Raw genomic sequence first — 101,230 nt, forward strand, 5'->3', positions numbered from 1 at the left:
CCAACTCTTGGGCTACTCTTTCACCAACGAATAGTGGGATTGACCGCCACATTATAACGTCCCCACGGTTGAAAGGGCGAGCATGTTTGGATGCGAACCCGCGACCCTCAGATTACGAGTCGAACGCCTTAACCCACCTGGCAATGCCGGGCCTGAATCGATTAATATATCAGGCTGTATTATAATTACCATAAGATCTATAGAAATTAGGTCCGTAGTTACACATATCAAGGAATCAAACAACATTGTATGATACTAATTATTACTATTGAAATTAGGCCTACAGTTACGTAAGGAATAAAACAATATAAGTTTATATTAAAATTACCATAAATTGCACTTGACAAGGAATCAAACAGCACAGGGCTATGTTAGTATTATTATTAGATCTAGCGATATCTTCATACCATTATAATTTATTAGAAACACAAATAACAGGTTATAAAGAATACTAGGAACTAATAAGACGAGAAAAGGAAATGTCTCATATTCTTATCTTGCTCGTTTGGCGATAATTCCATCGACACCAGAAGCACTTGGATTTTCTTCAGTAAATTACTCTAAATTAATTCTTCGCTCAAACCTGAGTTCAAGAATGTTTGCATTAGTTCTAATAGAAGTTTGTCTTGGTCATTGACTTCCTTGTTTACCGTAGTTAACATCCCAGAACGAACCATTTGGAAAAGTTAAATATTAGAACACCACGAAGAATGTCTTTGATGAAAGACTCGAAGCTCTCAAGAACAAATGTGATGTGTACCGATGTCTCAAACGGTCTGTGCAGAAGGTCCATAATATGCTTTGAATTATATTCTCATTTAGCCGTAAATGAGGATATTATTATCAACGGTAGCATAATTCACGGTTAGATATGACATAACTAGAAGTATTATCACAAACACAACTTTAATCGATCACTAATGCTGATTTTTTATCATTCCTTATATTTAACAATTTTGATATATTTACATATTTTGGAACTTATATGTCTGGAAAATGTTTCGTAAGTCGTTACCCATTACAACCAATCATCTCACACAATGTTGCTACAAAACGTCCTCTTCTGAACCGGACCTTATTTCATTCAGTTTGCTTTCGCTCACTAACTTGAATACTGTTCTTGTTAAACATGAAATCAAGCAGTTTGTACTCAGTCAAAACAAGTGTCTCCTATCCTCTCTGCCTTCCTATCACGACGTAATATATACGGCTAATCTAGTGGTCCCCAAAATTTCAAATGGAGTGACCCTTTAACTGAAAATACCGCCTTTGCCACGACTAACTGAAAAAAAAAATTCAGAAAACTGCTTTAATAACAAATTTTAAATATGTTTTTTATTTATAAAACGGATATGGATAAAAATTGAATTACTAAATCATAAAAAGTTATCTTACATCGGTTGAAATAAATATTGGCCTGGCATAGCCAGGTGGTTAAGGCACTGGACTTGTAATCTGAGGGTTGCGAGTTCGAATCCCGGTCGCACCAAACATGCTCGCCCTTTCAGTTGTGGGGGCGTTATAATATTCAGTCAATCCCAGTATTTGTTGGTAGAAGAGTAGCCCAAGAGTTGGTGGTGGGTGGTGATGACTAGCTGCCTTCCCTCTAGTCTTACACTGCTGAATTACGGATGGCTAGCACGGATTGTTATTGTGTAGCTTTGCGAGAATTTCAAAAACAAAGAAGTAAAGGGAAGGGAGACTGTGACTTAACCCATGAGACCTGTAGGCATATTTTATCCAAGCGTTGTTGACTTGTCAGTCATAAAGTTCTCTTTGTCGGTTATCGTCCTGTATGTTGTGTGGCACTAGTTAGGAAAACATCCCTATTCGCAGAAGTAATAAAATATAGTACTTTATAAAGAATTGCCCTAATTTTATTTATTTCATCGTTATTAGGTAAACTGTGATAAAATATTGAGTACTGTTACTTTTTTTTCTGTAAGTTTTACTGAAAAATATTTTTGGGAGTTATTCTAATCTAATTTCAAATCTTCCATAGGAGTCTTAACTAAACTAAAGCACTATTCATTTTAAACATTCGATTAACGGTTAGGGGGAAGGGAGAAACCATGTTGGCAGGTAAAATCAAATTAACATTTTTTTGTACGTGCCATTTATAGAAATGATTATTCGACGACTGAATATTTTTGTAGGATCAGTGTCGTATCCTACCCCTCTCCCTATAGGGCCAATTCTATTTACCTATCTCGTGCCTTCTAAGGTCAATAATGAGCTACAATTACATTAAAGGGGAATAACATCTCTTTAGTTTTTCTCCCCAGGTTCTGGTAAGCCCTTGGACAAAACCAAGATGAGTGAGATTGACTGTCATCAGGGGAGTTATTGACCCCTTGTCTGGCGGATGGGTACGTACTAGAGACCTGTTCTGTTTTGACCTAACAAGATCGAGTGACTGAAGTACATTTTAGGTCCCGTTATGAAGTAATTCTTTCATCATCAACACTGGAGAGAATTGGCTCTGCACCTGATCGTATTTTTTTGGCTCGAGAGAACAATTTCGAAGACAAAGGTTATTTATCTATTAAAGGTTGCTGGTGTTTCACCTCAACACTCTCACAGTTTAATAAGACATTGGACTTGCTGACATAAAACAAGTTTTTCATTAGTGCTCACACTGCTTTGTAGACTCGAATTAGACCTAATATACCTTTCTCTATTTCTTAGCTTGTTAGTTCTTTCTACACAGTAAAGGAAAGTGTATACAATAGCAGTTGATGTATGTCGTTTTACGAACCCTACACAACAATGTGTCAGCAGAGAGGTTTGTTATGCAAATATTCACGATGGGTTATATGTCCTGCTTCCACCATGGTTTTCAAACTCAGATGTTTAACGCGATAAATCCGCAAGATTAGCTGAGCTACAGGGCAGAAAACATATCTTATTTGTATCTTTTAATTTAAACAGTTGGGTCAGTATTAATTTGGCATTTATAACCTCTAAAAGATTTTATGATACACATGGGCTAAAACAGAAAGGTCAGAGACTTTAAGGTTCATGAATAGTCATCCCTATTTTAGAACTGCTGAACTAAATACGAGCAACCACTTAGCAGCAAACTCCGCCTGCATGGTTATTCTTAACCGAACTAAGTAGTAGCTTTGACAGCCACATATAATGAACAGCTGAAAGTATTGGAGAGAATACCGTGACTCAAACTTTGGACTTTTTGATCCGTAACCTAAAGAACTAACCATTATGAAATGCATGGTGACATTGGGTTTTTTAGAGGCACATTTGACGTGACGTTACTAAACAGTTGTTCCTGATTCAGTTATCTTTTTGAGTTGATTCTTTACTTCCGCTGACATTTATGTTATTAGTCTGCTTTTATCAGAAGGTAAATATGGTTAAAACTCGTATTTGAAGAAGATATTTTTGGGATAAATCATTTTTTAAAATATTTTGCCTTGTCAAAGAATGTTCTAAATTAATTTAACCCACTTGTGTATACTGTGATGAAACAAGAGACAGTTATTTAAAAATATGGATATAACTGTGGTAACCAGTAGTGTAACAAATTTTTGTCTATATGTTTGACTATTTGAAATATATTATTTAAAACAAGTGGATTGTGTGCTGTTCGTTTATTGTTGAAATTTTTCGCTAACAAATCACAGACATCTACTGTAAAGAATCCGTCCCCATAAAACGTGAGAAAATATGTTATAAATAAAGAACACTACACACACACACATTACTTCAGTTAATTAAACATTTGATTTACATTAGACCCTCATATATACATTACTACAGTTAATCAAACATTTAATAACTAGCTGGATAACATATTTATATGAACATTTAACAAGTAACACGATAATATATACACAATACCCCTAGACATTATCAAGATGTATTTTAAGTGTGTGGCTTTCCAAAACTAAAACCCGGCAGACAGTCAGACAGAAATTTACCACATACCATCCAATCTAAGGGATTGTCTGTTACTCTTATAACGTTCTCACAGCTTGATATGAAGGTAAACTAATATTTTGTAGTTTCGCACGAATTAGAAACCGACTCATCAGCTCAGAAATCTGTACGACCACAGAACCAACCATGCCATAAAGTAATAGGATTTGAAATTTTTACTGCCACATATTTATTCTGTGGTCATTGTATTCTTTTATTCTTAAATTTTGTTTCTGTTTTTGAGTAGTAAAAATGCGCTTTATTAAGACTATACTTTACTCTTGTCAATTCTGTTTTTTTTTTTTGTTTTTTTTTAATTTCGCGCAAAGCTACACGAAGGCTATCTGCACTAGGCGCCTCTAATTTAGCAGTGTAAGACTAGAGGGAAGACAGCTAGTCATCACCACTCACCGTCAACTCTTGGGCAACTCTTTTACCAGCGAATAATGGGATTGACTGCCCATTATAACGCCTCCATGACTGAAGGGACGAGTATGTTTGATGCGACGGGGATTCGAACCAGCGACCTCAGATTACGATTCGAGAGCCCTAACCATCTGTTCATGTCGAGCCTTGCGATTTGTAAATAGCTTAAATTTCAAGCGATCTCAGCATTCCTACCAAGTTTGGAACTTTTTCTAAACAACGACAAAAACAAACAAACACGTAATTGCAACATAATAAGGTTTCTTAAAACAGAGTTGTGTTAGATAATATTACCGGCCTTTGTTAGTGATGGAACTTTTATATATATATAGGAACACCTCTTTTGTTTAAGTACCATATCAACGTCAACGCAAACCAGGGCGTTGTAGGGTTTTACAATAAAAAGACGGGTTTTTGAGTCACACTTCTTCAGGGTACAGACACGGAAGTAAGGTGAAATATGGGTGTTAAAAATAGAGGTAGAGAATTTCTTAGTACTGACAGTTTGCTGTTTATAAAGCTCTCTTTTCAAGTAAACAGATTACTCTTACAGGAGTGTCGAGTTGTGTGTTGATACCAGTTTCCGCAGATGACATTCGTCATTGTCCTAGGTAGTGGTGTTTTTTTTAATAGCTTAATAAAAGTTTTGTAACATCTATTCTACAGAATAATTATGCGTTTCTTTTCCTGAAAATATTCAATTATATATTCTTTGTATGGCTTTTTACTTGAATACATTCACTACTGTTTGTGGCTGCGCTAATAAAAGTTTTCCTTTTTACCGTTATCAAACTTAAAACATTTGAATATACAGCAAATATACCTACATTCTGAGTGATGTAACATTTAAAACAAATTATCGTTAGTTGTAATAATGACCACACATTAAAGTGTTTAAATGAGAATTAGAACAATTATATTAATTCAAAATAAGCCTCCCAGTGGCTCAGCGGTATGTCTGTGGACTTACAACGCTAAAAACCGGGTTTCGATACCCGCGGTGGGCAGAGTATAGATAGTCCATTGTGTAGCTTTGTGCTTAGTTCAAAACAACAACAATTCAAAATAAATATGCACCATACTGTTTTTTAGATAGTGGAAGATCGACTCATTAAGGAGACAAGAACGAAATGTACTTCATATGAGTTCAGAGCTAGAAAAAACGTTTTTTATTCTAGATCTAAGACATTTCAAAGTGAAGCGACTGTAACTACATCATGGGAAAATCATTTATTTCACAGAACAACAGCTTTCTTATCCTTGATGCAAAATAAAACAAAGTGGCAAAATTATCTGTCGTTGTTTGGACTACAAAAAATATGACGTATGGTGACTGTGAACTGTATATATTAACCGGGATCTTTGTTTTTAAATTTTGCGCAAAGCTACACGAGGGCTATGTGAGCTAGTCGTCCCTAATTTATTAGTGTAAGACTAGAGGGAAGGCAGCTAGTCATCACCGTCCACCGCCAACTCTTAGGCTACTCTTTTATGAACTAATAGTGAGATTGACCGTCAAGCTATAACGTACACACCGCTGAAAGGAAGAGCATGTTTGGTGTGAAGGGAATTCGAAAATGCGACTCTCGGATTTCGAGTGGAGCGCCCTAACCATCTGGTCATACCGGGCCACCCCTGGGAGTCAAGTCAAAAGAATTTGTGGGTCAGGAAAGAATAACTCGCGCGAAGACCTTCTAAGTTTCTTATTCATTGTGTTTCGAATTTCAAAGGTTGATTTAAAAACAATAACACAATAAAAACGTTATAGTACGACAAAGTATTGTACTCAACCTCTGATATTTACGCAAACTTCGTGTCAGCATTTTAACAAATCATCACAATTTTTCACATCTTTTCTGTAATGACTTATCCTTAAATATATCTAAATCTTTTCTTCTTCAGTTTAACCTTTATGGTGTCATTCCAGCTTTTCCTTCTATTTTTTATCATTCTAGTGATTGTTATACTTACCCTAATTGTAAGTGTCCCAAATTGACTCAAGTTTCCTCTGTTAAATATTTAGGAATTATTTTAGATCGAAAATTAAATTGGCAATTTCATATTAATTCTTTAGTTAATAAATTAAAATATAGTTCTATGCTAATTTTGAACTTAGTCATTGTGCTCCTTATCATATTTTGTTAGTGTATATTATGCTCTCTTTCAATCTTTCTTACAATATTGTATTTCAATTTGGGTGGCACATATAAGACTTTTTTTAATTCCTATTCACAAGTTGCAAAAAGTGTTTTCTCTCTTATTTTTACTCATAGGCTTGATACCGATTTCAGTAAATTTAACTCCCCTCTTTCATATGATAAACTTTATTTATATTTTTTAGCTTTATCTACATTGCATGTTTCTTTTAATAGGCCTTTTAAAGTCACTTCATATTTTACACGACTTCAATCTTTTTTTCCAATTAATGTACCCACACCACGTAAAACAGTTACACTCCATCAATATCTTTATTTGGCACCTCGTATTCATAATTTTATTCCTTATAGTATAAGATCTTCTATTAATCGTGTTAATCAAAAGAAATACTTAAAACAATGGATCTTAAATACTGATGATAATATTCTGGGAACTTTATATTGATTTTGTAAGTTTTGATTTTACATTATTATGTGTTTAACCATCACAGGACGAGTTAACTCTTTGTTGATGGTTTTATATTGATATTTGATTTTTTGTGTCTAATTTATTGCTTAATAAATTTATTATTATATTATTATTATTATTTGTAAGTTAATACGTATGGCGAACTCTTTTTTTTTTTTCCAAATCAGCTATTTTGGTCGTATCAATAATAACAGTGGTCAAACTGGACAGTGTGAAACAACGGTTCTGTAGAGTGTCGCGATATTTTGAAAACAAGGGTTTACTAATGTATAGAGTATAGCATCTCCAAAGCTGGAAACAGTTGTCCCTTCTGTAGAAATACGAGGCACGTATTCTGTGTCTATGAGACGTGATAAGGTAACACAAATTATAATTTTTTTTATACACAGAGGGATGCGTTTTTTGTCCCCCAGTGGGACAGCAATAAGTCTTTGGATTTACAATGTTAAAATAAGTGGTACCTTTTCCTTTGGTGGATACAGCTGACAGCCCGGTGTGGCTTTGCTACAAGTAAACACCCATACATTTACTGCATGTTTATCAAGTTGACCGAACTCACTTGACGTAAGGAATGGGTTTAATTCACAAAACGTTTGGTTCTTAAGTTGGAGTTCCAGATTTTTATCTCTTCATTATCCAAATGTATTCTTTAACTGAAGAAAATGTTTCCGGATATTTTCTATTTAGTTAAAGAATAGAAAATATTTCAGAATAGACAAGTGTGTGTATGTTTGTTTATATTATAGAAGAGCCACATCGGGCTATCTGCTGAGTCCACCGACGCGAATCGAACCTCTGATTTTAGTGTTGTAAATCCGTAGACTTACAGCTGTACCAGCGGAGGACAGAGGGAACACCTTCTTAAAATAACAAATAAAAACCATGACTGAAAACATTTGATTTATTTTTCGAATCGTAGTGTCATATTTTAAATTGTTCTGTTGTTTGATAATTCAAGTTAGGAACTTTTTATTTATAATTTGAAATAATTTTTTTAGAAGTTTTATTTTTATCAACCTATTTATTCTTGTCGTTATGTGCAAAGTTACACAACGTGCTGTTTGTTCCGTTTCCGCCAAGAGTACAAAACTCGGTTTGTAGTGTTATAGACTTTCAAACTTGCCACTGAGCCACTTCGGATGGAGGTTGGGGGCAGGACCAGATTACTCATCAGGCACAGTGTCTAGGGTTTACGAAAACTATGGGTCCTAGAAATTTTTCATTAAAAGTTAATCTTAATGGGCCAAAAAATAATAAACATAAAAACATGAAATACACATTTTTGCAAAAACTTTATTACATATTTAAGTTAAATGATATAGTTTTGTATATACGCATTAGTTTGTGTACTCACATTCACATAAATATACAGGCGACGTTTAACTGCAGTGTATTAACACGTATAAATACCAAGTATATATTATACGCATATAAATGCTTAAATTCCAAACCAGAATTTATAACTCTCCATAATTTAGCAGTGTAAGACTAGAGGGAAGGCAGCTAGTAATTATCACCCACCGCCAACTCTTAGGCTACTCTTTTAACAATGAATAGTGGGATTGACTGTCATAGTATAACGCCTCTACGGCTGTAAGGGCCAACATGTTTGGTGTGACGGAGGTTCGAACCTGCAACCCTCAGATTACGAGTCAAGCGTCCTAACCACTTGGCCCGAGGTGAAATGATTACTTGTTTGTGCCGAATAGGCTGATGTTGTCTATATGAAAATGGTGAATACGAGTCTGGTAAGCAAAGTGAAGGTGAAGGCAGTACATGTAGAAGCCGGAACAATAAGCACTGAAATTTGTGTATTCTTATATACTAGCCTGAATGTTTCCTTATGTTTAGCACACAGAATTACGATTCGAAGAGTCTGTGATCCGGGGCGAGAAACCGTTTCACATGCTTTGCATTTTCACATATGGGCGCATTATATAAGTGGCAGTCTATCTTGTTGTTTTGTTCAAAGAATCATAGAAAATTATTGTGGTGGCGGATGGTGCTGCTAATTAGCTTCCTTACCGCTACTGTGTAGTTCTAAGTTAGAAAGGATTAAACCATGACCGTAGAAGCTGACTTAGTTATTTAATTCTGTGTAGTGAGTATGTAGTATCGTTCAGGTACGTTTGTTTCTTTGTTTCTTTGAAATTAAACACAAAGCTGGAAAGGCGGGTGGGTGTTCAGGTGGGAAACATCAGTTCTGCGTCATACCACTTTTACAAATATAATATTGGTTTTACAACAATATTTTACAAATATAATATTGGTTACAACGTCGCTGAAAAGAGCTGTTGAGGAGAAATTAATATTTTGTTCGAAATAATTAGCTAGATTGTTTGTGTGTTTTGGAATTTCGCACAAAGCTACTAGAGGGCTGTCTGTGCTAGCTGTCCCTAATTTAGCAGTGTAAAACTAAAGGGAATGCAGCTAGTCATCACTACCCACCGCCAACTCTTGGGCTGCTCTTTTACCAACGCATAGTGGAATTGACCGTTATACTATAACGCCCCCACGGCTGAACGGGCGAATATGTTTGGCGCGATGGAGATGCGAACCCGCGACCCTCAGATTACGAGTCGCACGCCTTAACACGCTTGGCCATGCTGGGCCGGTTAGCTAGTTCACATAAACTTAATAACGTATAATTATACAAAAATAACGATGAACCATAATTTGCCTCTGGATGACTCAACAATAAGTCTACAACGCTAGAAAATCGATAATTTTATTAGCAAGATCTTAAATTTATAAACGCATCAGGGTTAAAAAATCGTTGCATTTGTTTTATATCCCTCGGATATAACATGAATTTTTTTCAAGATTATAACAGTCAATCATGCTGTGAAAGTAGGTTTAAAATGTTTGCTTCATATAGACTTTCTTATAGAAATTAATATTTAAATATAGGATACATGATAATTTATACACACGGATATAGTATTTTAAAAATGTATATGTCTTATGAAAGCGATAAACAAATTGATTAGTTTATCCGTTTACCACCTACGGGTGTTCTGTCTGACAAACTATGGAGGGGGCAGCTGTACACAGTATTTATCTACAAGTCTTATTTGATTGAATAGTGGGATTTGACCATTACTCCTACAACTCATCCAAGACCCCAAAGTACGAAGCGCAATTTTGCGACAAAAAGCCACGAACCACGGATCCTTTGATTTACATTTGACAATGAGTCATTTTGATATATATTATCCATCAATTGTCATTATTTTCACTCATGAATGATCCGAAGGTATAATTGTCAAACCAAATAAATTCGTTATCTGGCGATGTGTCCAAAAAATGTCGTATCCATTAAAATTAATTTGATCATTGCAACGTATTAGAAATAAAAATACCTAATAATGAAACTTCTAAAACCTGTTTTTGTGTCTTTATAGATTGGATTTAATGTGAAAAATATCGATGCCGATTTTACCACAAAAACGAAATAAAAATAATCGGAAAAAAAATAATCGGATGTTCTTCGCCCTTTAAACTTTTTTAGTTAATTTTTTTCTCGAGATGTATTTATGCAGAGTAATATGTCGCTTCTAAAAATAAAGCTTCACTGAATACAGTCGAAGCAAGAATGATATATATTTATTTCGATCAGTCTTATATCCTCTGTCTTATAACTTGTTTTTAAGTTTTTACATTTGATATGGTCCAGCATGGCCAGGTGAGTTAAGGCTTTTGACTCGTAATCTGAGGGTCGTGGCTTCGACTCCCATTCGTACCAAACACGTTTGCTCTTTCATCCAGGGTGGCATAATAATGTAACAGTCAATCCCACTATTCGTTGGTAAAAGAGTAGCCCAAGAGCTGGCGGTGGGTGGTGATGACTAGCTGTCTTCCCTTTAGTCTTACACTGCTTACTAATTAGGGACGGCTAGCGCTGCTAGCCCTCGAGTAGCTTTGCGCAAAATTCCAAAACAAACAGATTTAATATACTTAAAATTTTGTAATCTTGGAGAATGTTAAACAACTATCTAATAAATAACTCCTTAGATGTGAAAAGAAAGGTGCGTCCAAAAAGGATTAAGCGTGTATTGTTCCATGTCTTTATTTGTTATAATTATATAAAAAATCATTATTGTAGATAAACTAAGAAATATTCATCATTATTTGCTTGTTAAAATACATAAACTGCTGGCCAAAATCTTAAGGCCAATGAACATAAAGAAAAAATATGCAAGATGAAAATAAGAAAAGGGAAAATAAAAATAAACTTTTTTAGCGTGTAATAGGGAAAATGTGAACACTGTGAAATTAGGCTAAATACTAGCTGGTCAAAAGTTTAAGACCATACTAAAAAGAACTCCGAAACAGGGTAGGAAATGATCAACAAGAGGTCTCAGTAGTGTGCTGCACGGCCGTCACTGCGAATAACTACAAATATTCGCTTTGGCGTGGTCGATATAAGCGTTTGCAGAAGGCTGGCAGGAATGTTATTCCAAGTTGTGAAGATGGCTTCAGGAAGATCATGCACTGTTTGGAATTGACGTCCATTTCTATAGACTTCCATTGCCATTCACCCCGAAACATTTTCATTGGGTTCAGTTCGGGCAAACACGCTGGATAGTCCAAAAGAATCACGTTATTCGCCATGAAAAAGTCCTTTGTCCTGCGGGTATTGTGGATTGCAGCGTTGTTCTGCTCAAAGATCCAGTCATTTCCACACAAGCGAGGGCCTTCAGTCAATTAGGATGCACTCTCCAACATGCCATTGTAGCCAGCCGCTGTTTGATGCCCCTGTATAACCTGAAGCTCCATTGTTCCATGGAAGGAGAAGGCACCCCAGATCATGATGGAACCTCCTCCACTGTGTCGTGTAGAAAATGTCTCCAGTGGGATATCCTTATCGTGCCAGTAACGTTGGAAGCTATTTGGACCATCCAGGTTAAATTTTTTCTAATCAGAGAACAAAACTTTCGTCCACTTTTCTACGTTCCATGTTTGGTGCTTCTCAGCAAAGTTTAACAGAGCTGTTTCGTGGTGTGGAAGGAGGCGTGGTCTTTGAAAACGTTTACGGTTTTTAAAGCCTTTCTCTCGTAGATGCCGTCTAATTGTTCTTGAGCTGCATTCTGCGTCCGTAAGGGCTTTAATTTAGTTCGACGATCGGCTGGTGTCTTGCCGGACAACCTGTCTTATCCTCCTGTTCAACGCCGGCAAAATTTTCTTGTGCTGACCACTTGAAATTCTTGTTCCATATCCACTCAGGGTCTTTTAAGAAATTTCCAACAGCAGTTTCATTACGCCCAATCTCACCAGCAATGGCACGTTGAGAGAGATTTTGCTTTTGCATCTCGACAATTCTGCCACGTTCAAACTCTGTCAACTTTTTAGCCTTTGCCATGTTTTTACCCAATGTAACACAGGAGATGTCAGTGGGAGATGTTGACAACGCTAATGCTTAAACACAAATGACTAAATTTCGTTACGTGTTTACCGATTAACGCTTCGTTTCAGTATGGTCTTAAACTTTTGACCAGCTAGTATTTAGGCTAATTTCATAATGTTCACATTTTCCCTATTAAATGCTAAAAAAAGTTTTTTATTTACCATTTTCTTATTTTCATCTTTAGAAGCTCTACTCAAATAAGTGGTTGAGTCTTACAATGCAAAATGCATATTTTTTCTTTAAATTCATTGGCCTTAAGATTTTGGCCAGCAGTGTATCTACGAGAGAAAAAAAAACTGAAATGACAAACTGGGAATGAACAAGTATCGCTAAGTGTGAGAGTGACGTCATGGAAGTTTATCATGGAAACTTCGGATTAGCTTTCAATGTACTGTTGTAAATGTGTCTCACTGGTGTTGTGGAATATGACAAGAATCTAGATTGTTGAATATAAAGAGATTAAAAGAGATTGTGTTTACAAAATAAAAGTATTGGCATTACCCTACATAAAAATAAGATGTGATACTATTGACTCATAATGCTAGCCGTGTTAAGTTGTTTGCCATATCAGTGTAAACCTGGAGTATAGTAGGGTTACTAGCACATAATAAGAACGATGCTTCAGGTTTCTTGTCATCCCTGGTACTACTTCCCACAACGTCGATCGGTTTATAGATTTAAAATACTAATTTCTGGGGTTCGATTCACCGGGATAGGCAGAGCACAAATAATTCAATATGCAACTTTGCACTAAGAAAGCAATAACAACAGATGATTATGGCTATACATTAGTGCCTGCAAATTTCATTGTAACAAGTTTCTAAAACGGATGGTGAAGTCAATCTACTATATTTGTATACTAGCAAAGATCCTCAAAACATTTGCGTTCAAATGTATATCTTTGTTTCAACAGTACTTCTTTAAATACAAAATTTCTAGAATAATACAGAATAATTTTAATCGCAGACAATGAAATCTATAAGTCCGCTTGTCTTTGACCTGACATTGGTTATGCCTTCATTAAGTAAGGCCAATATTTGATAAAAAGAAAAATTAACACAGTAACAGGGTACGTTTTATTCGGGCTGAACATTATCGTGCGTAATACCACCAATGAATAAACTTATTACACGACCTAACATTAGACATTTTAAACAGATTGATAAGCATTGAATACGTTGTTGGAGAAAATGTCTACTATTTCCACCTGCTTTTTGTTTACCTCCTAGAAAACGAAGTGCGCGCGCATTTTCAGAACAGACGAAAAGTGAGTGTTATTATAATGGATATTTATTTACACTCATTGTATTTGGCCTTCGGCTTCTACGACCATGTTCCAGATAAACAAAAGTTCATTGGAGATATATCGATGGACTTGACAGGTAGTCTAAGGGACTGATGATTCCAACTTCTTGACTCATTGTTCACAACAAAATAAGCATTGGTGAGATTTTGTCAACTTCAAATTCGTTTTATGTTGTTATTTGTGCTGATTGGTTTTGTTTCATATTCGCTTTTATAACCATAATCTTCACTTCAGATGAGGGCGATAGATGGAGACGTTGTTTTGAATTAAGTTGAGACTGTCCCAAACGCATTTATGTGCGAGTTCCTCCACATCTATAAAAATCGCTTAAGACTCTAGTCCTTGTAATTGTCCATGACTTAGCGTTTAAAAATTCCGCTGCATGAATATTTCTAAACGGTGAAGTTTTTACTATAATTACAGTCTTAGAGATTTATCCATAGTCGCATTGCTCTTCGAGTGTTCGTGAAGCGAATATATAAGTAAGAAATAGGTCTTTCAAATTTTAAAATAAAATGAGTTAAATCCTTTGCATTTAGATGTGGTCAGCAAATAATTCACGTCATTAATTAAAAATATTTAAGTACGTGTAGCGCCATCTGTAAAATAGTTTTGAATTTAAAGATAAGATGCATATTTCATTCATTAACGCAGAAATTTCATTATATAAGTAATACGCATTTACACATTCTTCGGTATGGATTTTTTTTAAAGTAAGTAACTCATGCTATGTTAGTCTTAATACGATATACTATAAGTATTTTAGAAATTAATATCATTGGTTGTAACTACATTTTAAACATTTTGAAGTCACTGATTGTTTACTTTGAAAATCTGTATACATTTTGGATACACTTATCTCGCTTGTAATATGCAACAATACTTGTATGACCAGCGGAGAAATCGTATCAATCAGTTTATTTTATTAGTAAAAACAGCTGATAAATGCGTAAAACATTCATTATATTTCAGGTGCTTACATCTACCCACTATAAACACTGATCAATTACAGTTGTTATGACAAACCCCTTTTTCATCCATACATTAAGAGGACAATTAATTATACGATATATCCAACCACAGCAATGTTTTAAGCTACGGATTTATGGATCTGTTAAAATTCCAGTTGATGCCTATTCAAAAAATGGAAACTTAGAGAAATAATGCAACGCAGTTAAAAAGAGACATTCTAAAATCTGCACATTTTATATGCGAGAGGTTTTAGCTAAACAAAGCTTTTATAACTAGTGATTTTATTATACACTAAGAATATAGAGTTTAGGGAAGGTATTGACTAAATTAATATAAATTCAATTCGACATCACGGATGGTTTCACAGAGTGAAACGAGAGCTATCCATAGCTTGTTTATAACTTATCTATGTATATACACATATATCTACTCTTAAGAAATTCTATTTTAGCCCACTTCTTTCGTGAAACTAAAGTACAAAATGTTACACATTCGTTTCTCAAAGTTTCGTTTTAAAATAGGTAGCTTCTTTAGTTTATTGAAATTAACAAATTTTGGTTGAAAGTAAATTTCAAAACGAGGTAAATTTCTTTACAGCTTGGTGAAGTGAACCTTATCAGACAGCAGGAATTGTGTTACTTATTGTTCTTTGCTTGTACTGTTAGCGAAACGGTAAAACCTTAAATGTCATTTAGATATTTGTTTGTGATTAAGCTCAAAGCCACACAATGGCCTATCTGTGCTCTGCATACCACGGGTATCGAAACGAGATTTTTAGCGTTGTAAGTCTACAGACTTACTGCTGTACCACTGGAGGGCTAGATATTAGAGACAATACCACGTACTATTTCTACGTACAAGTTTGTATAAATAAATTTTACGTACACCTACATTAACAAAATAAGGTCGTTGGAAAAACAATGGATCTGTAATTTCAGGAAAATGTAGGGGTAAAAACACACATACACACACTCTCATGGGTAGAAAAGTAGAGATTTTTTTTAAAAATCAACATTTGCTCATTAACATCGAGTAGGTTTCATAGAATTTTTCGGTTTGGTTCTTAGGACTGGCGTTTGTCTTCTCGTAACGTGGTTCTTAAAATTCTGGTTGGTCGTGATGATTGACTCAATTTAAAATAAAATTAATAATATCTTATACCTAACTATTTCCCGACATAGCACCAACTCATTACAGTATAGATATATGAAGAATATTATTTACAATAGTTATGTAAAGTTCCACCATTTCTTAGTGGGAGGCAGGTTGTTTCTGAGATCAATGACCCTTTGGATGTTGTCGTTTTGGTCACAAGAGATCGACATCATGGCTAATGATTGTATTGTTCATCGTAACATAACTGCTTTCACTAAAGCACAATAATTTGATTAATCCAATCAGAAAATTTTGAGATGCGAGTGTAAACACCTGGTTGGTTAGGCAAGGCACAACCAATTCCCCACGAGATAATTCCCGCTAAAACCCAGTGCTCGTCTTCTTGAATCACCATCGGTCCTCCTGAATCACCCTAAAGAAATAAAAGATGGGTTAAATTTAAACCAGTTTTGGTATTAGGAGTTCTTTAAGTTATCTAGAATAATAAATAAAGAAGAAAAAATATCGTCAATTGCAAACATTGTATAGTGGTACCTCGGTTCTCGAACTTAATCCGTTCCAGAAGGCTGTTCGAAAACCGAATCATTTATATGCAAAAACGACTCGTTTGGGTTGAGAAAATATTTTACGTAGAAGAGCGAACAACGTTTCGACCTTCTTCGGTCATCGTCAGGTTCACAAAGAACCTTTGACCGAAGAAGGTCGAAACGTTGTTCTTCGGTCAAAGGTTCTTTCTGACGATGACCGAAAATCGAAATTTTCTCGTAAAATATTTTCTCAACCCAAACGAGCCGTTTTTGCATATAAATTTCTCAACAAGTGGGTTTCTCGACATCACTGAAAACCGAATCAATTTTTCCCATACGAAATACTGTAAATTAAATTAATCCTTTATAGACCTCCAAAAAATTACGCATTATGAAGCATTTAAGTAAAAATATTGCTTATTTATACCTGTATAATAATACTTACATGCATAAAGTCAACCACAAAAACTATAAACACAATAAAAAAACAATAAATGAAAATGTAACTGCACTTTGCCTGTGCTGAGGAGAGCTGATGGCGTAAGTGAAAGGTGGTGAGGAATGTGGAGAGTAGGAGGGTTATTATTGTTTAGAAGGGGAGCCACCTTCCATAAAAACGTCAGGTAACTCTCCTTTTGGGGTTCTTTCTCTTTTCTGGCTCTTTGTACCGCTTAACCTGCTTGAGACTCACTGGACCTATTTCTCACTAAAATCTTGTCTAATGAGGTTTGTTTCTGCCTGCATTTTTGGCCCGGCATGGCCAAGCGTGTTAAGGTGTGCGACTCATAATCTGAGGGTTGCGGGTTCGCATCCCCGTAGCGCCAGACATGCCCGCCCTTTCAGCCGTGAGGGCGTTATAATGTGACGGCCAATCCCACTATTCGTTGGTAAAAGAGTAGCTCAAGAGTTGGCGGTGGGTGGTGATGACTAGCTGCGTTCCATATAGTCTTACACTACTAAATTAGGGACGGCTAGCACAGATAGCCCTCGAGTAGCTTTGTGCGAAAATAAAACAAACAAACAAACTGCCTGCATTTTAAAATGTTTCTGAAGTAAGACATGGCATTGTCATTGAAAATGTTTATGCTGCGGATTGCTACAGCTATCTAACTCTCCCCATTTTACATACATTTCCTTGATTAGCGAACTAGGAACATCCTCCCTTCCCTCATCCTCACCTGAAGACACTTCCTCAGTTGCCTTCTGTTGCTGCTGCTTCTGAAGGTCTTGGAGTTATTCCATGGTGAGCTCAGTGTTGTGGTCTTCCACCATCACCTCCACATCATAACCACTCACATTCAAGCCGATACACCTGCCCTGTGAGACAATATCCTCGACAACAGGCTCAGCCTTCAAAGTCTCTATCTGCTACTGAGTCTGGCCACAATTTCTTCCAGGCTGGCTGAGTTCATGGTCTTCAAAGACACTTCCCTCCAGGCTTTGTCTATGATCCTCAAGCAATGGAGGATATTAAAGTGATTTTTCCAGAACTCTCTAAGGATTAACTCTGTGTCAGAGGTCACTTCAAAACACCTTTGAAACAGTGCTTTGGTGTAGAGTTTCTTAAAGTTCGATATGACCTGCTGGTCCATGGGCTAAATGAGAGGAGTCGTGTTAGGGGGCTAGAGCTTTACCGTAATGAAACTGTACTCCTCCACCAACCCGTTCTTCAAGCATGGTTGGTGAGCAGGTGTATTGTCCATCACAAGAAGGGCCTTGAGTGGCAACTGTTTTTCCGTAAAGTAATTCTTTACACTTGGGGCAAACACTTCATGGACCCACTCCATAAAAAATTGCTTGGTTACCCATGGAGGGTTAGCCCTCCACATGACATTTAATTTAATTTTCAGGACATTATTTTTTCTTAAAAAACCCTCTGTTTCTCAGAATGGTACACAAGCAAAGGCTTAAGTTTTAAGTCCCCACTTGCATTACCACATAATAATAGAGTTAGCCTGTCCTTCATTGGCTTGTGTCCTAGCAGTGACTTCTCCTCCTTGGTGATGTAGGTCTTCTTTAGCATTTCCTTGCAAAAGAGGCCTGTCTCATCACAGTTGAACACTTGTTGGGGAATAAAACCCTCAACTTCTACATAGTCCTTAGATTCCCTAACAAATTTATCAGTAGCGCCTTTGTTAGAACTGGCACCGTCCCCATGTCTCATCACACTATATATGCCACTTCTCTTCCTAAATTTTTCAAACCACCCCTGGCCTTAAAAGAGTGTTTTTCAGTAGGTCAGCATGCAACTGCTTTGCTTTCTCACAAATGATGGTCTCAGAAATGCTATCACTAGCTGTTTTTCGTTTACCCAAATCAACAACAGTTTTTCTACCTCTTCCATTGTTTGTGATCTTTGTTTCGTAAGCACTGTCACTTCTTTTGCAACATCAGCTCCTTTGATGACCTCTTTATTTTTCAGTATGGTGCAGACTGTAGACTTCGCCATACCAAACTGCGTAGCAAGATCAGACACGCGAACACCACTCTCATACTTTGCTACGAGGTCTTTTTCACCTCTATTGTGGCTCTAACAACTTTTTTTAGTTTGCTGCTTTTATTATCCTTCTTTGACCCCATGGTGGCTTATTTAATCAGAATATTTAGAAAAAAGAAAAGAAAAACGAGAACGTTCACAGCAGATTTTAGCGGGGGTGTGGACTGAGCGACAGGTGCGAGTAAAATGTTTCGGGCAAGATTGGCGTGGGCCGAAAATGGTCGAAGGGTCGTTAGGGTCATCAGTCGGGTTATTTCGGGAGTTCGGGAACCAAGTGTATGTTCAACGACCGAGACATTTTTTTCGGAAACAATATGTTCGAAAACCGAATTGTTCGAGAAGGGAGTCTTTCGAGAACCGAGTTACCACTGTAAATGAAACAAATTGGCCTTTATATTCACGTAAAGATTTTTGTGTGTCAGAAGTGACATAGCGCATAAATAATTAGGTCTAGACAAGATAGCAAGTATTAGGGCAATAATACAGTCTCTGACAAGAATATTAAAAGCAGATGTCGTAAAACCTGTGTCTTAGGACCGTAATGTTTTTAGGTTTTTTTTAATCATAACGTTTTTCAGTTTTTTTTTATAAGAACAGAACGCTGAATCTAAAATATCTAGTTCATCTTTAGTGTTAAATATGGAAAGGCTTGAGGTTATACCCTTTCAACTTAATAAAACAAAACCAGCTGATGACCACTTTAATCGTCCAGCATGGCCAGATAGTTAGGGCGTTCGACTCACAATCTGAGGTCGCGAGTTCGGATCTCCCATTCCACCAAACATGCTCGTCCTCTCAGCCGTAAGGGCGTTACAATGTTAACAGTCAATCCCACTATTCGTTGGTAAAAGAGTATCCCAAGAGATAGGTGTGGATGGTGATGCTAGCTTCCTTATCCCTCTATTCTTTTGTTGCTAAATTAAGGACAGTTAGTGCAAATAACCCTCGTGTAGCTTTGCACAAAATTAAAAAAAAACAGACCACTTTAATTATTTATGGTGGTATGGGTCCGTTTTAGGTATTAGAACTCTGTGTAACAGATTCTCTTTTCCATTTTACCTCTGGTGAAACAGAAAAAAAGTATTCAAATTCACACACAAACACTTACATAATTATTTTAATTACTGTTTACTTTTGTTTATGGCAAACTACAAAGGAAATGAAAACAGTCTGCAGCACCCACCGCCAAATCTTGGGTACTCTGGACCAATGAATATGATCATGTAATGATTTCCAGACACCGAACAAAACCTGTTAATAACTCCCCTATTTTAGTTTATTATTTATCTGTTTTTAATACCATTAAAATATATAATATCATTGAAATATCACAATATAACTCAAATTATAATTAAGACCACGACAAATACACATAACCTCGCTGATTTCAAAATCATCCTAAATTAACAATTGGTAGTTTATATATTTAAGTACAAAACTGTCTATGCTGTGTGTGTTAACTAGGAACCTAACCCAGAACTTTAGCACTAAAATCCATCAAGCCTACTGCTAAGAGGGTTATTAATAATAAAAGAAAAGTTTATTGAACTTGAATTTACCGTTTAATCGTCAGTTCTGTTGGTTGTCTTGAAGTGCCCGTATTTAAATAACCTTCTCAGAAATTACATCAGTGTTTACACATAGTGATCGCGCCGTAAAAGAGCGGTAGGTCTTCGGATTTACAACTATAAAGTCAGGGGCTCTATTCCCTTCGGTGGACGCAGCAGACAGCACAAGAGCCAAAAATATTTAGTGCTAGGTAGAATATACACAGATTAAATAATTTTATGATTCTTCAAAGTGTTTTAGCAAAAAAAAAAATCCACTGATCTTGTAAGTTAATATGATTAACACCATGTAAGCGATTCTTACATACTTTTGTATACGCAACAACTTTATATGTCGTAACATCTTACGTAATCCCTGTAGCTGCCCATCCCTGTTTCAAACAACTTCTGGTTGCATTAGTTTCATACTTTTTAACACACATTTTATGCTAGCAAATGATGAAAACCGAGCACCTGAAGAATCAGACAGATGTATATATAGGTATATGTACATATACGCCTAGTATTCCTTGTTTATCATTGTACAAAAGTAAAAACATCAGATTTTTTTTCTCACAAACAAAATATTTCTGATACTGCTTTTATTATTTCTTCTATTGCAAATATTTCATTCTCGTATGTCTAATTAAAATTATTTATATTTTAAACGGATACTTCGATTTTTAACTTTTTTTTTTTTCGTTCCGGGCGAAGAGGTAATTCTGCTTGTTCATTTGTTTGATTTTTCTCAAAGTTGCATGAGGGCGCTAGTCATCTCTAATTTTGAAGTCATACTATTAGGGGAAAGGAGCTAATAAATTATTAACCACAACTCTCGTCAGACCGCACGCCCCTAGAACAGTGGTAAGTCTTGGGATTTACGATGCTAAGATTAGTGATTCGAGTTCCCTCGGTGGACAAAGCAGATAGGCCTATGTGACTTTGCTATAAGAAAACACACACATTCGTCAGATCGAATAGCGGTATTTGATCGTCTCTGTTATCACGTTCCCCCAGTTCTAAACTACGACGAGTGATGTTATTGGGGTAACAGGACTCGAAACTTTGACTTTAAGATCCACAATCTGGCATGGATATTGCAGTTATGATCAAGATGCATGAAACTAACACAGATGGTATACAACTTATAAATAAAAAACGTACAGTGAGAAACATAAAGTACAAGTGGACAATACTTAAAGGTTAAAAAAAAGAACAAATTGGAAATATTCTGTGCTCCAATGATTGCAACACACTAAAGTTTTTGAATGTGGTTTTTCCAAATCAAAATATCGCCAGCCTGATTTACCACTTGCTGTTTGGTCCTTACCATAGCAATGTATAACCGTTAGCAGGATGAAAATCAAGCTAATAGATATCGCCATATTGGATTCAATGGTGGGTAGGAAAACTCAGACTTTGGAGAATGATTATCACATGTTTAGCCGAAGTACATATTTAAATACGTGTGTTTTTAACTGTTAAAGATTAACTGACCTCACAGGAATCCAGGTTACCGTCAGATTGTCCTGCGCAGATGAAAATTTCTGGGATTTCCTCATTGTAGCCTGCTCGTTTGTACATATCCATGCATACCCTGTTTGTTATAACTGGTACCTTGACATTTTGAAGGATTTTCGGTAGAGGGCCGTCTAAAATGAAATATTGATGCGAATGTAGTATTACCAGGAAAACATGGGAACATCACTGTACTACTCACACATCTTTAAAAATACAACAACAATAACAAAATAAATTTTAGTGAATGACCAATATGTCTGTACAAACAAATAGGTGACTATGGTGAAATATTCAGGCTTTTCTTTTACTCACTTAGTTTTCCAGGATTTGGAATTTTCAACTTTGCTGGTTAGAAACGTTGCTTAAGATGTTTTGCTATACATATTAGCATAACTTTTAGTTTATAATAAAAACTTTAAAAAAAAACACATAAACGTTACACAAGGTATCTGAAAATCAAAGGAATAGAGCGTTAAATATATATATGTATAATTAATTATCTTTGACAAATAGAGTACCAAAAGACAAACATATTACTAGAAAAACTTATTGAGAGCGCACGACAACAGTAATATCATAAAAGAAAGTTTTCCATTTTATTTCGTGGGAATTTCTCCAGTGGTCATTGACTGTAAGATCCCATAAAAAGTTAGAGATGTTCTCTTAACCTTAAAAATATACCAATGGAAGGATCGTATCAGCTTTCTAAACATCTTTTCTTAAACTATTTCTGCGCCAAATTAATGGGGTCTATAATTTTATTTATTACAATGGCTTTAATAAAATTAGAGGCACACAAAAACAAATAAAAATACCTATCAATATTACAATTAATTTCATTAAATTATTGTAGTAATTTATTACTAAAATAAGCAAAAGTATATTTTAGTAAATCAACCACACTACATCTACCTTATTCAGTGCCGACAGGGCTTTGTGGTAATACTAGAGCTCCTCACGCTAGCTGGCATATATTAAAAGTTTTTACAAACAACAATTGCTATGGTATGAATTAGATTACGCAATTGAAATATAATTATTCTAAATTTTATTTAAAACATTTACTATAAGATTTATAGGGTAAGAATTAAATGCAAATTAGTCTTTTATTTTTAACACCAATAATTGTTTATGTTTTATTAGTGTTGCTTTTGTTGAATCAATGTTCTGCACAACTGGCAAAGATCTGTAAGGTAGTCATTTTTGTTCTTAAAGCGTATCAAGCAACCATATGGCCAACGGACGAAAACTACATTAATAATATGTTGTTGTCCCTATGTATTTTATAAGTAAAATATTTGATGTAAATCAGGTTCTTAGTTGTTCACGTTACAGGCAACAAACATAAAGTTATTAAATATAATACAATATGTGAGCCTCACTAGTAGTGAACATTGTGAAAAACCCCACAAAAAACTGTAACTTGAGAGTGCGTAAGGCTACATTAGTCTTAACTCAGGTACGTTTTTTTCGGATTGATCCAATTCAGCTTCATTTGACTATAATTCCGAAAGTGAAGGATCTTATTTGTCAAATGTTGCTATGTATAGCGTGATTTAAATCTGATACTGTTCACAATACAGGTGAGTGCTCCAACAGTTGAGATAATTACTATTTCTTTAGCAATCTCTAGTAAAACACTTCTTTATAAAAATATTCATTATGCTACTCCCACAAACAAGGCTTGTGGTTGAATGTCCGATTGTCAATGATAATTCTATTATGTATGCCATTTCTTCAGTTTTGGTATCGAACACTAGACATTCATGAACGCCAGGCAAGAGCTCCACTCACTAAGTAGAAGGGGTAATTCTCTAGCACTTACTAAGAAAGTACTTTTTAACAACTCAAGTTACTACATCTGTAATGTCCACTTGTAAAGAACGAAGAACATATGACGAAGATCACAATCTTCTCTGTTGTTGTATTACTTTAGAATCGCGCTGCTCATATTGCTGTTTGTACGAGTAATTAACAACATTTTATAAATGTAAAATGATGTAAGGATGACAGTGCCAAAAGTACTGTAAACGAGAATATATGGGTGATACAGCTATACATAGATAATCCCTACATTACTTTTAATATTAAAATACATTGTAAAATAAATGAGTACAAAATGGTTACGACATCGGTCAACTTGATCGACTTCGTAGCGAGAGCTTATAATAGTTTGTTATAATTAACACATATTTTGACTTAACTTATGTTTCCTTGCAGGTAAGTCCGAGGTTCTTAGTTACATTACATTGATGCCTACCCTTACAATACCATGATGTTATGATAAACAAATTGCATACAAATAGTTAGGAATATATAACTTCCAACTGCAGTAATATTAAAGTGAAGTATGCATTTTACAATGTAATATTACATTTTAATATTGAAAGTCACCTTGGGATGATCTATATATAACTGCATCATTCCTGTATTCTTGTTTGCTTTCCTTTTGGCATTGCCATACTTTCATCATTTTACCTTTACAAAATGTTATTATTACTTTTTTTAACGCTATTTCCCCTGACTCTGGGACAAATAACGTTTTTATTACAACTACATTTCATACAGACCCGCTTTCCGCAAGAAACTAGTTAACTTTCAAATGAGGTGAAAATATTTTGAAGTTTTAATGAAATAAGTCTAGGTCTACTGTAATATATATATAGATATGTATCTATATTTGGATTTGAGTGTTTTCTTTAGTGACCATAGTATCCTTTTTATGTTCCACGTTATAGAATAACACCAATTAAAAGCTTTAATTGCTTGTGAGCCCTCAAAAGTCAAAACGACCGAAAATAAAGTTTCGAGAGACGCCCCACTTTATTTTTTTACGAGTAAGTGCAGTGTTTGCACCTCACCTTCCCGTAGTCTGCCCCAACCAGTCACAATGGCGTAGCGGCCAACATATTGGTTATTTTCTGAAGGAATGCAGATAGGTAGAATGTTTCTCTGGAATTTTACAGGTTCGTAAAATCGCAGCAAGGCAATGTCGTACTCAAAAGTGGCCCTGTCAAATTTCGGGTGAGAAGCAACCAGCTGGACTCGTCGTTCCACGTAGTTGAGAGGTTCGTTTTCCACGCTAATATCGTACTCGCCGAGCCGAAGAAGTAACTGAGACGATGGGACACTGTAGGAGACGACAATATCAACTGTATAATACCGTTACCAGAGTAGAGGTACTTACAAGACAGAATTAAAAAATTACAAGACGATTGAACACTGAAGAAGACGACAATATCAACTGTAAAGTACCGTTTCTAAAGTAAAGGTAATTAAAGGACAGAATTAAGTGACAAAGTCACGGAAGGTATCCGACGATAAACTACACTAAATATACAGAGACAGTTGTATTTCCAAGTCTCATACTAAATTTTTACAAGGTCGACAAGATATTAGTTTTCCCCATACTTAAATCTCTTCCATAGCTTTGGGACAACTAACTGTTATTGTACCATCCTGTACACTAAAAGGTTAACCTTTAAAATTAAATTATGAATCTTCGCAAAGGTACTAATCACATCCAAAGTAAAAACTTTATCTAATGAAAACACAATAAAGGCGTATTAGCCATGGTTTGTAAGATTGAAATTTAATAACAATAAGAAGTAAAATTGAAATTGAAGGGAAATAAGAGCACACAGCAGAGTTAAGTCTACTTTAACACTACGATTTTTTTCACAACATTTTAAAGACAAATTCCACCAAGAAGAGAAAAAGTTAACATGGCGGTGGTTAATCTGAATTCTAATCGAAACATACGAGAGTGGTTTGCAACGTGAATTATTTCGGGCCTCTGTTCTCGAACGTCAATTAAAGCCATTAATTTTTTATTCTAACTTCTCATATGTTTTAACAAAAACTTACTTTTCCACACAATGTGCTGCAGTGATCGCCCAAAATTTAGTAAGTAAAGCAGCTCCACATTTGTGAAGAAAATCAAATTTTTTCCACTGTCGAAGAGATATCTAAAAAAAAAAGATCTGAAGGATTAATACTGACTTGTATTGATTATTGTGATTTAAATGTTAGAAAATACAATAATTTACAAACCCATTTGTACGTGTTACCTCATAATGTTCTCTTAAGTAAAAATAGTTCAAAACTAATTTTAGATATTTTTCGGAACTTAAAAGTAACAACAACAACAAATCCATGTGCATCAAATATTGTGAAGTTACATGTTTGTCTCCCGGGCTTAAGACGCTAAGAAAACGGGTTTCGATACTCATAGTGGACAAAGCACAGAAAACTCGTTACATAACTTTGTGTTTAACGACAAATAAATAAAAAACGATATTGCTTGACAAACGACAGTAAAAAGTTTGCTGTCCGACATCTTCGCACTTGGAAGGATCTTAGAACTGGATATTTCAATATTGGCAAATACATACGCTCATTGTATCTGAGTGTAGTCACTGTGGCTTTGTTTCCTAATTATGATTCGTCTCATCTGTGGTAAAGTTAACGTATTGAAGAACGACATCTTCATCCATTAATGATCGTGTGACATATTCATCTTATCTGTGGTAAAGTTAAGGGACTGAAGAACGACAAATTTGCTTCTTAATGATGATGTGACACATTCATCCCTAATTTCGTTTCAGAAGTATCTGTTAGTACAGATATATTACAGTTACAAGCTTCTTCCATACCCCCTAATTTTGAAAGAATAGTTGGATAACCTGGATCGATAATGCATTATGATAGAGTAAAACGTATACACTTTTAAACACCATCTGTTATCAATAGAAGAACTGTATCGAAAATGAACGATATTCGGACAACTATTTGCACATCGTACCTGCTGTACGTTACTTGTATTCTAAACGTCCGATTTTTCTCTGGGTGTACTCACCATCCAAGGCCACTGTCCAAAGTCCGAAGTTTCTCCGCCAACAATTCTTCCAACTGGACCTTTTTGTGGACGACCGCATACTGGTATACAAAGCAGAGATTATTAGGTATTTCACAAATTGTAAGGGTTTTAACAAATATACTCTTCTGTCTACAAAAATACATTATTTGTACGTATTATGCAAATAAAGGATAACAGCTACAAGCAGACCGTTGTATAAATCACTAAACATGACATATATTTAGCTCTTTCCTGCTGTCTTGCAATTTTCCTGTCATGTTTTTAGGTAGTAAACATCTTCATTGCACAACCAACTATTCAATCTATCAAACACACCAAAGCTACGATAATAGCTCCTTAGAACCAGCTAGTATAAGATTATATTACACACTGATATATTTCATAACGTAGTAACACAACCCATTTATCGCTCTCCTATCTTAATATATATTTAAATGTGTTTGTGTCTGGCATTCATACAAAGCTACATATGGCTATTTGAACTGATAGATTAGAGTAAATGCATTTAGTCAACAGTAACCACTGATACATTTTGGGCAACTATAATCGAATAGTAGGATTTAACTGTCACTATCGGAATGTACGTACATAAGCCCAAAGTATGGGACACAATTCTGTTGCGATGGAACGCATACCATGGACTCTCAGATTAACAGTCCGGTATGCTAAGCACTAAGCCACTCACGGCCCATATATACATACATATATATATATATATATATATGTTTATATGCGTATATAGGGAACTGTTTGTTTTTTTTTAATTTCACGCAAAGCTACACGAGAGCTATCTGCCCTAGCCGTCCCTAATTTAGCAGTGTAAGACTAGAGGAAGACACCTAGTTAGCACCACCCACCGATAACTTTTATATCACGAATAGTGGGATTAACATTGACATTATAACGCCCCCATGGCGTTATAATGGACGAGCATGTTTGGTGTGACTGGAGTGTATAAAGAGAGAGATAGATTTAATGATTTTTCGCGCTTAGATACTGTCCATACGAAAATAATGCAATCTTTAGAATATCCGAAAGGCTAATGTCTTACTGGAATTTGAATGTATTCAGAAAAGAGTTTATAAAAATAATCTACACATTATGCACACAAATATTTACTGCTAACATGAAATTCAAAATTGAAAATAAATGAAAATTGGTTATATTAAACTTTTGTTATAACAATGATTGCTCTCTAAATTCAAAGTCACGTTTTACAAATTCAAAGGAAAGTGAATTATAACAGATAAAAAGTACCAGAATAAAAACTGTGTCTGCAGAGAAGACAAAATCATACACTAATAACAAAAAAGGGTAGTAACAAACAAACATACCTTTCTTAAAATTGAAGGTGTTGTTCAGAGTAGGTGGCGCTGTTGACGATGACATCAGAACAGTTTGGCCGAGGGTTCTGTTTTCTTTTTTTGACGTCTCGGTAACAGTTGTTTCTTGAGTCGTTACTTCCTGGATGTAAACCCCAGTTGTAGAGGAAGTGTTATCTGTGGTGTCTCTTTCAGAAGTCATGATTCCTGTTGGTACTAGCGTCGATGTTACTTCTGAAGTGCCATTTATTGTTGGAGTACGGTTCAGAATTGAGAAAGAGGCAGTCTCTTGTTCTACATCCTGTGCAGGACCAGGATGTATGGTCACAGTAACCGTAGTAGTCTTAGTCTCATATTCGGATGACGTTGCACTTTCTGGTTTCGGTGACGTCTTAGATAAAGCGCCAGCCGTGGTCATACTTGGACGCCTTGTCATGACAGTAGGAGGTGACGGTGGCTGGTTCGTGGTTCTTGCGCGGATGGTTGTTGGAACTGGTGTGAAGATGATTGTAGTGTTAATGTTTTCTGTTATGGGTTGACTGGTACTGAGTTTTTCCGTTGGTGATGCATGGATGTTTCCTCCACTAGGAACAAATGGTTCAATCTCATTCGTCATAATGGAGAAAACACCATCCACACCAGTAACGCCTGGAGGTAATTTACAGCAACTTTTGTAGATGAACCCTTCTATACAGTAGGTAAGATGGGTACCATTGGCTAGGCTGCAATATTGGGCAAACATGCACACACCTTTCTGTTTCGTTTTAAGGTGTTCGCAAGGAAGATAATCTTTTGCACGACTATGAACTAGAGGAAAAAAAATATCTATTAGAAACAAAATGAAGCCGTTGATAAACAGGACAGTAATAAGTTTATAAAAAATACAAATAGCTTAGTTTTACTGAAAAAGGTTTTTGAAAAAAGAAAAGAAGTATGAGGGGAAGACGTTTCAGTAGCTTTAAATATATCAAGAAAAAAAAACTCCAGAAAATTCGCAATTTATCCTTCTTCATGGACTTCTCCTGTTCAGTGAAGTTGGCGACAATTTTCATATTAGTTTCTTTATATACACGCTGCCTAAATCACAAATTAAAGACCGAATGGACCCGGCATGGCGTGCGACTCGTAATCTGAAGGTCACGGGTTCGCATCCCCGTCGCGCCAAACATGCTCGCCCTTTCAGCCGTGGGGGCGTTATAATGTTACAATCAATCCCACTATTAGTTGGTAAAAGAGTAGCCCAAGAGTTGGCGGTGGGTGGTGATAACTAGCTGCCTTCCCTCTAATCTTACACTGCTAAATTAGGGACGGCTAGCACAGATAGTTCTCGTGCAGCTTTGCGTGAAATTCATAAATCAAGATTGATTGACTATATATTTATTAATAAAATTAGGATTACGCCCCAAGTTTAAAAGAGATTTATTTGTTACTTTTGGCCTATGTTTGAAGCAACTTGTATGCATGTAACTATGTACGTTTACACCTGAGATCAATTAATAGACTTGATTGTAGTATTTTTATAGCTGTATTCACATGTAAAATTTCATGGTTTCAAAGTCAGCCATTCTATAAGAGTTCTTTTAAAGTATCTTTAGATGGCAGTGGAATACAATAAGTTTTACCTTATTCGATATCAATAGTGTTTGTTTTTGAATTTTGTGCGAAGCTACACGAGGGCTATCTGTGCTAGCCGTTCCTAATTTAGCGGTGTAAGACTAGAGGAAAGGCAGCTAGTTATCACCACCCACTGTCAACTCTTGGGCTACTCTTTTATCAACGAATAGTGGGATTTACCGTCACATTATAACGAACCCACGGCTGTAAGAGCGAGCATGTTTGGTGTGATGGTGATTCGAACCTGCAACCCTCAGCTTACGAGTCAAGCGTCCTAACCACCTGGCCATGCTGGGCCTATATCAGTTGTGTTTAACAGACTAATTAAACAGAGGACAAACAGCCTATCATGGCTCCTTAAAATAAATACTCCTAGTTTAAACTCATTCAAACCACTCTAAGTTCTTCAAATTAACGTAGATGCTGATGAGGGTGGGCATGAACTAGAGAATAACATACTGGGCTGTGGACCTCAAGGTTCAAGGTTAGAGCCCGTGATACACTCTGAACACACTCTACACTCTCAACTGTAATCACATTATTAAATCCCCTCTTCGGTTAAGAGTTTCCAAGCAGACAGTAGGTGCTGCTGACTGCTCTTTTGGTTTTAAATTAGGACCAATATTTTTTTAATTTAGTGTCTCTGATTTTAGATGTTCAGATAATGTGTCGCCGAAGATATCGTTAAAGTTGAAAATATCAAATACGAATGGGATATGTATCACACACGTGCCTGCGTTTCAGAAACCACAAACAAACAAGTTGGTTAAGTTACCCGTGTAATAACAAGAATAAAAGTTATGTAATTCAGTAAAAAACAACTTACTTTATACGGTAAATGTGATTCAATCACAGAGTTTGACATATTAATGATTGCTCAAATTATTATGAGCAGTTATTTTACTACTCAGGTTCGCAATAATAACATCAGACCCTTTAAAAGGAGAGCCTAAAATTATGTTCGTTGTTTCTTTAAACGTATTAGAATTATAATATGTCTCCATGCTGTTTGTAATTTTACGTGGTACCCTTTCAAATCATAAAAAGGTTCGCATGCACTTAGCCATTCATTCGTAGTGGTTATCTCTCTCCTTTTTTTTTCGGATTTACAACACTAAAATTAGGGGTTCGATTTTCCTCGGTGGGCTCAGCACATAGCCAGATGTGGCTTTGCTATAAGAAAACACACACTCTCTCTCTTTTTTCTTACGGTGAACTGTTTTTACTTTCTGTTGAAATAAACGACATTGTAGTTTCTAAAATAGTCCAATTAAAATAAAGTTTAAAAATACAGATGTTTTTATTTTTTTTACATACATGAATTGTGCCACTTTAACCATCAATGATTAATTTTTTACATACATGAATTGTATCACTTCATCCTTCAGTGATTAATTTTTTACATACATGAATTGTATCACTTCATCCTTCAGTGATTAATTTTTTACATACATGAATTGTATCACTTTATCTCTCAATGATTAATTTTTTACATACATAAATTGTGCCACTTTATCCCTCAATGATTAATTTTTTTACATACATGAATTGTATCACTTCATCCCTCAATGATTAATTTTTTACATACATGAATTGTATCACTTCATCCCTCAGTGATTAATTTTTTACATACATGAATTGTATCACTTCATCCTTCAGTGATTAATTTTTTACATACATGAATTGTATCACTTCATCCTTCAGTGATTAATTTTTTACATACATGAATTGTATCACTTTATCTCTCAATGATTAATTTTTTACATACATGAATTGTGCCACTTTATCCCTCAATGATTAATTTTTTACATACATGAATTGTATCACTTCATCCCTCAGTGATTAATTTTTTACATACATGAATTCTATCACTTTATCCCTCAGTGATTAATTTCGCTACTGGTGATGATTCCCGACCACCATATTCCTTTATTCGCCGTTAGAGGGAGAATAACAATTTTTGCAAATAGTGTAAAATATATGTCAGCGTTTCAGTCAAAATATGATGTTAATAACATGGATTTAAAGTCATTATTGTTCTTACTTTTTAAGTAATTAAATTGTTTTTTGGAAGTATTTCCAGTTACTTTTCCTTGTTATTTATTACGCATTTGAGCAGCGATTTGAATTTACACGTGTTTTTTCTCTTGCACGCCTTGTCTTGTATAGATAATAATAATGTTATTATTAACACAATCTATAAAACCTGTAAAAATATTGTTATTCACTCGTCAAGAATAATTTAGTTACGTTTGTTACTGGAGTTAAATCACCATGTAAATATGCATTTTTCATTAAATTATCAAATACGACGTATAATAACGGGACGCGAGCCATAAACCTCTCGATTTGCCGCTTAGGTTTTGTTTCTGATACAACTTTCATTCTTTACTTCTCGCGAGCAGAGACGGAGGGCAAGATAACTGAACATATACAAGTTTTGCAGTGTGGGTGGAATTGCTCGCACCTAAGTTTCCCTGGTGTTACTACCTACTTTGTAGGTCGAAGTAGGGTGAAGGGACTACATAACCTTATTTCTGATTAGTGCTGTAGTGGTTTTAGTACACTGAAACACAGTGTGATTTACTAAAAGGGGAAGGATAAGACGCCCTCGAGGATCAGCGGGGCGTGTTTATGTTAGGAAAAGTTTAAATGTTGGTGCATTTTAAAACATGTGCAGAGAGTTATGCTCGAAATTTTGCTTTAAACGTCTTTTCCACGATTGAAAAGCACACAAAAACCCATATTATGGAATCTACCACCCCTAACATTTAAAATGATACGGAACTTTTCAATACGGGATTGGCCACTATGACAAAAATATTTTCGAGACAAATGAAGTTATTTAGCAATGGAACATTTGAAACATTAACTAAACAAGTAATTGGCAGTTTTGATGCCAGTTGAGCTTTTTAGAACCTCGCCTTAAAGTATATAAATTGACGCAACAAGAGACAATAACATTGTTCGTTTGCTACAGTTAGTATACTATAAGCCTCGGAAGCTATATTTGTGATTAACGGCTCATTAATAGGAAAATACAGAATCTGAGAAAGAACGTTTGTAGATTTCGAACATTACAAACCGTTTAACCTCAGATAATTAACTTCGGGGTTAGTATTTCTATGAGTACATTAGATATCTATCTTCGTCTGTGAAAAGTAAGCATATAAAGTCAAACAAGAATAGAGCTAGCTAGCATTTCCGTTAAGTGAAGTGTATCTGTGTATCAACATAAAACTAATTCACTCTTCTTGGACCTGGACCGTCAATAAAATATTCAGTTTCAGATCAGGAAGAAAACTGAATATTGTTTGCGAGTTTGTAAACTTCCTTGTGTATAAATAATTATTGGTAATAACCGTTATTTTAATTTTTTTCTATATTAAAATATATTTGTATTGAGAAAGAAAATTGTGTGAATTAATCTTGTGGAAAAATATCATAACTTTGATATATACTAACATTATATTAGCTTCTGAATTAAAATTTCTGGCTATTTGAAATCGTAATACGTTAACGTACTTAACATAATATATCGAAGACTCGGCCTCCCAGTGGCTCAGCGGTATGTCTGTGGACTTACAACGCTAAAAACCACATTTCGATACCCGTGGTGGGCAGAGCACAGATAGCCCATTGTGTAGCTTTGTGCTTAATTCAAAACAACAACAACATCGGAGACTCGTACGAGATAAGTTATAATACGTAACAACGATTAGTATGTTTGAATCATGAATTTATTGAAATATATTTTAGTTTACAAATAGGCTGTATGAAACGAAAGATACAACCCTTTCTTTTATGTTGAATTGAATATTTTTACCAATATATAAATACGCATACATACATATATATACATATTTAACGTTTTTGTTAATCGTACGTAAAGCTACACAATGGGTTATCCGTGTTCTACCCACCACGAGTATGAAAGCCTGACTTTTAGCGTTATAAGCTCTCACATTTACCATTGATAAACCTTGTAGCATAGTTTAACAATGAGCTATTTACGTTCTGCTCCATCTCTGGTATAGAATTCCGAATTTTAATCTTAAATACTCTAACATTTACTAACAAACCACCAAGAAGAGAGGAAAGCTACACAATGGGCTATCTGCATTATGCCTCATCAAGGGTATCGAATCCTGATTTATAGCGTTATAAGGTCTCAAATTTTCCACTGAATAAATAATATTTCTTTCTCTAATTCACTAGTTGATTCATTTCTACAGCGTGGGTTGTCTCTGCAATTTTCGCAATAATGTGGGCCAAGAGTATTAACGGCCCTGAGTCACCTGTTCCTACCCGAAGAATCGAGTGGAGGTCACGGCTAAATTGTGGATTCGATGACCTTGTTTTACCCAGCATGCCTAGAGGCACGTAACGGGACTATAGCCCTGGCATGCGGAAAGTAAACTGATTTTAACTGTCAAGAGCTCGGTCGTTCACCTTGTGGCCGTATCTCACTAGTTCAATCGTTTTCGAAGAAATCGAACCGGCTTTTAACAGGAAGTAGCTTCATTAACTTACTTTTTCTTGTTGCCAACTCTTTTCTCAGTCACGATACGGTTCTCAGAGAAGTAAGAGCTGCTGGTGCAAACAAACTGGTTCTGAATTTCCTTAAGATATAAAGAAAACACAAACGAAGCTTGTGAGAACGAAACACGTCACATTACTGCATCGAAACAAATAGTTTGATTACGTGATAAATATTCGTACTGCTATATAATAAATTATTTGTAGTTCTCTTAGCCAGTTCGAAATTCAGAACGAGTACACCAAAATCAGCAAATTTTGGGAAAACAAAAATATCCCCCCCGCCCTTATTTAACTCTCTCGCTGCGGTCGGAGAGTGATTCTCTGCGCGGCCATGTTTAGGCCTAGAGCATACTTTATGCAAGTTCAATATTGGAAACTTATTTGGGGGAAATTCTCCAACATTCACTGCTTTGATTTTTCTGATATAATAGGGAGGAAAACGTACTGTACAAATGAAAGCAGAAATCATCTCTCTCTATTTTTTTTTTTTTTTGGTAATTTTATTATGACTGTATCTGGTTGTGCATCCAATTGCAGAAGTCAAATAATGAATGTCGGAGAATCCTCACGATTTATTCCGAAAATTTTGTGAGAGCACATTGTCCTGTTGAAGATATGTGAAAGATATGTACTCAACATACGGTATTAAACTTCCTCCTGATGTGTATTACGTGCATAGTCAAATTAATTACGATTTGCATATATATATGTGTGTGTGTTTTCTTATAGCAAAACCACATCGGGCTATCTGCTGAGTCCACAGAGGGGAATCGAATCCCTACTTTTAGCATAGTAAATTCGTAGACTTACCGCTGTACCAGCGGGAAACTATATATATATATAACGTCAGTATATACCGTGATGCACGAAGCGCATGAAACGTATATCGTGCTCCAGCTCATAATGTAACGACAGAGTTAAAGAAATTCATAAAATGTCTTGGAAGAAGAAGTGCAGTGAGTTCCTTTTTTTAAAATACCTTCTTATTTGTTTAATATATTACTAATAACATAAGTCAAACCCTCAAGCATACAGAACACCCGGAGCATTCAATTTGGGCCGGCATGACCAGGTGGTTAAGGCACTTGACCCGTATTCCGTGGGTCGCGGGTTCGAATCCCCGTCGCACCACACATGCTCGCCCTTTCAATCGTGGAGGCGTTATGTGACGATCAATACCACTATTCGTTGGTAAAAGAGTAGCCCAAGAGTTGGCGGTGGGTGGTGATGACTAGCTGCCTTCCCTCTAGTCTTAAACTGCTAAATTAGGGGCGGCTAAAGCACATAGTCCTCGTGTAGCTTTGTGCGAAATTCAAAACAAACAAACAAACCTTCTACATTTAATTTTCAACTGAGAAATAATAAAAAAAAAACTTTCAAAGATACAGCAACAAAAACTTTGACACAATGGGGGCTTAGTTTGCTATGAAGCACAAAGTTACCTAATGAACGTATCTGCATTGCGTCCACCACTGGTATCGAAACCGGGTTTTTAGAACTGTAGAATTTCGAATTTCGGACCTGCTGCTGAGCCACTTAGGGTACTTCTGAACGAAGACTGTCATTATATAGTCGAAGCTAAATTTTCTTTGCATATTTTAAATTGTCCTCTGAATTTTCTATGACTGATACACAATTCCGCAGTAGTACGACGCTTGTGGAATAAATGTGTGGTCCAGATTTTCAGCAGAGAATAATTTTCTATCAATATATATGATACTGTGGTACTGCTTTCAATTCAATACATTCATTTAACTTTGTTTTTGCACGCATTAAAAAATAACGTGTTGGACGATTATTTAAACTAGGGGTGTTCCAAGAACAGCTAAAAGTTACAAGAATAAAATATTTGAAATATGTTGAAATTACGCCCCACTTCATATGTTGTATTTTGTTTTTAAAAACAATCTATACTTCGAATTTACGATTACCTTTGTCTCTATGGTACATTAAATAATACAAGTTATTGGAACATACGTTGAACGTTTTGTAAGCTTCTTATTTTAGAATGTTAACACAATGAAGTCGATATAACTCAGGATTGGTTGAAGCTCTAGAAAACAAAAAAAGCTACATGTACTGCCAAAGAAAGCAGTGTGATCATTCATTGAACTTTGTAGTAATGTTGTAGTCCCTAAGATAAGACGTGTCAACTTATTCAGTTCTCAAGTAATTATATAAATGACTCCTACTTACCTGGCCGGAACCCCCTTGCATGCACCAACATTACACAGATGAGAGAAATGACAGTAATTCGTTTTAGAACAGATCTCATCGTGTGAACGTTCAGAAATCTACCTTACAATGTTGACGTAAAGTTCTATCGCCGCCGTCCTTTCTCCAGCGAGTGACTAGTGAGACTCACGAAGAGAAAGTTCGGGACCACTTAGGCGGGTCAAGCAGGCATGTCTCCTGGACCAAAACAGATCGGTCGGTCGGGAAGCTCTTAGCTCCAATCACGGGAATGCGAAAAGATAGAAAATGACGCAGGATGAAAATGGTTCCTCTCCAACGAGTGTAAGAGGGAAATTCGCGTCAGAAGGGCATATAGGCGAAAAAAATCCTGTTTTGCCTCCAGAACTATCGCTTCCCGAATAATGCCAACTCCATGACGTACATTTGAACCAGAGCGTGCGTGACCCAGTCGTTTTATCGACCCCGAGGCTCTAACGAAGTCACAGTTTAAACAAGGTGTTTTCCACACTGTTACTGAAGGTCACGCACACGTTCACGTGTAAACAATCAACACCAGGCTTCTGGCGGTTCATCCACTTAGATCTGCTAAGTTTTGGTAAACGCAAACAGCAACTTAGGTTTGATCTGAAACAGTTCCGAGTGTTAACCATAAAGTTACTAGCATAGAAATTGGATTCGTTACATTAAAGTTTCTACATCCACTAAAACGCTATAAATGCCATTGAAGCGCGCGCTTTCAACTCAACTGAGAAGAATTAACATATCTGTAATTCGATTAAAGTTTTCCGGGTACATCTAAACACTGAAAATAATATCTAAATAAGTAAATAAATTTATATAGCGAACTTATCACATTATAAATGGCAAACTTACTATGCTATAAATAGTAAACTTATATAATTAATGAGCGTATTGTACTGCAGATAGTAAGTTTATGATAGCATAAATAATGTGTGTTCGTTTATAGCAAATTCATATTTGTTCATTTGCTGTATCCACCAACTGAAATCAAACCCCTGATTTTAGTGCTGTAAATCCATAAAAATACCACTATACCATCAGTGGACATTATAAATAAAAAACTTATTGCATCGTAAATAGTAATCTTATTATAGTATTAAAAGCGAACGCATAATTAAACTTATTAATATCAAAATTATATTATAAATAGCAGACTTATTGTATAAACAGTTAAGTTATAAATGGCGAACTTAATATATTATAATTAACAAACGTGTTATACTATACATAGTGAACTTATTTTATTGTAAATAACAAACTTATATTATTTGTTTGTTTGTTTGTTTTTGAATTTCGCACAAAGCTGCTCGAGGGCTATCTGTGCTAGCCGTCCCTAATTTAGCAGTGTAAGACGAGAGGGAAGGCAGCTAGTCATCACCACCCACCGCCAACTCTTTTACCAACGAATAGTGGGATTGACAGTCACATTATAACGCCCCCACGACTGAAAGGGCGAGCATTATCACCACATTATCTTGATCCCTTTAATTTTTGAAAGAGATTGTGGACGTGTCGAAACTAGTGTAAAACATTATGAAAATTATACCGTAAGCTCATTGGTTCTCTCTAACAGTTCATCTTCATTTCAAGCAATGAAATGAAAAGTAAAGCTCAAAATATTCCAGGTAGAAAACTAAACGAAGTTATGGTTGCTGTTTCATATTAAATGTAAATCTGAAAGTTCAATGTTAGCCTGTAAATAGGCTTAGCTGAAATCTCTTTGAGTTGATATTCGATTTTGTAATATATCACAGAAGTTTTACTCATTATTTTATTTTATTTAGGAGCTTTAACGTAAACAAGTTTCATGTTTAAAGTATATTTGTATCTTAATTAATATTCAAGTTGTTTTTTTTCTAGAATTTGTTACTTCTCCAATAACACTAAGAAAAATCCTGCGGAAAACGACTCTAACTAACAATTATGACAAACATAGTTTGTTTTGCCATCTAGTGAACACATTAAACACTATTTCTAAGTTATTTACAATGTTTGTCTAATATCATAATTCCAATATCTAATTTAGGTAGATTAATTTTATTTTAATTTAGCGCAAAGTTACACGAAGGCTAACTGAACTAGCCATCCCTAATTTAGCAGTGTAAGACTAGAGGAAGGCATCTAGTCATCACCACCCACCGCCAACGCTTGGGCTACTCTTCTACCACCGAAAAGTAGGATTGACAGCACGTTATAATGTCACCACGGCTGAAAGGGAGAGAATATTTGACATGATGAGTTTCGAGCCTTCGACCCTCAGATTACGAGTAGAGTGTGCCATCCACCTGGCCATGCCATGCCAGGTAAGTTAGGACATCCTATACTCTTAGTATTTTTATAAGTTAAAGGTTCATTATTGAGAAATGATAAATTAGAAATGAACAGGAAATGTAAAATATAAAATTCAGTTAGCAATGTTGTCGTAGAAGATTACGAACGTTTACACTTACTTATTCCGAATTTACTCTTGAAGAATGTTGGTTTGCATCAATGTTCTTTAAAGAGGAAAGTGAAAACGGAAACATTTACCCAATAATGAACTTTTGGATAAATGGGAAGAAACATATAGGGAACAGTAGGTGCCAAGATTGAGTTATGGTTGAAAACTGTGGACTCGTTTGGCGACTTTAAGGAGAATTCAGAAAGATATAGTACAGTACATTAATAGAAGACGAGTTGGAGATTATTTCTGGTGCTGTTAGAGAAGAAAAACAGCCAATCAGGAGCAGAAACCGATGAAGAAAGTACAGGAAATGGTTAAAATTAGGGTGTCGGTCGTTTGAGGTGCCAAAGTTGAGTTATGATTGAAAACTGTGAATTCGATTGTAGATCTCCTGGCTTAGATGGTTTCATCAACAGTTTCCGGACAACAAATTTCCTGGCTTATATGGTTTCTTCAACAGTTTCTGGATGGTAAATATTTTAGCTTAGATGGTTTCACCAACATTTTCTTGATGGTAAATCTCCTGACTTAGATTGTTTCATCAACCGTTTCCGGACAACAAATCTCCTGACTTAGATTGTTTCATCAACCGTTTCTGGACAACAAATCTCCTGGCTTAGATGGTTTCCTCAACAGTTTCTGGATGGTAAATATTCTGGCTTAGATGGTTTCATCAACAGTTTCTGGATGGTAAATCTTTTTTTTTCTGGCTTAGATGGTTTCATCAACAATTTCTGGATGGTAAATCTTGTGGCTTAGATGGATTCATCAACAGTTTCCGGATAACAAATCTCCTGGCTTAGATGGTTTCCTCAACAGTTTCTGGATGGTATATCTTCTGGCTTAGATGGTTTCATCAACAGTTTCCGGATAACAAATCTCCTGGCTTAGATGGTTTCCTCAACAGTTTCTGGATGGTAAATATCCTGGCTTAGATGGTTTCATCAACAGTTTCTGGATGGTAAATCTTCTGGCTAAGATGGTTTCATCAACAGTTTCTGGATGGTAAATCTTCTGGCTTAGATGGTTTCATCAACAGTTTTTGGATTGTAAATCTTCTGGCTTAGATGGTTTCATCAACAGTTTCTGGATGATAAATCTTCTGGTTTAGATGGTTTCACTTCTGAATATTTTCTCGAGCTTCTCCACCTTTTTGTTTTGTGATTATTTTGTGTCTTTAATCAAATATTTCGTAATGGGTGTTTCCCGCTAAGTATGGCAATATATTATAAATCCTATTGTTAATGGTGGTGATAGATATATGGTTTTTAATGGTAGTTTCACTACTTTGTTTTTATATGTCTAAGGTAGGGGTTTGGTTTTCAAATTATGTTCAGACAAATGAATTAAATAGGATTGAACATGTGTATTTATTTGTCTTGTTTCAACGTACATGTTTTGGTTCTTGTGTTTTTAATGTTTGTTGCACATCTGTTATGACGATTTTGTCGTCACAGTGAAATGTAATGTTCGTTTTTAATTCTAAAGGTATCCGTCAGGTGTCCCTTATTGCCCTTCTTACATGGTTTGTGCTGTACCTTTAAATAACATGTCTGGTTCGTTGTAAGTCTATTTTAGTTTCTGTTTCACACAAGTCTTATTTATCAACATGCCTAAAACACGACTCGGTTTCTTTATCTTATGAAATTTGTGAGATTAATGATTAGGTTTCTGAGGGTTGAGTGGAATATGAAAATAACAGTAAGTTGTGGATTGGGAGTTGGATTATGAGGAATGACGCTGTTCATGAGGGTTTTAGGAAGGAGATATAAGAAGACAAGGATTACATGTGGCAATTTATCATATGATTCTCAATGTGGTTTATCAAGAAATCTTAATTTACTTAATCTTGCAACTTTTGTTCACAAAATCAACGGTTTAAATAAAAATTAAAATGTCTTGAAAAATTGAATTTTGTAAATAAACGTTAAGATAAATTTCTTTGTTCTTAAATGCCTACTTCAAGTACTTTGAACAAGGAATGGTTGATTCAGCAAGTATTATATGTAATCAAAAACATCTTAGATGCGAATAAAGGCGCGGAAAAAAAAAGATTGAGTGTACGACTTACCGGAATGAAACCACAACTGGCCAAACTGGTAGCCACATCTATTGTTTGTTTGTTTGTTTTTGAATTTCGCACAAGGCTACTCGAGGGTTATCTGTGCTAACCGTCCCTAATTTAGCAGTGTAAGACTAGAGAGAAGGCAGCTAGTCATCACCACCCACCGCCAACTAACTCTTGGGCTACTCTTTTACCAACGAATAGTGGGATTGACCGTAACATTATAATACCCCCACGGCTGGGAGGGCGAGCATGTTTGGCGCGATGCGAACCCGTGACCCTCAGATTACGAGTTGCACGCCTTAACACGCTTGGTCATGCCGGGTCCTGCCATATTTATAGTATTTTCATTCAAAATATAAAAGTTGTGTGATTATTTAATATTAAATTTAAAGTATGATATGATTCACATGAGGTTGACATCCCCAATTAAAAACTATGTTTTCAATTGAAAATTAAATACCTTAAGCCTAAAGTAATATTATTATTTTATATTAATTACCATCGCCTTTCACACGTAATGATTTTCACCTCAGTTTCTCAAATACTGAGAAACATTATTGTATCTTAAGAAAACTAAAGAAAATATCGTAGCCTCGTTGCAAAATATAAACCTATTAAAACAAAACAACTGAGAAACTTATAAGTTAATGGTGCGTGTTTTGGATTTTAAACAAAATGAAGAAGGTGAATTTTGAATTATCAACAAGAAAAAAAATTTTTTGTGTGAGGTTAATGTTTCCAATAATTTCTGATAGATGGCATTACGTATTTGAATGGGGGAGTATAATTATTTTTAATCTTGGGAATTAGTAATCATTTTGGAATTGTTAAATGATATTAAAGTAACGAAACATAAAAGTCATACTAAAGTAGCAAATATTCGTTAGTATGTTTAGTTCATTTTAATATTTACATACCTGTTCTCAAGATTCACGTTTCACATGGTAGCAGTTAAACTACAACATCAATTAATTTTATTAGTTAATTATAGGCCTAACTTCACCGTCTAATTGTAGTTATTTATTCTCTAAACGTTTAATCTGTGTTTCATAACTTTATTTTTCACACCTCAAAAGTAATTAGTGTTTCTAATATTTAATTTTTCTCTTAAAGTATCAAAGGATAAAATTTAGTTTTATATTTGTTAGAAGTTTTCAAAATTATCTTTTATTCACCTCGCTGATTGTCTGTGAATGATTTAATTAAAAAAATCAACTTCATTGAATATTGTAAATTGTTACATATAGTTAATAACTTCAGAAGTTTGACAATATGGCTTAGTTCACATACAATTTATTATTTGTTGTTAATAAATGAGTGTTAAAATAATTTTTAGGTACTTTCTGATAACGAACCTTCTTGAGGTATAATGTTTATACCGCACTACAATTACCTTTTTTTTTTTTCCCCTAAAAGTTTGGAATTTATATTGCACACTACTAGATGGCGGTACGTAATTATTTGTTAAAAGTATGGTCTTAACAATGTAAGTGAAATCATGGATCAAATTTAGTTGAGATTAAATAGATACTTTTAGCAGTTCTTTGTTGAAACATTACACTCCCAAAGTGTTAGTTGCCAGTAAAAGAAATACAGTAGTAAAAACATTTGGAAACGTTCAAAGATAATTCAATGTATAGGAGACAAATCTACTCAAAGTTCTTTTCAAATTCATAATAATTTTTATTGTTCTTTCAGAACAAAGTTAAATTGGGTTATCTGTTGTGTCTACCTCGAGGAATCTAACTCCGAATATTGACGTTATAAGTCTGTAAAATTACCGCTGACTCACTGGAGTACTACTACTTATAACCATATGATTCCATTGTATAAATACATAAATACGAACCGATTACAGTTTAGTAAGAACATCACTATTGTGTCGTATCTGATTTCAGTCAATTTATTCACACGAAGTTCACGAGTGCTAAAGCAGATCTTACAAGTTTACTTCAAAATGGTCTTAAATATTTTATAAACACATATATATCATTGGTTTTAAATAGCCGCTCTCTAACTCTCTCATTGGTTTCTTGATAGTACAATAAGGAATCATCGATCACTCACATTACAAAAAGTGAGATTGGATACAACAATATGTAGATTGGACAACAGTAGTTATTATTTTTTTTTTGTAAATCCACCACGCGTGATTGATTACCTAATCTCGTTGGACATTTTTAAACAAAATATTTTTCTACATCACCAGTTACTTGCTTGTTTCAAAATTTTGCGCAATGCAATACGTGACTATCCGTCCATAGTTTTCTCTAGATAAAATATGAAAGACTAGAAAGAGGGAAACTATCACGTTTTAGAGACAACGAGCCACAAACTACAAACCTTCTGTTTCACAGCTCAACCTTGTTGATTACTAGATAATGCTTGCCCAACAACTGGGGCAGCCAATTTACGAATCCCTGCAGGATAATGTATTTCACTTTTCTGATACGCGATAAGATGGTACTTTATTCAATCTGTCACATCCTCATGGTTTCATTAATATATGAGTTCATTTTTAGATTTGATCCAGATGCAAATATATAATTTTATTCAGAGCGATGTAAAAACAAGTCGGCAATTTACAAGTTTAACAATTAATATTATTATTTCCTCAATTTATTAACATTAAGTAATTTAATTTATTCCTCCAAATTTAGTACAAAGAGTTTGCATAATAAATTAAAAGATTTGTATAGACACTATTTGTTGATGTTAGACACAAGGCCTCACCTGTCTGTGTTTACCTATGTTATAAGATCTTACTCTTGTTGCTCGAGCCTTCGGAGACACAAAAAATACGGTGAGTAATTAGTGGGATTAACTCTAATGTTTATATTTTTTCTTTGATTTTTTTCTGTCACTCGTATATTATTCGGAAAACTGCAGCCATCAGTGATGAAAGTTGTATAAACAACTAGTTTGAAAAAATATTCTTGAACCTTCGAGGTTTTTGCTTCATTGGTAAGAAATAATATCAGGCTATCTCAACGAGTGCGCTACAGCCTGATTCTGCCCGTGAGATGAAGGGGTGTGACCATTACAATGTATAACATAACCAACTTTCTATTCCTGTCTATATACTTTAATGGAAGAATATAAAGAAAATTATGTTATTTGAAATAAAGTTTATCGATATAATTTGTTTAAATCTTTCATTTTTATTTCATCAAGCAAACACATTATTACATGAAACAAGACAACTGAAACGAAATTGTTCTGTATTCAGTTTAAAAACGCTATCAAAAATTAAAAGAAATTGATAGAAAACACCAGAAAAATTATTTTTATATCTTTAAAAAAGGTAAAGAGGTATCATAATAATAATAAAAAGCAGATTAACAATCAGTTTCCTATCCAGTTCATTACTTAGTAGAAATAATAAATAACAATGATTTTTGCCATCCGGTTCATTATTTACTAAAGATAACAAATAACAATGATTCTTTATCTATTCGATTCATTATTTAGTAAAGATAACAAACAACAATGATTCTTTATATATCTGATTCATTATTTGTTAAATATAACAAATAACAATGATTTTTTTCCTATCCGGTTCATTACTTCGTGAAAATAATTGTAAACATTGTTTTCTATTATTTTTAGATAAGGCTCTTATTTATAGTAAGGCTGATGTAGTCCCATCGTTAATAAAACAATCAGACAAAGCTACGTGATAGGACTAAATCAGCCTTCAATAAATCATATAAAACTGCCTTGGTCCGTCTCGTACAGAAAAAGGTACAGCGAACAACAGCAACAACAAGAGATAGATAGTATCAACCATGTTAACCATCAGTGTCCACCAATACTCACACACCTCTACTTCCTGTTTCCGACTTCCTGTTTCTGGCTTGACTTTCACGCTTTTCCCTGATGTCTTGAGGCTTTTTTTTATTCATGATTAGTACCCATACACGCAATGATCACACTCCCAACGGTTAGGCTTAATCATGTCCCTTTAGCACGACAGTCATCTCACTTTAGTCACTTTACAAGTTAACTCTTAATTCCTCGTGAGGAGCAAAAAGAAACAGAAATTTCTGACCGTCTGGATCATTTTTGTAATGGTGGGACTATATAAACCTTATTATGAATAACAGCTTTTTTTCAATAGAAATAATTAAAACCCTATAACCCGAGAACTTTCAAAAGGCGGATCTTTCTACTCCAGGGGCAAATTCTGTCCATAAAATGGAAAAGGTTTTCTATTTTTCTCAAAATGGAAACAATTTTGGATACACTGGCTGAACTTGTCCCTGAAAAAGGAAGGCCCACCCTTCGAAAGCGCTAGGCTTAACCCAAAAGGTTTTTATTCGTTTTTATCAAGACCTTGAACCTATATCTTTGCCTAACTTTCTCTATTGTGGTTTTAAATTTTGACAGGGAGGAATGTGTCACAATATCAGATCAATTTTACACAAGCAGGAAACCATTTTAATAACTTAAGCCTAAAAATTTATTGACTTAAGTTATTAATTAAAGTACTAAATGAACAAATGATCGTTGACTAGTAATAAATGAACTTTGTGTCCATTTTTTTCTATGAAAAGTATTAGGTGGGAATTAAATATAACCCAACTCACGAAAATTCATGTTTGAATTATTTAAGAGTATGCAATGAAGATCTTAAATATAAATGCATATAATTTGTTTCTTTGGAATTTTCTTGCAGAGCTACACAAGGGCTATCTACGCTAGCCATTCTTAATTTTGCAGTGAAAGACTAGATGGAAGGCACCTAATCAACACCACCCATCGCTAACTCTTGCGCAACACTTTTACCAACGAATAGTGGGATTGATCGTCATATAATAACGTCACCACGGTTAAAAGGGCTAGCATGTTTGGTGAGAAGGAGATTCGAACCAGTACTTCCAGATTGGGAGTCGAGTGCTCTAACCACCTGCCATGCCAAGACATATGCAAATAAACATAAATAGAAAAAAAAATACATGTACATATATAAATGAATATATTACAATATAATGGCTTAGTAAAAAAGTAAACAATATAACAAAAGCAAGTTCATCCTCTATTTCAATATGACCATTAGCATACAGCGATTTCAAACGGAAATTTAATTTTTCAAATGTCTTCCAGAAGACGTTACACAAAGTCTTAATTTTGAAATAAAAGTTTTCATTTTAAGTAATAATGTAATTAATATTACAATAAATAAACCTTTTTAACATTCTCAATCGTTAAGAAAAAACAGTTTCTTGTGTTTCTGGAAAAGTCTCGCGAAAACCTCAAAACACCAATCGCGAGAAAAAAATATCGCTTTTATTTTAATAATTAAAAAATCACACTTTTTATAGTTTTTTATCAACTAATTTTTTAAGGAAAAATTTTAAATAATCGTCAATGGTGTATTATTGTGTTTCTCATATTCCAATAACACACCACGAGGAGATGTGATATATTTAATTATTACACTGTTAATTAAACTATGGAAGGTCATTCATCGTGATTTGAAATTCCCATAAAATACACATTCTATGCTTTTGAGAACTACAAATGGAAGTAAAATAATAATAAAACAATAAGTAGTACATGTCTAACATTTAATCACACACGCGTCCAGGAAATGTGTAATGAAATTTTATGATTTATAAAAAGGTAAAAATTCTTAGCTGTTGAAGAATTTATTTGATTGTTTCTTTAATTCAAAAGTCGCTTCATTATCAAAGAGTGTAAGCGCATTTACTAGTTGGTGGAAACTTTCTTGTATTTGTTAATATAGCCAATCCGTTTCGATATTACATTAGCAGAAAATGGTGAAATGGTGTTAGCTTTTTTATAATTTTTTTACAAATGGTTTAGCAATAAAAATGATTACGTACTGTATTGTATGAAAACGAAGTGCACCAGAGTATAGTCAACTAAGTAGTTTACACTTATAAAAGTACGCGTAGTTGTAATATACTCAGTAGTAGTTTGGCTAATGCACCTATGGCTTTTATTATATCAAAATTGGTAAGTATTGTAGACATGGAATCAAACGAGAGATTTGTAGCTTGAGACAATAATCTAAACACTATTTATAGCATTTTTGTTTACGTTTTTTTTTTCTTCAGAATCCCTAGTTGTTGGCTTACAAATATAACCTTTGTAGTTTGACTTGATTTTTTCTGTACTTTTTTGACGATTCCTAGTCATCTTTTTAAAATAAAAAAAATACTAACCTTGTACACTAATATGATTTTTATATCCTGTAGTACAAGATACATATTCATAATTAAGCTAAATATTACAAGTGTGTTATCATTTTCGACATAAATTAATCTAGATGAAAAATAGAACATTCATTGAACTTACCGAATACTTATTTACTTAATTTTTTACCAACTGGAGAGGAAGTTACGTGTGTGTATTTCTCATTGTAAAGTCACATGAGACTATCTGCTGTGTTCACTGAGAGAAATCGAACTCTGATTTTAGGATTGTAAATCCGTAGACTTATCGCTGTCCCAGAGAAGGACAGGAGGAAGTTGAGATATTTCAATATTTACTAATTAAGCAGGTTTGAATTATAAGAAGGGGATAAACAAAACAATGAAAATGAAACTACTTGTATAAAACTTATATTAGACTGTAAACGTTAAGGTGACTTGCACTTAGGAAAACTAGTTTCTTTAGTCAAACATTACGAAAACAGCTATTGGTCAGTTGATTGCTACCTGGTGTTTTTGGGTAGACATGGTCCATAGGTTAACGTGAAGGATTGTACATCCATTTCTCCACGTTTTGTGTTGCATAAAGAAAATGTATATATATATATATATATATATTGTGTATATCGTACTAAACCGTATGTGCGTTATAAGAGTGATGGTCAATTCTCATTATTTGATTAGAGTAGCACAAGAGTTGGCGTTGGGTGCAATTGACTAACTACCTTCCTCTAGCTTTTCAGTTTAGAATTAAAGACGAGTGGGTTGGACAATCCTGTATATGAATATCGGTAACAAACCAAACTAATTTTTAAGGTAGAATGTTATTAAATAGGAGTATATTTATTCAATAAAGAATCAATTTTAATAGACAGTTACCATTGGATTGTTAAGACATGTTCTTTCTGATCCAGTCCAAAAATTCGGTGACTCTTGTATAAACCCCTGGATAATTGGGCTCAGCACATCTAATTCCCCATGAAACAATACCGACCAATGTCCATCGTCGATTTGGAGCTTCCCACATCAGTGGCCCTCCAGAATCACCCTAAAATATTAATTTCCGTTAACTCGAGGCAGTATAATACTCAAAATACTCATCCTTACTGAGCTTCAAGACACCATAAATAACTAGCTTTGTAACAGCTTGAAAACCAAAAGTTACCCGCTAGGTGTTTTTCTAAGTGTAGAATTGAACCACGGATATAATACAGAAATCTACAGTGAAAAAAAAAATGTTATTTGCAAAACCTACAAACTCATTTATATTCAAAATTACTTAAACTCACGTAAGTGAAAATAAGGTTAGTCCTAACTTGTTCGCACTAGATACGCATGTGCTACTGTGTTGTTGAACAAATAAAATATTTACAGTGTGTATTTTCTTACAGCAAAACCAGATCGGGGTATCTGCTGAGTCCATCAAGGAGAATCGAACCCCTGAGTTTAGTTTTGTAAATCAGTAGATACACCACTGTACCAGCGGAGGACTACAGTATTTATAAAGTAGCGTAAAGTTGTTGATACTTTATTAATATTCTATGAAAAAAACGTTGATTTCATAGACATAACTTTACTTTACTCGCATGGATTAATCGTACTCTTTGTCAATTTAACTTCAAACTAAAATAGATGAAAATTAATAGAAATAAAAATTAACAAAAGTTCGTTAAATCATTAAACTTAAAAATAAAAGGATGGTCAAAAATATAATTCCAAAGATCGTTAAAGAAATATAAGCTATTTTAAAACATATATTTATGTTTTTTTAACCAAATAAGTTGCAAGATGAGTGGTATTAGAGAAAAGGATTACAATACAGGAGGTTTCAACGATATTTGCTTTAATTTCAGGAGATAGTGACCTATCTCGTAATGAATGATATAAACTGTAACATCGCTTTATTATCAGCCTTTAACCTACCAATATGATGCATAATTATTCAACAGTGACTTTTGGTTACTATGAGAGACAGCTTTCTACTTGATACCAATGCTGCAAAATTTCAGTCTTGACATTCTAACGCTGACAATCAAGTTTACTGTTCAAGAAACAACCTATTGTTCCATGACATCTTACCTGACATGAATCCTTATCTCCATTCCTAGATCCAGCACAAAGGAATACTTTAGTAATGTTTTGTGTAAACGTATCGTTACATTCTTTGTTATTCCAAATGGGGATGTTAACTTCTCTTAAAACGTTGCTTGCAGCACCACCTAGCAGTATAAAAGTTAACCATGTGGAAAAACGTTAAAAGAGGATGAAATGGGTCTAAAAACATTATTCAAAATTTGGATCTAGAATTCGTACGTAGCACACGGACGAATTCCATCAAAATATGATTATATTTAACCAATCAGTTTGTTATACTAATTACATTACAAATGAATATTTAATAGTCACGTCCCGGTAAATCAACATGAATTGTACACTCAAGTATCATTGCAATATTGTAATCATACACAAACATGCTTAATATGTTTTGTAAGGTTGAAACATCTAATGGAATTTAATTTCTGATCACAGGTAATAGAATGGTGTTAATATCTAGTAACGTGGAGATGTGACAGTGTGACCAATAGGATGGTTTAAATTATTAATAACGACAACATGTGACAGTATGATCAATGAAATGATGTTAAGATCTAGTAACGTGAAGATGTGACAGTGTGACCAATAGGATGGTTTAAATTATTAATAACGACACGACAACATGTGACAGTATGATCAATGAAATGATGTTAAGATCTAGTAACGTGAAGATGTGACAGTGTGACCAATAGGATGGTTTAAATTATTAATAACGACACGACAACATGTGACAGTATGATCATTGAAATGATGTTAAGATCTAGTAACGTGGAGATGTGACAGTGTGACCAATAGGATGGTTTAAATTACTAGTAACGAGAACATGTGACAGTATGATCAATGAAATGATGTTAATATCTAGTAACGTGAAGATGTGACAGTGTGACCAATAGGATGGTTTAAATTATTAATAACGACAACATGTGACAGTATGATCAATGAAATGATGTTAAGATCTAGTAACGTGAAGATGTGACAGTGTGACCAATAGGATGGTTTAAATTATTAATAACGACACGACAACATGTGACAGTATGATCATTGAAATGATGTTAAGATCTAGTAACGTGGAGATGTGACAGTGTGACCAATAGGATGGTTTAAGTTATTAATAACGACACGACAACATGTGACAGTATGATCAATGAAATGATGTTAAGATCTAGTAACGTGAAGATGTGACAGTGTGACCAATAGGATGGTTTAAGTTATTAATAACGACACGACAACATGTGACAGTATGATCATTGAAATGATGTTAATATCTAGTAACGTGGAGATGTGACAGTGTGACCAATAGGATGGTTTAAATTATTAATAACGACACGACAACATGTGACAGTATGATCATTGAAATGATGTTAAGATCTAGTAACGTGGAGATGTGACAGTGTGACCAATAGGATGGTTTAAATTACTAGTAACGAGAAATCGGTATAATGAAATTATTTAAGGAATAATGACGTGAAAAGATGCGACAGTTTTTTAGAATTATTTTAAGTGCCAGTGATGTAAAGATGTGACAGGGATGTAAAGATGTAACAGTGATGTAAAGATGTGACAGGGATGTAAAGATGTAACAGTGATGTAAAGATGTGACAGTGATGTAAAGATGTGACAATGATGTAAAGATGTAACAGTGATGTAAAGATGTGACAGGGATGTAAAGATGTAACAGTGATGTAAAGATGTGACAGGGATGTAAAGATGTAACAGTGATGTAAAGATGTGACAGTGATGTAAAGATGTGACAATGATGTAAAGATGTAACAGTGATGTAAAGATGTGACAGTGATGTAAAGATGTGACAGTGATGTAAAGATGTAACAGTGATGTAAAGATGTGACAGTGATGTAAAGATGTGACAATGTGACCAGGAAACTGTCTTGTATAAAAGTTATTTAGGATTAAAAAACAACAACAGTGCGAATACACTAGAAGCTAAGTGAGAATGAAAGGTTTTGTTATATTGTCAAGTTGAAGTAACTATTAAATATTTACCTGTTTAATTGTAGTAAAATATAAGCTACATACGAGTCGAGAAGATTTATTAAGACCATAAAGTACGTAATGCATATTTGACAATGGTACAAAACATACTAATAAAACAGAGAGGAAGGTAATTATGGAACTATTAATTTTTTAATTACATTATTTAACGTTTAAATAATGACTTAATTTTGACCTCTGGTTTGAATTACAGAGACGTTGCTTCTTGGCTTTTATTGCACGACACTGATTTTGATCCTTGTCGGAAATTCAAAGAATATCATGTTAAGAAATGATGTGAAACTGATTAACCTCGTGATTTCGTTTTATCTGTAAGTACTAAAAATTATTCATTTGCTACAAACGGATCTCTCTCAGACTGCTGAGAATACGTTATGAAAGTCAATCATTTGGCATCGATGGTGGGTTTTAGTGGACTATTCAATGGCTACCTTGTCCACGATAAGTTATTGAAAATTATAACGGCGGTGGATACGTTATTAACTTTGACATAAACACAAACTACAAATAGAAAATGAACATCAAATTTTATGAATGTACAGATTTGAAATGATTCTTTTTTACAACTAATGTTGCTCATAATTTAATAGATAGACCATAGATGCAATGTACAAATATTGAGTATACTATTTACTACTGTATATTAGTAGGTTTTATTACAATGTACAAATATTGAGTATACTATTTACTACTGTATATTAGTAGGTTTTATTAAAATGTACAAATATTGAGTATACTATTTACTACTGTATATTAGTAGGTTTTATTACAATGTACAAATATTGAGTATACTATTTACTACTGTATATTAGTAGGTTTTATTACAATGTACAAATATTGAGTATACTATTTACTACTGTATATTAGTAGGTTTTATTACAATGTACAAATATTGAGTATACTATTTACTACTGTATATTAGTAGGTTTTATTACAATGTACAAATATTGAGTATACTATTTACTACTGTATATTAGTAGGTTTTATTACAATGTACAAATATTGAGTATACTATTTACTACTGTATATTAGTAGGTTTTATTACAATGTACAAATATTGAGTATACTATTTACTACTGTATATTAGTAGGTTTTATTACAATGTACAAATATTGAGTATACTATTTACTACTGTATATTAATAGATTTTATTACAATGTACAAATATTGAGTATACTATTTACTACTGTATATTAGTAGGTTTTATTACAATGTACAAATATTGAGTATACTATTTACTACTGTATATTAGTAGGTTTTATTACAATGTACAAATATTGAGTATACTATTTACTACTGTATATTAGTAGGTTTTATTACAATGTACAAATATTGAGTATACTATTTACTACTGTATATTAGTAGGTTTTATTACAATGTACAAATATTGAGTATACTATTTACTACTGTATATTAGTAGGTTTTATTACAATGTACAAATATTGAGTATACTATTTACTACTGTATATTAGTAGGTTTTATTACAATGTACAAATATTGAGTATACTATTTACTACTGTATATTAGTAGGTTTTATTACAATGTACAAATATTGAGTATACTATTTACTACTGTATATTAGTAGGTTTTATTACAATGTACAAATATTGAGTATACTATTTACTACTGTATATTAGTAGGTTTTATTACAATGTACAAATATTGAGTATACTATTTACTACTGTATATTAGTAGGTTTTATTACAATGTACAAATATTGAGTATACTATTTACTACTGTATATTAGTAGGTTTTATTACAATGTACAAATATTGAGTATACTATTTACTACTGTATATTAGTAGGTTTTATTACAATGTACAAATATTGAGTATACTATTTACTACTGTATATTAGTAGGTTTTATTACAATGTACAAATATTGAGTATACTATTTACTACTGTATATTAGTAGGTTTTATTACAATGTACAAATATTGAGTATACTATTTACTACTGTATATTAGTAGGTTTTATTACAATGTACAAATATTGAGTATACTATTTACTACTGTATATTAGTAGGTTTTATTACAATGTACAAATATTGAGTATACTATTTACTACTGTATATTAGTAGGTTTTATTATTCTTCATTTTGAGTTTTGTGACAAATAATAAATTTTTTGTTTGATTTTTTTAAAGCGCAAAGCTGCACAGTGGGATTTCTGCGATATACCAATCACGGGTATCGTACCCCATGTTTAAGAGTTAGAAGTCCTCAAAGAGAGGCAGAAAAGAGTGTATGCATGTTTAATTTTGCGCAGACCTACATGAGGGCTATCTACGCTAACTGTCCCTAATTTACCAGTGCAAGACTTGTCATCACCACCCACCGCCAACTCTTGGGTTATTCTTTTGCCAACGAATAATGGGATTGACAGTCGCATTGTAATGCTTCCACGGCTGAAAAAGCGAACATGTTCGGTATGACAGGGATTTGAACCCGAAATCCTCAGATTACAGTCGATCGCCCCAATGAACTGGCTATTCCGAGCAGTTGGAGGAGTTATAACACACAAGTTTAGGGTTTGATTCCTTGCTATAAACACAGCGTTAATAGCCATTGTGTGAGCTTCGCCAATAAAGAAACAAATAAACATGTTTTGTTTATGACCTAATTACCTTTTTTTTTAAGTAAGAAGATCAAGCTATTTTTCTTTTAGACGTTAAAATGAATACAAATCCTGTTTTATCTTTATAAATACAATTGATACTGACCATATGCCATTGTTCCCCAACCAGTAACTGTTGCTATTTTATTCTGAAGCTCGTGACGCGGGTCTGGTAAACAAATTGGCTGGATAAATTCTGAGAATGCAACAGGTTTTACTAGCCGTAATAATGCAATGTCGTTGTAATAGTTGACTTTGTCGAAATCTGGGTGATTTATTATTTCGGCAATAGCGACATCTGTCGGAGAGTTATCATCTTTCTTGCTGAAGTCGTATTCGCCTAGTCGGACTTTCATTTCGTCTGTGGTACGTCTACAAAAAATAAGAAGAGAAAAACACAACACGAGATTTATCATACTTTAGTTAGTAAGTATAACTGGATCATAAACAGTTATAAACTCGCCTTCACTTTTCTAGAATATACAAGATCGAAATATTTAGAGTTTGTTTATTAACTCTTAAACAGCTGCAATGTTGTAGTAGTAGCATCAATTGATGATGGCTGCTGTTATAGGTTAACAGGTGGCGTCTGTAGCACATTCTCACCTCGATTACGACGGCTCTGTTTATTTTGAATGTGAAAGACGTGTAATTAATTCCATCAGAGGTTAATCTTGAAGTGTGTAAAAATCCAGATGGTATTGTGGTCTCACTCTGTTTCAGAAAATATGATAAAATAAGCTACCAATAGGGATGTGAGAACATTACCCAGCTCAGGACGACATGCTTAAATTGTGTGACAGCAAAAAAAAAAGAAAAAAAAAGATTAGAGTTGTACTTAGTTTTTATTTATTATTTCCTTCTATTATTCAGTTTATATATGAATTTTAGTTGCCTTAAAACGCTAATTCATTTTGTACTCAATAATTTGTATATATTATACGAATAAACTTGAATCAATATCCCTAGCGGTGACATACAGATACTATTAACATATCAAATTATTATGTAAATTTATTATCACATGAGGCGTACTCTCATGACCTACTCCGTGAATAAATACCCTACCAGAAGCTTCATTCAGAGAGAGAGTCACGAGATTAATATTGAAAGGTATTGTTTAATTATTGTATTTGTTGTTGTTATTGTTTAATTCTTGTATTTATTGTTGTTATTGTTTAATTATTGTATTTATTGTGGTTATTTTCTTAAATTAGGTTTTTCTTTCCGATTCTTTTTTCAGATGTCCTTATTATTGATTTATCAATATTTATGATGAATCACTTATTAATATTAATTTGAAGTACTGGCCAGCCATTTGTTTATTAAATGTGTTTAAAATTTATTTTTAAGTGTTATTACCGTTAATAAATTGTGTTTTTATTCCTGTTGGACTCTGAATGTATTGGCGAGTTCATTTTGGACCGTTACAAAATAAACTGCTATAGGTGGATGTGATAAGTTTTCCCATTACAGGGGGATGTGAACAAATGACCTATAACAGGAGGATGCGCTCAAATGGCCTACCACAGGGGGTGGGGATGATAATCAAATAATTGCTTTCCACAATTATATATACTGTAAAATAGCTTGTTACATGAATTGTGTTTAAATGATGTTCTGCTGTACAGGGTATAGTAAAAAACAACAACTGTGTTTTAACTTTCTTCATATCTGGTTTATCTATGTAAATTAATACGTTTCGTAAAATACGAATAATTACGTTATGCTCTGCGTAAAGTTTATGTATAAACAATAACTGTTTTACACACCGATCATCAGTCTTCGCTTGAATAACAGCATTACTCTTCATAATAAATAAATTCATTACAGTTTTTAGCATCGGATGTACGAGGTCTGTTAAAAAAATACGCGGACTGACGTCATAAAACAAAATGTACTTTATTTAGAAGTTACAGGTCTGGGACCCCTTCAAAGTACTCTCCTCCCCGACGCACACACTTATCCCAACGGTGTTTCCACTTGTTGAAACAGTTCTGGTACGCTTCTTTTGTAATGTCCTCCAGCTCCTTCGTCGCATTTGCCTTAATCTCGGGAATCGTCTCAAATCTTCTTCCTTTCAAGGGTCTTTTGAGTTTGGGGAACAAGAAAAAATCGCAAGGAGCAAGGTCAGGTCAGTAGGGTGGGTGGGGAAGAACAGTGATCGAGTGTTTGGCCAAAAACTCACGAGTTCTGAGGGCTGAATTTCGCAGCAACGCGGTGCATCTTCAATTTTTCGGTCAAAATCTCGTAACAAGATCCAACTGATATCCCACACTCTTCAGCAAGCTCCCTGACAGTCAGACGCCGATTTGCTTGCACCAGGGTGTTGATTTTGTCGACGTGTGGGTCGTCAGTTGACGTGAAAGGACGTGCAGGACGCTCATCATCTTCAATAAACTGTCGACCATCCTTAAAACGTTCATGCCACTTGAAACATGCCGTACGCTTCATAGCAAAATCACCGTAAGCCGTGTTAAGCATAGCAAAAGTTTCAGTCGCAGATTTTCCAAGTTAACACAAAATTTCACAGCAAGTCGTTGCTCCTTCAGGTCATTCATTCTGAAATCCGCCAAACGAAAAAATCGCACTTCACTTAAAACCGCGTAACTAATACACAAATGAAGATATCTGCAATCGGGAAATGGCGTCGTAATCGGCTGATCTGTGCGAACCTAGCGACAGCAAGCGGATTCCCCTGGAACCAACTGAAGCCGCGCAATTCAAACAGTCCGCGTATTTTTTGAACAGCCCTCGTATAAAGCTGCTGGTAACCCGCGCCCTAGCCTCTTATTTTGAACTGTATCACATTACGTTTCAATAAGGTCGTTAAACTCTATGGGCTTTATTAATTTCTTTTTATATAAAGACTAATTTACTACTTTATTACGTTCTTACACGTTCTTGTGTATATATGTGTTACATCTGCAACTGGACGAAACGAAAAGTCCAAGGTTTACACCGCGATGCTGCTGTATATATTTCTTACATCAACTGTGAATTTGTTTTAAGTGACAGTCAATACTGTTACTAGTCTCAATGATGGATAGCGTCCTTTTGACTGCAGGTGCAACTGATTGTGTGCCTTTCCTCTGGTCAATACTTTAGGATTAGGGATAGCTATACGTAAACTATAGAATGTTTGTTATCTGACCGTTCGGCTCACGTGCACGTGAGATGTCGCTCAGGTTGAAAATATTACTACAAAGTATTATAATTTTTCTGCTTACCAATATTTTCCCGCTATCTATGAATATCATAATTTTTTCGGTAAGACGTTTCGTATCTAGAGGAATGACATTTTGAGTGACCCATTTATGCCAGTGCCAAACTTACCCTTGTGTACAGTGAGCAGCTGTAACAACATAATTTCTATTAATGAGTGCTCCACCACAGAATTGTCCTCTTAAATCTCCAGGTCCACGTATCAAAGCAGCCTGGTGAAAAGACAGCACTTTTCAGCACAATCCCGAATTAAAACAGCAATTAAAAATAGTAAGAATATTTGATAAAACCCATTTGGTTTTCAGAAAAAAACCCAACAAACTATTATAATATTTAACTTTCAAATTTTCGATACTGTTAACTGTTAAACTGAGAAGAAAGTCGTTGATTTTGTAAACAAAAGTGATAAACTGCAATGTTTAAGATTACAAAAAAAAGTTCGGTTAAATTAAATAAATGTCCTAAACATCAAATAAGACATTAACATGTTAAGCAACAGCTTTAGAAACGGTAAAAAACAAACTAATAGTATTTAAACACAAATTCCCGATAGTTAGTAATGTTGTTGTTTTGTTAGTTACAACACACGTCGTAAAGAACTGGCCACAGAGAAAGCATAAATCACTCAGTTTCTACATAAAATACACGAAAGACCCTTACAGTGCTTAGTTAAATTATCCTAATACACAGAATACCCTAACACCGCTTAGTTAAATTAACCTATTGGTTACATCCCTACCTTCACGCCTCCCGCTAGTACAGCAGTATGTCTACGGATTTACAACGCTAAATTCAGAGGTTCAATTCCCCTCGGTGGGCTCAGCAGATAGCCTGATGTGGCTTTGCTATAAGAAAACACACACTTCCTTCATTTTTTTTTGTGAGTGTGACCATTGTGTTGTTAGGGGTTAAGTACAAGTTGCAAAATCACAAACTCACCAGCAACTTGGAGTATAAATAATTTAGATCTGTTTATAAAGCCAATGAGGCTTGGTAATTCTACGCTTAAAAGCATCAGTTGAAAAAAAAAAAGTGAATTTATATTTCACGTACCATCCACAACCAGTCTCGAGGATCAGCTTCTTTGCCTCCAACTATTCTTGTTTTGTATCTAAGACCACATTCTAAAGAAAAAGAAAGTTTGTTGTAAACCCACCAACAATACGTCATGTTGCTACAATATAAAGACGATGAAAGTCGTTGATTTCGTAAACAAAAGTGATAAACTGCAATGTTTAAGATTACAAAAAAAAGCTCGGTTAAATTAAGTAAATGTCATAAACATCAAATAAGACATTAACATGTTAAACAACAGCTTTAGAAACGGTAAAAAAACAAACTAATGCTTAATACAGTATAACGACAAACAGAACACATTCTAGACGTATTGTAACACTTTAAACAAAAAGAACGTGTAAAATTATAAATATGAGAAATTGTCGATAAGAGGAGAATTTGTTTAACACGTTCACCCAAAAATTAATTACATTCTAGGTGTACTGCTAGATTCTAAAGGAAACATATTTAATATCTCGCATCCAGAGGCGAATCGAGTTACACTGATGTTTTGCTACATGCTAAAAAAAAGTTTGTTTAATACCTTACTTACTTGTAAACTAATGATGTTCTAAATATTTCCTTACCACTTAATGTGTTGAGCGTTACAGAGAAAAATGTACGTTTTGTGTAATATCTGAATTAATATATTTATTATTTCAAATTAAGCAATTTTATTTTATTTTACAGATCTAGAATTACCAATACAACTATAATATTAACAATGGTATGATATTAATGTTATCGTATATTAATTTTACCGTACATAACACATGATAACACTGGGTAGCGATTCACGGCAATTAGATTTGTTTCCTATTTGTAGCAAAACACAAAGGTACACAGTGAGCTATCCGTGCTGTTCTTACCACGGGTATTACAAAAAGTGCTTGTTTTTGTTTGGTTTTTATATTTCGCGCAAAGCTATTTGAGGGCTATCTGCACTAGTCGTCCCTAATTTAGCAGTGTAAGACTAAAAGGAAGGCAGTTAGTCATCACCACCTACCGCCAACTCTTGGGCTGCTTTTACCAACGAATAGTGGGATTGACCGTAACATTATAACGCCCCACGACTGAAAGGGCGATCATGTTTAGTGCTACGGGGAGTCGAACGCCTTAACCAACTGGCCATGCCGGACCGCGTAAAAAGTGATATGTGTCACTGAAAATTGTACTTCGTGCTGATGTGTGTTGTGGCCTGTTTTATCTGGAGTTTACTGTTGAAATGGACTTGCATTAATACTACTATATTTTAAAAGTGAAATAAAGATTACGTTGTTTCAAAGTAACCGGTTATCTGTATCTATTATTTTCATAAATGCTTTCTGTAAACATTTTAATACCCTTCTATCAAATGACATTGTACGGTTCTCATCTACTAATACGTTTATACCCAAACTTATTTTGTGGTGTTAGCTTTATAAATAGTGTTTAATTAATAACTAACAAAATTTGATTTGCTACAAAGAGCCTTAATAATATACTTCCTTTTGATTGGTGTTTTCGGGTTTTATGAAGTCAAACAACCGTTTAAGAGGTAAATGGAAGTAAAGTACTACAAAAGTAATAAAACAAGTTAAAAGCTAAACAGTGCCAAGAAAAGGTTGAAAAGTTAAATAGAATTAAAAAGTCAAGGACTCACCAACCTTGAAAACAATGCAATCAAACTGAACAGTGGCAATAACGCCAATGTTCAACGTTAGGGTAAAACCCCGAAACAAAAATATATCAAGAAAATGGTGCCGGTGTTCGCAATCGTAACAACTGCAAAAAAACAAACAAAAACAAACAATACATTGGTAGGTGTGACTTGAGAGTCACAAAGGTTACTTGTTGGCGGATCAACTCTACGTATAATAAAATGAGTGAAAAAAAATTGTGACTCAAGGGTAACCTATAAAAGACAACTTACAAGAGAACTTCTTCCCTATGATCCATAATAAAACTGGACTGTCGAACCACAACATTAGGTTTGAATTGGAAAAAAAGCTGCATTGAACTTGCTTGCCCCAAACCTATTGCCATTTAGGGCGAAGCTGTGCTTTGATAACAAGAACATAGTCCTTTTACGGGAACTCCTTTTATTTAGTCTTCAGTGACAAGTCTAAAGGCTTATAACACAAAAAATAAGGTTTTGATACCCCTGATCAGCACAGCACAAATATGCCGTTTTTTGTAGTTTTGCGCTTAACAACAAATAAACAAATCACTTTATTCAGAAAAAAACAACAACAAACCTTCTTCATCAGGTAAACTTGGTAGAGGTTGAGGGGTGGACTGTGTGGATGTAGGAGGAGGCATGGTAGGGGGCTGCGTTGCTTTGGGAGGAGGTAGAAGCCATATGGGTATCGATGTAGGTGGCTCTGTCGGAAAAATAAAATCAGAATGTCTTGGTGTGCTTTCTGGTTTACTTGGTTTGGTTGATGTTGTGGTTGTGGTGAGAGGTGTTGGAAGGCTTTCCGCTGGATGGTCGTCTGGGCAACAAGCTCCTACGAAACGACTGTTGATAAAACAAACGTAACCAATGAACTTGGTATAGTCTGCAACAAATTCAGGCAGTAAACAGTGTTGGATATTTCGACAATGACCCGGTTCATCTTTGGGCGTCTTGCAGAATTGGAACCGTTCGTTAGGATCGGCATCAAAATTAATAATGGACGACCTACCAGCAATAACAGGATACACATCTTCAAGCACTTTGATGAGCTCTTTGACGACATCCTGAATCTGTTTGTTACCAAAAAGGGTAGTACTTCCAGATTCTTCGTTACCAAAGCGAATCTGATGCCCCTCGTGTTCAAAGCCAGGCGGTTGGGTGGTTCTTTCTGTGAATTGAGATGAAAACACAAAGAAAACACATAACTCAATATTACGTTACAGATAAACAATCTTAAACGTTTTAAGAACATACCAAATCACAGTTGCATTAATTATTCTAATACAACTGATAATCTTTATACGATTAGAACACAAAGGATTATTAAATTGTACTGGATATTAGCCGGAATCAATTTGAATGTCCAAGTAAAACAGAAAAACTAGAGAGTTTAGAGTTTAGAAAGAACTACGGCTCTCCATTGTGTTTTTATTTACATAAATTTGGAGCATGTCCCCTTTCGCTCCTCTTCAAAAATAACTTTTGGGCGTTTTACTTATAGGATAGGAGTATAACGTTTATTACTAAACAGTTTAAGAAAAAATTGTCCCAAATATTTTGAAAGGCTTGGACTCGTGGATGTTTATGTGGAACTGTGAAAAGAATGGTTTGGAGTTCGAAAGGTTCTACCACACAAAAAAGTTTTGCATGCTCAGCTCAATAAGATGTTTCATAGTGAAAATTTCTTGAGATTAGAATTACAACTAGTAGGAATTTTAAGACTGAAGCCTCAAACAGCAGGCTTATTAAAGTCTTTCTCATATAGGTTCTTACTCTGAAACCGGGTAGTAGGAATGTCAATGTTTTAAAATTAATTTTAAACTTACATTGTCAATACGTAAGTTTACAGCTGTTTCAGACTCGCTACTTGACAATTAATTAAAACGTCGTTTGAAATATTTCTAGTTAGCATTGCCTGTGGAAATCACAGGGAACGTGTGTGTTTAGGTGTTATGACGGCTATTCAATACACGAGATTTAATGCATCCGTATATGTTCTGTGTTCTAGATATTTCGATTTCCTTCATCTGTTTAAAATAATAATAAAAAAGTTGTATTTAAATTAATGCAAGTTACCCATTAAAAGAAACGTACCTTGCCTTTTGAAACGCTTGTCGATGTCCGAGTCACCTTTAGTAACAAAGATCAGTAAAACGAACAGCAAAACTGAGAACCATGATTTCATTGCTGCCAAGAAAAAAAGATGTTTTAATAATTAAACAAGAAATAGTATAACCAACAATTATATTTACTGAAACAAGAATATTTTAAGGCTGTTATTTAATTAATTACTTCTGCAATAATATTTTAATTATTTCTAATTTATTCTTATGGTTTGTTCTCGATACCTCAGAGAAGGCTTTAGAAATTATAGCGCTCAACATTCAAGAACAGATCTTCGCTTTGGCCACAGTGCAGGTAGTTTCATTGTAAAACATACACAGAGTTAATTAAGTACGTTGTATTAAAAATACTTGGGACATGCAAGTAACATGATAACCACAGCCAACATGTTTTTTTGTTTTTTTTACGTATGTAATGTGGTGTCACCGAAACTAATCGCTTTTAGGAAGTGTGTGTAACAACCTTTCCCGAAACAATATATTCATTCACTCAAATTATAAAGATGTGTTAAGACCAACAATTTAAAATTTTCCACTTAAAGACAATGAAAAAATAATAATATGCATCAACTTGGGGCATAAAGACCACCCAGAACGAGAGCTGAAACAAGTCGCACATTACCTATAATAAGCAAAATGAGGCGTCTAAATGCGTTAAGGAACAACGAGCGTAAAAGGCCAGTTCCCGTGCTCTATGCAAAGGTACACAACATGATAATGAAAAATTTCCACCTATAAACAATGCTAAGAGAATATGGATTTATAGATATAAAGCTTCCATTCATACCTCTTGTTGCGATGGTTGAACAAGAGATATGACTGGAAGCCTTATCTCTACAAACAATGCCAACAGGATACGGGTTCATAGAGATAAGGCTTCTATTCATACCTCTTGTTCAACCATCGCATACTTCAAGTAGCTGAAGAAAGAAATGAGTGTTACTGTCCTCGTACAATAGTTGAATTATGGAAAGAATATAGATGTGAATGATGTGCTTTGGGTATGAAAACTTTACTATTAACTCTTGTACCACGGAAACTATGTTGAAAAGATATTGTAAAGATGTATCAGATAGGGCATAAGCGGAAGCAGTGGATTGGACCGTAACAATGAGGTAAAGCTCTGAATAGTTTTAACGTAACGTAATTATACAATTGTAGAGAAGTAAATTAAAAACAAAAAAAGCGTTGCCAGTACAGGGCAATCAGATAAATGAAGGCACTGATTGTAATATTATAATATGGTTAATGGTATACATTACTAATACAGTCACAAGTCTCGCGTATCATAAGATATTAGAACTACTTAATTAAAATGAGTGTTTAGTCTTACAATGTACTTCATCTAAGACTATTTACCGTTTCCATACAAGTATTGGTTTGGTTTGTTTTGAATTTCGCGCAAAGCTACACAAGGGTTATCTGCGCTAGCTGTCCCTAATTGTGCAGTATAAGACTACAGGGAAGGCAGCTAGTCATCATCACCCACCACTAACTCTTGGGTTACTATTTTACCAAAGAATAGTGGGAATGACCGTAACATTATAACGCCCCCACGACTGAAAGGGCGAGCATATTTGGTGTGATGGGGATTAGAACCCTCGGATTACGAGTCGAGTGTCTTAACCACATGCAAGGCCTGCATACAAATGAAGAAAGACTGATGCTTATCCTTTAAATTTAAATAAACTGTCTTTATTCTTCTAACAGGACTAGATATTGACCTAAATATAACAAGTTTTATAAAGTTGTATGTTTGGGTATTGACAATCTTGAGAACTGGAATACCAACTTCAAGAAAAGTTTTATTTTCCATTCAACAACGTAATTATTAAATATTTTGCTTTGATTTTTGTCATTCTTAATATTTGATACAACAAGAAAGATTTATTATTACAAATTACGGTGTCTTATTCTATTCAATAGAATACTTTTATCGTGTTTCATTAACTCTATTTTTCCCAAACTTCATTTCAGTTCAAAAATGAGCTTTCTTGGTGCGATATTGCACATTTACAACGTAATTATATGAAACAGTTAACCAAAGATGAAATTTCAAAATAAAGTACGTTATGGACGATATCCTGTTTAAGTCTAATTGCAAGTTATATTTTAATATTGAATGGAAATATCACACTCAAATGATATAATGTTGATACAATTCTCAATAAGTGTTATATAAAAATATAAAACTTACTAAAGATGTGGTTCATCAGAGAGGTTATTCATCAAATCTGTAATACTTAAATACGCCCCCACCAGAAGAAGTAACAACTTAACCTACGCTTCACATTACTGTTAGCCCGGCATGACCAGGTGGTTAAGACACTCGACTCGTAATCTGAGGGTCACGGGTTCTAATCCCCGTCACACCAAAAATGCTCGCCCTTTCAGCCGTGGGGCGTTATAATGTCACGGCTAGTCCCTCTGTTCGTTGATAAAAGAGTAGCCCAAGAGTTGGCATTAGAGTGGTGATGACTAGCTGCCTTCCCTCTAGTCTCACGCTACTAAATTAGGGACGGCTAGTGCAGATAGCTTTCGTGTAGCTTTGAGCGAAATTCAAAACAAAACAAACCACACACTGTTACATGACCGTTTTCCTTAATATGAATAATACGCACTTTCGGACGAACTTACCTAACTGATAACGTAATGATGAATAACCTTAACTTGGATGTAAAGGTCATGTGTCTCGTAGATGTAGAATTCAGACCGAGTCAGTTCGCGGAATCATGGGTAAAGTGCTTTATTCCAGTTATTACACTAACCTCAATCAACGACTACTGTTACTGTCAAACTAGATAGAATGAATTACTTCTACTTACCCATACCTTTCTGTTGGTGCTTATAACACTGTTCAGAACTAGGAATAATAATAATTGACAATCTGCTCTTGCCTTACACGTTCTCTAACAGGTCCGAATCTATTGATTTTCATAGATAAACTAATTTCACAACGTTTTAGTTAAGGAGGACATTTACTTACCTCGAAAGAAGGGGAATTACCGAATGGATGTTGTACACGTACGTATCTGGTTCCAAACAGCCAATAGAAAAGTTGCATTTATAGTTGAAACAGACAGTTACGAGACCACTTCTCTACCTTCACTTTCCGTGTATTTGATTACCTTTTTGAATGAACATAAACTTCTAATAATAAATTATCTTTCGGTATGTCTCTGGAAATGGAGCATCACGATTTAGCCGTACAACATACACATGTTTATCGCAAGATTAAGGAACGTAAACTAAAGGTGTGACCAGATTAAATATGTTAACTGAAGGAATGGCTAGATTAAAGGACGTTAACTAAAGGTATGACCAAATTAAAGGACGTCAACTAAAGGTATGACAAGATTAAATACGTTAATTAAAGGTATGACCAGATTAAAGGACGTTAACTACAGTTATGATGAGATTAAATACGTTAATTAAAAACACATTACAAAATTAAATACGTTATGACCTAAAGGATGTTAACTAAATGGCCAGATTAAAGGACGTAAACTAAAGATATGACAAGATTAAATATGTTAACTAAAGGTATGCCGAGAATAAAGAACGTTAACTAAAGACATTGCAAAAATCAAAATGCTAAACACAATACGTACAATGTAACGTTTAAATATATCTGAAGAATTATAATGATTTACATTTTCAAATAATTTAAACATGAGGAACGTTTAGAATGACATGGTACATTGTCTAGTAGTGATAATAAAATATTCAATTAAAGTTAACTATCTTTACAGAAAGTGTCGAGCTTGCAATAGCCATCTAGCACGTGAAGAAATGCCATGACACATCGATTTGTTATTAATGATACAACATTAAAAAGTAGCTGTTGTTATATAAAGAAAACATGTACTCAATAATGCTACATCTAGAAGTAGCTATTGTTATATAAAGAAAACATGTATTCAATAATGCTACATCTAGAAGTAGCTATTGTTATATAAAGAAAACATGTACTCAATAATGCTACATCTAGAAGTAGCTATTGTTATATAAAAAAATATCTACTCAATAATGCTACATTTAGAAGTAGCTATTGTTATATAAAGAAACCATGTATTCAATAACGCTACATCTAGAAGTAGCTATTGTTATATAAAGAAAACATGTATTCAATAATGCTACATCTAGAAGTAGCTATTGTTATATAAAGAAAACATGTACTCAATAATGCTACATCTAGAAGTAGCTATTGTTATATAAAAAAAATATCTACTCAATAATGCTACATTTAGAAGTAGCTATTGTTATATAAAGAAACCATGTATTCAATAACGCTACATCTAGAAGTAGCTATTGTTATATAAAGAAAACATGTATTCAATAATGCTACATCTAGAAGTAGCTATTGTTATATAAAGAAACCATGTATTCAATAATGCTACATCTAGAAGTAGCTATTGTTATATAAAGAAACCATGTATTCAATAATGCTACATCTAGAAGTAGCTATTGTTATATAAAGAAACCATGTATTCAATAATGCTACATCTAGAAGTAGCTATTGTTATATAAAGAAAACATGTATTCAATAATGCTACATCTAGAAGTAGCTATTGTTATATAAAGAAAACATGTATTCAATAATGCTACATCTAGAAGTAGCTATTGTTATATAAAGAAAACATGTACTCAATAATGCTACATCTAGAAGTAGCTATTGTTATATAAAGAAAACATGTACTCAATAATGCTACATCTAGAAGTAGCTATTGTTATATAAAGAAAACATGTACTCAATAATGCTACATCTAGAGTAGCTATTGCTACTCAATAATGCTACATTTAGAAGTAGCTATTGTTATATAAAGAAACCATGTATTCAATAATGCTACATCTAGAAGTAGCTATTGTTATATAAAGAAAACATGTATTCAATAATGCTACATCTAGAAGTAGCTATTGTTATATAAAGAAAACAATAATGCTATCTAGAAGTAGCTATTGTTATATAAAGAAAATGTATTCAATAATGCTACATCTAGAAGTAGCTATTGTTATATAAAGAAAACATGTATTCAATAATGCTACATCTAGAAGTAGCTATTGTTATATAAAGAAAACATGTACTCAATAATGCTACATCTAGAAGTAGCTATTGTTATATAAAGAAAACATGTATTCAATAATGCTACATCTAGAAGTAGCTATTGTTATATAAAGAAAACATGTATTCAATAATGCTACATCTAGAAGTAGCTATTGTTATATAAAGAAACCATGTATTCAATAATGCTACATCTAGAAGTAGCTATTGTTATATAAAGAAACCATGTATTACATTTAGAAGTAGCTATTGTTATATAAAGAAACCATGTATTCAATAATGCTACATCTAGAAGTAGCTATTGTTATATAAAGAAAACATGTATTCAATAATGCTACATCTAGAAGTAGCTATTGTTATATAAAGAAAACATGTATTCAATAATGCTACATCTAGAAGTAGCTATTGTTATATAAAGAAACCATGTATTCAATAATGCTACATCTAGAAGTAGCTATTGTTATATAAAGAAAACATGTACGCATACAATAGATTTAAATGAGTATTCCTTTTTTTGAAGATTGGTGATTTAAAACGTTATTACAGTATAATTTGTGATGATAACATTTAAATGGGACCAATCGTTCAACTAAAACGGTTTTAGTAACCAACAATGCATATAGATAAGTTACACGACTAATAACCGGAAAAAAATCTTGGTATTGGTGAGTATTATGTTTCACCACAGAGTAACTGTTTAATGTGACCTTTTCTCACCTATAACGAGGTTAATTATTCGCCTAATATATGTTCGAACAAACAGCATTTATTTGACGTGTTTTTACAGAAGGCAAAAGGTGACCTTGAAAAGTACAAAATAAACCAAGATATTTGACGATACATCCTGGTACTGATAAGCTGTGATACTTTTTACTTAGTGAGACGGGAGAAGCCATTATTGTATGAGAAAACTGGCAAATACTTGAAAGTGACAACTCAACTTTTCGGTCTTATACCGACAGGAATAAGATGTAAATATATGTTTAAGAGCAAAGGTTACCTGTTGTTTTGCAAGAACCTTCTGGTGTCTCGGGGACTTTATCTTACACCTTATTTCTCAAATGGGTTTTTCCGAGTTGTATAAGAAAATTATTTACTAATTCTTTAATACAATAAATATACAACTAGAAAAGAAAATTAAAATTTTAACGAAAAGTAAGGATCGTTTATGCAATAGAAAGCACACAAACAGGTAAAGTGATATGAGCCAGACAGATTTTTTAAAGCGATATTTATTGTGAGTTTTATAGCTAAATGAAGCAATCTAAATTTGCCAACTAAAGCAAGAATTAAAAATCGTTTCAAAATTTATTCAACTAGTATCACTTTATTAGTTTATATAGTTTTCAGTGCTTCAACAATCCCTACTTTCTATTAACTTTTTTACTGTTTATTTGTTCAGTTTTTATTTTTCTATGAAGTGGACGAAATATCTGGTTGCTATAACTTTTACAAGAACTGAAACCACAATCACTAATTTGTAAAATGTAATCATTATTTTGACTGAAAATAAGGGAACAAAGCTACCAAAGTAGGTATTAAATTTTATAATTTTAGGATTGTGATTTTAATTATTATTTAATTACTTTTTGTAACAGGACCTCTATTTAATTTCAAAATTCTTAATTTTTAATAATCTTGTATGTTTCCTTTTTATGTTATGTCTGTACAAAGCATATACTTTATCTTTAGAAACTATCGCATGTCTATCTATTGACGTATTGCCATATGTTGGGTTTAATTGGAATTAAAAGATATTTACGTACATGTATGGCGAGTTTAGAATTTATATAAAAGGTCTGTATATATTTATCGGAATATCAAAAGAGGGATACCCACAGACCAAAGAGGTAAGCTGGAGAAATATTGTAGCAATAGATCGAGCCGTCTTGGGGCTAGGCTCGCTGAGTTGATCAGGCGGGTAGGTATTAGACCAAAAAGTTTCCGTTTTAGAAATTTTTGAATTGTTATACCGGAAATGTTAGCGATATTTTAAGCGTATTATTAGAAGACATGTAAATATAACATGTCGTAACCAGTAATCTGAATTGTTGCGTGAATCTTTGGAAGTTTTGGCGATCCCTACTATTAAGTCTTACCGTAACTATAATATCTACAAAGACATGCGCAACAATACATTATAACTAAAACAGACATCTTAATTTTCATTGTGCATGTTTTGATTTAAAATATTAATGAATTTATTTCTTTCCACCGCCAGTTACACAGCTGTTTATTCGAAGAAGAAATATTGGCTATTTGTACAGATGTATGAAAACTCGCATCAAATATTAGTGATTTGTACATACGTATTGAAACTAGCATCAAATATTAGTGATTTGTACATACGTATTGAAACTAGCATCAAATATTCACTATTTGCACACATGAATAGAATCCAGCTTCAAATGTTGGCTATTTGTACATATGTAGGTAAAGTGTTATCAAATATTTACTATTTGTGCATATGTATGCGAATTAGTATCAAATATTGGCTTTATGTATAGATCTCTGCACATTGTCGTCTTTTGCCAACGAATAATGAGATTAACTATAACACCCTCACAGCTTAAAGAGTAAGCATGTTCACTGTGGCGGGGATTCAAACCAGTGACCCTCTGATAAGAGTTGGGCGTCGTACCATGCTAGACCATTATTATCTGTTGATTATCAAGAACCATGATGAATTGTAAGATGAATGCTAACGTCGAGTCAGAGCTGATTAAAGATGCTGATTTCTTTTGTATGTCTGTGCTGTGTTTAAGGAACGTTGTTTCCTTATTGGAAAGCTTTATGTTTGTTTACAAATTAATTCTTATTTCGTACTTTCATTAATATAGCACACGATGTTTTTCAGTGATTGACTCCTTGGCAATTGTCGTGTTCTGTTTTTTTCACTTTTAGAATAATAAGGTACTTGTATAAGAAGCGTTATGTTTTGTAACATAAAAAAAGTAAAAGAATCATGACTTGAATGTGAAATCTACAGGGTAATGAGCCATTTTACCGTAGCTTCTGTCTTCTATAAAACAATTTCCAGTTTTCCACGTTTCGTCTAAATTTTCAGATATCTTATTTTCCTTGTACAATATCACAACAACTCAGCGAGTGGAGATTCGTCATTCCAAATGTTGTGAAGATTTTTAAATTTGTACGTATTTTTCCAAGTCATCTCCTCAACCTTATAGATCCTAAAACTGGGGTTGCTGCCTTTTGAAGCCAAGGAATGGAAATGAACCTGGTACAAGTTTAACCTTTGTGAGTTATAAAGCAAAGGGATGAAACATACAGTGACTATTTCACCTTTTTAAAATGTTAATAAACAGAGCTGAAGCATAATGTGCGTGGTTTGTCCTTCTAAGTTATGTTGTATTAGAGTTAAAGTATAAAGCACACGAATAATTATTCTAAGGTATACTCTGATAGAAAAAAAGTATAAAGCACACGTATAATCTTTCTAAGGTACTCTAATAGAGTTAAAGCAAACGGTGCCTGTCCCTGTACTCTGACAGTACTTAATGTTGTGTATTACTCTGACAGTACTTAATGTTGTGTATTACTCCGACAGTACTTAATGTTGTGTATTACTCCGACAATACTTAATGTTGTAGATTACTCTAACAGTACTTAATGTTGTAGATTACTCTAACAGTACTTAATGTTGTGTATTACTCTGACAGTACTTAATGTTGTGTATTATTTTGACAGTACTTAATGTTGTGTATTACTCTGACAATACTTAATGTTGTGTATTACTCTGACAGTACTTAATGTTGTGTATTACTCTGACAGTACTTAATGTTGTGTATCACTCTGACAGTACTTAATGTTGTGTATCACTCTGACAGTACTTAATGTTGTGTATTATTTTGACAGTACTTAATGTTGAGTATTACTCATGTTTAAAATTTAATTTAATAATATTTTTAAATATTGGGAAATATTTCTATTTTAGTGAGGTTTCATTTAACCTTACAGTTAACTCTTAGAAAATAAAAAGAGATATAGGTCACTCTTAAAAGTTAATTTTATTGTTTCTTTTAAAGGACTGATATTCATCTATAAGATTTCTTTCAACAAAATATTAATAACTAAATAACAGACATTGTTTTCCCGTAATAATATGATTATATTTCTGTAATGAGGAAGAACCATTTGAAAATAATTGATTCCGATAAAGATAAAAGGAATTTTTGTTACATTTAATTTGATTCTAGTAAAAATAACAAAAAATTCTATAACATTGAAATCAGGATGGTTCCCCTAAATATAACAAAAATTATATAACATTGTAATTAGTTGATTTTGTAAAGATGAGATATTTGTTCTGCATATATATCGTTCGTTATTCGAACAAATAAATAAAATTTAAAATATCTTATTTGCCAACGTTAATGATATCATGTCAGATATCAAAGAATTAACTATTACTTAATAATTATATGTAAACAAATTGCTTTGAAATGTGTTTGTCAGGTCTTCCTAATTTTATTTAGATTCAAGTTATTTTCTTCCGTGAATTCATTTTGATAACAATTGATGTGATGTAACTTGTGTCCAATGAAATCTATATAAATACGAAAATTAAATGAGCTACAGAAAAACTGTAAAATTTCTAATTTTTATTGAACATAAGAAATTACAATTATAAATTCCAAAGTAAAATTGAATTTTAAATCAAAATCTATTAACATATAAAAATTGTTTCCATAAAAACGTTTCTCCAAATCATAACGTGAAGGTTCGCACACACAGGTACACCAATTATGTTAACAGCATAAGTTTTGGTTCACAATCGTTTTTAAAGTACATTTTTGTATTTCATTAAATTAGTAAGTGAAATAAAAGAGGTGAAAACCATTTTATTACGTATTACAGTACTGCATAAATCACGTTAGTGACAGAAAGAACAAACTCTAATATAAATGAAAATAAAAATTTCAACTCCATCAAGGACATAAAACGCTGGCACATAAAACTTCCGATTATTTATAACAAAAGATTAACTTCTAAAGAATCACTTCCATATTCAATACGTGTATAAACTTTACGAACAAAATATTTAGAGCAGTATAAACACTGTAAGGATTAATTTTAATTGAAAGTTTAGAACACATATGAAAATGTCATACGTACCTAAATTTTTATTACGTTACTAGAAATCCAAATGGAACGTAAATAAAATCTTTAAATTAAAAAAAAAAGAACTGTTAATATTTATGAAAAAAATCTGAAGCATATAACACATTACTGATTTGTAATGTCTTGACGTAAGTATATTTAAAAAATTGTAGAAGTAACTGAACATTTGTTGGTCCTAAACATCGAAAAGAAAATTAATACTGAATGTAAAGTAATGATGAAAAACATTCACAGTTTTACTAGTATATGTAAATATACTAAACAACAATAACGACACATGTCCTCAGCAGATGTAACTAGCAGTATGTACAACAATTAATCTGTGGAGGAAGTACACGAAATTTTGATAAACAATGGCTGTTGTTTCCAAACTGTCTGCAGTATTTATGAAGTTCTATTTGTTATACTTAAACGTTTTAAAGGGAAGAAATAAAAGACAGAAAGGGCAGTTTATTTTTAAATATCTGAACCAAATTTGAAAATATTGTCAATTGCATCAATGTTAAGACTATGTTTGAAGAACTAAACATTATGATCGTGTGTAATGTTCGTTATTTTGACCACTGTTATATGTCCAGCTTCATTACGTAAACCAACTAATAACATTTTTCAAATGGCGTTGGTCTTGATCCAGCCTAAAACTTCAGCGACTTTAGTGTAAACTCCTGGATAGCCGGGTTCAGCACATCGAAATCCCCACGATACAACACCAATCACAGACCAACGGTTATTTGATCCTTCAATCATAAGGGGACCTCCGGAATCACCCTAAAGTAAAAAAAAGTTGACAATAACATCGTCTGTCTTCTAATAATTGGCTGTTGTAAGAGGAAAGTGACCAATGGATGAAAACATTACTGGTTTGTTCACCAATAATTTATCTAGTAACTTGATTTTCTGGGGTTAGCCATGGGCTACAATAATGCCATTTACTGTCTCTCAACTAAAGATTACGCTTGGTTTGTCGAATATTTCGCATAGCACTACACAACTGTTATATATACTAGTTGTCCCTAATTTAACAGTGATAGATAAGAGAGAAAACAGCTAGTCAAAACTAACTACTGCTAACTAAAAGTAGGCTAACTGGAATTTGTTTCGTGTCACCATGTATGCATTTTCTTTTAATAAAACATTTTGCGAAATACGCTACATTACTGATATAGACTAATTTGGAAGGAATTCTAAACTCTTCATCAGTAACACTTAGACGACAGTAAACTGCAGATAAAGACAGAAACGCCTCTAGCGGTCAAACACTAAACACATGACATTATTTAATGTTTTGTTTGTTTGTTTGTTTTTGAATTTCACGCAAAGCTACATGAGAGCTATCTGCGCTAGTTGTCCCTAATTTAGCAGTATGAGACTAGAGAGAAGACAGCTACTTATCACTACCCACCGCCAACTTTTGGGCTACTCTTTTACCAAAGAATAGTGGGAACGGGAACTCGAACCTGCGACCTTAAGATTACGAGCCGAGTGCCTTTAGATGTTTTCACCGTTGTTTGTACTTAGTAAGGAAATCTTTATCAGTTTGATGTTACTATAAGACTACCAGTAGGAAAGAAAACTGGACTCTGTACAATGTATAATTTTATGTTTGTTAAAAAAGTTTAAATAATACCTGACAAGAGTCCTCCTCGTGCTCTGGGGAACTAGCACACAAGAAAACGTTGGTGATGTTCTGGACTTTGTAAACATCGCTACATTTACTAAGATCCCAAACTGAAAGAGTTACTTGACGTAACACGCTACTGGAGTTACCACCTGTGGATAAGAAGAAAAAAAACTGAACAGGTTGTCACTTGAACAACTAAGAACTTTCATATTTCGTTTACTTTGATGTAGTATTCACCTAAAAGTTGACCTTAATTCGTAAGAAGGTTTGGTTTGTTTTGAATTTCGCGCAAAGCTATACGAAGGCTATCTGCGCTAGCCGTTCCTAATTTAGGAGTGTAAAAGTACGACAATCCACCGCCCACGCTTCGGCTACTCTTTTACCAACGAATATCGGGATTGATCATCACATTTTAACACCCGCACGGGTGAAAGGGCAAGACTGTTTGGTGTGATAGGGATTCGAAGCCGAGACCTTCAGATTATGAGTAGAGCGCCCTAACCACCTATCCATGCCGGGCTGGGAGTGTGCGTTTACCAAAATAGGAGTTTATAAAGTTAATATGAACAAACATAAGCCAGAAGAACTTTGTATTGGGCTTTTTACATTGACTCAAATATGAGATCTGTCATAAATAAAAAAACCAATTTTTAAAAGTAAATTTAGAATCCCTTATACACAAGAATAAGATGTGTGTTTTTTATGCGAACATTCAGGCCCCATACTTAACGTGAAGAAATAACGAAAATGTACTTCCTTTCAAAGTTAAGTAGAAAGAAAAAAGTTTCATAATTTTATAACATGTAAACACTGTTTAAACAGTTCGCTTTACGCTTAGTAGGTATCAAAAGTAGGATATATAATGACCGTAATGAGTTAACCATTATACAAGGTTAGCTTGCTTCCTTGTATTTTGGATTTCGTGCAAAGCTACATGAGGGCTATCTGTGCTAGCCGTCCCTAATGTAGCAATGCAAGGCTAGAGGGAAGGCAGTTAGTCATCACCACCCACCGCCAACGCTTGGGCTATTCATTTACCAACGAATAGTGGGATTGACCGTCAAACTATAACGCACCCACTGCTGAGAGGACGAGCATGTTTGGTGTGACGGGGATTCGAGTCCGCGACCTTGAGATTACGAATAGAGCGACCTAGGAGATGGATCAAATTAGCAGTAACTAAATACGGACATGAGAATCTTTTCTAGTAATAGGCTCAGAAATTTATTAAAACACGTAATAACGATTTAGTAGGCACAACAGAAGACCCACTTCAGAAAGGGATTCACTCACCATAGGCTGTGGTGCCCCAGCCTGTAACCGTGCCCAGTTTTCCAGTGTAATCATCTGTAACTGCGGGCAAACAGATTGGACGAATATAGGTATTATATTGGACGGGGCGACCAAGTTTCAGAAGACAGGCATCGTAATGGTGAGTTCTTGGATTGTAGTTCGGGTGAACTTTGACCTCCACCACTTCCACATCTTCGTGGATTCCGTCGTCCGTTTGGCTAAAGTCGTATTCGCCCAGTCGTACTTTTATTTCCTTAGCTGCTAATCTGAAAGTTATCGAACTCTAATGAATTTTATAGCTCAGTATTTAACTCTGAATAACATATGTTCTGTGACGTTTCGTTATACCTATAGACAGTAACCGAAACTTGTATTTATCTCATTCGTGATTAAACAGCACGTAATATAACTTGGCCGAACGAAACGTTCCTAGCTTTCAGGTTTTGTTGCAAATATACATTTTATTTTTACAATTATAATTTTTCACAATCGGTGAACAAAGATAAGCAGTGATATTTGAATGGTGTTTGGACTTACAAGTTGAACTGGAACTAGTTTCCTGGAAACGAAACAATCTGAATTTTTGTTCTTGCTCTATGTTTGACAGGTCAAGCAAGAAGCTTAGATGTAGCTTTAAAATACCACTCCTTGAAAGGTGAATTTCTGTGTTTAGCTGGTGTTGTGAAATCACACTAACAAATCTTTCCTTATACTTGACGACGAGCAACCCACTTGAAATAAAAATGTATCTCAGAACGACTGATATGGGTATTAACACTTTTACTGAAAAGAAGAGAACAACGTTTCGACTTCCTTGGTCATCTTCAAGTTAAAAAAGAAAGAGTTTGCAAGTGACCGTTGCCGGACATGTCTTAGAGACGAGAGTATAAATGGGTATGAGATTGTAGGGGTGCTGCAGTTGGGTGTTAGGTTATTAATTAGTACAGCAACAAAGGTGTTCGTTTATTTTGGTTTAAATTTGGTTTTAGTTGCTATATAAGTAGGGCTTCTCTGATTTGCGTTTGTTTATATTTGTTTCCCTACTTAGTATCTGGGTGTTTTCTATGATTATGTTGTATTTATTTGATTTGCAGTGTTCAAAAACATGTGAAGTTGTTTTGTTTTTTGTGTATGTTCTTTAAATCTGGTTTTCATTTTTCTGCTTGTTTCTCCAATATAGAATTTGTGGCAGTTGTTGCATTGTATTTTATAAATTATGTTAAGGTTGTGTTTGTCAGTGTAGTTTTTACATAGTATGGACTTTTGTTTTGTACCTGGGTTTTGAATAAATTTGGTGTTTACTGGAATGTTGTGTTTTGTTATAAGTTTTTCCAAATGTTGGTTATTTTTTTGCTTATGTCGGGAACATATGGTATGCAGTAGTGTAAGGTTTTGTAGTTTGTTGTATCTTGAGATTTATTGGTGTTTGTTTGTTGTTGGTCTATGTGTGTGCGTATAATGTTTTCCACAGTTTTTTGAGGAAATTTGTTGATGTTCATGAAGTGTTGTTTTATTTTGTTTATTTCATCGTTAATTTTATCAGGTGAACATAGTTTTGTGGCTGTGTTTATTTGGTTTCTTAATATGTTGAGTTTTTGTTTTGTTTCATGTGCTGAGTCCCAGGGAATGTATAATCCATTATGGGGGATTTTTCTGTGGATTTTTGGTTTTAACTGTATGTCAGTTCTTGTGATCTTGAGGTTCAGAAATGCTATTTGGTTAGTTTTTTTCTTGTTCACAAGTGAACAACGTAATGTTGAGGTTATCGAGTTAACGCGAATAAAAAAAACTAAGTGTGTGTTCTGTAGATGTGGATCTAACAACTGTGTCATCAACATACCTGTACCAGTATAGTGGTAGGTGTAAGGCTGAACTGATCGCTTGAGATGCAATATGTGTCATAAATGTTGGTTAGAACATCTTTCCTTAGCTACTGTTATGAAATAACGTAAAAATATTATATTTTTCGTACTTACCCTTCTGTGCAGTGGGCAGCGGTCAAGACGTATAGTTTATTTATGAGCACTCCCCCACAGAATTGACCAGAGAAATCAACCGGTCCTCGAAGGAGAGCAGCCTACACATTGAAATACAAGCACAGATTAACAGCAGCGAACAACAGTAAATAATTTAAATGACACTTGGAAAACTGAGTTGAAACCACGTTAACAAATTAATATATGTAGCCAAGTAACAGTGATAGCAAAGTTCCTATTTAACAGAGAGTTTTTCTCCATTCGTCTTAATACAAGGTTAAATGTGATCTACTTGATACAAGTTGGTATGTACTTGAAATTCTCGACACACATGATACCTATTAAAGTCATTGAAAACTCACACCATGATCTGTATCACTATGAGTTGTAGGCAAAGATTTATATAAACATCTACAACCTGCGTGTTGAATTCTAACATATTTATTAGGTGCTTCACTGATCTTCAACTATTAGCAACTGTAGTTAACTGTGTATCATATAAAGATATATGGAAAAAAATTAACTAAAAGGAAATCATTTCCTTAATGCCGCATCTGTGGCATGGCATAGTAATTGCAAACAACAGAGTTATAATCATACTATAATGGAACTTTTGCTTATATGATACTGAAAAAACTCTTATTATATAATTATACGATGTGAAACCCCCAGCTTCGCGAAATGTTAATCCTGTGTGCAAGTATATTTGCAACAAGGGGTTAAGGTTTTCCCGTTTCGCCTCCGTTTCTCGTCATTGAGACCTTTATTTTCTCCATTTTCAGGGTGCAGATGTTACGTCATAAATACGTCACACTAGAGCGTAATGCACTAGTGCCATGGGTAATTGGTTACTAATAATAAACCTTTAAATAAATTACGTCTGGTATATTTAATATAAGAGTATGAACTTGTAATTCACAAACCACAAAAATCACTAGTAAAGTAAATATTTTGCTATTTTGAAATTTAACAATACTTATAAATATTACACAGTTAACTCAGTAAACACGAGTGTAAATAAAAAAAAAAAATAGTTATTAAGCTTCTGTTAATTGATTTATATATACGTATGTATGGGTAAAGAGCCAGTAAACTTTTATATATATGCCTAAAGAACCAGTAAAATTTATGTTCTCACCATCTTCTGATGAATTATTTAAAATGTTATCCACTGATTAATCTGAAAAAGCTTTAGTAACTCACCATTTTTAAAAAATCTAGATTTTACCATTTCAGTATGTCCGAACTACTCACCATCCACCTCCAATCATTTGGGTCAGCACGGACACCTCCAACTATTCTGGTTTTAAAACTTTGACCACAATCTGCAAGATATATGTAACTTATCAAAAATATAATGCCGTGTTTTTCAATATTCTATAAACGTGTTTTTATTTAAATAAAAAACTTCTTTTCGTAATACTAAATAACAAATAATATTTAGCTCAGTTTTTAACATTTATCAGAAATCTAAACTTCTTAGAATACATACTGCAAAGTTCTGCCAATCGGATCTCAGTCGATATTATTTTTGATAAATAGTCTGCACTATCACCTAAGCCTAAATAGCAATTAGCTACAATTTTTCCATTACCATATATTAATTAGTTTATTTTCTATGTTACGATTTCTAAACTGTTGCCGTCTTCAGAGAAGTCATGAAAAGGATTGTTTTCTGCGACAACAGAAATTGGGGCTCGATAACACTGTGCAATATCCATTAGTTCAGATTTTCCCCTTTTAACACTAGAATCAACCATACAAATATTTTCAAGAGGAGTAAAAGTGTTTCAGTGGTTGTTTTGGTTAGTTCGTTAAATTTTAGTCGCTCATAGAACGGATCTGAATTTGTTTTGTTTTCGTATAACCTTTTAACTCATAGCCCTGCCATCTCTCGACCGATGTGAGATATAATTATAGTTTTAGGCTCAGAAAGTGAAGCCCTTTCGATTGATGTATTTAACCATGCTCAAGATAGATTAGTTTATTCTAATTCTGTCTAAAAAACATTCAATTTGAGGCTAGAGTAGGAAAGATCCTGATGAATAATAGAATTAAATCGGGTATAAGCGCGCCCACGCTTGATGTTGCTTGCGCATAAAAATATAGCCAATAAAAAGAAAGAAAAAAGGTCTTAAAGATTAATTTACCCTAATCCTGTCTAAAAGAATTTCAAGTGTTGCGGCTGTTGAGTATTTCAGATTTTTTAAGTTCGGCGGATATAAAAGGCTTCTTTTGTCTTTCTTTTTCTTGTTCATACAGCATTAATTTTGTATTAATATATTTTATTCTATGTTTTAATGCTCTGGAATGATATGTTATTACAGATAAGTCGCTAAGACTGAATCTCGTATATCTACTATACTCCAAAATACTTACTTTTGTTGGTCCTATTGTTTTCCAGTTTATCGAAGTGAACCTACACAGAGATGTCGTGAGAGGTAATTTAGCTTTGGATGGTTTCTGTATGTAATTAATTCGATCTTATTGTGTTATGGTTTGTGTATACAGTTCTGACATTAAGCGGTTTATGTATGTTTTCAAAGAAACTTCTGACGTGTGGGAAAATGGCTGTACGTCTGTAATTTTCTTTACCTTATTTTTGGTGTGTATGGTGTTGGAGCGGTTTGGTTTATAGTTGAGATATATATACCCATGTATGTAGGCTTCCAAGTATAAGACTTATGTGTTGTAGTAACCATCGTGTCTAATAATGGGTATCTTATTCTTGAGTCTCACAAATACTTCATTCTTTAACGACTATGAATTCGCCAGGTACCATGGCATCATGATTATGGCATCATCAGGTACCATGGTCGTTAATGAACGACATATTTTTAAATGTACTATTCTATTTGTTTTGTTTTTCCTTCAGCTCTGAGTAATGGATTTTCAAGTATTGACAGTTTCAGGTATCAATTTCATCTTTTTGTTTACTATTTATATTGTGATTTTTATTGCAGAATTTTTGTTTGGTAGGTATTATTTCACGAATCCTCAAATATTGTTTTTACTGTATACCAATACATGGTACCAATGTATCGTCAAAATACAGCGAGAGATATACCTAAATCTTTGGGATCATTGATCATATCGATTAGCACATGTATGCATCAAGTGCCGTTCACGTTGACATTGATGGGCGACAATATTTGGCTAACTTTATAAACATACTAACTAATCTCAGAAAAGTTTCTTGCACACTGGAAAAGGTCTATTATTTTTCCCTGCAATCATCAGACTTTGATGTAGTTTTTCCTTTGAATAAACCTAATGAACTAAACTAATTGTATAAATATTACTTACCTTCATCAAAGGGACTTTCGATGACTGGTGAGGGCACTGGTTGTGTAGTAGGAGGTGGTGGGGGTGGAGGTTGGATTGGAGTGTCTCCAAAATGTGAGTCAGGACAACAAACTCCAATGTATGTGCCTTTGATAAAACATAAATGACGATAAAAGCTATTGTAGTTTTTGAATATTTCTCGTCGTAAGCAGTGTTGAATGTAGCGACAATGACCTGGTTGACGTTTAGGAGTCCGACAGAACTGGAACTTGTCAGTAGAACTAGCAGATGGATTAAATATGGTCGAGCGACTCACAGCCACTGGAAAGATTTTATCACGTGGCATTATGTGTTGAACCCAGTCGAGGGCCTCTTCTTCATCAATACTACCACCACCATCATCCTCTTCAGGTTTATTCGAATGACCTGGTGGGAATGGTCTTCCATGCCCACCTCCTGCATGACCCGGTGGGGTAAACTCACCAGGTTTTTTTTTCTGTTGTCCTGGGGGAATGCCCCCATGACCCGGAGGTATTCTCCTTCTATTATTAAATGACCCACTGTCTCCACCTTGTGAATAATCACTGGGATGTGACGAAGAAAACCGTCCTCGACCACGCCCTGCAAAATTGTACAATAAGGAAAGTTTTTGTTGTTTGAAGTTAAGCCCAAAGCTCTGCCCACCAGGGGTATCGAAACCTAGATTTTAGCGTTGTAAGTCCGCAGACATTCCACTGTGGGTCCGATAAGGAAAGAAAAATATGAAACACTTTGCTAAAAAGATTGTAACTATGTCTTAAGTGTGTGCACATATATGTACAAACATATACTCTTCCACACATACAAGTGTTCTCCGGTGGGACAGCGGTAAGTCGACGGACTTACGACACTAAAATCTGTGATTGGCTTCATGCGATGGACACAGCAGATAGTCTAATGTGGCTGTGCTCTAAAACACCCAAACCCCGTGTAAGTTTACACCGAGTTTCCACGCGAAATATTAAATTAAAAAAATTTTTACCATTCACATAAATAACATAAAATTATCTTAATTTTTTCCACGCGTCCAATATCTATTTTTCCTTTCATTTAAAACTTTTAGAAGTAGGCAAAAATGTCATTCGATTTCTATACAGTTAAAACTTCGTTAACAATTTCTAAATAGGTATAAATGAAGATATTTTCTGTTTTATGTACAATTCATAGAATTGACCAATGAAGACCATCAGGAGATTAAGAAATTTCTGTTATTTCATGTATTTAGTTGTTAGTTTGTTTCTTTGGATATAATCAAGTACAAAGCTACACAATAGGTTATCTGTGCCCACGAAGAGGATCGACACCCAATTTTTAACACTTTTTTTAACACTGGCTTACTGAACACCTTACCCAGTCCTTTAAAGACACCTTCAGTTCATACTCATATAACTACATTTGAAATAACCCAAATAAAATAAGTTTTGTCGACAAATTCATTGTTCTCTACTAGGACACATCACACTTTCTACGTCTTCTGATGTGATTATTTGGTACAAATGTTTCTGTGTTTATTTTATTGTAGAGCTGCCCGACAGGTTATCTGTGCTCTATCCAACACATATTATATCGTTGTAAGTCTGTAAACATACCGCTGACCCACATTCATTCCCGTCCTCGAAAAGTTGTAATCGATTATATTGTGACACTTATTTTGTAAAAAAACAAAACAAAAAACAGTGCTCCACGGTTTTTCAGCGGCAGTCTTGAGGTCTTGCAGTGCTAAATTTGAAGTTCGATCCCTTTCTGGCACAGCTTGTTGAACACGAAACAGTCTTCATAAATGTAAATAATAATAAAAATATTATATTTATCTATCATTAACAACTGCCCCCGCTAGTGCAGCGGTATGTCTTCGGATTTCAACACTAAAATCAGGTGTTCGATTCCCCTCGGTGGGCTCAGCAGGTAGCCCGATGTGACTTTGCTAAAAGAAAAACACACATAAAACACACTTTCATAACTTACCCTTATCTTAGATTATATGCGAAGCAAAATGAATGTGGGAAAAACCAACAATAACAAGTAGAAAACAAATGAGAGCAAAGTTCGTAACACCGTATTTTGTAAAATAAAAAGAGAGAGATTTTAACTACACAAAGATTATAACTTACCTTTTCCCATTCTCTTCACTCTGTGTAGCTCATCATCACTGTTGGACAAGGATAACAATGTCAGAAGAATAATAATACATACGTGGTACCGTAACATTGTATTTGAGAACAGATACAAGATGTAGTCGTAGCGTTGTGGAGCTTAATTATCTGTAAAATCAAAATAATAAACCTTATCAGTCCCAGTTAACGTGCAACCTTCTACAGACGTTGGTATTCCATGAAATCTTAGAAACAGATTACCATACAGAGAAGCATCTGAATGACCAGTCTTCACAACTTAGATAAAGGTAAATAAAAGCTACCACTGAAAAAAAAATTCTTTTCTCAAAACTCGTTCCTCGAAAGCAATTCCCAACTGAAGAGCAGTATGTTCTTCCTAAACACAACCTGTTTAAATTCTACCTTTATTATTGTTATTAAATAATTATTATTATTACTATACTATTTTTTTAATGTTGTTTAAAAGAAAGAAACAATATTTCACCTCCAAAGTTCTAAACCTCATTCAACTATTTTCAAGCTTGTTTGAGAATAAAAAAAAACAAACCTGTTGAAGACTTGACCGAAACTTCAGAACAGGTTTTAAATAACAAAATCGAAACGACTTGACGCTGTTATGGTTAGCTGATATTATAATACATTAACCGAGCAAAAGTTCGTACCATAACAGCAGTGAAATTTGCATGTAATATTTTTGTCTACAGTTTTGTTTTACTTTATATTCTATACAATCTTCTTTTTTAACAATAAGTCATATTGATTTCAGTTATCGACGTCTACGCATTTTGACTTAGAATCAATTAAAATAATACTTACCTTTTGTGACCTAAAAATGCTCGTACTTTACTATCTAAATGCGCATGCACGCCCGCTTCATTTGTTTTAATGAATGTTAAGTATACTTTAGTAGATATTTTGCGCAACAACATATTAAAAGCTTATGAAAGTTTTCAAAAAGGTCTAATGTCAAGTAGTAACATAATATTAAGTGTATTTATTGACTTTATTATGTACGGTGAAGTTCATGTTTAACTAAACTAAGGCAAAATAACGTATACAAGTTTGTTTTATTTTGAATTTCGCGCAAAGCTAAACGAGGGCTACACCCTAATTTAGCGGTGTAAGGCTAGAGGGAAGGCAACTAGTTATCACCACCCACCGCCAACTCTCGTACTACTCTTTTACCAACGAATAGTGGGATTAACCGTCACATTATAACACACCAACAGCTGAAATGGCGAGCATGTTTGGTTTAACGAGGATGTATACAAGTTAGAGTGTAGTTGATAAAAGCTTAACCAATGTTACGTCTAAGACAAGTGGACTTCGGTATCTGCGATTAGAATTCGCTTGTATTATTCTAGAATGTATTCAAAGAAGCACTGTTGTAATAATGATATTCACTTGAGCGCAAATTATTTTTGCGGCTCTCTGCCAGTTTTAATATATTAAGCTAGCAAGAGGTCACACTATGCTAGGCACTTCTTTTCTGACAACAAAACATATAAAAATCATTCTGTGAATATACAGTTATATAAAACAAAAGTATGTAGCTATTTAAATGTTAATTACCATAAAGAAACTAATTAAAATAAGAAGTAAACTATTAATACTTGCCTAAAGATGGATGCTACGATAAAATATCTTTGACTTTGGGCCTTAGTGGTTTAAAAAACAAACAATAAACCTTGGACTACGAAGCGAATGTCTTAAGCAACTGTTAGAACCAGTGTACTTATTTCAAGTGTTCGTAATGAAATTTAGCAGTGAATTAAATAAAGTCCTTTATTCGATATCCCAAAGGCAATAACTACTAAGTCCTGTAGGATTCCCCTTTTGATAAGGTGTCTGAGCTTTAAAAAAAACAACAAAAACTATGCGATGTGACGCAACAAACCTGATTCTGATGATGATAGCCATATAGTTTTAATGTCTAAGTTTATGAGTAAGAAGTTAACGATACGTTCAGCGCCAAACCGAATTGGCTATCGACAGAGATTAATTCTGTTTTTAGAGAGAAATAAAAAATTCTAATTGGTGGTTTGTGTTTTCGAAGATAACAGTTTAAAAGACACTGAATCTCTTATTAAGGACGGACAATGGTGGCTTGTTTGTTTGATGTTAAACACAAAGCAACATAACAGGCAATATGTGCTCTGCTCACCATGAGTAGCGATAAACACGGTTGTTGTTAGCGTTGTAATCGGCCCGGCTTGTGAGATGGGTTAAGGTGTTCGACTCGTAATCTGAGGGTCGCGGATTCGAATCCCCGTCGCACCCAACATGCTCGCCCTTTCAGTCATGGGGGCGTTATAATGTGACGGTCAATCACACTATTCGTAGGTAAAAGAGTAGCCCAAGAATTAGCGATGGATGGTGATGACTAACTGCCTTCCCTCTAGTCGTACACTGCTAAATTAGGGACAGCTAACGCAGATAGCCCTTGAGTAGCTTTGTGCGAAATTCCAAACAAGCAAACAAAAGCATTGTAAGTCTGCAGATTTATCGCTGTACCTTTGGAGGTTGGGGGAGAAGGCGAGGGAAGTTTGTTTTGAACTTCGCGCAAAGCTACACGAGGGCTATCTGTGCTAGCCGTCCCTAATTTAGCAGTGTACGACTAGAGGGAAGGCAGTTAGTCATTACCATCCACCGCTAATTATTGGGCTACTCTTTTACCTACGAATAGTGTGATTGACCGTCACATTATAACGCCCCCATGACTGAAAAGGCGAGCATGTTTGGTGTGGCGAGGGAAGAACGAAAGTTATTACTTCAGCCAAATTCGAATTCACAATACAACCGAGACAGTATTAAAACATTATCATTATGGTGTTCCTGCCTTTAAACAGTAAATTGTTAAACAAGTACCGGATCTGAGACCCGGATAATTCGATAGAAAATTCAGCAGTAATAGGCAAAAAATATTTTACATTGTTAATTGAACTGTATTTACAAATTACAAATTTCTACCCCATCAACGCATTATAAAATAAACGTTTCGTACACTCAGTGTTAGAAAAGAAGACATGATCTGTTTAACAAACTGTTTTACAATGTTTTCTGTTTATACTCTTTTTCTGTCAAAAGCTGGGTTATACTTAAGACTAGAAAAGAATAAAACACTAAATGTTGTATACAACTTTCTTCAGTTTTAGATACCTTTTGTTTTCACAGGTTATTTGTTCATATACCTCAATTTGATATTTTTTTATTTTCAATATCTGATTCTACTGCGCATATTGCATCTAATACTCCACATGTAGTAGACATAACGGAACCTGTACTTTGGCCTTCTTTAGGCCTAAGTATAGGATTCGAAACGTCGTCTTCTTTTCATTGAACAAGCAGGCGCAACACATTAAAGTTCTCAACTGTAATATAACACATTTAGGATTTATTCTGCAAACTCACTGACTACGAAACAAGTTTTGCTGAAACACCTCAGCGCTAAGCTCTGATAATAACATCTCGCAAGTGACTTTTATATCGTTCAGTGTGAGCTATCTTTAACCTACAACTTTGAATAATTTATGCTATTAATTTACCAAAAATTAATCTAGTAAGAGTTACCAGCAAAATCGGCAACTTTGTCCAGAATTTCTTACTTCGTTAAGTTTTTAGTTCAACGTACAGAAATAATATTCTTGCATGCCCCTCAAAACAGAGTACCTGTAAGATTTAGGCCTCGCCCCAACCAGTAAACGTAGAAACCTTGGCAAAACCTTTTTATCGCAAGACTGAATTCAAGGTTAAAACAGCACCTTCCAGAAGAAAGTCTGTAAGTATCACTTTCGCTCAGTTTGTTAAAAACAATTAATTTAGTTATGTGTTTTTGTTATACATATTTTGTAAACATTTTTCCTCGCATTACTTATTTAAAATGACGTACCTGAAAATATCCGAATGTGAGTGAGAAAACCAGATACTGCTATCACTGTAAGCAATGCATTGCTTCTTGCAACCAACAGGTTGACCTTATATATGTTTAAATAGGGAAGCTCGAGGATAAAACGTGGATTATGAGCAAGGTTGACGAAAACAGTGTATAGGTTGAAGTAAAAAAAAAGAATGTTTTTTTAAATGACGAGAGAAGAAGCTAAAGTTACCGTGAAAGCATTTTTAAGATAAAATTCAACTTAACTATGATTCTCTTTTGTATGAAACTTGTACTTGGGCAACATTTTTCTCTCTCTTGTTTGACGCCTGTGTTTTATGAGAATTCGAAATATTTTTTTTCTTGTTACTGTGTGTTGAGGTATTTCTTTTCGCACAAACTGTGTTGTATATATATATATAACTGTCAACTTTAAAAAATAAATAGGTTTTGATGTATTATTTATGGGTAGCTAATAAACATGGTCTTCATTGACAAGAAGAGAATTCTTAGACGTTATATTAGTAGTTTAGACCTGAATGGCATCTTACACGACACATGGACTAAGAGGCGAGATCACAGGTACCTACAATAATTCAGGCATTATTTATCCCTGACTCAGAATTCCTGACTATACATAGGCACTCAACATGATCAGTAACCTGTGACTAGCGGGATTAATTGGCAAAGTTGTTACAAACTCACAGCCAAATATGCAGTGTATGTTTAGCAGCATAATACAGGTCGAACCTTTAACCACTAGACCTATTCTATAGTAAATATTCACGAGAAAATGACTTCTAGAAAGGTTTTGCCGTTTAAAGCTGCGGACTGTAATACAAGTATAAACAAGTAGAAAATGTAACGGTGACAAAATAAAATAAATTAGACTTTTAGAGAAAAAGCTACACAATGAGCTATCGGTTATCTGCCCTGCACGGGTATTGAAACCAGATTTCTAGAGGATGTAACTCCACAAACATACCGATGTGCCTCTGAGGGGGCTGTATAAATATAAAAAAAAATATCGTGAAATCATATTGGTAGTTTCGGTAACATGAATTACTTTCACTTTTCACATGGACTATAACAACATATTTCTTAAACTTTAGATCAACGATTGTAATGAAACATATTATTTTTTATCAGATAGTAATTACCATTTTAATACACTTTAAGCAGAAGAGGATGCGTAATATTTTATTTTAAAGCAGATTACTTTTAAATTATGTAATTCTTTGTCCTCAAAATATTACCTACAATATTCCACGAACGTTTCGTGCAAGAGGAACCGGATTCGATCCCGAGAAATGCGAAAGGTCAGTTGATACATAAACATTTTGAGTCTTATGAGCCTGACAGTAAAGCGATGGATTGACGTCATCACGAACTCTTCGTAACACGTTAATTATTCTATTCATACATACTGTGTGACTATGAACTAGACTTCCTCTATAAAAGTATATTATCTGTTATTAGCCTAAACTAATTAGTTTTGTTATTAATGGTTAATCCTATAGAGTTATCGATAAGGTCCATCACACCTTCAACAAATCTTTGAATACATTTTTTTTGAGCTATTTATGCATCAAGTTTGCTGTGTGTCTATAATTTTGTTGGCAACAGAATTCCTAACGTCACACGAGTCACATATAAAAAAGTTAAACAAAAATGACATAAAACTGCATTTCAAATCATTCATTTATTGTTGTAAGTCCGTAGGTAGATTTTACATAGAAAATCAGATATTTCACCCAAATATATTGTAATCTCTATACAGTGATCACTGTAACAGGCAAAAATGTACTAACTGAATATGATAAATCATATAAACCTTACCAGTGACGAATGGTTTGTAAACAATTATCCATTCATTTCAAGTGAATTGTTTTTCAGTTTTAAATAAACGTATCGGTTTGATTGGTAATGAATTTGAACACCTAAAATAAAGTACTGCCCTTTTACAAGTCTTTTCTTTATTGGGCCCCAGCGACACAGCCGTATATCTGCAAACTTACAACGCTAGAAACCGAGTTTCTATACCCGTGATGGCCAAGCTACAAATATTCCATTGTGTAATTTTGTGTTTTACAGCCAAACAAATGTACTGCTTTACTTACTGTTGATCACCGCTGCATGTTAACATTTTCTAATGACAGTGTTCGTCTTTTCCTCTTGTGTTTGTTTTTCTTATAGCAAAGCCACATTCTACTATCTGTTGAGTTCACCGAGGGGAATCGAACCCCTGATTTTAGCATTGTAAATCTGTAGATTTGCTCCTGTATCAGCGGTGGCCTTAACCCTTGATCTAACAAAAAATGTGTAAATGGCTTAACGGCTAAATTGAAAAACAACAAAATCTTTGTAATATTTTATTTGTTAACAGTTTGAGTTCTATATGTCATATAACGTATAAAATTATACTAATTTGTTTTTATGATACTATATTAGTCATATATATATATATATATTGATGTATATACATACACTAATATAATTAATTTAGAGAAAATAGCAATGATTTTATTTTATTTGATTGATAGACAATAAAATAATAAGTTACATTAGCCTTTATTATCTTAAAGTGTACCGCCTCTTTGTAAACGTTATTACCTCATTTCCATACCATAATCATACGTTTATTGTGCAAGTGGTAATTGCACGTTTCCCCCTGTAATTCATTTTCAGAAAGAAAAGGAAAACTTATGAAAATATTCCAACTTTTAAACTTCCTCCTCAACCAGTTTAATTTTCTAGACGAAGTGAATTCCCCCTTTTTAGTTGCTGCTTCTTTTATATCTCGGCCCAGCATGGCCGGGTGGTTAAGGCTTTCGACTTGCAAACTGAAGGTTGCAAGTTCGAATCCCCGTCGAACCAAACGTTCTCGCCCTTTCAGTCGTGGGAGCATTATAATGTCACGGTCAATCCCACTATTCGTTGGTAAAAGAGTAGCCCAAGAGTTGGCGGTGGGTGGTGATGAGTAGCTGCCTTCCCTCTAGTCTTAAACTGCTAAATTAGGGGCGGCTAAAGCACATAGTCCTCGTGTAGCTTTGTGCGAAATTCAAAACAAACAAACAATCTTCTATTTCTACCACTTGCGGCGTGAGAGTATATTTAATAAGTTTAACTCAATGGTGAATTTTCAACAAATTTAATAATTGCCTTAGAAACTGTACTTTGGTTAGGTATAATTCCTGTGTGGTTGCCATATTTTTAAACACTTTAGTTTTTGAGTAAAAATGAAACAAAATATGCGGGTCCTCGATTCGAACTGAAGTTCCTCTCGGTCGTTCAGCTGTTTCCGTGACGTTTTACCACTATGACGTAATAGTTGCCAAACACGCTTCGTTGCGCGCCGACCATTTTGTTCCTTCCAGTGCTGGTGTTTTATATAAATCTATCGGTGCTTTTTTCGGATTACATACTTTCTGAGACTATTTTTTGTCTTGATATTGCTGTTTTATGTTTATTTTATGATAACATGGTTGACTGCGTTGCTTTTGGTTGTAAAAACGATTCGACATCGGGCAAGAGCTTCTTTTCGTTTCCGTACAAGGAGAAGGAACCGGCAAGGTGGCGACAGTGGGTGCGGATGGTCAATAGGAAGAACTTGACTCCTTCACACCATGCAAAGCTTTGTCAAGATCACTTTGAACGTTCATGTTTTGTATCGGATCCCACTGTTTTGGATTTCATGGATTTCAAGCCAGGCAGGTGGAGACTGAAAAAACCATCGGCAGTAGACAGGATCGTCCCCACCATCTTGTTACGAGTCAAAAATACCCGGTACAATGATTGTGGAAGGGCCGAGTATTAGTTACCATAGTCAGCAAAGTATAAACAAATAAAATCCAGTCTGTGATACCAATAATTCATAAACACCAGACAGGTTTCGAGATGCTTAAAATTGCACGTGAAATAATACAGACCATATTTGTTGTCATAACTTAGGTTTATCATTTTTCCACTGGAGGTATGACCGACTCGCAACCGGCCTGGGCGCTATCAGTATCACTCACTGTTCCGCTACTCACGCTTGTGGAACTGTCCTCATCACTAGAACTTGTCAGATCTGTGTCAAAAGTAACTGTTCTAGGTTCGTTCAGAGTAGGTTTGAATTGATATGGTGCTACTCGACATTGTTCAGAACACAAAGTCAAAACAGACTCCGCCTCTGTTTCTCTGTATGCACTGGCCAGGTTTATTTACATTCAACGTGCTGGCGTTTGCGGTTTGTTTGGGAACTATTACGTCACAGTACTTTTTCTAGCGGCAAACGTAAAAACTAAAACGTTCGGATTGCCGCTCGGAAAGGGCTCTTTCTGCACCAAGTTCTATGTTTCATTTATTAGCACATATTTTTATAAAAAATGGGAACCTGCAAAATTAATTAGTATGAGTAGTTCTTTTGACTGCAAAGCTTTCTTTTTTTCTATAAAATTCACCTTTAACACAAACAGTGATATCACTCATGAAAACATACACCTGTTCGTCGATTTGGTTTGAAAGGGCGAGCATGTTTGGTGCGACGGGGACTCGAATCTGCGACCCTCTGATTATGAGTCGAGGGCCTTGACCACTTGGCTATGCCAGGCCTCTTATTCGTCGATCACGATTCTAACGTTGGATGTTTGGAGCTTTTGGCGCGAAGTAGCAAGATTGTCTACGTCAGACGATTGTTAAAGAGGTGAAAAAAGAAAGAGAAGAAACACACCATAAAGAAAACAATGGTTCAATGGTCCGTAAAAACCTAAAACGACAGACAAGCTGAAGAGAGACACCATTCTCGATGAAATGAAAGGAAGACATGGGCACTTGTGACTTAGGTGTCACAAAGGTCACAGATAGGCAGATTGGTCCCACATAAAAGAAAACGACGATTTAAAAACTGTGGTCAGTATACAGTCTAATCAACACAACTTCCTTCTTCTAATCCCCATGGAAACAAAATGGACAAACAATAACAATGGGTTTAATTTGAAAAAGCTTACTATGAAATACCTCACTCCCCAATTTGACTTTCAACTGGCGTAATGTCCTGCCTTGATTATACAACTACAGTCCAAGACATAGTTGTGATAGCGCCAGAGCAAATGGACTTAGCTGAAATGTCAGCTAACTCATTTGTTAGAATACTAACAAAACTGAATAGAGATAGACGAGAGAGAAATATGAGCCAATCGTTTCTGAATGTCTAGGTGAACAGAGTGATAACTCAGAAAAAGAGATATCAGAGCCACTAGAGAACTGCGAGAGTCAGTGTAAATAATACGGGTAATGTATTATTTAGCCTCAATGTTATGGTGTGACCCATAGAGATACGAATGGCCACAGCCTTCAAGAGCGTATTGTGTGGCATGAATATGGAAGGTATACGTTGGTGAAACAGCAGTGCATCACCTCCAAGAACTCATCCATCACACAATTTGTAATTCCTGTATAAAGAAAACTGCCAAAAAGCGACAACATCAGCAGGTCTGAGGAATGTTTTTCTAAGAATAGATGCAGGGAATGATAGAAATAGATCAAGGCCTTAATGTCATCCAAATTAGAATGGAAACCTTGACAGTTCCATTATATCAAAGTTTAATGAAAAGAAGCAGCAATATCCCTTTGGTAGGTATAACACAAAGGTGGTCTTATGAAAATAAGGGCTTAAGTTAAAATGTTACAAAATAACAAAGTATATCCTTTAAAGACGGAACTAAAAAACAGAAATACAGAAGAACTGTTTGAAATAGTTTCAACAAATACGAGTCAGTAATTTTCTTCCGTAAAATAAGAAAATACCCATCACCTGAAGACAGTGAATTTGTTAACTAATGAAGTATTTTAAGACAATTTGAGCATGTTGAGGTAACTACAAAAGGATTGTTTGTTTGTTTTTTGAATTTCGCGCAAAGCTACTCTAGGGCTATATGGGTTAGCCGTCCCTAATTTAGCATTGTAAGACCATAGGGAAGGCAGCTAGTCATCACCACCCACCACCAACTCTTGAGCTACTTTTTTACCAACGAATAGTAGGATTGAGTGTCACATTATAACGCCCCCACGGCTGAAAGGGCGAGCATGTTTTTGCGACCGGGATTCGAACTCGTGACCCTCGGATTAGGAGTCGAACGCCTTAACACACTTGGCCATGCCGGGTCATAACTACAAGACACAATCTTGTCTACGTCAAAATTCTATCCTTTTATTTCCAGATATAAAACACTGACTTAAATGAACCTTATACAAAACCTCGAAATAGATTACTAATAATTCAATTTCAAAAAAAGTGATTTGAATTTTGCGCAAAAATACACAAGGGTTACGTACGCTAGCTGTCCCTAATTCAGGAGGGTAAGACTAGAGGGAAGACAGTTAGTCATCACCACCCGCCGCCTACTCTTGGGCTACTCTTTTACCAACGAATAGTGGGATTGACCGTCACATTAGAACGCCCCACGGCTGAAAGGACAAGCATGTTTGGAACGACGGGGATTCGAACCCGCGGCCTACGAATCGTGTGCCTTAACAATCTGGCCATGCCAGGCTACCAAGAAAGAGAAAGGCGTTAAAACTATAAAAAATATCCATGTGATTATTCTAAGTTATTTTAATAATTAGTTAGTTATCACCATTAGATTCCATCTACGAACATAAGGCCGCAATCGTGTGCAGATTCTTCAACAAGTATTTAAGTGAGTAGGTTGTTAGCCCACTGCACCGAGCCGTCCCTAATTTAGCAGTGTAAGACTAGAGGGAAGGCAGCTAGTCATCACTACCCACCGCCAACTCTTGGGCTACTCTTTTACCAACGAATAGTGGGATTGACCGTTACATCAGAACGCCCTACGGCTGAAAGGACAAGCATGTTTGGAACGACGGGGATTCGAACCCGCGGCCTACGAATCGTGTGCCTTAACAATCTGGCCATGCCAGGCTACCAAGAAAGAGAAAGGCGTTAAAACTATATAAAAATATCCATGTGATTATTCTAAGTTATTTTAATAATTAGTTAGTTATCACCATTAGATTCCATCTACGAACATAAGGCCGCAATCGTGTGCAGATTCTTCAACAAGTATTTAAGTGAGTAGGTTGTTAGCCCACTGCACCGAGCCGTCCCTAATTTAGCAGTGTAAGACTAGAGGGAAGGCAGCTAGTCATCACTACCCACCGCCAACTCTTGGGCTACTCTTTTACCAACGAATAGTGGGATTGACCGTTACATCAGAACGCCCTACGGCTGAAAGGACAAGCATGTTTGGAACGACGGGGATTCGAACCCGCGGCCTACGAATCGTGTGTCTTAACAATCTGGCCATGCCAGACTACCAAGAAAGAGAAATGCGTTAAAACTTTAAAAAATATTCATGTGATTATTCTAAGTTATTTTAATAATTAATACAGCATTATTTCCTTCGTGTAGATAGTACTTTCAGATGATCAGATAAAAATCCTTCATCGAATATTAAGACCGTTAATGTTTCTGCAGCTAACATATCCTTCATGTGATAGAAAAAATAGATATTTAATATGTAATTTTAGTGATGGGATTTCAAGCTATAAAATCGTCATAATAGCGCATGCTCTGTTTTTGTAGGCCATTTCTTGGACATTAATTCTATATTTATATGTACATTTCAGAACTAGGCATAATCGTTACTACTAATGTACACTTGTGCATTAATTTGTATTATGATTTATTTCAGATATTAACTGTTAATGCAATGTATTATTCAGTTCACCATTTGTTATCGAGTTATGCTACTTTCAGGTAATTCCATCTTCTAAATCGACCTAAGCGGACTTTATAAGACATACCTAAGTCCATTTTTCTAATAGAGCTTTTGCGTAATAATAATAGCTTCTAATCATTGTCCTAAAGAAGATAATTTATCAGAAAGAATACTTTTTCTCAAGCAAAACATAGCATCCATGGTTAATTAATTTTTAACAATATTATTATTGTCTTATTTTACCATAAATATTTTTACATTGTGTAAATAAAAATACGTAAGACGTATCATACTAGTCAATAAGTTAAATTTAATTGCTTCACATTTCAATAATTTATAATTTTCTTTATGAAATGTAATTTTAATTTTAAACACTAGATGGCAGGTTGATATGCTCTCAATAATATATTTTTCAATCCATATATAAAACCTCTGCAAATAGACTAAGTAACTGCGTAAAGAAAATCTTAAAATAAAATTACATCTACCAATTAGCTTGATTGATAAAATGTTCCTTTTCTTCAGGTCTTCAGTAGAGACGAGTCCGGCAGCTGTATATATAAACTGTGAAATTGTTCATGGACATTTTGGACTACTTGTTCAGTACCATAAGTTATTTTTTAATTTTTCTTCTTTGGTATTTTTCTGTTTCATTGCGTTTGCTTTGATTAGTGTTTTGTTGTAGAGTACCAGAGGAAAGAGTACCATCATGCATAGGTAACTGGAACGATCTCCAATTGATCATGTTTTCCGTTGACTCTGTCTGTTTGTCTATTTCATTGATTCGTCACGTGCTGCTCTCCAGAGTGAAGTAGTAGATTTCCTTCGACATTTTGGTGCTGGTCACTATGTTGTGATTTTGTCTTCTTCTGCTGTTGTCCAGTTTTCAGCAGGGTGTCTACCATTCTGTCTCCCTGGTGTCATGAGTGAATTTTATGGATTGTGTAATGGCTGCAGCTTCGACTTTGCCTCTTCCAAATGATCTTCAGTGTAGTGAATCTCTTTTGCTAGGTCTGCCCAAGTCAGCCCATCCTTGTCTCCCAAGTCTGACATGTAGTACTTCTAATGACTCTTTTAACACACTTCTATCCACTGTGAGTGGTCTCAGATTATTTGGAGAGGGTGACTTCACGGCTGGGTGCAATGCAGCGAGTTGTCCACATGATGTTTCATGTGCCGTGTATATTTCACTTTTCTCTCTTCAGTAGACACGTTTTAGTTGCGTTTCTGAGTCATCTGCATCTTTTCTAGTGACAGATATGTCTGATGAAGTTCATTGTTGTAGGTTTTGCCTACCAGTCAGTGTACCTTCACTTCGGCCATCTTCTAGTGGCATTCATTTTCCATTGTTTTATACTTCAGAAACGTATGGAGACCTTGCTTATTCTTCTGTGGTTGAAGATGTCTCTATTCTGGAAACAATAAGTGAAATTGAGCGTGTCCTGTCCACTTCATGTCTTGCTTTCAAACGACACTTCTGTAATGTTCGTGTACATAATTTGTTGCTTATCTGGATGGTGTCATGACCATCCCATGAATTGTTTTTTTTCAGCAACTTGATACTGATTTCCAGCTTAATGATTATTATCTTTTCTTCCAACATTAGTGGCCTAATATTTTACCACTGTTTCATATTGTCTAATGTTCGTGTGATCCTGTTGTTTGGAATATTATTTACATTATTTTGTGAGCTAAACTGATAGTTCCCTTTGACCTTAGTTTAACATTATCTTTATCTTTTGCTACACTTATAACACATAAATGTGTTGGTTAGTTTCGACTTTGTTATTTGTTACAGTTTTAAAACTTTGTATTTTCTTTATTTTATGTAGTTTCGTTGTTAAAAAAATCTTAATATACATCCTTATCGTTCTTAACCTGTCAACATTACAGTTTTGACAAATGTATACGTGTGTCTAACTATCTATAGGTAAAACATAACTATTTTATTTACATTTGTTATCAAATTTTGTTTCTATAATTTGACAAAGATAGGCGATCTTTTAGTTTTAATTGTTATTAAAACACCAGAGCTGTAGAATGAGATAACTGTACTCTGCTCGCCACAGATATCACAACATGATTTTTTAGCGTAATAAGCCCTCATACCTATTGATGAACTATACAGGAGCAAAATCAAAATAGATAGGTGATTGGTAGAGGTAAATTTGTACAATAAATTAGAGGTGTTTTTAGGAGACCAGTCTCTTGTTTGTAGCAGAGGTTTTGGAAGAAAAATATATAAATTGTTATATTGATATTTATCAGAATTAAGATATAAATAGAGGAGCTTTGATGGATTGTTTAGGCAGAGTATTCATGATGAAACTTTGTAGAATGGACGGCAACTGTCTATTGTGGAGACACAAGTGTAGAGGACGACGTTTCGAAAGTCTTCCGCCTTTCGTCTTGAAGACTTTCGAAACGTCGGCCTCTACACTTGTGTCTCCACAACAGGCAGTTGCCGTCCATTCTGCAAAGTTTCATCAAATAGAGGAGCCGTTGCTTTCAATATTTATTATCTTCAAAAATCCAATAACTACAAAACGTTAGGTTAATTTCAAATCCATATACCAAATGGAGGTATTCCAGATATTAGGTTTCTTATTGTGAAGCCCTCTCGTGATTAAAATTTGCACTTTACATCAATAATAATTTTTTGGTTTCTAGTTTTACTAATTCGAGTGACATCGTGTGGTTACAAAGGCTAAACAAGTTTAAGTTAATATTGATTTCTATTGTTGTATCCGCTGGGGAAAGTTTAAACTTATTCTATCAACACAATCAAGCACTTTCATATAAGCACTATATTTGTTAAATTCAGTTGTTTTCAAGCTATTTAAAGCTCTCAGTGACATCTAGAGGAATTAACGAGAGTAAACAGTGCATTCTTGTAATCACGAGCTCAAATCAAGGTAAAACTTACTATTATTTCATATTTTTGTTTCTAATATTTTAACACACAACAGCATGATTAGAATTGAAAAAAACGAGTCAATAGAAACGCAGTTTTCAAAATATGGCTTGTTTCTTTGTGTTTTGTACTGACTGAAAGCACAACTATATACGCCTTTGTTTCTTTTCTTTGAGAATGAAATAAATTTCGACCATATTTAACTTTTGAATTTCAGCATTAATACTATTATAGAGTAACCTATGGTTATGTACTAACTGCACAGAAATCAGGTTGTATAATCTCATCCTATATTCCACTGAAATATATAACTGAAGTTTGTACCTCATCCCGCTAAAACTACGGAAAACTAAATGTTTTTACTCTTGTATCCAGCCTAATGAAACATTACTAATTTACACTGGTAGAATTCTTGAGCTAATATTCTCTGATGGGATGATTGGATTATGACTGTTACTCTTATAGAGGACCAACAGCTCCAATATTCGGAGCGTGTTTTTGTGACAACATGACTTAAACTGTAAACACCTAGTCCAAATCAAAGGAAAAGAGAGACCGTACAATCCTATTTTTATCAATGCCATAAAGTAGTTTAGATTTTCTAATTCCAGCCATGTTAAACTGTTAATTACATAGCTGTAAAGAGTCGCTTTTTCCGGCTGGGACAGCGGTAAGTCTACGGATTCACAAAGCTAATATCGGGGGTTCAGTTCTCCTCGGTGGTGACGACTAGATGCTTTTCCTCTAGTCTATCATTGCCAAATTATTGACCCCTAACAAGGGTAGTTTTATGTAAAATTGGAAAACAAACTGTTTTGGAAGTGATAAAAGTATATCTATTCCATTGAATAGTCATATTTTTGTACGTAGTTTTGGCTTCATGTTTTAAGAAAATATAATAATAATAATAATAAACTTACCATGTTAATAGTATAAATAGGGCCCTAAGCTAATTTACACAAACCATCATCTCTTCGATTATTTTATAGAAGAAAGATGTTCATAAAGGCTGTTTTGATAATTGTAAGTTTGAAATCAAACATTTAAGTTTTCTATTCACGTACGTTTGTGTAAGACTTAATTCAGTTTCATTATATTTTTTATTGGACACATTAGAATTGCTGTATTCGGGGAATCAACAAACAAAAAAAAAAACAGGACTCAGACAGCACATTGTGTTGTTTTGCTCCAAAACAGTCTCAACCTCTTGTCTCCCCGTAGGGTCAGCCTTAAGTTTACGGACTTACAACGCTAAAGTCCGGATTTAAATTTCCTGTAATGGACCGAATGAATTAGCGTATTATGTAGCTTTGTGCTAACACAAACAAACTCTCGTCGTCTGTCATTTTTCAAGAAAGGCCGTAGTTCTCTATCTACGCCAAAGCAGGGCCTGGCATGGCCAAGCGCGTAAGGCGTGCGACTCGTAATCCGAGGGTAGCGGGTTCGCGCCCGCGTCGCGCTAAACATGCTCGCCCTCCCAGCCGTGGGGGTGTATAATGTGACGGTCAATCCCACTATTCGTTGGTAAAAGAGTAGCCCAAGAGTTGGCGGTGGGTGGTGATGACTAGCTGCCTTCCCTCTAGTCTTACACTGCTAAATTAGGGACGGCTAGCACAGATAGCCCTCGAGTAGCTTTGTGCGAAATTCCCAAACAAACAGCCGAAGCAAAGGCTCACTTTACTATATCATTATTTCGGGTCACAGAGTATTGATCTGACAGTGATGTATGATCCGATCTCTAGTAAGAGGTGTGTTTATTAGGTTCGTCTCACGTAATGTCAACATTTACTAAATCAAACCGTCAAATATCTATAAAAGTAAGTCTAAACCAATACGATCTTAAGCCTTAATTACTCTTTACTAAGCATGAACGATGTTGGTGTTATTCTGAATTAAGCACAAAGCTACACAATGGGCTAGCTGTGCTCTGCCCACCACGGGTATCGAAACCCGGTGTCTAGCGTTGTAAGTCCGCAGACATAACGCTGAGCTACTGGGGGGCCAGCATGAACGAGTGCTACAATACTAGGGTTAATCGCATCTAACAGAGAGGAGAGGAAATGACAAAGGTTTTGGTTATAATTCAGCATGGACGACTTGGTATGTCCAACCTACTCAAAGTGGTTCAGGTGTGGCTATTGAAACGTGCAGAACCGATCGGTCTCAAATAATTGCTTCTTAAATGTAATAATTATTTCCTTCAATGTTAAAACACCAGAGTACTATTAACTTTGGTAAACATATAATGTCTGGATTGTAATGAAGATGAATTTCTTTCGGTTATACTGATGGTTTACAATGATCAAAATCATTTAACTTTGGCATAATACATATAGATGAATGATTCCATGTCTTCAACGTATTTATTATTGTGGGTTCCCCTGTAACGCCCTACACTCACGTTATTTTTGTTTTTGTTTTTTTGCTGTTAGTTGTTGTAGACATTAACATATTGATTTCTTATCTCTATCACAAAATATGGACAGGCAATATACGATTACTATGGTATTGTTTGTTTTTAATTTCGCACAAAGCTACACGAGGGCTATCTGCGCTAGCCGTCCCTAATTTAGCAGTGTAAGATTAGAGGGAGGGCAGCTAGTCATCACCACCCACCGCCAACTCTTGGGCTACTCTTTTATCAACGAATAGTGGGATTGATCGTAACATTATAACGCCCTCACGGCTGAAAGGGCAAGCATGTATGGCGCGACGGGGATTCAAACTCGCGACCTACATATTGCTAGTCAAGCGCCTTAACCACCTGGTTATGTCGGGCCTTGTAGTTAAGTAGAAAAATTATATAATGTGCCATTTGTGCTGTGCCAATTACGGGTATCGAAACTACTTTTAGAGTTATAAGTTCACAGACTAACCGCTGTCCGCTAGGGGGCGTAAGTGATGAAAGCAAATTTATGGATTTCATTACCTAGCTTTATTTTAACGTGTTGATTGAAAGAGAAGTAAAACCAATGTTTACATCGACACTTGGCTTTGTTCAATTTATCAACAAAAATGTTAATGTTAAATTTTATTTACATACTTTTAAAAAAATATCAGAGTTACGATTCAAACAATAATGTTTTCTTATTAGTGAACAAAAACTCTTGGCTAATATTATAAGAAAATTTTAGATTATATGTTCAATATTATTTTAATGTTAATATAGTTATGCAATAAGTAAACACTAACCGCATCCTTATTCTATCGTCCTGCAGTGGTACGTCTGACGTACAACACTAAAAACCGGGTTTTTATACCCTTGGTAGGCAAAGCACAGATAGCCCGTTGTGCAGCTTTGTGCTTAACTGCAAATAAACAAATCTTATGTCATTTTCACACATGCTATTTGAGCTAATTTTTTCTGAAGGCATTATGTGTAAGATCGATAAATCCTACCCTATATAAAATGTTTTACGCTTTCAAATAAATAAACACTTGTATATTTAACTTTATTTAATAAAATTACACGTAAATTAAGCAATAAAGTATAGTAATGGCATTTGTGATAGTGTACAGAGTACAAAACAATTATGAGCGTTCAGCATATGAAGTTTTACAAGCAGAGACGAAGAAACTCACGGAAACGAAAAATAAAACTAGAAGCAAAAAAACAAACAAACAAACAAATAGCTAAAAGGTATTTATAGCAGTCTATGAAATAAACTGAAGCTAAATTATTGCGATGTAAAGTAAGAATAAAATTGTTTTGAATGCAAACTTAGCTGATCATATAGAAACGTCTAACTCGGTGTTCACAAAGTGATAAGCACATGATTCAAACGAACTTCTTATGGGTATTTTAGACTTAAATAAGTCGAGAAAGCCTGTAGACGCTGTATTTAGTTTAATGATCATTGTATAGGAAGTTATACGCGGATCGAATGTCGCTTGTGTGAAATACTTTGTAAATTAAAAACAAAAACTAAATTTGAAATTGAAATAAGTTGTCATGTGATGACAACTACATTGTGCAGTCGTGTAGCATTGTCGTTTCATTAAGAAGTTTGACTAAGCAAAGAAGCAGATAAGGTTTTTCTAAATTGAAAAGCTAATATCCAATCTGGTCTCCCCGGACAAAGGTCTTTCTCACGATATAAAGATTGTTGTGTTCAGTTGAGAAACCTAGGAGAAAATTCCAGACAGACAAACGAAAGTGTATTATTTATATAAATGAATCTTCAGTGAATTGTACGAATATGGCTAGTTTATGAGTTAGAGGAAGGTTTTAAGTTATTCTCAAAACCGTATGATAGTAA

The 101,230-nt window shown here is 34.5% G+C and overlaps 1 pseudogene across 1 annotated transcript; it reads right to left on the bottom strand.

Moving 5' to 3' along the window:
* Nucleotides 1-15,839: 15,839 nt before the first annotated feature.
* LOC143254930 (transmembrane protease serine 9-like) lies at nt 15,840-84,259 on the bottom strand (annotated as a pseudogene). The gene is made up of 23 exons (XR_013030374.1): nt 84,077-84,259; nt 82,457-82,606; nt 80,328-80,927; nt 78,276-78,346; nt 77,022-77,122; nt 75,046-75,311; nt 73,759-73,901; nt 72,743-72,899; nt 64,753-64,824; nt 61,899-61,991; nt 60,385-60,972; nt 58,145-58,215; nt 57,203-57,303; nt 53,973-54,238; nt 49,227-49,366; nt 48,027-48,195; nt 35,683-35,775; nt 28,097-28,891; nt 26,742-26,821; nt 25,751-25,851; nt 24,745-25,013; nt 21,860-22,014; nt 15,840-16,203 (listed from the first exon to the last, which is right to left on the bottom strand). The product of XR_013030374.1 is annotated as a transmembrane protease serine 9-like (transcript).
* Between the last annotated feature and the right edge of the window lie 16,971 nt (nt 84,260-101,230).

This window comes from Tachypleus tridentatus, chromosome 7 (assembly GCF_004210375.1).
Source record: "Tachypleus tridentatus isolate NWPU-2018 chromosome 7, ASM421037v1, whole genome shotgun sequence".
Taxonomy (NCBI): domain Eukaryota; kingdom Metazoa; phylum Arthropoda; class Merostomata; order Xiphosura; family Limulidae; genus Tachypleus; species Tachypleus tridentatus.